Source organism: Zootoca vivipara, chromosome 10 (assembly GCF_963506605.1).
Source record: "Zootoca vivipara chromosome 10, rZooViv1.1, whole genome shotgun sequence".
NCBI classification, from domain to species: Eukaryota; Metazoa; Chordata; class Lepidosauria; order Squamata; family Lacertidae; genus Zootoca; species Zootoca vivipara.
In genome coordinates this window covers 64,945,496-65,069,266 of record NC_083285.1, presented here as the reverse complement: position 1 = coordinate 65,069,266, position 123,771 = coordinate 64,945,496, and the positions used below count along the sequence as shown (strand labels likewise).

General features: G+C 46.2%; 1 protein-coding gene across 2 annotated transcripts; it reads right to left on the bottom strand.

The window, feature by feature from the left end:
- Positions 1-7,028: 7,028 nt before the first annotated feature.
- Positions 7,029-98,523, bottom strand: MKLN1 (muskelin 1). Of its 2 annotated transcripts, XM_060279220.1 has the most exons (17): positions 85,794-98,523; positions 83,396-83,538; positions 80,891-80,979; positions 74,932-75,041; positions 73,199-73,391; positions 66,026-66,103; positions 65,296-65,361; positions 56,454-56,566; positions 43,961-44,173; positions 43,289-43,510; positions 41,153-41,282; positions 32,417-32,564; positions 28,897-29,011; positions 21,668-21,807; positions 17,569-17,671; positions 13,189-13,243; positions 7,029-9,498 (listed from the first exon to the last, which is right to left on the bottom strand). In XM_060279220.1, exons 2-17 carry the CDS (start codon positions 83,428-83,430, stop codon positions 9,377-9,379), a joined length of 1,932 nt encoding a protein of 643 aa, XP_060135203.1. In that variant the 5' UTR covers positions 83,431-83,538; positions 85,794-98,523; the 3' UTR covers positions 7,029-9,376. The 2 variants fall into 2 exon arrangements, with proteins under 2 accessions (XP_060135203.1, XP_060135204.1); XM_060279221.1 differs by lacking the exons at positions 80,891-80,979; positions 83,396-83,538; positions 85,794-98,523 and having other exon boundaries at positions 73,199-73,394; positions 74,932-75,032.
- Between the last annotated feature and the right edge of the window lie 25,248 nt (positions 98,524-123,771).

Below are 123,771 nucleotides of genomic sequence, written 5' to 3'. Positions count from 1 at the left end.
CTTGCCCACCCTTCCTGTTCCAAGTGAAGGGCCCCAGAGAACGTGGCTGCTAGTAGATGGAGAGGAACCTGTTCTCTTCTGCCAGGTGTGCCAAGAGGTAGTGACGGCATGGGGGAGATCAGAGAGTATTTGTGCGCAGCTCAGGACTTTCAAGTGGGTACCAGCTCTGGGCTGGGGCAATGACATCAGTAGCCCGCTTACTTCACCCTCCAGTGAAAGCATCGTTTCTTCAACAAAGCAGCCAAAGCTAATGTGGCTCTCCAGGTGTTGCTGGACTACAACTCCCATCATCCCTGACCATTGCCCTTGCAGGCTGGGGTTGATGGAATCTGGAGTCCAGCAGAATTTATCTCCTAGCTGTTGCTGGCACCCGACCGTCTCGAGAGACAATGGAGTGCGCCTCCGGGGGGTGAAGTCAAACCGCTGTGTTAGAAGCACAAAAATGACCTCTCTGGGATGCATACCTGGGCAGTGTGCATGGAGGTCATGGGCTACACAGCCTCAGCCTAGCTGATGTGGTCCAAAGGTCATAGAAACGTAGAATTGCAGAGGGTTTTGGGGGGGCGGAACCAAGGGTCATCTAGTCCACCCCCCTGGGCAATAAAAGGTGCAGCAATAAAACAGCTAGCACATTTGCAAAGCTGAGCAGGATTCGATATAGTTTCACACTGGATGTGTTGAGATTCCTGTATTGCACAGGGTTGCACTCTTGATTTTATGAGCCTCCATCCTTGCAGGAGAGCCTCTCCATTGTATTATGTGCCTTGGGAGCAGCTGTGGTGCACACTAAGGGCAAAGGGCTCCACCCAAGGACAAAGGGCACTTTGCTATTGTCACCATGGAAACGGAGGGCGTTAGAGAGTCCTTTGCCTATTTGTCAGATCCTGCAGAGTATGTCAAGAGATCAGGGGTTGGCTTACAACCCTTCTTTTTAATATAATGTAGAGCAGGCCTATTCAAACAACCAAAAATTTGCACCTCTTTCTGATATTGGGTCAGGGGGACAAAAGACGAAAGTCTTGCAAATAGATTTCCCCCCAGTTACTAGTCTGTGGAGATATAAGACAATCTGAAGGGGGCGGGGCGCAGGAGAACAGACTTTCCTGTCACTTCCCCCATTTTTCTTCTTCTACAACTAGACAATTCAGTCCAAAAAAAAGTTTGATCCGGTTATTTGGTTACGTTAGTCGCTCTGTTCCAGCTATTTTTCAGGTGTGCTGTTACTCGAAAGGGATGGGAGGGTGTTTTAATGTGCTGCAAAGGAGACGAGAGATTGCAAAAATAAGTCACACACCCCAACCCCTTCCCGGTTCATGCAAATGAAAGATGTGAGCTTCTGGTTAAGACAAGGACCCAAAAGCGACCGCAAAGTTTAAATTTTGAGAATCCTAACAGGAAATACTAATTGCCCCCCTTCAACATGGCACTACGAAGGTACTAGCAACTTGGGAACACTGCTAGCTCCTCCAATTGCCCAGTTTGTTTGTTTTTATTGCTGCTACTGCAATTTACTATTTTTGGTTAAATCGTACTTTCTCGTGTAGGAGAGGCTCCAGGATTCTTATGTCATTATGATTTAAAACCACATAGTGAAGCAGGTTGAGGGGAGAGAGAAGGCAGAGCCGCCCCCAGTTTTGACACCGAGTCTCCCACATCCAGAGCCAATGTGTTTTCCACTGTACCCTGTGGGTCCTCGATGCGCCTTTCAGTCTGCGAATGGACCGCAATGTGCGCCCAGCCCCTTTCGATTGTGATATGTGTCTGAATGCTACTTTTTATGCACTGTGCAGCTTCCTCAGCGCACACTTAACTGCGCTGAAACAGGAGTCTGATATACACTGGAATTTTAACAGAGGAACTGGATTGTAAAGATTATCGTTGCATTTTCCTACAAAGTATATTTTGAAGACACCACTTATTTCTGTCAATAAAAGTTTCTTTTGTGAAGGGTTGGTGGCCCATCTTTTTTTCCATGGTCACACGAGTTGGCGGTGGTTGGGAAATCTGAGTGCTTTCTCATGTTGCAAAATCTCTTTTCCAGTTTCTAAACTTGCCCAATTAAGCCGGTTTATATCTGGATCTCAAAACTGGGAAGTGGAAATGAAAGTCTGGAAATGAAAGATTCCTTTTATAAGGGGGTGGGGGGGACAGAATGTACATGTGGGCAAGGATGTGTGGTTACAAAAAGGGGCCTAATATGCAAAGATAAAATTTATACCCCATCACTGCACCTACTTTTGCTTCCCTCTCCCCATCACTGGCCAGTGGCCCCTAGCACATGATCTAGAAGTCAATGTGGCCCTCAGCCTGAGAAAGGTTCTCATCCAGTCATTTCAGTGGATCCTTTTAACACTGGACAGCAGTCGCTGCAAGAGGAGAGCCAACTGGAAGGATATGGTTTCTATTTGTTTACATTTACATATGAAATCAAGGTCCATGTTTAAAATCTCGCTAGGTAACTAACCAGCAAAACCAAAATTTCTATCGTAGTGCTGCAAGAAGTGATTCCTGTGACAAGACGGACATTGATTTTGTTGTCGTTTTTATTAAGAAAAAAAATGAACAAAATACATTCTCTCTCCGTATATACATTACATACAGCATAATTCTACATTGGTAAATGCTCTCATATCATTCCAAAGCAATCCTTAATACTTCAACCTGGGGTCACAACCATTTTCCTTATGCCAAGATAGGAGGAGGGAGGACGGGGGGAGAACATGAAGGTGAAATTTATACTGCAGGCTTGAGAAAAGGGGGAGGAAGTACCCGAAAACAGCTAACAGCAGTGAGCACAGTGTGGAAGGATATATGACACAACGGATCTCGCCTCCAAAAATCCCACCCTCCCCTGAAGACGTCACTGTAGAAGGAAGGATTTAACTCTCTGCTCACTCGGCGGAAGATTTCGAGTCATGCAAAACGTCCCGTGTTAAGTGCAGTCCAGGCATCTCCTGGCGTGGAAGGCAGAATCATAGAATTGTAGAGCTGGAAGGTACCCAAGGGTCATCTAGTCCATGGGTAAGCAAACTAAGGCCTGGGGGCTGGATCCGGCCCAATCGCATTCTCAAGCCGGCCCGCGGATGGTCCGGGAATCAGCGTGTTTTTACATGAGTAGAATGTGTCCTTTTATTTAAAATGCACCTCTGGGTTATTTGTGGGGCCTGTCTGGTGTTTTCACATGAGTAGAATGTGTCCTTTTATTTAAAATACATCTCTGGGTTATTTGTGGGGCATAGGAATTCATTCATATTTTTTTTTTCCAAAATATAGTCCGGCCCCCCACAAGGTCTGAGGACTGGCCCCCTGCTGAAAAAGTTTGCTGACCCCTGATCTAGTCCAACCCCCCACAATGCAGGCAGAATCAGTAGTCCAGAGCCCTAGCCACAGGCGTCGCCAAACCTCTGCCTCTGATCCCTGCTGGCGACTAGATTACAGGGAGCTAGATTATGGGGAACAGGGTAGGAAGTGGGTAGGCCTGACTCCACTGAGGCACAGACTCATAAACCCTCGTCTGCCTCCGTCAATTACACTGAAAATGAATCAGAGTTGTCCACTCCCATGAGGCTTCTCCAAGAGAACTTCCTAGAAGATTGGCATTTCCCAAGCCGGTGAATCCAGATGTTTTGGGCTACAGCTGCCATCAGCCCCAGACAGCATACCTGCAGCTGCAGTCCAAAAAAATGGTATCACCAGCTGTTTGTGGGGCTGTGGTTGATTTCAATCCAGATGGGCACATGTGAGAGAGCAGTGCTTAGGGTTTTTTGTGTGCCCCTGGAACCATGTCTTGGGGCCACCTTGCCTCTGATCCCAAAGTGTTCCCCAATTCAGGTTTTTTTCTTTTCAATATCCGTTTTCTTCCACATGCATCCATACCAGAATTGGGAGTCTCTAAAGCCAGGTGTAAGCCATCTTCAGGCTCACAAGAACCGTGGTTTTCACAAGGAACCTCAGGAGCTAAGTGCAAAACACTGTGAAACGCTTAGAACAGGCATCCCCAAACTTCGGCCCTCCAGATGTTTTGGACTACAATTCCCATCATCGCTGACCACTGGTTCTGTTAGCTAGGGATCATGGGAGTTGTGGGCCAAAACATCTGGAGGACCGCAGTTTGGGGATGCCTGACTTTGAATGAAGGAACAAGGTACTGCTAAACACTTGTGCAGACCACAAAAAAACCTTTAGGTCTCAGAACTGACTCCAGTCCTTTGGGGCAGAAATCCAGTCCTGGTTTTCCCACAACTGTTCTTAAGGGTGCCGTGTCCTGCATGTGGTTGGCCACTGTGCAAAACAATATGTTGACGTGGACAGCCAGCAAGGCTCTTCCTATCTTCTTAGCAGCCTGATTTGGAGACAGGAGCCTTCTTGTCACTGCTGTCAGAAACCCTTTCCCCCTCTGCTGAAAAATCACCCAAGAGCCAGCAGATCCCCATCCTAGCTCTAAAATGCATCAAGCAGGATCCCAGCAGGATCCCTTTCCCAAAAGTGCACAAGCTGCCTTACCCCAGCTTTGGAGGACATTTTAATAATCATAATTAACAATAATTTTATTATTTACACCCCTACACCTCCCTTATTGTCATGCCCTCAGATAACAGACCATAAAAGCGAAGCAAGCAAATCTGCTGATGGACAAGTTCTCCCAAGGTACGCCCTACAAGGAGAAGCCTAGATAACTTCATGCCACTTCCTTCATAATGGCAGTTTCCTCCAAAGAATCTTGAGGATTTTAGTTGGGGTAGTGTTTAGAATTGGAAATAACTGCCTCCCTACCCACCGCTTGGGAGCTTTTAACGTTTTCTCTAAGGAGAGGGGAGGGTCGGTAAAGGAGTTGAACTAGTACAGACCCAGCCAACGTGCAACGCACGCCTAAGAAAGCAACACCGATTTCAAGCTGGCAGTGAGACAAGTTCCTGACACAAGCATCCAGACCAGTGTCTGCATGTGGGGTTCAATGAAGCAGCAGCAGCACCTTAACAAGCCGGGAGCTGTAGTGTTTTCATGACGACGGAGCAACATGCACAAAAGGAATCCTAATCGTTTGAGACCTGTAGGGGTTTTACTGTTCACTATTCCCAAGGGGGAAATCTGTGGAGGCCAAAATATATTTCCTCCAACACAAAAGAAACCTTTAAGAGCCACGTTTATGATATTGCAAATACCAGAGAGCAGGTTAATACAGATTTTTATATTCCTCTTCCCTCCCCATTACATAACCTCAACTACTTAATTTATGGAACGAAAGCCTGATATTGATGTGCTGTTTGGTTTCCTACACTTTACAAACCTGATGTGGTTGGAAAGTGCTCATGAGGAACGATTGAGGGAGCTTGATATAGATGGAAGAGAAGACTGAGATTCTAGCCATCTTCTAGTTAACAAAACGAATTTCAACAGGGACAAATGTAAGGTTCTGCACTTGGGCAGGAAGAACCAGATGCTGAAATATAAGATGGGGGACGTCTGGCTTACTAGCAGTACATGTGAAAAGGATCTAGGGGTCTTGGTGGACCACCAGCTTAATATTGAGTCAACAATGTGATGCAGCAGCAAAAAAAGCTAATGCTATTCTAGGCTGCATCAACAGAAGTCTAGTGTCCAGATTAAGGGAAGTAATAGTACCACTCTATTCTGCCTTGGTCAGACCACACCTGAAATACTGGGTCCAATTCTGGGCACCACAATTTAAGAAGGATGTTGACAAGCTGGAACGTGTGCAGAGGAGGACAACCAAAATGATCAAGGGTCTGGAAACCAAGCCTTATGAAAAGCGGTTGAAGGAGCTGGGTATGTTTCGCCTGGAAAAGAGGAGAGTGAGAGGATATATGAGAGCCATCTTCAAATATCTGAAGGGCTGTCACATGGAACAGGGAGCAAGCTTGTTTTCCACTGCTCTGGAAGTTGGGACTTGAGGCAAGTTACAAGAAAGGAGATTCTGACAGTAAGAGCTGTTTGACAGTGGAATGGACTCCCTCGGGAAGTTGTGGGCTCTCCTTCCTTGGACATTTTTAAGCAGGGGTTGGGTGGGCCATCTGTCATGGATGCTTGAGCTGAGATTCCTGCATTGTGGAGGGTTGGACTAGATGACCCTTGGTGTCCCTTCCAACTCTACAAATTCTATGAAATATCTAAAAGTGTGTCAGGTGGAACACTTGTTTTCTGCAGCTCCAGAGTTTAGGACTTGAACAAGTGGATTCAAATTACAAGGAAGGAGTTTCCAACTAAACATTAGGAAAACTTTCTGATGGAAAGAGCTGTTCAACAGTGGAACGGACTCCCTCAGAAGGTGGTGGACTCTCCTTCATTGCAGGTTCCTAAACAGGTTCTTTAGTTGGACTAGATGGCCCTTGGGGTCCTTTCCAACTCTACAACTTCCCCAAGACCTGAAAATGTTGAACATATGCAGGCTGAAGGGGGAAACAAATGCAAAAATTCAAAAAACTATGTTGTGTGTGTGTTGCAAATAACTAAGTTGGGGAAGTGCATTCTTTGTGAAGGCAACCATAATTTGAAAGTTATAGAGGCCTAGGAAGTTGCTGGATAAAAGCACCGAGAAAAAGTTAAAGATCAACTCCCTTGTGTTTTCCCCAGCCCCCTCCCTCCCCACATTTCCCCTGTGCAAAAGGGCTGCGTGGTGCAGGACAGGGAATTAACATGCCAGCTTAACCTTATGCAGCTTCCATTTCAAAGGCTTCTGTGTATGAGGTTTTCCTCTCTGCCCTGTTCACCAAGATGGCCCTCCCATCATGAGAACTGTTGCTGAAACAGGGGGGGGGGGTTGTGATCTGGGTTTTACCTTCATCCTCCCAAGCAATCACATTGCTTATTCTTAAAGCATTTGCTTGCCATGAACCCAGTCTACTTAAACTGCATGTATTTGGGGATCACATTCTTACTTTGGGGGGGGGGGGCAAATATCCTGCAACCTAGAAACACACATCTTGGTATTGAAGTTTTGGTGTAAAACCTGGGGGAGGTAGAAGCAGTATTAGAAACTCAGATTTGCAAGCTCTTCCCCAAATGGCCCCTTAAACTTATGTTACGGGCGCCACAACCAAATATCTAGTCTTTTTTTTTTTTTTTTTGCATGAATCAGCCGGCACATCTTTTGGTGCTCCGCAAGCCAGCTGATTTGTGGGGCAGTTCAGTACCAAAGAGGTGTATCTTTTGGTGCTGCACTGCCCCGCAAGCCAGCTGACTGACGTGGCATCGCAGCAGTGCCATCCAACTAGAGAGAGTTGTCAGTAGCCAAGCCTGGCAACAAGACAACTCCACTTGCTCGCAAAAGGTCACTTGCCAGTCTCAAAATGTGACTGGCTGCTGGGGAATTTCGAGCACTAACATTCTTAAAGCATGTGCGTGCCTTTAACCCAGTCTACTTAAACTGCATGTATTTTGGGGATCGCATTCTTACTGATGGGGCGAGCACCCCAAAACCTAGCAATACACACTTAATACACACCTTGGTACTGAAGTTTTAGTGCAAAGGCCTGGGGGGGGGTGGAAGGGAAGGAATAAGCTGCTTTCAAATTCATGTGCTTATGTTATCAAAAGTGTGTCTAAAGACAGGCAAACCTGCATGAGCATCTAAAGGGGAGGTAAATGTACAATCCAACATCTGCGCAGCCCCCTTCAACTCACCCAGCACTATGACTACAGGATATCCCTGAGCTATGTTGTCTGCACAGCCTGCTGGGGAGAGAGTGTTGGCGTGGGATTCTTGCCCCATGCCTGCCCCCAACTTTTCAGGCCAGAGCTAAGGCGTTAACTCAGGCATTTCCTGTGCAAACAGGTCACTGAGCGGATGAACAAGGTGGAGGGGTTTAAAAGCAACCAGCCTGCATCAATACAAACGCCTGGTGAAAACAGCAAACTTTTTTTTTTTTGCTACAACCTGTGGTTTGAAACACGAACTACACCAGCTTCTCCTTGGCAAAGAGGCAAATTAAGCAGAGCTTAGGATGGACCTATGCAAGTTGCAGGGAGGTGGGGCATAGAAGACAGAAGCTCTCTAAACCAGAGGGTAGCCAGCGTTTTGGACTACAATTCCAATCAACCCCAAGTTGGCGAAGCCAACGTTTAGCAAGGATGGTGGGAGATGTTGCCCCGAACATCTGGAAGGTCACCTGCCCCGAGCTCTGCCCAACGCCTACTTACAAGATTCTGTTTGAAAAACAGGATGGATACAAAGCTCACGAAATGCAGGTATGGCCAGTGTTCTTCACTTTTGAGGTTTCTGGATGGTGCGTGGTTAAGGTGGGATCAGACTGCATTAAAAACAAAAGGCAATCAGAACCCTAGAAGCCAGGCAACTGTGGTAGCACCAACCAAGGGATGGAACTACTCATCATACATGAATTGAACGCAAAAACTGCAGCGGCTGCTTCTTGTTTAAAAACAAGGGGGAAGGAAGCTACTTCGGAAGGGGAGCAAATTGCTCCAACTTTCCCCCCTGCCCTCTGCTGAAATCTGCCCCAAATCCCACTTCCCTCCACCAACATGTACCTGGAAAGAGGTATGTGTGTGTATTTCTAGCACAAAAGCTTGGGGGGGGGGGGTGTTTTCAAGCGCCACCCACTTTCCCACTCACATCTTCTTCCTAGCAGAAGTGGGGCTGCTGTCATTTTGTCACACGAGTTCGCGTTTCAAGAGTAGTTCCCTCCCGGAACTGTATTTATGTTCCTATTTGTTTCTTCTTCGCAAGATCTAAAAGTTGCCCGCTAGAGGGGGCTAAGCTTCCTTCTCAGATTTCGCTTTTCCTTCGACAAGGACACGGCTGCAGTTTATGAGATCAAAGCCCACAGAGAGAGATGCACACATGGACACACGGACCCCTTGCGTACACCAGAGCCCACTGCCGGTATTCACGGACGCCGAGAAGTAACGCTCAACTCAGCCAGACAAACGTTGGGACAAAATTACAATGAGGTCCCAAATAAAACCCAAACGACACCCCCCCCTCCAAGACTTCATTTTGCACACAGACACAACAGGTGGCGGGAGGGGAGGGGTACTGGTAAGTATACATAACTCAGATGACATGTGATTTGCTTTCTTCTCATCAGCGTTCATTCACTTTTTTAAAAAAAGCCAAGGTCAGAAAATATATCTATGTATGTATTTCCATCAGAAGTACGTCAGTTGCCTTTTATTAGCCCATTTGGTATTTATCCATGAAGCCACCTCCCCTCCCTGCTCTGAAACCACGTGTCTCTTATTATAGTGCAGTCCGCCAGTCGCTCAGTCAATCAAGGCAGGCGCGCGCACACACACACACACAAATTAAAAATACTGAAAAGCCAAAAAAAAGTCCTTCTCCCAGCCCCCGCCCTGCCGCCCTCCCCTCCTCCTTCCGCGTGTCCAGCCAGTGCCCCTGTCACAGAGTGATGAGGTCTACCAGGTTGCCCTTGGGCGGCGTCATGTTGTCGGGAAAGAAGTTCACTAAGGTATCAAAGAGCTGAGTCCGTTGGGCGTAGATGTGGTCAACGTCAGAAAACCCTGGAGACGAGGAAGAAGAGAAGAATCGTTGAAAACATGGCTGTGTGTGTGTGTGTGTGTGTGTGTGTGTGTGTATTCTGGATGTTTATCGGCCCAGTATACCTGAAGGAGTGTCTCCACCCCCATCGTTCTGCCCAGACACTGAGGTCCAGTGCCGAGGGCCTTCTGGCGGTTCCCTCGCTGCGAGAAGCCAAGTTGCAGGAAACCGAGCAGAGGGCCTTCTTGGTAGCGGCACCCACCCTGTGGAACGCCCTCCCACCAGATGTCAAAGAGAAAAACAAGTACCAGACTTTTAGAAGACATCTGAAGGCAGCCCTGTTTAGGGAAGCTTTTAATGTTTAACAGACCACTGTATTTTAATATTTTGTTGGAAGCCGCCCAGAGTGGCTGGGGATACCCAGCCAGATGGGCGGGGTATAAATAAATTATTATTATTATTATTATTATTATTATTATTATTATTATTATTATTATTATTACTATTATCTCCCGCGCTCCTGGAGGACCAAAGGTGGGAGGGCTGCCCACCTGCGAATCACATGACATTAGGTGATGCTCTGCTTTGAAATTCCAACTGCTGGGACTGCAAAGCGCCTTCAAACAGCTCTTGCTAAACATCCTTGCATTCAAACACTTCCTATCACCCATCAGCTGACAGAGAGAGAGCATGCCTTACACAAACAACCTCTGTGCTTCTCCTTTAAACCATTAGTGGGCACGACACCCTGAAAATGACCGCGGGGGGGGGCAAATGGGCAGGCTTGGAGGGCCATGTTTGCTCGGAGGTTCCCCACCCTGGGTCCCCAGTGACTGGCAGTGGCTCTCCAGGGTTTCAGGCAAGGGCTAATCCCAGCCTCACCCGAAATCTTCTGCGTATAAGGTTTTCGGCCCTTCCTCAGCCATGCAGCCCACTGGTTGTCTTGGGACACTTGCACTTGCTCTAGCCTACTCCCCCCCCCCCCGGATGGAAAATACATCCCCATTCAAACGATGGGACAATCGCTACAACCGGAGCCTAAATTAGCCCTGCTATCTCAGATTAAGAGCCCAATAAAGACTTCATCCTGGATTGATTAACTGCAGCTAGGTCAGCGGTTGCAAAAAAAAACGGGAAAACTTTAAACACATATCTTTCTGAAGCCTGGATTTCACAAGTATGGGACAAGATCCTTATGGACAGATTAACCATTTAATGAAAGTAACATTGATTTGGGGAGAGGGGGGAAGAGACTCACACCTTTTATACAACAAGGGATCATTTTATTGACTTTGTTAACACAATCAAACATGGTTTTCACCCTACATCAACTCATGGAACCTTATGGAGAGACACTTTCATTTGACTGCCTTTCTTGGAACATCGAAAACTGCAACCATCAAGTGCTATTTCTGTCTCTTTTCCGTACAACTACAGTGGTGCCTCGCTTAACGAATGCCCTGCTTAACGAAATTTCCGCTTAACGAAAGGATTTTTCGAGCGGAGCTTCCCTCGCTAGACGAATGCGTTTTACGAAAAATTTGTCTAGCGAATCGCGGTTTCCCATAGGAATGCATTGAAATTCAATTAATGCGTTCCTATGGGCAAAAAAAAAAAATTCAAAAAAAATCCAATGCATTCCTATGGGATTCGCTAGACGAATTTTTCGCTATAAGAAAAGACCCGTGGAACGAATTAATTTCATCTAGAGAGGCACCACTGTACTAAGCTCTGTTTCCCCTGCATGAGTATGTTTTGCTACTTGAAATCAAAAATCCTTTTAAAAAAAGAGAAGATCCAGCCTCATATATGCAACTTGGGCTCCTCGGAGCCAAAGAAGGGTGAATGCCTTAAAGGTTTTTTAAGATATATGGGTATTTTTTTCTTGGATACAATCTGAAGGAATTATATTATGGCTTGTTAGGCAGATATCCTGTACAGTCCAACAAATTATGGGCTTTATACACAATCATAACTTTTTTTAAAAAATCTGCTGAGTTACCAAAAGGCTGCATAGTTTGTAGCCAGAGGGATGAGGACCAGAACTATGCAACCAGGCTAAACAAAAGCTTGCAAGCAGTTGGGTCCAAATAAATAGGAGCCTTCTTCAAAAGTTTGTCTAAAGAGGACTAAACTTCCACTTTAAACCCACCCACCCCCCCGGCCATCCAAAAATAGAGGGGGAGGGGAGGGGAATATTAATTAAGATGGAACGGCTGGATGACAGGCCAACAATGTGCCATTGCACATTGTGTACATCGCACAAAGGACCAAATGCTGTAAACAAACCTATCCTTGGACTCTGTGAGATGCCCTTGAAATGTTAAACCAGGCTTCCCGGATCTTGATTATTGTTTTTTTGGACTGCAAAACGGTTTGCCATGTTGGCCGGGGCTAAAGGGGAACCTGCAGCCTTAAATATCCAGAGAAGAGGCCTGGATGGGGAAGGCTGAGTTGCAGCAGAATGTAAGAGCTACATCTTGCCGGTTCAGCCCACAAATGCTTCAGTGGAACGCAATTGCCCTGCAGCCGCATGAGCAAGGCCAAATTTAACCCGGCCAGAACCAGAGGGGAGAGCTTTGTGCTCCACCTAAGCAGTTTGCAGGCTTTCGTAACACAACAGGCATCAGCACAGTGGGGTGAATCTTTGGGAAAGCGGTTCCCATGGCACTTTAAACAGAGCCTGATGGAATGAGGACCCCAACAGGGATCGAGCTTCGAAGGCTGACTCTAGTCTTCACATTCCGTTTCAAGGTTCGATGCCAACAAGCAGGGCCGGATTTAGGTTTGATGAGGCCCTAAGCTACTGAAGGTAATGGGGCCCTTTATATATCCAGCTGTCCTTGGCCAACAACAAATAGTCACTGTTTTTTCTGTTGAATATATGCTATAAGGTAATTTATGGACATCATAAGTATCTAAAGCCGTTTGCACGTAACAAAATAGGAGGCTACACAACACAAAACACTGTTGCTGTATGTAGATTTTATGTTATTTATTTTTTATCTTTTATTTTGGAAAGGTACATCCAGGTTTTTTTCCTTTAATTTTTTTGGGGGAGGCCCAAGAAACTGGGGCTCTAAGCTATAGCTTGTTTAGCTTATATGTAAATCCGGCACTGCCAACAAGCCTTCAATTCTTGCAGATTAGCAATTCATGGGAGGGGAGGAAGATGCGGTTTGCACAGTCCAAACTCTGCTTTTACAGCAAGGGTCTCACCTCTCTCTCCCCCCAGCAAGAGGCCCAACTATCACTCAAGTTGCTATTATAAAAAGCGGTCACTTCAGGGGGTCGTGGCAGAGGGAATGCGAACAGAGGATTATTATAGTTTTGGGAGCTCAACTCTGGACTTTCTGGTTCTGGGAAGTTTGAAAACTTTGCTGTTTTCCTTGACATGCTGCCCGAGGAGAGAGACGTGCCCATGACTGGGAAGAACAGCCTGAGCTCACGCACTTGAGTGACACACTTTGCCACAGCAAGCAGAGGGTCAGTCTCTGCCCCCTCCTCCATGAGGCAAGGCTTGCTGGTGGCTGCCAGGGTGACGTGGCAGAAGTTAATTTGTTTTGACTGGCCCCTCCGCGCTTGTGTGGCTAACACCACTGTCCCATGTCTGGAGTACCGACAGCCTGAAACTGATCCACATGGCGTTTCTGGGGATTTAGGACAGAGGCTTTTGAAAAGCACCAATTCCTGCTGGTCTGAAGCATACTCACCCAGAGTGCTCAGGTCGGAGCCGGACTTGAAGAGGGCTGAAGCAAGTAACTGGAACTGGAAAGGAAAACAAACAAGATGTTATTTTATTTTATTTTTAAAGGTTCAACATGTTCCCATGAGGGGCATAAAGGCTTCTTGATCAACAACAATGAAATCACTTTGGTTGAAGGTTGGGGTGGTTCTCCCCCCCCCCTTTTTGGTGGGGGGAATGTTTCCTGACAGATCTAATGCCGCCACATGGAGGATTTATATTCTATTGCTAAGGAATCCTGCTTTTAAAACCAGGTCTTTCCGACCGCATCAATTTATTGCGCTGTCATCTTTTGCATTTCACAAACGTGCATTCAAGAAAAAACGCTGCTCATTGCAAGCAAGCCAGACTAAAATATGAAGCCCGATTCTCGTCGGAATGGAGATATTTAGGCAGTGGCAGCATGGGGACTCTCTCAGCGATTACGACGGAAAGAAAGACCCGTGCTCTTGTCAGGCAAAAGCTGGGAGGACAGATTTATGCATCCTTAACGCAAGCCCTGAAATGGCTTGCTCTCTTGCTGAGTTTTATGCAGATGGCAGACTTCCCTGGGCTGTGGAGAAAGCCAGCTGAAATCAGCCTCCCCCAACCTGGTGCCCCCTCCCCCCAAAAAAGGTGTTGTGTTAAATACAGTAATAATTTTATAATTTATACCCCACCCATCTGACTGGGTTGCCCCAGCCACTTTGGTCGACTCCCAACAAAATATGAAAAACACAATAGAAGATCAACCATTAAAAATTTCCTGATACAGGGCTACCTTCAGATGTCCTTTAAAAGTCATATAGTTGTTTATCTGCTTGACATCTGATGGGAGGGCATTCCATAGGGCAGGCACCACTACTGAAAAGGCCCTCTGCCTGGTTCCCTGTAACCTCACTTTTCGCAGGGAGGGAACTGCCAGAAGGCCCTTGGAGCTGGACCTCAGTGTCCAGGCTGAGCGATGGGGGTGAAGATGCTCCTTCAGGTATATTGGCCTGAGACCATTTAGGGTTTTAAAGGTCAGCACCAACACTTTGAATTGCACTCGTTAAAATCTAGACCACATGGCAGAGGGATGCTCCCTGACCAGCTGCCTACATGGTACCGAGAGGGTCTGTATCAATAGCTTTGTGCGGAACGTCTGAATACCAAATGTTGTTGGCCCATATTCTGCTTGACAGCACCCAGGGGGCATTTTGTAGGACACCAAGGAAACAGGATGCTGGATTAGGAGGACCTTTGCTTCAGCCAGTCCCCACTGAATGGCCACAGCAGTTTCAAGACATCCCCAGGTGAGATCGTAGTTTATTCCGGAAAGCTTTGCCTCTTTAAAGTCAGCAAAGGGGTTTAAATACCGTCAGGAACAGAGGATTCAAAACCATCAACCATTAGGGGCTACAGGGGTGTCCAAGTTCTCTCCGGGAAGTAAGCTATAACTGTGGACTGCAGTTCTACTGGCGAGTATATCCCATGGAACTCAATGGGACCTGTTTCAGAGTTAGGTTTTAACACTCATTTACATAGCTGCCAAGTTTTCCCTTTTCTCGCGAGGAAGCCTATTCAGCATAAGGGAAAATCCCTGTAAAAAAGGGATAACTTGGCAGCTATGCTCATTTAAAAACAAAAACAAATTTGCCTTCTCCTTCTGGGATCTTTCATTTACACCGTATTAGACTAATCAGGTGCCTGGCCAAAAACTGTTCTGTCCAGAACACGGCGTTTGTTTCATTTGGCTGCGTGGCCTCAAGCTGCTGAACTAGTTTCCATTTATTAATGTCAGGTGCTCTCTCTCTCTCTCTCTCTCTCTCTCTCTCTCTCTCTCTCTCTCTCTCATACGTAATTCTACCTTCTTTTCTGCAGTTATGGTTTGCAATTTGCAAGGCAGGCCTCCCAGGAGAAATGTAAGCAAGTGTCAAGTGAGGCAAAAGCTTCTCTCCGGCCCCTGGTCAATACGTTCACTCAGAATTGCACCATAAAGCTTTCCCTGAAACCTGCGGCCCTCCCAGCAGCCCCAGTCAGCCTGGCCAATGGTCAAGAACAGCGGAAGCGGGGAGTTCGGCAACATTTGGAATTCCCCACCCCGGCACTAAAATATATCACTCGGGGAGGATCAGAGGTCCAACTTTTGCCCAGGTTTTGTTTTTTAATCACCTGCATGTAGAAAACTAGTGTTGCAGGGAGAGGGCTAGGCTGAACCTCTCTCTCCAGCATGTTCTTTCTCCATAAAACACTGGAACACACGACACACACACCCCTGCAGCCTGAAATGGTACATTCCAAGGAAAGTGTCATCCCTTGATTCTGCTTGATATGAAGTGGGCCTGAGAGCTCCAACTGCCCTAAAGTGGGGTTTCCCAAACTTGGGTCCCCAGCTGTTTTTGGACTACAATTCCCATCACCCCTGACCTATGGTCCAGCTAGCTAGCGCTGATAGGTGTTGTAGTCCAAAAACAGCTGGAGACCCAGGTTTGGGAAGCACTTCCCTACAGCATCCTCTGTCAGGAGATTAAGTTCCACCTTAAGGCTTAGGCATGTTGCTGCTGATGTATGTCACATGTCTAGGCATTTCCGTTTGTACTTTTTCTTTACTGTACTGTTTGGACTGTTGGAAGAGAGGAAGCATAGTTTCGCTCTCTATTCACATATGCTGTAAATAAACTGCTTTAAAATGCCTCTCATCTGCCTCATCATCTCCGCTGAAACTGCGTGGGCATCTCTGCTGATTGCGTGCTCAGGTCACTGAGACCCTGAGTCGTGTTCCATGGGAATCACCGGGACTGAGGAGAAGAGGGGGCTGCCGGCTGGACCTCCCAATGGTGATATCCCAACATCCTCTGTGACTTCTAGATGTTTAGGACTACAACTCCCATAAACCTCTAGGCTGCCCTGGAAGTGTAGCATCAACCTACCCCATGCATCCGGTTCAGATAACAGCGTGATTCCTTCTCTTTTTACAGGAAGTTGCCTCTCCCGAAGACTACATATCCCATAGACTTTTAATGCCAAGGTTGTGGCATTTATGCTGCACTACTCAACAAGGTTGCTAGAAAAGCATGAGGCCCCAGCATGTTCCAAGAAGCTGGGACTTAAATCTTGGAGATGTCACAGATCCAAGTTCCTCTTTCCTATCTGTAAAATGGGGGTTGTTGGCTCGTGGTGAGGAGGAATGGAACTGCAAATAGAAAGCTGCTCCATGAGTTATGAAGAGCCACTTGCAACAAAGGAACAAGGAAGCTCAGATGGCAAGCAGGAGAGGAAAAGGGGGTACATGCGGGGCAAACCGGCGGGAGTAACTGAACCGTCAAGTGCAGCTGACAGCAAGGATCGGGCTCTAAGGCTATGGTGCACCAGTGATTAAGAAGGCTATAGAAAACAGCAATTAAAAATATATATAGTGTGTTTTCAATGCATGTGACGCATTCAGTATACCTGAAGGAGCGTCTCCTCCCCCATCGTTCTGCCCGGACACTGAGGGCCAGTGCCGAGGGCCTTCTGGCGGTTCCCTCACTACGAGAAGCTAAGTTACAGGGAACCAGGCAGAGGGCCTTCTCGGTAGTGGCACCCGCCCTGTGGAATGCCCTCCCACCAGAGGTCAAAGAGAACAACAACTACCAGACCTTTAGAAAGCATCTCAAGGCAGCCCTCTTTAGGGAAGCTTTTAATGTTTGATGGATTTCTGTATTTTAATGTTCTGTTGGAAGCCGCCCAGATTATTATTATTAATAATTATTATTATTATTATTATTGCAGATTAACAAAGAGGCCTTTCCATCGCCAGGAGCTGAATATGGAAAAAGTAAAAAAGTAAGGGCAAGAGATCTAGGACAAGGTACAGTGGTGCCTCGCTAGACAAATTTAATTCATTCCACGGGTCTTTTCTTATAACGAAAAATTCGTCTAGCGAATCCCATAGGAATGCATTGAAATTTTATTGATTTTTTTTTTGCCCATAGGAACGCATTAATTGAATTTCAGTGCATTCCTGTGGGAAACCGCGATTCGCTAGACGAATTTTTCGTAAAACGAATTCATCTAGCGAGGCAACCTCCGCTAGAAAAAACCTTTCGTTAAGCGGAAATTTCGTTAAGCAGGGCATTCATTAAGCGAGGCACCACTGTACTTCAAAAGGAAGCCTTGATATATCAATCCATCCAAATGCAGAGCATATTTAGCTTTTCAGGCGATGGAACTGTGACACTCATCCACCACACTAGCCAGGGGACCGGGGCTTTGGCCCTGAGCTGTTTTTGCATCTGCGGGCACAAATTCATGGAGGCAGCCAGGTCGCTGTGAGAACTCCGCAATATGAACCTTTCCATGTCAACGGGAAGAGGGAAGAAAGCAAGCCAATCCCCCCACCCCTTACCTCTTTTGTCTCCTCTGGGTCCGAGTGGTCTACGGTCACAAACAAGTCGTTCTGCAGGTATTTCAGGGCACTTAGCGGGTCTGTCTGGGCCTTCTCTTCAAACCTGGGGAGAGACATGCAAGGCAAGGGTTGATAGTTTACAGATTGCTGGAGGTGGCTTAAGAGATCTTTCTTTTGAAAAGCTCGGCTGCTAAAAAGAAATAGCCTATTACCTACTTAAGTGGGTCATTTCTGCAAGGTTGCCTGATGAAAGCATGAGCTCAGGCTCAGGCCTCCGTGCGAAACAGGGGCTCAAGTTTAAAGGTGTTTGGGAGAAGGCTAGATCAGGGGGGGATTTACCTGGATTTTGGCTTGACTGAAGCAATATGAAACCGTAGGGACAATCCAGTTCAAAACAAGGTGCCCCCCCTCCCCACCGCCCACTCCACAGTGCTTTCAAACTACCAAGGTTGCAAACAAAACTTTCATCAATGCACCCAAAAAGGATTCTTCTTTTGAGGGGAAGGAAATATAGCCAGAGGTGTCAAGTGTCAGCCTCTAAAATGGAATTATTTTTAAGGGCCATCTGTCCTTGTGGAAATTTAGCTACAGGAATGGTAAGGCAAGGCCAAGCCTCATCCTTAAGTCAGCTCAATTGGTTAGATAATACCAAGGTTGTAGGTTTGATCCCCATATGGGGCAGCTACATATTCCTGCACTGCAGGGGGTTGGACCAGATAGTCCTCAGGGTCCCTTCCAACTCTGCACAAGATTCAATAGCCATCTTCAAGTATCTTAAGGCAGGCATAGGCAAACTCGGCCCTCCAGATGTTTTGGGACTACAACACCCATGATCCCTAGCTAACAGGACCGGTGGTCAGGGATGGTGGTAATTGGAGTCCCAAAACATCTGGAGGGCTGAGTTTGCTTATGCCTGTCTTAAGGGCTGTCACATGGAAGATGGAGCAAGCTTGTTTTCTCCTGCTCTGGAAGGTAGGATTCAAACCCATGGCTTCAAGTGACAAAAGAAAAGAGATTCCGACTAAACATACGGCAAAACTTTCCGAAAGAGCGAGCAGTTCAAGAGTGGAATAGTCTCCCTCCGGAGGTTGTGGACTCTCCTTCCTTGGAGGTTTTTAAGCAGAGGTTGGATGGTCACCTGTCAGGGATGCTTTAGCTGAGATCCCTGCATTTCAGGGGGTTGGACTAGATGACCCTTGGGGTCCCTTCCAACTCTATGATGTCACAGGAAACCACTCATTGAGAAATGCTGTCTTCAGAAAGACAAAGAAACCCCAAAATGCACAAGACAAGCTCTCCATTACTTGGTAAATAATAAATTACTGAACAAAATTGTTTCATTTTATATGCAAGGAGCCCAGGAAGACAAGCATCCCCCATCCATTTTAATCTTAGCAACCCAACATGCAAGGTTGGCCTTGGTCAGGGATGGGGAACCGGCAGTCCTCTGGATGTTACTGGACTCAACTCCAACATGGCTAAAGTTCAAGGCTGATGGGAGATGGAGTCCAGAAACATCTGGGAGGGGCGCAGGCTGCTGATCCTGCGATCAAGATACTGAACAAGTTTTAATCAGGTTGCTTTGCAACAGCAATGTTTCCCTTAGAGGCGAAATAACGACAAGGCCGCAACAGGGATTACTGGGAAATGCTGTGGGGCATCGGGAGGAAGAGAGATTGCCAACCTCGATTCCTTATTTTACTGGGTAGCTTCAGGTTTGCCTTGTTGTTGTACGAAGATTACGGTATTCATTTGTGTAGCCGAAGCCACAGCAAAGAATGAAACACATATAAAGCAGAATAAAATACATTACAGGGTTAGAATAACTACAAAAACCCTGCATTCTGTCACATAAGAATTTGCTCCGCTGAGGAATTTAACTTATCCCCCACAAACCTTGATCTTTAACATGCCTCTCCAAAGGCAAAACAGGCCACTTTTTCAGAGGTGTAGGGGGGGAACTGCCCTCTAATAATAATAATTTTAAAAAGTGAATCGTGGGTGATGGGAGTTGTAGTCCAACAAGAGCTGGGGACCCAAGTTCCAGAAACACTACTTTAAAATATGAGTTTCCATGTGGCGAGGGGCCACCTTGAAGTCTAACAAGCTCAGAGGAGGGGCTATACACGTCAATAACTTACAGTCTTTCCCAATTCCAAAATCCGAATGGCTCTATTGTTAACTTCTCCTTGAAAGCAGAAAGTACAAAAATGGGCCCTATCCCCTTGTTGTTGACACACTACAAGATTCTCCCCTTCCTCCCCAGGAAAGAGCAGCAGCTTCAAACGACTGTGTCCTGCTGGGTTTAATTCTACAATGGCAGCTATAGGCTCCCCACATCTGAATTCAGGCTTGCAACACAGGACATGTGTGACTAAAGATCATGGGAAAGTCTAGCTTTTCAAATGATGGGGCACAATGGTGAGAAAGAGAAAGGATTTGTGGGAGAGAAAGGATCCGTCTCCCTACTAGCCAAGAAGAGGGTGGGTGGATTAGAGAGATCATTTCACTGAACTACGCCGGATTTCTATGGGAGACTGCACCCAGTTACTAGGCAGGATAGCCATGTTCTCCCTCCGCTCTCGGAGGCAATATGCCTCCAAATAATATCAGAGGGTGTAAACCCCAAGGAGGGAAGTGTGCCATTGCACTCAGGTCCTGCTTCCAGACTTCCCACAGGTTGGCCACTCTGAGAAGTGGATGCTGGACCAGAAAGGCCTTCAGCTGCCATGCTCCCCCCCCCCCGGCTCCTCATTGCACATATGCATTGCAGCTGTGATCTTATCTGTTTTTAGCATTTTTATCCTGCTCTTCAGCCAAAAAAAAGCTCCCTGAGCGCTTTACAGATCATTTAAAGTCCGAGTCAGTCCCAGCCCCTCAGGCTTAGAATCTAAAATACACAGAGCACAAAAAAGGGACTGGGGGGGGGAGAGAGAAGCAAAGACAGGCACCAGTTACAAAGTTCTCCTAAGGGCCGGCTGGGATGGAAGCTGTTCAGGGAGGAGAGAAGCCTGCCAGCAGAGTCAAAGCAGTAGGCCTGTTTCCCTTCGCCTAATCCTTAAAGGGAGGGAGGGAGGGGAATCGCCATCCAGGTGAGCCAGTGTCACTCTTTCCGTGGCAGCAGCAACATTCATTTCTCCATGTTCTGGGGCTGATTCTTCCCCCTCAGCAGTTAGACAATAGATGTATCTGAGCAGTCTGGTGAGATTTCAGTGCTTAGGCGTGTCTCACCGACTGCGGCAATGTACCATTGTCGCCGTTCCTTGTGTATGTTGGGAAAGCAGTGCATCCCGAGGAGTCTGCTTCTTGAGATTCATTTTCCCAACTGCTACGCTCGCTTCCAGCTGCAGACATAAACAACCCACAGCTTGAAGCTCATGTATGCCACAAATGCAAATGTTTTACTCCCAGGAGGCACCTAGCTGCACTATCGTTCTTGATGGCCAGGAGGGAAATGAACTGCATGGCTGTGTTGTGCATCCCTAGCCCACTGAAGCAACACTGAAACAAAACAGCAGCGCTTCAGTTTTCCTTCTTCCAGGACCGCAATGGCGGGGCAGCAGTCATTCACCTATCATGGCTGGTAACCATTTATTTATAGGGGACAGCTTCCCACAGGGTCGTGGAGAAATGGTGTGGCTTTGCTGCAAAGGGGAGCTGAGACACAGGGAGCGCTGAGTTCCACACAGAGCCAGTTCTATACCTGCCAACTATGTGCCTTCAGGCCTCTAAATTGTGATTTCAAAAGATTGCACCCAAGCGGTTGGATGACCATATGTCATAGATGCTTTAGCTGAGATTCCTGCATTGCAGGGGGTTGGGTTGGACTAGGTGACGCTTAAAGACCGTTCCTTCCAATTCTACAATTCTATGATTTTATGATTATGGGAACCTTTTTTTAAAAAAAAAAAGGTGTATGTGCTTTTTTAAGGAGGGAAAAAATACCCACATTTTGGTGACAATAAGAAGGAACCTTGAGCCCTATTAAAGCAACAAGGCTGGGCATTTTTTAATCACATAGGGTTTCTGGCATACTCCCACACACTCTTGCTTCTTAATGCCAAGGGACTCGGTTCTGCAGTCTCTTGCAAGCCTGTACCTGTGCTTCCTAATTAGGTATTTGCAGTGGCGTAGAAGGTATTCTTTCGAAGGCCGGCAAAGCTTCAGGGACCAGAAATCATCCAGCCGCATCTTTGGAGAACAGGATTTGCCTGGATTCCCTCCAAACAAATAATGGACCTTGAAAGACAAGAATTGAGATGTCGAGTCATAAACGCCAGTGTGGTTCAATCAAACCTTTGATGTGCTCTCTCCCCTCCCCCCCCTCCACCAAGGAGCTCCACCTGAGCAGCTGCCTGAGGGACGGGTGTGTGTGTGTGTGTGTGTGTGTGATGTGTGCCCAGGCCGTTGGGTTTATCCCACATGCCTCTTGCCACAACTGCACCTGTGAGGGACAGGGGATATCGCGAAGTCCCTCCCCTCCTGAGTTCAAGCCCGTCCCCGAGCAAAGGGGAAAGCAGGGAGAGTTCCGATTCCAGTGGGGAAGCAGGAAGTCGTGTCCGAGGCTCAGGCAAGGTAGAGGAGCCAGGGTCCCAGGTGGGACAGGAAGGGGCAAGCAAGGGGGGAAGACCCATCCCTCCAACTCCAGAATTACGCAGGAAGAGGAGGGGCAAGAGGATGGGTCTGCCAAAGCTTTTGTGTTGGAGAAAGACGCGCCAAAAGCCATTAGGAGGTTCTGAAACCGACTGACAACATCGCTCCGTGTAAATAGCAATGACTTGAGCACTGTAAATACGCAGCACCAATAAAAGAATAAAATGCAGAGCTGCGTAGCGTCGTTACTCTGAAGTAGTCCACTCCGGCCACTGTGACAGCAACCTCCTAATCATTTTTGGGCTACTTCGGAGTTGCCGGGATGAGCGTGTCCGAGGCGGAGAAGTGGCGGCAGATCGCTGAGCAAGCCCAGCTAGAACTGCAACAGCTGTCGCTGCAGGCGCAGGGAGAATTGAAGGCAGCTAAAGAGGAGACTAAGAAGGTCCAGGACGACCGGCTACAACTTGCGGAACAGGTGAGAGAGCTCCAGGAAAAAGAGCAGCATTTAAGGGCGGTGGCGGTAGACCTCCAAAACAAGCTGGATGCAGAGAAAAACAAGGCGGGAGGGGCTCCCCAAGTCCAAGTGCTGCCAGGAAGGAGAGCAGGGACCCTTGTAAGCAAGTTCAATGGAGACCCGAAGGAGTTTCAGGGCTTTGAGACTGAGATCGTGTATGCTCTTGAGCTGCACCAGAATGAGTTCCCCGATGATGAGCACAGAGTAGCGTTTATTGTGGAACATCTCACCGGAGCAGCCAGGGAGTGGCTAAGACCATTAATCGCAACCAAGAATCCTTGCATGAAAAATGTCCAACAATTTCTAGAAGGTTTGAGGACGATGTATTCGTCCGATAGTCATTTGGACCAGACTAAGGAGGAACTGCATAATTTACGCCAAGGAAATATGACAGTTCGCGCATATTGGGCGAAATTCACCATGCTGGTGCACAGACTGGGGTGGGTTTTGGATTCGCCTCCCATGCAAGCTGCGTTTTACTTGGGTTTGAGCGAGGAGGTGAAGGATGAACTCTCGAGAGGTCCAAAGCCCAGTACTATGGATCAGCTGAGCAAAGCAGCTCTGGCGGTGGGGGTGAGGCAGGAATCCCGGTGGAACGACAAGCAAGCGACGCGCGCAAAGCGGGCTTGGTTCCCACGGTCGCAGGAGAAGCCACTCCCTCAACAACCCTTTCAGGCCACGCCTGGAGCCAGCCAGGACCAGGAGCCCATGCAGATTGATAGCGCGCGCGCGCGGGCTTTTCAAACCCCAGCGGCGCCAAGACGCAAGGAGGGAAGGGGCGGGAATTGCTTTCTCTGCAACTCACCCCAGCATCTCGTCAGAGACTGCCCACATCGCAGGGAGTGGCAAGGAAAGGCGGGAACGGTGGTGCCCTCCCCCACTGACGCAGCACCACAGCAGGGAAACGGGAAAGCCTGGCTGCAGGAGACAAGGGGCAGCAGCCAGGCACAGTCAGCAGACAACAGCCCCAGCCCGCCCACCCGCACAGAGAGGTGCAGAGCCAGCCCACCCCTCCCAGAGCAGGAGTGGTTCTAGAAGTGACGCTAACGCTCCCAAATGGCTATCCCCTGACGGTCCTCGCCTTAATTGACAGTGGGGCGTCCGCCAACTTCTTCTCGAGAAGCTTTGCAGAAGAGCACCAAATCCAGCTTTTGCAGTTGGATTTTCCTCTGCACGTAGCAACCATTGACGGCAGGGAGCTGCTGGGAGGGGCCATCACACATCAAACCCCCCCCATGAGAATGACGGTGGGAAGGCACTCAGAGACACTGGCGTTCAACGTCACCACCATCTCAGACCCCCCCATCGTCTTGGGCATGAGCTGGCTGGCGCGCCACGACCCCTCCATCAGTTGGCACCAGAGGTGCATCACGTTTGGGTCAGACTTTTGTCTGGAACATTGCATGCAGCACCAACCAGGGGAGGGGCCTCCGATAGCCACGGTGGCCACCATGCATATCAAAGGGGGTGAGGCAATACCCAAGCAGTACTGGGACCTGCAGGAGGTCTTCAGCGAAGCGGAGTCCGACCACCTACCCCCGCACAGGCCTTTTGACTGCCAGATCAACCTGGTGCCAGGGGCGACGATACCCCCAGCCAAGCTGTACGCCATGTCAGACCAGGAGCTGGAGGATCTGCGCGCTTTCATCGACAAGAACCTCAAGCGGGGGTTCATAAGGGAAAGCAAGGCAGCAGGGGGCAGCCCGGTCTTCTGGGTGGACAAGAAAGACACGCAACAGCGCCGTCTTGTGGTGGACTTTAGACGGCTGAATTCGGTGACAGAGCCCGTGGCTTTCCCCATGCCCAGAGTGGATGATCTCCTGACAGCGGCACGCAGGGGCAAGATTTTCACCAAGCTGGACCTAAGGGGGGCGTACAACTTGATCAGGATCCGGGAAGGAGATGAATGGAAAACCACGATGTTCACGCCTCTGGGCTCTTTTGAATATCTGGTGATGCCCTTCGGTTTGCAAGGGGGCTCAGCATGCTTCCAGGCCTTCATGCACCACGTCCTGGGGTCCCTCCTCTTCAGGAAATGCTTGGTCTTCCTAGATGACATCCTTATCTACTCGAATGACCCAGTGCAGCATGTGAAAGATGTCAGAGAGGTGTTGCAACGCCTGAAGGAGAACCACCTGTATGTGAAGCTGGAGAAGTGCAAGTTTCACACCAAAGAGGTGGACTTCCTGGGCTACAAGCTGTCAGACAAGGGGCTGGCGATGGACAAGGACAAGGTGCAGGCCATCCTGGACTGGCACAGCCCCAGGACGCGCAAAGATGCCCAACGCCTACTAGGCTTCGCTAACTTCTACAGGAAGTTCATCAAGAACTTCTCTCGCGTTACGGCTCCCATCACGGACTGCCTGAGAGGCAAGCAGAAGTTCAAGTGGACACCAGAGGCGCAAGCAGCGTTCGAAAGCCTCAAGAGAGTGTTCGCCTCAGACCAAAACCTGTTCCATGTGGTGCAGGACGCGCCCCTACGCATTGAGACAGATGCTTCTGAAAAAGCTGTGGGCGCAATTTTGTTGCAACTGGACGCCAACAGGGAGTGGAGACCCTGTGCCTTCTTCTCCAGGAAGCTGACACAGCCTGAACGCAACTACACAGTGTTTGATAGGGAACTTCTTGCGATCTACGCTGCGTTCCAGCACTGGCGACACTTCCTGGTGGGCGCGAAGCACCCCATCCAGGTGTGCACAGACCACAAGAACCTGGAGTTCTGGAGAACTGCCAGGGTGCTCAACCAGCGGCAGATACGGTGGGCAGAGTTCTTCTCGAACTTCAACTTCTCCATCCACTACATCCCGGGGGAGCAGAATGTCAGGGCGGATGCCCTCTCCCGCAAGCCAGAGTACATGGAGGAGGAGGCGCCACCAGCCCCAAGGCACATTTTCCCCCCGTCGGCATGGTCCTGCGGAGCAGCTGTGGTGAGCGAGGCAGAACTCACAGCACTGACGGCAGCGGATGAATTTGCCAACCGCATCTTCAGAGAACTGAGAGGGGGGAGGGAGCAGGCAAAAGACTTTGCAGAACGCAGAGGGCTGCTTTTCTACAAGGGTGCGCTGTACCTACCCACCACCCAGCTTCGACGTACGGTCCTCAAGCAGATGCACGACAACCCTACAGCGGGGCATTTTGGAAGGGACAAAACCGCTCACCTAGTCATGAGACACTTCTGGTGGCCAGGGGTGCGGGAAGATGTTCGAGACTATGTAAGGGGCTGTACCACCTGCCAGCGGGCGAAGGTGGTCAGAGCAGCGCCACCAGGGTTGCTGGAGCCCTTAGCCACACCACACAGGCCGTGGGAAGTGGTGTCCATGGACTTCATCACAGATCTGCCTTCGTCCAGGGGTAAGACTGCAGTGTTGGTGGTGGTGGACCTTATGTCCAAAATGTGTCACTTTATACCGTGTGCCAGGGCAGTCTCGGCAGAAGAGACAGCCAAACTGTTTGTTGATCACATTTTCAGACTGCATGGATTACCTTTAAGGGTTATTTCGGATCGTGGCCGCCAATTTGTTTCCAGGTTCTGGCGGCGGCTCATGAACCTCCTGCAGGTGGAGGTCAGCTTGTCGACGGCTAGACACCCGCAGACCAACGGACAAGCGGAGAGGGTCAACGCCATTCTGCAGCAGTACCTGAGATGCTACGTCAGCCAGCGGCAAACGGACTGGGTGGATCGCTTGCCACTAGCAGAATTTGCCTACAACAATGCAGTGCACGTCTCCACAGGGGTGTCGCCCTTTAAGGCCAATTACGGGCGCGACCTCAGATCTTTCCCAGAGAGGGAGAGGGAGGAGGAGGAGGAGGAGGGCCCACAGGCTGAGGATTGGGCAGAGGAACTGGAGACGGTGCACCAGCAGCTCAGAGACCACTTGGAGAGGGCCAAGGAAGCGTACAAAAAGGGGGCAGATCGCCACAGGCGACAAGGGGAGGTCATCAGGGTGGGGGACAAGGTGTGGTTGTCCTCGGAGGGCCTTCCCACCAGAGGGAGGTGCAAAAAGCTGGCACCCAAAAGGCTGGGCCCCTTCACGGTCACGCAACAGGTAAACCCGGTGGCATACAGGCTGGCACTGCCAGAGGACATGAGGGTGCATCCAGTGTTTCATAGATCGCTGCTGTCGCCGTACAGGGAAAGCAGCAGGCTCCGAGACAGCGAACAAACCCCCGAGGGAGGGGGGGAGAGGGAAGGCAGGGAGCAACTCAATGAGGCCACGGCCATCCTGGATTCAAGGTGGGGGGTGGGGGGACTGGAGTACCTCATGGCATGGGAGGATGCTCCACCGTCCCAGAATGAATGGGTCCCAGCCACTCAGATACAGGAGGAATTCTTGGTGGAAGAATTTCACGCCCTCTTTCCCCACAGACCCAAGCCCTGGCACATGGAAAGGGAGGGGGAGGAGGAGGAGGCACGGGAGAGCAGCTCACCATGGCGCTGGGAAGCGGAGTTTGAGGAACCAGAGGATGAGGTATGGGTGTCACCGAGATCCACCCAGTCAGAGGAAGGAGCAGATTGGCAGAACGTTTTTACCCCCACCAGCTCTGACGCCACGGACTTTTTGGGATTCCCGTCCGCCCAGGCGGAAGGGGGGGGCTCGCAGGACTGGGGGGAGGTATTCACACCAACGGGCTCGGAGAGCACTGAGTTCTTAGGCTTCCAGTCGTCACCGACACATGGGGGGGGCCTGGGGAGGGGTGAAGGAGAGCTTGGGAGGGGGGTGGATGTGAGGGACAGGGGATATCGCGAAGTCCCTCCCCTCCTGAGTTCAAGCCCGTCCCCGAGCAAAGGGGAAAGCAGGGAGAGTTCCGATTCCAGTGGGGAAGCAGGAAGTCGTGTCCGAGGCTCAGGCAAGGTAGAGGAGCCAGGGTCCCAGGTGGGACAGGAAGGGGCAAGCAAGGGGGGAAGACCCATCCCTCCAACTCCAGAATTACGCAGGAAGAGGAGGGGCAAGAGGATGGGTCTGCCAAAGCTTTTGTGTTGGAGAAAGACGCGCCAAAAGCCATTAGGAGGTTCTGAAACCGACTGACAACATCGCTCCGTGTAAATAGCAATGACTTGAGCACTGTAAATACGCAGCACCAATAAAAGAATAAAATGCAGAGCTGCGTAGCGTCGTTACTCTGAAGTAGTCCACTCCGGCCACTGTGACAGCACCTAATCACCTACTTTGTGTAAAGCGGTATAAAGGACAATGCAGCATCCCAGAAAGGGCACACAGACGCACACCCTCTGTTCAACTATTCCTGGCAAACCACCACTGGTCAAATGAGAAACTATCCAGCAAGCTGGGCAGTAAGAAAGAGATAAACTGCACTGAGTTCAATGAAAAGAGAGATATGACTGTAGACCCAATAGGTGTGCCGAAAAGCATTATGTCAATGAATCAGATACAAAACCAGCTGCTGGATTCTGGGGCCCCAGTCACATGATGCACTCGCCTGTCCTCTAGGAAGCACACACGTATCAAAAGGTCCTCAAAGGGCTTGAAGTCAAGCCTCAGCCCCCTGGCGCCCATTATACTTGGCTTGGCTTCCCAGAGACAAGACAAACATCGATAGGCAGACTTGCTTTGCAAGAGGAGGGAGGGGGACACTTTTGGTCCATAGCGCAGCTCATTCTCACGTATGCACTGACCCGATGCCCACCCCACCACCCCTGGAGCTCCAGGCCACCAGCAGCACAGAGAAAAAAAGGACATGATACGATGCATCAAAATGGAGCCCAGTTTTGCTCCTCTTGGTGCCATGGTGCCACCTTATCCTGCACTCGATGCTTGCTGTGTAAATGGATGTTTATGCATGCAGAGAAAAGGGCCAAGGAAAGGTTATTTTAGGTGTGCTGTTTAATTTGGGTGTGTTTGCCTGAACCTGTAGCTAGTTAAACATGTGAGAATGAGTCAGCAATCATGTGAGAATGACTCGGCACAATCTACATTATAAATGCTACTGTGTTTAAGGCAAGTTTGCTCTTGGCCAGAGCGCAGTATGTATGCTGTAAGGGGACTGTAAGGAGGCTCTATGTTGTATCTGCAACTGTATGCTTTATGTATGTTCCTGGAACTGAATTATTGCCAATAAAGCAACTGACTCTTCTTAGAAGTGTTGGGCGTTTCTCTGGTCTTTTGCACATTCCACTGGCACCGGGATGGGCACTCTTGCAAATGCCCCAACATACTTAGCATGGTTGACCCGATTCCCACCCTGTGTCCAGACAGGCTTACCTTGTGCAATTCATCATACACAAGCTGGTGTGCAAAACGCGGGCAGGGCTCCTCCTCTTGGAGGCTTTTGCTTGGATTCTCTTTGGCGGCCTGGTCGTTCTTGTAGACACAAGACCTGCAATACAATATTAGATGAAGTGATTCAGAGTTGCCAGGCATCAACTCATGGCTAGCTGTCATCTGTTTAGCAGCGGCTTGCACCACTGCCTCCATCAGGATTTGAAGTATCTGTTTGCCAAATAAAGGCTACCTGGGTGCTGTCATCATCCCCTCTGTAATAAACTTGCGGCATTTATAAGCACTCATTTTTTTTAAAAAAAAACTGCTCTGAAAAATGAAAGTAGCTATTGTGAACAGCAATGAACAAGAGCCAGACTACTGAAGAACACTGCCAGAATAATTCTCAGGCAGGAAGCAGAATACAGTGGTTTTCGAACAGCTTAGTTCTTGAATGTTTTGGCTCCTGAACGATCAATACCCGGAAGTGAGTGTTCCGGTTTTCGAATGTTCTTTTGGAAGCTGAACGTCCAACAGGGCTTCCCCGGCTTCCAATTGGCTGCAGGAACGCTTTGGTTTTCGAATGTTTTGGAAGTCGAATGGAGTTCCGGAATGGATTCCGTTCGAATTCCAAGGTACAACTGTACCTCCGAGACAGCATTTGTTGGTTGCAAGCAACAGGGAGGGCTGCAAACTTCACGCAATGCTTGTGGGCCTCGTCCGGATAATAATAGTTGGCCAGTGATTGTAAACGAAATGCTAGAGTAGGTGAGAATGGATCAGGGCTGGAGAACCTGTGGCTGACTAGATGCTGCTGGACTCCAACTCCCCACAGTCCTGACTGTTGGCCATGGTGGCTATGGAATAATGGAAGTCCATCAACACCTGTAGATTCTCAGGTTGACCAGCCCTGGAAGAGAACGTTAAATGGCTAAGAAGTATCATAGGATATAGCACAACTCTACCAACTCCCTGCATGCCCATCTTCACTTTTCTCATCCCTCCCTGCACTTTGAATGGCCTTAACTGTCAAGGTAACACTTTAAGCTTCCCCTTGCCGACTCCTCCTGAGCTTCCAGGTATCCCTGGGAACAATTCCTGCCCTTCCCGCCCCCTCCCACGCTGCAGGCTTGCCCATATGCTTCGACACATTTAAATGCCACTCGCCAGTTTAACAAAAGGGCAGCTCTTTAACGGTGGTAAGAATGCCACACGCAGCAGAACCGTAAAATGCAAGCAGGGATAACAACAGCAGTGCTGCAAAAAAACCTCATCTCAGTAAATCCAGCTTAGACCTGCTGGAAAATCTGTGTGAGTCAACGGGCACCTAGAACACATAAATTTCAGTCCCAAATGAGCCTTTCTGCATACAGAATCCCACATGGAAGGGGTCACATCTGAAAAGCCACCCCCTCCTCTCCCAGTCACCGTCCATCTTATTCAGAGAAGGGTCTGTCTGCACTATGATGCCTGTTCTTCCTCAGATCATCCTTTCAGATACCCAGTTCCCAGCCCATTCAGGGCTTTAAAAAGGAGAGAAGTTTTCTGTTTTCCAAGTCGCCTTCACAAGCAGCTCCACATTCAGTGCATTACAGTGTTCTATATTGGAGATTATCACAGCATAGATGGCCTCTGCATCACTTCCAAGCAAGGCCTACCATGGTTTTAGCACTGACTATTAATCATGTACGAAAACTGGTTTATTATTATTTAATCTTTGTTAACATGTATAATATATACATGGAGCAATTCCAAATATCCAACAGCACCTACGCTCCCCTTTCAGAGGCCCCTGCTGAACCACACATCACGGCAAAAATGTCCCCATTAAACATTTCCTACAGGAAAATTGGCCCTTAACTGCCCGGCATCCTTTTGCCAGCGCCGTCCCCTTCGAGTTTTTTTTTCCCCCCGGCAACCCATGAGCACCAGAACATTTTCCCCCTTCTCAAAAATTGCCGAGATGCTCAGCATTCCTGATGCTATGCCAGAATCCACACAGACAACATGCAAAGCCCTGGTCTTGCAACAGAAACTATCTGGGAGGCACATTCCAAGTCACAAAAGCACAGGTCTGGATTAATACATCCAGAACGAATGCCACCACTGGGTTCTGTTCAGAAATGCCCCCAATAGAGACGTCCAAGCAAAGGGAAAGAATTGAGGAATTAGGAGAACATGGGTTTGCCTACTCCTTGGTCACTGTGTGATGGGCCTCACACCCACACAGGAACCTACATGCTCTGAGACTAAAGGCACTGAGGCCCCAAATTTCCAACCAGTTCACAACAAAACCAGAGAGGGAAAATGCTGTGTGGCTTGTACCCACACACCTCTGGAGCTACACACACAGGCTGTGATGCTATATTCCCAAATACACAGGTGACCTGTGTGTGTGTGTGTGTGTGTGTGTGTGTGTGTGCTGGCAAGCTGTGACACTCCCATCCCTTCACCTGAGTAGGTCTAAGAAAGCAGCCCTGCTGGATAGGACCAAAGGCCCATCTAAGGCAGCATCATATTCTCAGTGGCCAATGAAAGTCCCCAAGCAGAACCATAGAATTGTAGCGTTGGAAGGGACCATGTGGGTCATCTAGTCCAACGGTAATTTTTTGCCCAAGCCGGGGCTCGAACCCATGACCCTGAGATTAAAAGTCTCACGCTTCACTGACTGAGCTATCACAGCTGCTGCTTGTGATATTCTTTCTGACAGCGGCAGTAGATTACTTACCATTCATGTTACAAGTTAACGGTTGATGCTTTGTGAATACAGTCATACTGTACCTTGGTATTTGTATGTTTTGGCTCCCGGACGCCGAAAACCCGGAAGTGTTACTGTTTTCGAACATTTTTCATAAGCCAAACATCCGATGCAGCTTCTGCTTGAGTGCAGGAATATCCTGCAGCTAATCAGAAGCCGCGCCTTGGTTTTCGAACGGTTTCGGGAGTCAAACGGACTCCTGGAATGGATTAAGCTCAAGAACCAAGGTTCCACTGTACTAAAAGTAATTGTTCCCGGCCACATTTTGAAAAGCATTCACTCCTTTTTTGTCGTCTCATCAGGGTAGCTGTCGGAAGGTTGAATTTTCATGACCATCAGCTCTTCCTCAATGCACGTTTTTCGACACATCACTCCTCTGAAACCTCTACTTCGTATGAACCGAAAGTGCCGGAGAGCACTAGGAAGTGCAAATGAACCCGTTCCTGGTGCATGTTTACAAATATATGCAAAACCAGACTTTTTACTGGGTCTCTTGTCTGCAAGACTGAGAGCAGCTTGTGGGGTAGGTATGGGGACACTGCTTCCCTGCAAGGACCTGATGTTTCTTTCCAGGGAAGTAACTAATGGCAGTCATGTTTGAGGAGTTTGGACAAAATGCGACTTTCTCAGGCCTGGGTTTAAAAAACACAGTATCGCTTCCACTTACATGTGGCTACAGATTACACACACTTTGCGAATTAACATGAAGAGGCAAATGCTATTTCACTCCAGGAGGAGGGCGGAGGGGAATCTTCTGCTACTCACCAGCTGTTCCGTACAATGTCATAAATCCAGAAGGAATTCCGAACATTCTCTTCCCTTTTCTCCTTGTCTTTGCTAAGTCCAGACAACACATGGATTTCGTTCAGTTCCGGGTCGATGGTAGCTCTTTGGGTGAAGCCGGTCATTGGGACTGTTGGTTGCCGGGGAGAGAACAGCAAAGCGACACAGTCAGTGTACGGCGGTAGCTGCTGGTGGCGTATTGCTAAACATGGCTATTTGAACTGCAGAAAATGAACCACTAGATGGCAGGGAAATCACAGGACCTGAAGAGACCCAAAGAAGCTACTCCAAATTTCTTGCCCTAGTGGCAGGATCGACAAAGCTAAACCCCCCAGTTCTAGCCACAAAACCTTTTGCAACCCAGCCAGCTCATCTCCTGTGCCTTCGTGTATGGTAAATTTTGCAAAAGTAATTTCTTTTAGGACTAATTTTACTGCATCTGCTCTTTCTAAATTCATGCTTATCAAAGTCAATTGGTGTGAGATAGGGTGCTAAATGGAGTTTGGAACGATGGATGGCATTGCTTTAAACTTCACAGCAAAGCTTAAAAGAGTTCAGAAACAAAAATCCAGAAATGCAATTAGTATTCCAAAATCAATATGCATCCCAACGGCACAGATCCCAACGGCACATCCATTGCCTTGCACCAGACACCGATTGCATGAAGATTTCCTATTTTATCAAGACTCATTTCTTCCCTCCCTCCCTCCACCCCCCCCCCCCCCACAATCTCTTCCATCCCCACTGTCAGACCTACGGCTCCTGGAATGGAAATTGACTGGAACCACACAATTTCATGGTTGGGTTAATCTCCAGGACCCTTATGTCTCAGTGAACAGGAAAGTGGAGGGCAAAATGTTTTGGGTGAAATGGGAAGCTACAGTCCATTAGGGACTTCCACATCGCATCCAGGCCTGTCAGAAATGAGGGAAGGAAGTGGCCACACATGCAGGCACAAGACTCACATGTAAGCTGAGACGCAATCATCAGAACATGGCCATTGGCCTCAAAAATTTTGGCCTCGCTGGCATGCTGTTCACTGTACTATTCCCCCCCCCTCCAAAAAAAACCTGAACAGGTATTTAAAAGGTAAGATCCCTCTTGCAAGAATTCTCACGAAAACCACGGAAGGGGCATACCAAAGCTGCCCCCGCCCCCCGCTTTCGCTTCCCCCGCAGAGGATTACTGGAGGTTTCTCTTTAATTCCCATAAAAGCATAATCAAATAATTGGCCGCTCCCGTTGTTTGTTGGGCAAGTCCCTGCTCCTGTTTCCCTGGGCAACCAGGCTTTCAGCAGGCATGTGTGACCAGCACGTGATCTCTGTGTGCTGGTTCTGTTTTTCTCTCTCCCCCCCCCCCTTCTGGATCAGCTTACAGGCATTGTTTGGGGTGAGGTGCGGGGTGGGGGCCGGAGAAGCGCTGGGAGAAAGCACCTGGTTATCCAAGGCATGTTGCTCAGAAAAGACATGGCTTGCAGATGCTGCCAAATCACACAACTTAACACTTTGAAAGCCATCTGCAAGAAGATAATTTTGTGCACAGGAGGCCCCCTTCCCAAGGAGCGAAAATTCGGTCTGCGGCTAATCTTGGTTTATGGCCGTTTCCATGCAAAGGAGCACAGTGTGCAAGCAGCTGAGCTCTGCCGGTTGCTGCTGTTTTTCCTCCTCTTAAAAGCAGGGAAAACATCGTGCCGTGACTAAGCAGTTCTAGACGATGCTCGGCTCCCCCACAAAACAAAAGAAAGCAGCGCGTGGCTCATCGGAGGGAGAGAACAATCCTCATCCAAACCCATCTGCCTTCCATTTGGTTCAAATCCGCTACCTCATTAGCACAGCAGTGGAAAACAGGGTTATCCCCCTGAGCTTTTTGGGATCCAAGAAAAGCATTAAAAAAACTGGCATGGCCCAAGGCCGGCGTCCGAAACAAGGGATGTGTCTGGATGCTGCAAAGAAAAAAGCTTTAAGCTGTTCTCAACTTTTGGCATGTTACATTTATCCCTGGTTTAAGACACAACTAGAAGGGCCAGTAAAAGACCTGTGACTGGACCTCCCGTGGTTTTTAAGGATGTTAAAAACAGCAGCCATTGGATGCGGTGCAATTCAGTCAAGGCTGAACTAGAGATGCAGACCGGACAGGAAAATCTTCTTTTCAGTAAAGGATGTTTTCAACGGTTCTCAGCCTTCGTACTTGGGCTTTTATCCCGAATCTGACCATTAGTTCATCTAGCTTAGTATTGCCTACACTGTTTGGCAGCAAGTCCCCAGGGTTTCAGATGAGGGTCTCTCCCAACCATAGCTGGAGGTTCCAGTGGATTGAATCTGGGACCTTCTGAATGAATAAATGGGAGCTATAGCCCTTCTGTACCACTGGGCTACAGCTGCCCTGAAAAAAGGTAGTTTCATCCTTTTCTGAAAACCATCAAAATTAGTGGCAACCATCACCACATTGTGGAAGCCAATTCTGGAACTCCAGTGATGTGTGAAGGCTTCCTTTTGTCCGTCAAGGATTTCCTGCTAACCAATTTCATTTGGTGACCCTGGGAGTTTTAGTGTTATGGGAGGAAAAAGGGGGGGGGATGTCTGTCCACTTCCTCTGCCCCATGCACAGTTTTATCAAAATAAGTTTTACCGAGCCAAGCAGCCAGCAAATAGCCAGATGGCAAAAGCAAACACAGCCAGTTACACGCAGCATGTTGGATGGGAGTGAAACTTTGCCTCGAGAAATGTAGCTCAGAGTTCACAGGAGGACTTTAGGAAGTTGTTTATAGAGAGTGTGACAAAGTGGAATATGACGCATGGGCCATGTGGGCTGAGCCGTATCAAAACAGCACAATGGATGGACATTCCTTCTTGCTTTTAAATGGACACCTCCTCTTTGCAGGACAATCAATCTCTTGCCAGAGACAGGAAAGGGGGCCCTCCCACACATCGCAGCATCTCAGATTAAATGTTACTGTAAATCAGGCGTTTTTTCCCCTCTAGCAAAAGCGCACTTTGAATTTTAAAAACAAAGAAGGATCACATTTAAAAAAATGGCAGAAGAGTAGCCCTAAGGAATAAAAACTATTCTGTAACAGCAGGCGAATTAAAGAGCATTACTTGCAAAGAGTAACAGCTTAGGAATCAGTCCAAATGTGATTTCAAAATGCACCCACTGCTATGAAATCCCTTCCCCAAGTGGAATAACAGCACACTCTATTTGTGTATCTATCTATCTATAATTTTTATTGAAGATTTTCTTGGTTTCTTCTAGGCCCAGGGCTCCAATTTAATTACCCCACATGCAGACCATAAGCAAGCCCATTTCTTACACCAACATACTTAACAGGGAGAACATTTTAAAACGCTACTACTCCCCGCATGTGTCCCTCTGCACATGCCAATACCGAGTATCTATTTGGTATTAATGTTTTATTGAAAAGTTTTCAATTATAAAGAAATAAAGTGATACAGTGGACCCTCGGGTTACGTACCTCTCTGGATACGTAATCTTCGGGTTGCGAACGCTGCAAACCCGGAAGTATTTTTCCGGGTTTCGCCACTCGCACATGCGCAGAAGCGCTCTATTGCACCGTGCACGTGCGCAGAAGCAGCGCCTCTGGTTACGGATTTTTCAGGGTGTGCACGGACCCCCGGAACGAATTAAATCCGTATCCAGAGGGTCCACTGTACAAAGAAGAAAAGGAAAATAAAAAGGCACAAAAATGTGTAGAGAACAAAAAAATGTATAATAATAATAATAATAATAATAATTTTTCATTTATACCCCGCCCATCTGGCTGGGTTTCCCCAGCCACTCTGGGCGGCTTCCAACAGAAAAATAAAACACAGTGATCTATTAAACATTAAAAGCCTCCCTAAACAGGGCTGCCTTCAGATGTCTTCTAAAAGTCTGGTACTTGTTTTTCTCTTTGACATCTGATGGGAGGGCGTTCCACAGGGCGGGTGCCACTACCGAGAAGGCCCTCTGCCTGGTTCCCTGTAACTTGGCTTCTCGCAATGAGGGAACCGCCAGAAGGTCCTCGGTGCTGGACCTCAGTGTCCGGGCAGAACGATACAAAAAATACCCTAACCCATGCATTCTTTTATAAGTTTGATATTATTTTCCTAGTACATATGTAAATATTAATAGCCTACTACATTTTGTTTAAACTCATTCTAAATATTGTCATATTTATCCAAAGCAAGTCAACGTCTGTAAGCAATCCGTTTGTAAGTTGCAAGTGTTATCATATTGTCAATCCATTTATTAAAGGGGATTATATATTTATTCTTACGGTTTATCAATATAAGTCTCAGCTACCATTAGAGCGTGTAGAATCCATTTATGTTGTCCAGTTGTTAACTTCCAATACTGCGTATCTAAAGGAAGAGGAGGGGGAGCTCGCCACTCTTGTGCACATGGAGGCTAAATCAGGTCAGGAGCCAGGTGGTGGAAACAGGGGTGGCCATCGCTTTTGTTAGCGTAGACCAGCAATGGCGCTTAGCACTCTCGGGACGCTGGCTTATGCAGAACTAAGTTGCCAAAACTTTGGCCGATGACATGATAGAAGAGGCCACATTCACAGCCACATCAACAAACTCATCAAACGCCACATCAACAAACTCCAACGGGTCACCCTGCAGGAGTTTAACGGGCAGCCCGGTGTACCAGAACAGAAAGTACTTCACAGCAATTAAGCTGGCAGGGCTGCAAGCAGAGAAGGAAGACGTGAGCCAAGATCGTCTGTCTTTCAGGGGTTTAGTCAACTTTACCGACCCTCCTCTCAAAAAAACTAATTCAACTGAGAGGCTACAATTGTGTACCCCTCCCCCCAGTTCACACACACCTACGTTTGTGAGTTTTAATGGGGATTCTTTTGCAACAGCAAAAGGGTAAGGCTTGCATGCCTTGCACCAACCATTTTTAAACAGACCTATTCAGGAATACTCAAGCCAAGGTTGCTGTCAAGACATAGGAGCCGCTGCCCTAACAAAGGACACTGGAACAGAAGCATCACTGCTGCATGAAGTTAAAGCTCTGCCTCATTAAAGCAGAGAGAAACAGCAAGCATTTTACAAACTGGGTTTGGGTCCGTTATAGCCAATCGTCCGCCTTGTCAGATAAGTCTATTGGGCTTTTAAACAAGTTTTGTGGGTCATTAGGGGGTGCAAGCTCTTCCACAAAGGTGTTACAGCAAGGCATACCAGACAGAAGCTCTTGCAGCTGCTGTTCAGCTGCTCAAGGGCCTGGATCTGGACACTGTCTTAAAACCAGAGCTCAAGCATGTTTTGCATTAGGGTGCCCCTGTTGCCATAGGCTGGCCAAACGTACTGCAGCCTTAGTTCTGCAGCCTTTAAGTGATCAATTAGCTCTTTTGATGTAAAACTTATACTTTTAAAAAATGAGCTGAGCAACCAATTAGGTTTCAAATGTTTTGTTTTTCAATTTAAATAATTACCCAAAGGGAGGGGGGGAGGAACCCAGCCAATGACAGGCACAATCTTAGGAGCGGAGGAAGGGGGAAATGCCTCTTCTCCTAAGGCATTTACCTTCAACTGGTGGATCAGGGCTCACTTATTGGGTCACATCCTGATGTATCATAGGTCATAAAAGCAGCACAAATCCCATACAAATATATGGTAAAAAAAATTAAGAAGTGGGTCCACAATAATAATAATAATTTATTTATACCCTGCCCATCTGGCTGGGTTTCCCCAGCCACTCTGCATGCATGGGCTAAAGGTGGGACCTCGATTTGAAAACTACTTTCCTAAGGTTTCTTTTACAATATATATGTTAGGGGTAATGTGAATGGTTCGTGTGCTTTTTTTTCTTAAAGACTGTTTTACTCCAGACTCAAATGTATGCAGATTTAATCCATTAATTCAAAACTCATCTGATTAATCCATTAAGATTTCTTTAATTGGATTACTAGCAGCTATTGAAATTTTAGGGTGCCATCTTTACAGCAAATAAAGGGGTCCCCCAGGCACAAAAGTACAGCCGTTTATGTTGCATGTGCAGAACTCTCCTCTCGTTTTTTCCTTCTTCTCAATTTGCATGGCATGACTATGCAAAACTTGGCCTCTTAACTGAAGCTATCCACGCTATCATGTATTCCGCCAAAGCTGGAGAGAACCAAAAATGCTCTTAAGTCCAGCTTTTATACATGAAACAGCACTGCCAGAAAGGAGTGGGGAGCAACATAAAAATGGCACCTACTTCCTGAACAAGTCTGGGTCACAGCTGCTTCCCTCATTAAGACGCTGTTGAGCCAGCTATTTTTCTGGCTTGCCCGTTAAAATTACTAGGTATGCTCCCACCCACAGTCTTATTGCTGGCAACCAAAGGGGGAAAGGTAGGGGGATGAACGTTCAGCACTGTGCAGTAAGTGCTGAGCACACGGACTTAAATCTAGAGCCTCCCTGTTCTCCGATCAGTAGGGAGAAGCTTAAATAACTGGGGTTTGGATAGGTGCCCACAATATTCGTGCAGCCAATTTGCAGGGCCTCCCCACACCCGACAAGAATTATGATTCTCTGTAAGGCATTGAACTAATCGTGCATTTAACAACAGAAAGTTGCTAGATAATGCTGGCTGCATGATAATATTCCAGGTTCCAGTCCCAACCACGAACCAAAACAAAGCGTGTTGTTCTTGAAAAGCAGCCACAGTTGTGAAATGGCAGCTTTATTTTTTATTTTATTTATAAAGCTGTTAAGGTGTTGTGAAACTAAAAAGCCTTATCCATGTAAATTAAAAACTCGGCACACTGGGGCAGGTTACAGCAACACATAAAACGAACAGTAAGGAAACATGAGAAGAGAAGACTCCCTGGAAAAGACCCTGATGTTGGGAAAGATGGAGGGCACAAGGAGAAGGGGACGACAGAGGACGAGATGGTTGGACAGTGTTCTCGAAGCTACCAACATGAGTTTGAGCAAACTGCGGGAGGCAGTGGAAGACAGGAGTGCCTGGCGTGCCATGGTCCATGGGGTCATGAAGAGTCGGACATGACTAAACGACTAAACAACAACAAGGAAACAAAATAAAACAAGTGTAGATGCCAAAGGAGCCAGCCTGGAATTTTGATGTGCCAGACAAGCTTTTGTATCTTCTTTATGTGCAGATGCCCCAACCAGATGATATCCCTCTGCAACTCTTGGGAAATTTGAGCGAGCAATGCTGAGACAGACAGACAGACAAACGTGTGTGTGTGTGTGCATGTGCACATACGCTAGGACAACAATTATGAGTTAAAATTAAGATTACTGGTTAATATAGGAGTGACTGGTTAATGTAGGAGTGTCAATCTAGGGGAGAGAAGGGGAAGAGGGACCTCTGCTTGTGTTCAAAATCACTGAAAACTGAGCCCCTCTAACGAAAGCAACTTGTCGTCAGCATTTGCAGTTTTGACTATAATGGGCTTTTGTTCTTCCTTGTTGGGAGGCTAATTCCAACGTTTCCCTTCACAAACAAGGGAAATGTTCAGAACAGTTTATTTACTTTCTTAGACACACGAGGACGGTAAAACTGGCATTCTATTCATTCATGATTTCTAAATGAGTCACTCGATAACAAAGTCTGCTATTCAAAGTAAGCAGGACAGCTAATTATGTTGTTCTCCTTTGTCTAACTGGAACATGCAATTAATGTACCTGGCCAGGAGAACATGGCTGAACATGCTTAGCCATAGGACGGGGTCTTTTTTTCAACGGAAAGTGAACTCATCACAGGTGTTTGCTAAAAACAAGAAGCCACCTGCTGTCATGCCGAAAGGAGGTGCGATTTCAAGAGATGGGGCCATGGCACTCACTCCTGGTGGTGGGGTAGGGAAGGCAGGCTTCCAGGGTTAAACTGTCCACCTGACATCACCCACCCTAACTCACACTTTCCTTTTGGGAATCTGACAGCCCCCTGCACCTTATTTCGGCAACAATCATCACTATGATCCAGCGAGATCCATTCACGCATCTGCCACCTAAAGACCAGCACAACTCTGTAATCTAACAGGGGCTCGGGGACGACAGCAGTGTTGTTCACAGCCCTGCTCATTTATATACGTAATTCTCTGCTTGGTAAAGCTAGTTGTAAAAATACAGTTTTGGAATAATTCTCATTTCACCCCCTCTTTCCCTCTCTCTGGATCAGCAACTGCACCATTTGTGATGGTGAAAACTGTTACTTTTCTAGGAACGGAGGCTGGGCTACGTGTTCTCTTAATTGCACGAAAGCAATTAATATGTGCAGTTTCGAAAATGCAAAAAGCTGCCACAGCGTGAGGAAGAGGTGGGGGCTCAGATGGATCAGGGATGTGGAACGCATGGGGGTGGGGGGTTAATCCTTTCCTCATTCTGCAGCTCCGACAAAAATCCACCCCTAACCAAAGCTGCCCTCAGTAGAGAAGTTTCCATCAGCTCCACACACCACAGTCCTGATCCTACAAAGGGACTCCGCATAAGGTATTTAACATGTCATTTGCTTTTGTGCGATGAACACAATGTGTGATCTGACCCCACAAGTATCTTACGACAGCAACGTGAGGTGCTATGGAGTAGGGGGAGGGCTGACAATTCTGTGTCACCACCCTGAGAGTATCGCCAAATTGCCTCTGAAAAAAAATGCTAGGGATCTCTGGCTGTGCAAACGAGCTGTCGAAGAGCCGCATCATATGGAGGCCAGCTTCCTACCATTAGCATGGACAGGAATTCAAACATATACAGTGAAGCCGCTCACCCATCCCTGAATCTTTCTTGGTTCCATCCGAGATGATATCCACGTGATCGCTGTCTACATCGTAACTGAAGAAATCGTTCAGGTATGTTTTCGACCTCTGGCCACCAAACACGTACAGGCAACGATTTTTCTGAAGGGAAGAAAAGGTGGCATTTGAGTGACCCGGAGGGAGCTTGTGAGCACATGGCTTGCAGCTCAGATGCCAACACAGAACACCTCAGCTGCTCTCAAGCCAAACCTCTTTGGAAACTCAGTGGGAACCACTCAAAAATAACCCGTGGCTATTTTTGCCCTTTAACTGTATAATTGATTTATTATTTTGTTGATTAAATTTAGGGATTTATTACAAAGCAGTACACTTTAATAATGTATATCAGGGGTAGGCAACCTAAGGCCCGTGGGCTGGATGCGGCCCAATCACCTTCTCAATCCGGCCCGCGGTCGGTCCGGGAACTGGTGTATTTTTTTTCTTTTTCTTTATTTTTTTTGGCCCAGACTCTCTCCAGTATTTTTTTAATTTTTAAAAAATTTATTTTATTCAAGAACAAAAAAAATACATAAATATCAAACAAATATACTACAAACAAATAAGAATAAATAACAATGATAGCAATAAAAAGAAAAAAAGAAGGAACACAAATTACAATTCACCCACCACCACCATTTCCCCCCTCCCCCCCCCCCTCAGACTTCCCTCTGCTGTTTACTCAACTTGTTTCCAACCTTATTCTTATTCTGTAGATATTATTAATTACATATTCCTCTAAATACATTCTCTGCATGCATTCTATTTTTATATGTTTCTATATCCCTGTCTTCTTTATCTCCACTTTTTACTTCTTATATCTTCATATCTTTCATTCTAAGCATGAGAGCATACTCTCTTTTAAATAATATTTTTTGATGTATTCATCGTAACATTCCCATTCGCTTCTTAATTTTTGTTTCGATTGGTTTCTCACTACTGCTGTCAACTTGGCCATTAATAAATACCCACTAACTTTACTAATCCATTCCTCCTTTGTTGGTATTTTTTGTGTCTTCCAATATGTGGGGAATTGGTGTATTTTTACATGAGTAGAATGTGTCCTTTTATTTAAAATGCATCTCTGGGTGATTTGTAGGACCTGCCTGCTGTTTTTACGACAGTGGACCGGCCCACGGCTGAAAAAGGTTGCTGACCCCTGATGTATATCATATATGATACCGTGTTTCTCATATTATAAGACACGTCTTATATTTATTTTTTCCTCAAAAAACACACACTATGGCTTATTTTCAAGGGATGTCTTATTTTTTTCCTCCTCCTCCTGCCGCGGCCGGCATTGCTGCTGCGCCTATCACTATGTCTTATTTTCGGGGTATGGCTTATATTCCTTGAATGCTTAAAAATCCTGTATGGCTTATTTTATGGGTATGTCTTAAAATATGAGAAACAGGGTAACAATAGACTAACGTAATTTAGGCAGAGGGGGAGAAAAATGAGTACTTTAAATGTCACTATTACAATCTGCTGCATCCCTGTTCACAGAATCCTGCCAGACGTTCAGCTGCTAAAACAGCAAACTGGTCCAATTTTAAAGTTATGTATTTATGCTAACTTGTAAGGTTACAGCCAGCCTTCTATTCTGGCCGAACGTTAAGAAGGGCTCAGCAGTTGCTCTCTGGGAGCTTAGAAAAGGGAGCAAAACACTACAGAACGGGCAAAAACCTCAAAAGGATTATGCAGGCAAAAGTGTGTGTGTGTAACAGGGATTGCTACACTACCTTGATGTTAACTCGGAAGATTCCGTAGATGAAATTAAAACCCCAACATTATCCCCAGCTGCTCAATGTATTTTTGAGTTAAGAGAAAAGAGAGACACCTTTCAACAAGCAAAAGCTGGCACTTGTTCAGAAGAAAAAGCAACCTTTCAAACTTTCTCTCATTTCCTATTACAATAGCATACCAGATCCACAGCAATTTGGAAATAAGGAAGGCAACATTCCCTTAGTTCACAATCCTGGAGATTAAAATTTGGCCCTCTGTTGGTCAATCAACTGTGAGCCCTCCCATTGCACTCGTTTTCAAGTGCTGCAATGCAACTGAGGCTAAGGGGCGATGGAATAGTGCCTGGGCTTAGTGCTAGTTCTTACTGAATGGAACAACATGCAGTGCCCTATCCTGGACTGGATGTCTTCAGGGCCAGCATTACAGGAATCCTCTCGCAAGAGTTTCCATGTCCGGCACCGGCAGTCGAAGGCGAAGAGGCCACTGAATTGTGGCTCACTGGCTCGGCTGTCGTCCACGCTCCCGTTGCACGTCAAAATCCTTCCCCCAAAGGTGTAGATCATGTGCTTCTCTGAATCCATGCACATCTGCAAGGAGAGGAAGCGTGCTTAGAAACCACTTAACGGTACACTTTTCTATAACGAATGCAATGTCAAAATCAATGGTTAGAAATATAAAGTAGTGCTCGTCGAGGCCGCTGACTTGGTGCACTGAAGTTGTCCCAGGAGTAACTGGATTCAGAAGGCCCTCTTTTCTTCAAAAAGCCTCAACTGGGCAGAAAGCGTAGCACAGTTAGAATACTGAAGACACCACATCTCCATTCAAACTTCTAATGGGGCCAATCAAGTAAAACAGCCTTGCTGAACAGCTACCTACAGCCTCCGTTCCATTCAGCCCCCAGTCCCAATAACCTACTTCAACAAACCCCTAACTGAAATTACGTTTCCTTCCCCATCATCTGCCGGTGTTGGTTTCCTGACTGTAACCCTCTTGGGGCAGGGGCCTCCTCCCCTTCATGGTTTGTAACACCTGCAGACCTGATGGTCAAACACGAGCTTGGGGCCTCCGTCCGCAGCGGTGTCCTCGCTGAGCAACATCCACGTGTTTGTGTCGATGTCGTAGCGATAGAAGTCACTTTTCAGAGACTTGCTGTTCCTCACAGAGGAATCCAGGTAACGGCCCAGCGTGTAGATCTGCCTCCGCTGGATGTCGATGCACATCTTGTGGCAGGACCTGGCGCTGGGGCCATTCTACGGAGCAGAGAGAAAAAAGAAAGCTAGTCACGTCTCACAGCCAACATGGCCTAGGGGTGTTAGAAACTCACGTATATAAGCAAATTGCCAAATGGCATCTTAAACCTGGGTTACAGTTGCCACAACGGAAGGCCTAAGGGGCCTTTCTTACAGTGAGGTTTGCTGCTGTTGTTAATTGCATTTCTCCACCACTTTCAGTGTTCGAAACGCCCATTGTTCTAGGCGCATTTTGTGACAGGGAATTTCATTAGCGCGAGCGGCTTCTGAGCAGTTTCTTAGCTCCTAGCTTTCAAGTCTCAGTTTCTAACACTGAGCGCTTTATATTTTAGGGGGGGGGATCTCTTTTACAGCAATTAGAACATCAAATCCAGAATAAAACAAATTCAGGCTTCAAGGGAAATATTTCAGATCCTTCTCTAAGTGTCATTTTGCTTTCCCCATATTTATTTTACCTACTTAATTTCTAATACTGGGTTAGACTGGACTAGACTAGACTCACTTTTCTCAGTCTGACTAACTTTAAAGGGTTCCTGGAGCTGAGGAAACAAGGAGAACTCTGAAGGAAGTGTGATGTGAAATAAAAATAAGAATTTTGGGAGTGAAAGTGCTCCATTGTGCATCTCCAGAATCCCGCCATTTCTTTCCCAAGGAAAATGTTCATGCTTTTATGCCCACCTGTATTCCACCATTTTATTTAGAGTGAAGAAAATAACACCCCAAAGTTGCTCATTGTTATAGCACGCAAGAGTGGATACCAGTAAGTCAAGTTATGCAGGGAATTTAAGAGCTGTGGCAGTCAGTCAAAATTTACAGGAATAAAACTGCTTTTGGGACAGTGGGCTTTGACAAGACGTAAGCTCCTGAGTCACTAAATCCTGATACGGAACATGGGAAAGTTTCACTAGGAGCGGGAAGACAAATCCCTAAGATGACGTTCTCCTTAGTCACACTTGCCCTCAGTACCCATACCAAATTTTACAAGAAGCATGCTGACCTTTGTAGCTCACAGTTAAATTTTAAAAGCCTATTTCAACCCAAGCAGCTCTATCACACCTTTTATCCAAGGAACTTATGGTTGTATGCATGGTACTTTAAAAAAAAAAACACCACAACCACCCTGAGATGTGAGCTAGGTCAAAAGAAAATGTGGTCACCCAATAAGCAATACAGTAGAACCTCGGTTTATGAACACCTCGGTTTACGAATTTTCGGTTTACGAACGCCGTGGACCCATCTGGAACAGATTAATTCACTTTCCATTACTTTCAATGGGAAACTTCCCTTCAGTTTATGAACGCTTCAGTTTATGAACAGACTTCCAGAGCCAATTACACCCATGCTTCGGGTTAAGTACGCTTCAGGTTGAGTACTCCGCGGACCCGTCTGGAACGGATTAATCCACTTTCCATTACTTTCAATGGGAAAATTCGCTTCAGTTTATGAACGCTTCAGTTTATGAACATACTTCCGGAACCAATTGTGTTCATAAACCGAGGTACCACTGTATGGCGAAGTTGGGGTTTGAGCCTGGTCAGAAAATTCAACCTGCTTTCCCACCACTCTGAAAACAACTGGCCATTTTATCGACCACCGTAAGAGGGAAGAGTCCGAATTTTGCAGGGTATACGGCTGCATGAAGCTTCCTTACAGAGGGCCAGGTTGCTGGCTCATCTAGCCCAGGGTTTCCCAAACTTGGGTCTCCAGCTGTTTTTGGACTACAACTCCCATCATCCCTAGCTAGCGGGACCAGTGGTCAGGGATGAAGAAACTGTAGTCCCCAAACAGCAGGGAAACCCTGCTGTAGAGCAAAATGAACTGAGCCATCATCTACATGTGTGCCCTTCAAACATCTGGATGGCTATAATATTGCCTCTTAATTATCTCTTCTCCAGGCTAAACATTCTCAACTCCTTCACAGGAAATCTGCCTCCATGGCCCTCTTCATTTCTGTTGCCCTTCTCCGGACCCATTCTGGTTTTTCAATATCCTCTTTACAGCTATGAAAACCTTTAAAATCCAACAAGCATGGCAACTTAACAAAAGTAACCTAGTAAATCAGCAGCCCAACTTCTCTATGGCCCTTCTCACAACCAAGCTATAAGGTGATCAACCAGGGTCTGGACTGTACCAACTCACACGGTGGGAGGGGAGGCACTCACTTGTTTGAATGCTCCTCTCATATAACAACGTTCACTCTGACAGTCCAGTTTGCAATGTGAAGTGATGACTGAAGTGCTAGTCTTTTCACACCTAGCCTGGGAAGGTGGGGCCCTGACTGACTCCAGCTACAAAAGCTGACTCTTGGGCTGGGGTATTGCTTATGGGTTTTTGTTGCTGTTGCTGATATTAATTTTTTTGTATCTTTACTTTTAGACCTTATGATTGATGTTGAACTTGTTCCAATATTCTTTACTTTTTGATGTGTTTTATTTATTGTTTATGACTGCTTTTGTTTGTAAAATCATAGAATGTAGAGTTGGAAGGGATTACATAAAATGATGGGTGATGATGAATTAAAATCTTGATGTGCCAAGCCTCCTATATGTAATGATGTATTTCTTTTTCAAGCCTCCATGGACAGTCTTTTATGGGCACAGTCCACACATTGGTTTATTACCTTGCATGCTGCTTTGTGAGAACTGGGGTGGCATCAGTCCCAATCCAAGCACAGCATGTGGAATTTTAACGCTTTCACTCATCTTCTAAAACCCTCATCAGAACGAGCCTGGAAAACCTCCCCCAGAAAGGGAAATTCTACAAGAAACAGCCAAGCCTTTGCTCCAAGGCAGCCAAGTTAACGCAATGCATAGCTACTTTTGAAGTGTTAGGCTTGCCTTTCCACAAAAGCCAAGAGTAGGAGCCAATTCCGACGCAACTTTTCCCCTTCCATGGAAGTGCACTGGGTTGATGGAAGAACGTAACACAGAACACCCTGCTGACCTTTCCTTGCAAAATCCAATTGATTCTTCATTCCTTCCTGGGACTCACTCCAAAGCCTTCCCATGGGAATGTTTTGGCAGGCCTAGCCCTAGAAACATCTATTCATAACTACAGCAATACTGTATACTTCTTTTAGGCTTAAGGCTGAAGGATGAAAGAATGAGCTAAAATCTTAGTCGGAACCTTTTTTAAAAAAAAGCAGCTTTGAAATTTCATATAGCATGAGCTTAAAGAGAACAAGCAACTAAGGACACTATTCTAGACAATGTCAACCTGACTGAGAATAACAAAATGGACTGCTTCTAGTTAATTCCCTGATTTGAAACCAAAATCCCCAAAATGCAAGAGCGAGCAGCTGTACCACGTTTTCAAGAGTCACGTATCCTGTGCCCAAGCACAATATTTTGGTCCAGGCTGTTCTATGCCAATGCAAACAAGTGGGTTTTGCTGTGACCAAAGGTCCTTTCTCCAGTTATAATTCAAAACACGGAAGAACAAGATCAAAAGCAAGGCAGTTCCTAGCATGCCAAAGTGCCTTGTTTACCTTCGCCTATTTAAGAAGAAGATTGTGTAGTAAATGGTGTGGTTTGTGTTTACGGTAGACTTAAGCTCTGCTTCTAGAAGGGAAAGCGTGAATTCATGTCCCTGAGAATTCACATCACCTTCCGAACCACTTGCATGAATAAGAAAGGAACAGAACTTGTTGGGCTTCTCGATTTTGGAATCAAGCTTTCAAACGAAATGTTTATAGTCTTAAGGAGCTTTGCCTGCGAAGGGAGTTAAGGATCTTAAGAACGCTGAACTCGTAACATGTTGCAGGATGGTACATGCCCAGGCTGCTGAGAGATCTTGGTAGCGCTTTTCACAATAAAGGAACAGGAAGTCTGGAACAGAGACTGCATTTGACTGCAAATACTTTGGCTCCGCTCAGAACACTTGAGAGCTGCTGGATACAAAGGAGTGAAGGGGAAATGGAGAAAATGGGAGTGACCATAACAAGGCATTCCTCTATCTCCAATGCTATTCGGGACTCTCCCCACCCCCCTCTGAAAATGTAGGACAGAGAGCTAGTATACTGCACTACTAGGAAAGTCCCCGACTCAAATTAACTTCAGTCACACGGTCACTAGGATTTAAATTTAAAACTTCCTAAAAATCTTTCCAGCCAGCTTCAGGAAAGGTAACTGCTTCTCACTTCTCTCAATGGGGGAGATCGACTTCCGTATTTAAATTACAGGCGAGGCTTGTTCTCCAGATGCCAACTATGTTTTAGTGCTACGTCCAAACGTAGCATTTTTCAAGGCCATTTAAAGTCTGTGATGACACACTGCGAATCATTTTGCTGTCTGATATTCATATGAGTTCTTTGTGGCAGTTTCTATTTTGAAATGAAATAGCATTAAAACAAAGCAGTGCCAATTTATTTATTTTTTCAAATAATATTTATTCATTTTATAAGAATAAAAAAATGAAAAATACAAAAAAAGAAAAACCAAAAAGAATAAAAAAGAATAACAATCACATTACTTAACAATGTTATATGGACTTCCTTTATTCCCCCCTCACTGGGTCCATTTTTAATCCCTCTTGCGTGCTATGGTCCATGGGGTCACGAAGAGTCGGACACGACTAAACGACTAAACAACAACAAGCAATTTTCATATTATATCTTAAACCATTTTCCAAAACTTATACATTTTCATCTTCCTCTATTTCATTAACATTTTCCTCTTCATTATCCCTCAACATTTCATAAATTATTCCTAACCTATAATTAATTTCCCAACCATCTATCTTGTATTTCACCCCTTAGCCTAAAACTCATTCCCAAAAATATCCATGAATTCAAACATTACTTCTACTATCCTAATAACATTTAAACATTTACATCTAATTCTACCCCCCCTCCCCTGGACTCAGAATCTCCCAGACGGTTCAGCAAGTTCCATAGAGCAATCCAGTTTCGATCCATCTTTACCAATCAGAAAATAATATCAATTTTTCCTTCTCACCCCACTCCCACTCTATCACTACCTAACAGCCACACTTCCTTCTTGCCCCCCCAATTCTCTAAATGCTGCACAGTGCCAACCACTAGAAATTGAATTCTGGCCCAAGTATGGATCCTGTTCTCCCTCTCTCACAGGGAGAGCAAGGTGCTATACTGGTTTTCGATGCTGTTTTACATCAACTTGATCTTCTCCTGATTCTTTTTTTAAAACCTTTTGACCCAGACATGGGTCTTGTTCCCCCCGCCCTCACTGAGAGAACAATGTTCCATGCTGAATCTCAATGATTTTTTTCAGCTTGATCTTTCCCATCCATTTCTTCCTCAAGATCATTTCATTGTCCAACACAGCTGAATGTTCAACTTTCTGTTCTTTCTCTGGACTCTCTAGTATATCCATTCTTTTTTCAGTTTCCACACACTTCTGGTTTATCCTTTCAATCTGTATTGTATTCTGTTGTACCTCGCATCTAATTTCACATAACAATTTTAAGAGTTCCTCTTGGAAATCAGGAAAGTCAAGTGTTATTTTGTCTACTGGCATCTTGCACGTCTCAGATTTCACGGGCACAGTCAGGGTTGCAAAACAGGAAATGGCGCAGTTTAAATCTTCAAACTTACAAAGCAAACGTTATATCCAAACTGGTTGCAAATTAGCATTCTCTATTCTTCTTCATTCCTTAAATTATTATAGCCATTTGTGGAGAAAACATTTAGCAGTCTTATTGTTCACTATCATATAATTTGTGTTCTCTTCACTGCTGACAGTTCATTGCCTCAGACGTAAACAAATTCCTTTCTTTTGTGATGTCATAATGGCGGCTCGCTGTTCCCTCCAGGATACCGACTCCAGCGTACAAGGGGGCTTTCCCCAGTCCAAAATAAATCTTTACAGGGATTTAACTTAAGTTCAGCACTTCTCCCCTTTGCCCTGCCTCAAGGGAAGAATTTAAGTCCAATCTTTGGAAATTTAAAACTTCCTAAAAATCTTTCCGGATTCGAGATAGGTAACTACTTCTCACTTCTCTCAATGGGGGAGATTGACGTCCGTATTTAAATCTCCCGCCGTAGCCAATTCCTTCAATTTTTAAAGCCAATATAAATTACTCACGGTGTAGTCCTTGAATTTAAAGATTGCTTTGGAAGAATTAACTGCTGATTCCGCTCAGTCTTGCAGCTTTGTGCTGTCAGGGGAAGTGTCTTTATCCGATGCGCTGGGGCTCCAACTCCCTCGCACTCGGGGGCTCAAAACAGAACCTTGCCGGGGAGGGAGGAGCCCACTTTTTGCACCCGCCAGATGACCATGCCCCCAAAAAGCTCAATTTGGGGTTCTTGAGGGGGTCCACTGCACTGGAGTGGTTCCCCCCGTCCCTGACGCACCAAGGTCTGTTCCGCCGAGCGGACCTTCGACTGATGGTGGCTCCACGATCAACCGGAAGCCCAAAGCAGTGCCAATTTATACAGGGGTCGGGTTTAAGTGCAGCATTGAAAACAATGAACTGTTTATGGTGAACTGCATAGGTGGTTTCATCCGATCCAGGAGGATTCTTCTCAAGTCCACAAGAGCGGCACCTGGGGACATTGTGGTGTAAAATAAATGCAGCCAAGTGTTTGCTTGGCTGTGCGGAGACATGCCTGGGAGCTGCAGCCAACTCAAAATAAAAGAACAGGCGGCAAAAAACAGGCAGTTGTCAAATGGCAGAATGCATGCTTTCATCGTAGGGGGGAAGTATATTGTGTTACGCTGGTCTTATTTACAGATACAATTCTGTCCGGAACAAACTAAAAAGGTGCAGCAGAACACAGCACGGTTCATGTGCAGGCAACAGCTCTGAAATCTCAACATTCAATTCTTTGGAGAATGATTGCTATTCTTTACTCACAAACCCTCCTTATTTTAGAATGTAGCTCTCACAAAAAGAAAGCATAGTGAACACAAACATAGTGCAAATTTGGATTTTAAAGAATTTAAATTACCCCTTGGGAACAATCCAATGTTAGGCATAGTCAGAGCAGACCCACTTACATCAATGGACTTGACAATGGGTCTTCTCTGACGTATTTGGTTCTCATCCATAATCTTTAAAAATAAGTAGTTTCAGACAAACTATCACAATGTTACTGTACGATAGTGTCTCATTTGTATTTATTTAACATTATTGCACTTTATACAGTATTCTTAATTCTTCAGCAAAATCTAAAAGGCCACCAGTTAGCTATACCTGCTTAATGGGTAGCAACCAAATCATAGACAGAGAAATTCAAGTATAAATACCGGTAAATAAGAAATAACCCCCACACCTCCCTCTTTTAATTTAAATGTCAGCCCTAACCATGAACTGGTTCTGAAAGTTTTTATTTACTGCTTCCGTTTTGTTCTGTGTTCCAGAAGTATTCAACTCTGCTTAAAATATTTATTTCCATTCCTTCCGAAGCAAGACTATCTTCAAGATCAGTCCGTCCCCTTTAGCTCCTTTGGCAGACCAAGTAGTCACAAGATCCAAGAAACAAGTCTGTGCCGTGTTTCCTCCCCCCGCCCCCTATAGAATTCTGATATGCAATCAAAATGCAGTTATATATATAAAAAAAGGCTGCTACCACTGATGGCAAGCAACAAATGCATTGTAAAGTCCAACCATTTATTTGTTTGTCAGTCATTTCCACCTCCTCTGATCATTCCGTGGGGGACCCAATCCACAAAATATTAATGACAAAGCGAATCCTACTAAAACAGGACAAGAGTTAAAAGCCAATGCACAAAACAATTATTAAACGCTAATGAACAATTTACAATTCAGCAAGGGAAGAGCACTGGGACCAGACAACTCAAAACCAAAGCAGGGGAACTGCTCCATGCTCCAAGTGCTCGGCACAGTGTGTCCTAGGGCTGTTTTTGATGCCTATCAATGCAAAAAAGGAAGTCCTTCCACCATTTCTCAGACAGACCACCAACGTGGCATGAAAAATCGCATTGACAGTCAAAAGGAGCAAATCGTTCTAGGAACATCACCATGAATTGCAGCTCAGGAATAACCACAAAAGATGTGTCCCATAGTTCCAAGAGATGACAAGCGTAACTTGATTGACTGAATGCCCAACTGCCTAAAGAGATGCTGCCGCCAAGAAATCTGAAATATTTTTCAAGCTTTCGGCTGGCATTGCCTCATTTTTAGAATTAATTGTGGGGTGGGAATTTTATTCCCTGCGCCTATTTGAAGAGTCCAAGCTGCTGTGCTGCATTAAATTTCCTGGGTGACATTCAACATCAAGATATGTGGGTAAGTCACCCTAGATGCTACAGAGAGGGAGGGAAGAATGAAACATACAGTTGCTGTCTTTCTGGAACTGCATTTAATATAATATGTAAACCTAGCCCAAGTCCCTTTATAAAAATCACACATGATTACAATGCTGCCATTTCAGTCTGTAATATTATTATTATTATTATTATTATTATTATTATTATTATTGTCACGGTGGCTGGAGAAGGCTACTTCAGAGTAACGACTCTACACAGCTCTGCATTTTATGGTTTTATTGGTGCTGAGTATTTACAGTGCTAATGGCAGTGCTATTTACAAAGACACATCTGTTTAGCTTGAATCAGAACCTCCCAGTGGCTTTTGGCGCGTTTTGCGCCAGCATAATAACTTGGGGAGACCCATCCTCTTCCCCCGACGCCTTTTGCGAAGTTCCGGAGTTGGGGGGACTGGCCTGCCCCCCTTCCTTTCCCCTTCCTGTCCCACCTGGGACGATGGCTCACTTTCCCTGCCAGAGCCTTGGAACCCACTTCCTGTTTCCCCACTTGAGCTGGAGCTTTCCTTCTTTTCAGCCTCGCTCGGGTCTGGGCTGGAACTCAGGAGGGGAGGGGCTTCGCGATATCCCTTGCCCCTCACAATTATTAACTAGTAAACCCATCTCCTCCTCTTGGAAATCTTACATAACAACTGTGCACTTGGAAATCTTACATAATAACAGTGTACTTTCATACATCTGGCTATATCAGCTTTCTTCAACCTTGGGCTTCCAGGTGTTGCTGGACTAGAACTTCCATCATCCGTGACCACTGTCTCATCTGGCTGGAGAGGATGAGTGGTTGGAATCCAACAATATCTGGACCCAAGGTTGAAAAACTGTGGACTATATTGTGCCCCCTGTACGCTGGATCACCTTGTTACACAATGTCTGGATTCAGCTAGCTTTAGGACTAGCAAGCTCCTTTGGAGAATGAGCCACTCTGAAGTCTAGGCCACGAGAGGCTTCTATTGCAGGAGAGACATTACCAGCAGGACACAATGACATCAACCTTTGCCGTGTCCTTGCAAAAACAAACATTTGCTTCTGTATCATAAGCCGTCACCAGACAACAATTTTTTATCCTCCTCCAACATTCCAGCAGCTATGTGCTCACTTTTCTATCCTCAGGGCAGGATAAACGCAGAACCAAAGACCCAAATGTTCAAATAAGACCTTAGGGACGCCAAACAGCTGCAATGAGGAAAGATTAAGGTCATCTCAAGATGGTTGGGAGAGAAGGGTTCTAAGCCAAGCCTTCTTCCAAGTGTTATGTTTTCTGGGGTGAGAATTCAAAAATTAAGTTCTTCTTCAATGGCGTTTTGAAGTGTTGCAATCCCAAGAGGATGGTACCACACCCCTGGGCCCACTTCAGTCAGCTCTGACAAAAGGGAAGAAATATATCACAGAAATATATCACAGGAGGATTCAGCAATGGGTCCCCAACAGCTTCTTTTTCAGCCGTTCTGTTACAATGGACTGACTCCCTTGGCAATCTTGCCTAATTTTTCGCTCTCAAAAAAATAAGCCAAGTTTATAATGGAGCCACTACCAAACTGAAGGCTAAAGGCACACCACAATTCAAACACACACCTTCTCCATTTGCTCCCAACCTTGCCCGATCACCTGCATATACTAGGAAGATGCAGCTGAAAGCTTTCACATCATCCAACTAAGCTCACTGGAGTTTACCCCACAAATAACTGAACAAGACTGCAGCCTAAGCCTCACATGCAATACCAGCTACAGGTAGGTAGCCGTGTTGGTCTGTTGTAGTCGAAGCAAAAAAAAAAAAATTGGTATCTGAAGAAGTGTGCATGCACACGAAAGCTCATAGAATGACAAACTTAGCTGGTCTCTAAGGTGCTACTGGAAGGAATTTTTTTATTATGCAATACCAGCATTGAGGTTCAGGATTTGAATAAACATGTTATAATTCAAAAGCAAAACATTTTTTTTCTTAGAATCCATTTGATATTCTCAACAACTCAGTACAACAGATTGTTCCTTTTAGTGGCTTGTTTATGAACAAGCTGCCCTTCCTCTTGCAGGAACATTGGAAGCATCTCCCTTGTTGAGCTTATTTATCCCGTTCCAACCGTGACCTTTGCAGTTGGCCTCCAGATTTTTGTCACAGTCCAGAAGCGTGAGTTTCCTGGCCCAGAAGCACACCGGCTGCTCTTAGTAGGGAGTTTGCTCCTTATCTGCAAGAGGAGAGCTACACCATACCCTCCTTCAAAATAGTAAAATACTGGCTTACGCAGCAGATTTCACGCACACAGCATATACTTAGACCTCCTCCTTAAGTAACCCTCTATGATCAGGAGGCCTCCTTCCATTTGCAGAAGGAATGGGGATCCAGCAGAGCATACAAGGGAGCAGGTGGCACTCAGAGGGCTGCCCAACAGTGTTCGAAATTAGCCAGGCGCCAGGTGCATTTTGCACCTAGCTATCAGCTACTTGCGACCAAGTGAAGATGCCAGGGCGACAGGATGGCACCTGACTTCTCCACCATCTGGGGATCATTGGATCTACACTGTTTTCACATGCTACTATCCCATCAGTTGTATTTTATCTGCACAATTGGAATGAATTTCTGGAACCAAAATGCTTTTTCTGTGCAGCCTGAGCAGGAGCAGTCACCATTAAGAAAAAGAGGGTGAAATAGGTCGATAGACATGTGGACTGTCCCTGGATCAAGTGACTCTTCTTTAAGTTCTCAAAGCTCTTAACCTAGTTCAAGGTTGCCATATGAACTAGCCAGATCAATCAGTCAGTCCATTGTCTGAAAAATAAGACTTTGGAACCATCTTGCCCCAAAATGGCAACAAGACTTTCTGTTTTGGAGACTGCAACCTTAGTTTAAGGAATCATTTGGCACCTAGCTTTTATATATATATATATGAGTTTCTAACAGAAGAAGAAGAGGAAGAGTTTGGATTTGATATCCCGCTTTATCACTACTCTAAGGAGTCTCAAAGTGGCTAACATTCTCCTTTCCCTTCCTCCTCCACAACAAACACTCTGTGCGGTAAGTGAGGCTAAGAGGCTTCAAAGAAGTGTGACTAGCCCAAGGTCACCCAGCAGCTGCATGTGGAGGAGCGGAGACGTGAACCCGGTTCACCAGATTACGAGACTACCGCTCTTAACCACTACACCACACTGGCTCACACTGTGGCCCAACCCTCCAGGGGTATAAGGACAAGGGGAAATTGATCAAAGTCTTCCCCTACGCCTTCCACTGGCAGATATGTCCCATGAGCAGAACTCTGCTCCTGAGATGCTCCCACTAGTGGAAGCTTGGTTAGGAACTAAGCCTTAGCATTTACATGCTGCTTTCAAGTGTCCAACATATTCTACCTGCAATTTTTTGTGCCATTTCTGCAACAATCCTGGAAGGCAGGCCAGCATTATACCCCCAATACAGAAGCCCAAGGCTGAGAGAGACTTGTCCAAGGCCACCTTTGGACTGCCTGGAGGAGAGTTAAGCCAAGGACTCCCTTATTCATTCCTCACTCTCTTAGCCATTTTGCTGCACCAGTTCAGTCCCTGGGAGAGGGGAGGGGAGAAGAGAAAAGTCTTCCAAGTTTTACTCGAGCAAAACCCATTTAAAAATCATCCAACTTCCAGATACTCGTCTCTTCCCAAAGTTTCATTTAGTTAAGTGCTTCTTCTGCATGTATATTTGGAGACATTCAGTAGTAGCTTTCGGTACTGATGTCTCCCATCAGCTCCAAACTCTTCATTAAAATTTTTTTTATCATTCTGTTCTGCCAAAGCATCTTGTTTATTTCTCGGCAATGGAATGGCCAAACTTTTCCATCAACTATTATGAAATGCATTTGAAATCCAAAAAGGGTCATGACTTCATATTCTCTTAGAACAAGCACGGAGGGGATGGGAATGTTAAGTTTCCGACATCACTGCTGGCTCAAGGCTGAGCTACAATCAGGGTGTTTTTAAGAATTGTGTTGCCTTGGCAAACACCAGGCTCTGGTCACATGGTGCACTCATAAGAAAATGCTTGAAACTTGCCTCTTTTTCAGTATCTCTTGATATACACGCCCACTGGTTCTCCTTCACGCTGTAGGCCCAGAAGTCAGCCAGGTCCTGAGTCCCGTCCCAGCCGCCAAACAAATATACTGTTTCTAATCAAAATTTCAGGAAAAAAAGGCATTAGTTTGTGAACAAAACAGATTGAAGCATGAGATCATTGTTAGAATGTTTGCTTGCAACATCTATAAACACTTTCCAAATTTCAGGGTGGCACTCGACCAAGTTTAAATCAGTGGAGGCCTACTGAAATTAATGGACCTAATTTAGTCATGTTCCTTAGTTTCAACGGGTCGACTCCAAGGAAAACTTGCCTGAGTCGACTACAAGGAAAACTTGCCTCCAAGGAAAACTTGCCTGACTATCACTTCCTTCGGAATATGATGGCTTATCCACTAGGAAGCTGGTGGCAAACACTTAGTGTAAAAAGCTAGCTGTATTCTAATGGGGCTTGGTCAAGACGTTCCTGGTGGGCCGTGTCCCTAACCATTTAGAGATTTTAGAAGCATATAGGCTTTGATACTATCTATATGAAAAGGATCTAGTTTTGTGCTAGGAGAGGCACTGAGTAGCTCTAACAGACCAAAGAGAGGTGGGATTAAACAATGCTGTCCAATCAGATAAAAAAGGATTGATGGACACTCAAGTGAACCTCTTACACACCTAGGATTCAAGCAGGGTAAGTGCACAGAGGCCCTCAGAGATGTCCTGACTTCTTACATTCCTTCACAAAGAGCAAAGTGAAGTTGCAATTTCTGAGTCAAGTCTATACTTTAGTGAATGGAGGGAGTTCATCTCAGTCATAAGACACTTACATTATAGGTTGGCAAGAGGTAGCACCCAGGCCAGTTCTGCTTACACGCCCTCCCGAGACATCCAAACGTTTATCCCCTTCCTATACTTCCTAAGCAGTTTAGAAAGAAAGGACCCTGAGGGGAGAAAGGTGAGCAAGTGGGGAGTTGGGGACCTTTTGTAGCCCAAGGGCCACATTCCTTTCTAGGCAGCCACTGGAGGTCCAGATGCTGCACGTGGGCATAGCCAGAAGCAAAAGTGGATGGAGCAACAAATGCAAATTTTATATTTGCTGTAGGGTATTTTCTTTACAGACACACACACACACACACACACACACACACACACACACACACACCTTTCTATCTTCCAACCAGACAGGCAGGAAGCATTATCAGAGTTATAGGTGAAAACAATTGGGGTACAAAGTAGGGCTGGAGTGGAGTATGGCCAGGGGAGACATCCAAGGGGCAGATACAGAAGGCCGAGGGGCAGATACAGAAGCCTGAAGGGCTGCACTTGGCCCTGCAAAATATCAGTTATCCAGAAGTAGTGGGGGAATTAGTCAGTGGTTACTTGGCACCTGGTCAAACATTTCCTCCAGTTCCCAAACCTTTATCCCGAGTGTGGCTGAGTTTTACACCTATCAGAGAAGGAAACCACTTTGGAAAGAGTGATGGAACGGATTCACAACCACAGATAAACCTGGTGGACCTCAGGAGGAAGAGGAGTAGGGAGATTGTGATGCCAGCTGGAGGAGCTATTGTGCCAAGGGAATTTCTACCGCAACCTGCTCCCCAATGGCTTTATGCTTTCTCCAGCCAGAGCACTACTGCTTTTTTTCTACTGCTGGAGAACGAAAAACGATGTAATGTAAAGAAAAAGAAATCCTGCGACGGGATCAAATGGCAGCTCGATTTTTTAATTTTTATTTTAAGTTAGCAGCTTTTGGCAACTGCAATACAGCTGGCATAGAATATAGCATTTAGACCAGGCATCCCCAAACTTCGGCCCTCCAGATGTTTTGGACTACAATTCCCATCTTCCCCGACCACTGGTCCTGTTAGCCAGGGATCATGGGAGTTGTAGGCCAAAACATCTGGAGGGCCGCAGTTTGGGGACGCCTGATTTAGACCATCTGCTGGCTGGGGCTGATGGGAATTGTAGTCTAAAACACTGGAGGGCAGCAGAACACCCGCCTCCCACAACTGATTTTCTCAAGCAACATGCAGACACAGGAGAGAAAGTGCTGGGTGTTTTCTGGTCCCTATTCTTGGTTCACGTAGGGTGACGGCAGGGCCTCAGAGCCTTCTGTCTTAGCAGACAGGCTGGTGTGAAAGTGTTCCCTACAGACATTTGGGGCGAAATGGCTGCTTTGTTGGGGTAGGTGCTTAAGCTGACCCGATTCCACGCCAAAACTACTTACTGAAATAAAATATTAACATATTAATTCAAAGACATCTGGGCAGCTTTCCACCCGACAGCAATAACGCATCTGTTTTAGAAAGGGATTTTAAAAGGAGGGGGAATAGGAATTATTGACCCCTGTCTGCAGCAGTGCTAGTGGCTGCCACTGGCACCATTGCCAGGAGGTTACCTTGGGTCATTAACTTTAATTACCCTTCCTTTCTGGGCACAGGGCAGCCAGTGTTCCTTGCAAAGAGCAAGTCCTTTTGTGTGCCTAAGTTCTCACAGCTCACAAAACCCACATTTGCCACAATGGCCCGATTGATAACTGAGGAAAAAACACATGAGATTTGGCACGCGGTGCATATCCTACTGGACCTCGGGCAAAACGCCATGCAAAGCACGAAGAGGCTGCACCGATCACAAACCTGAATTGAATCTGGTGGGAGCTGATGGAAATAGCACCCACAAGAACTGGATCCATCACCATCCTAGACTGAACTCATGAGATCACAGAAGGGACAGGAGAGAGGCAAGCTTGCTTAATGCATCTCACTTTGCAACTGCCCCCCCCAAAAAAAAGACAGAGGCACCATACTAGCTCAGCGGAATGAGCAACATTTGCCTCTCTCTCCTCTTGTCTCCTTAGCTGATAGTACTATAAATAACAAAAGTTATTTTTGGTCTGCAATTGAAGTACGGAACAAGCACTGCCTTTGTAATGAAGTATTATCTTGATGCAAATGCTTGCTCCAGAATTTGCATCAGGCCCCATAGGAATGGAAAGAGAACCCAGCTGAATCAATGGGCCAATGGTCCGTCTAGAGCAGCACCCTGTTCTCTCAGTGGACGACCAGGAGCCTATAGGAAGCCTGGAATCAGGACCAGATGGCAACATCACTCTCTGCTCCTGCTGTTTCCAGCAAGTGGGATTCAGGAGCATTCTGACAGGTAGAACATAGTCCCCACCCCATTCCAAATTTTGACGCCCTCATTTAAAAATAAATCAGAACAAGGAAGGCCATTTTATTCCCACCACCCCTTAAACATCACTCCACAAGTGTTTGTCCATCCTCTTCATCCATAATATGAAGGATTATCTTGCTAGGCAGAATATTCCACTAGTGAATTGCTCTTAATTAGAAAGCTCTTTCCCCATGTTTAAGATAGAGCTCTTTTTTCCTTCAAGTCCTTTCACGCCATTCTGCTGAGTCCTTAAGAAGGTGATTGTCTGCGTCTCCTCTGCTGGTACATCTTCAGAATATTTAACGGCTGTTAAAACGCTCCTCGGAAATTTCCCCCTTCTAAGGAAAGCATTTGTTTCTTTCATGAAAAAGGCCCAAGTGGCAGGGAGGCATTTTGACAGTCAACCTTTGCTCGCACAATCACAGTCAAGCCAGCCCCGTCCATAACTAACCATTTGCCTGATATGCTTCACCGGAACACAATACACGCACTGCTCCCAAGTGAGTGTTATCAAAACAGGCTAATATTCCCGTGTCTTCCACATATAGTCTCCGAAGTCTATTGTTCCAATACATACCTTTCAAGCATTGTCCCTGCCTGACGCCACCCCAGCTACTTTGACATCACAACCAGTAGCTTCTGCAATGCAAAATATGCATATAGCCAAGAAACGGAGTTAACAGAACATGTGCCAACTCCTTTTCATAGAATCACAGAGTTGAGGGGGACGGACCCTGAGGATCATCTAGTTCAACCCCCTGAAATGCAGGGATATGCAGCTGTCTCATATGGGGATCGAACCTGCAGCCCTGGCAATATCAGCATCATGGTCTAACCAGCTGAGCTTTCCTTTTATAGGAGCATAAAGCACAGCTGCTTACGTAAATGTAACCTCCTTTTTAGAGCAGTAAAACATAGGAACATTAGGAGGCTGCATTATTCGGAATCAGGCCATCGGGTTCAGCTAGCTCATCATAATCCATGCTGACCGACTGACTTATTTATTTGATTTATATACCACCCTTCATCAAAAGATCTCAGGCCGGTTTGAAGTGGATCCGCAGGGTTCAAGGCAGAAGCCTTTCCCAGCTCCAACCGGAGATGTCGGGGATTGGAATGAAAGCAGATGCTCTTGCCACTGAGCTACAACTCCTCCCGTTTAACATGGGAATACTAAACCCCCAACGATCAAACCATGCAACAGCAGTCAAAATTACCATAGCAGAATACAGGAACCACCAATTTTACCAACAGAAAAATCAGACGCATTATCTATTCTCTAGAACATGCATAGGCAAACTCGGCCCTCCAGATGTTTTGGGACTACAACTCCCATCACCCCTAGCTAACGGGACCAGTGGTCAGGGATGATGGGAACTGTAGTCCCAAAACATCTGGAGGGCTGGGTTTGCCTCTGAATCACCATCTAAACAAATGCAGTTTTGGGGTGGGAGGAAGAAAGGGGTGACACCCTCAAAACCTACAAGGAGAGGAAGGAAGAACTTTCTGACAGTAACAGCTGTTTGACAGTAGAACAGACCTCCTTGAGAAGCTGTGGACTCTCCTTCCTTGGAGGTTTTTAAGCAGAGGTTGGATGGCCATCTGTCAGGGATGCTTCAGTTGAGAATCCTGCACTGCAGGGGGTTGGACTAGATGACCCTTGGGGCCCCTTCCAACTCTATGATTCTATGAATTCCTTATTCTAGAGACACAATGCTAGAAGCCCTGTTTCTTGTTAAAAAGACAAACCACTAGTACTTGGAGTCGGCTTGATTAGGAGATCTTAATTCGGAAGGTGGGGCAGGATTTATAGACTAGGAGATGCTCCCTAAGATTTTAAGCTTTAAGCTTGCTTGATGCCATCGGAGACAGAGGCCTGACCTCCGGTTATGAAAGCACATCCCCGTATTGCTGCTTGCAGCGACACTGACAGGTTACGTAACCATCCTCCTCTGACAGGAATTATCATCAATTCCATAGCACTGTGAGAGCAAACACGCACACGGTTGCCCCTCACAAAGCGTCTACAGTGATGTCTCCTGGCTTCATGAGGCACTAACCAAAATATTAAAATGGATGCCCACAAGACATGCAATAAATTGGCAGGAGGGATCTCCTCTGTCAGGTAGCTGGCTAGTAAGCCAAGTGCTGATTCATCCCCACGCCAGGCGCTTTGCTATTCATAGCTTAGCCATATCGTGTCATTTTTATCTCGGTGGCGGCGGGAGGCTGCCTCCAACTCTGGGACCCCAGGCTGCCATTTGCACTAGACTGGCCAGAACCAGGCTTTTGGATTTATGCCCATAATGAGAAGAAGAGGGGCGTGTTTGTGGAAAAGAATAAAGCACAGGTGTCCGTCTGTCTCAAGCAAACCAGGGATATGTTGTTCCTCAGTGAGATTCCAGAGCAAAAATCCTCTGGGCCCTTCTTAACTAAAGAAAAAGGAAGCTTAAGACCGATGCAATGGAGACGGAATTTCCATTCAGGAAGAGATTGCTCAGGATGGAGAAGGCCAATGTCATGTTCCATGGATCAAGGTAAGTCTAGGGCAGTAGAAAAACTAGGATTGGGGGGGGGGCAAGAAAGGGAAGCTCTCCTGTGCTCAAAATAGGCCCCAAAGGTCACGTAGCAAATTGGAAGTTTTCCAGATGACGTTAAGGCAGCTAACACTTACTTTTTCAGCTTGGAATAATTGAAATATGCATCTTCAGGGCGGCAGATGGAAAGCTATGTAGCTCAGTTTTATCAAAGACATATGGGATGTGGTAGCAAGCTTCTCGTTGGCCGGTAAATCACTTACAGCCACTGAATATTGGACTGGCAGCAAATACAGACTTGCAAATGTGGTGAGGGGTTGCTGAGAGGAGAGCAGCAAGCAACAAGAGCAGTCCACCTTGAAATTCTGGCAGCGACTGACACACCTTTAAAATTCCTCAACCACACTTGGATTGTTCCCGATTGCACATCCCGAAAGTGTCAAACAAGCTTGAAATAGCGGGAGCACAAAATGTCCTGGTACTATTTGCCCAGAAAAATCAGGCAAATAGCCACTGATCACCAGTACCTTCCCTGAACATGTGGCAGTTTTAAAACGACAGCAGGTGTACGTCATAATTTGTTGAGACAAACTGCAGAATTCCAGAAACTGGCCTCCCTACAAAGTAACTTCTGTTGTGCACGTCAGGAGGAAATTTCCTATTCTATTTCTGCCAGAAAAATAACATTAAAAAGTATTCCGCTTTCTGTCCACTAGAGGGTGCTTCCCTGCTGCATTAACAATCCCTCCGGCATTTAACGGTATAACTATTATTTATTATGTGGCTGTTAACTAGAAGCTGTACAAAAATGATAAAACAATGTCCCCACACAAAATACTATGAACTAACAAAACAAACCATGAGGGAGGAAAGAAAATGAGGAAGAATGGTTAGGAGGCATATATATAGAAAGGCCTTGGATTGCTTTAAAGTTGTTTTTCATTTATTTATAGGGTTTATATGCTGCCTTTCGAAACAAAAGTTTGTCCAAGGTAGCTTAGAATCAGTATCTAAACCAGTATAGTTATAACTCTAGTTACATTCGCTGTGGGTTGCGTACATCACGGGTTACGAACTCGCCAAACCTGGAAGTGCCGGAACGGGTTACTTCCGGGTTCGGCGATTCGCGCATTGGCAGACACACCGAATGACGTCACGCGCATGCACAGAAGCGCCGAATCGCACGGCGAGTATGCGCAGATTCGGCGCTTCAGGTTCCGTACTGCTCTGGATGTGAACGGGGCTCCGGAATGGATCCCGTTCGCGTCCAGAGGTACCACTGTATCTAAAAAGTTAAAACTGAAACAGCAATATAAGACAATTCCTAATCTAGACCCGATAAAAGAGTGCTTACAATTTTTAACAGAGAGCAGCAAAAGTTTAAAAATCCAGCCCAGCATTTTAACCCAAATGCAGCCTGAAATACTACAGTGGTACCTCGGGCTACAAACGCTTCAGGTTACAAACTCCGCTAACCCAGAAATAGTACCTCACCAGGGTGAGAACAGAAATCTTGCTCCAGCGGCACGGCGGCAGCAGGAGGCCCCATTAGCTAAAGTGGTGCTTCAGGTTAAGAACAGTTTCAGGTTAAGAATGGACCTCCGGAACGAATTAAGTTCTTAACCAGAGGTACCACTGTAGTATTTTAAAGTCTACTTTAGGTCATTTCTCTTAATTCAGCTTTCCTTGTACACATATATCTACCCTGAAAACTCTCTGGTAGAGGTTAAAAGCAAGCAAGCTGTACTTCAGAATAAATAACTTTTCTATTCAGAGATTTATTTACTTTTTACTGTGCTCCTCGAAGCCCTTATAACAGCTTACAAAACTAGGGAGCTGGTATGACCACAGTGACCTGAAAAAATGCAGCTAAGATTGAAAAAAGTCTTCCGTGTTCAATGAAGACTTTCTTAAAGGGTGAGTGAGTCTATTTCAGAGCAACCTCTTAAACAGATGGGTCTGGGATACCAAAACATATTTGGGTAATCCGAAATCACCCAATAAGAGTGCTATTTATGCAAGCACCAAAGAAAATTGGGATTCACTAAAAAAAAATGTTTATCGTGGCTGAGGTAATGGAAAGCAAAAAATAACTGCAGACCATTAGTCAATCTCCCCAGCAGAAAGGTTTCCTCCCAGCAATCAGACCCCAAAGCACAAAGTAAAAACCCCATCCGCCAAGGACCTCAAAGAGAACTTTCTCCTGGTCCTCAGCCAGATGTCCACCCCACTCGATGACATCACGTCTCTGGCTGAAGCAGTCGCAGAAACCTCAGACAAAGGCAGCCAGCCTTCCTTGACCCTTAGGGGCTCCTCAATCGATCCACCAAATTAAAAAATAACCAGTTAAACCAAGCCCGAAATATGACTGCTTTGTACACTGGGCAAGGGACGGCACACTGATCCCCAGAGCCATGAACCTTAATCAGCCCCAAACACACCTGTCTTGACAGAAGGAAAGCTCAAGAACCACAGGGCATCAAGCAGACAAAATCAGGACACGCCAGGCTGGGATCAGACGGGCACGGTCCTACCCACCAGCCAGGGTTGTTGATGTATGAAGATTCGGTAGGCAAACAAGGTATGTAGGCGAGCAGAGAGAAGGGTCCAGGAAGAAAGGAGAAAGAGACACGCAGAGGAAGCCTAGTGGAGCTCAACCAACTGCCTCAACACAGGGAAAGCTGGAAACCTCTGGTGCCAAGTCTGCACAGAGTTCCCATGAAGCTATGCAAGACTCCTGGCAATTATTCAGGCTGCAAAACTAGGTGGGTCTGAATAAGACAGGTCCCGAGAACTCCAGCCCCAAGAGGCTGATGCCAACATTGCATGGTGCAGAACAATTTTGTTTTAAGTGAATCTGGTTCTGGTCTGTGATCGTGTTGCGTTCCTCCAGCTAAACACAGCCGTCTGCACCACGGCACTGGAAGGGGAAGGAGCTGAGGTCAAAAGCTCCCTGCCTTATTCAGCAATGGCCCTCCTTTTGCAACCTTTTGCTGGTTTCTCAACAGTTTAAGCTGAACCTTGAAATAAGGTCACCCACAGAACTGAGCCCTATAGCAAGATGCAAAACCAATTATAGCTTTATTTTTAAAAAGAACGAGAAAAAACTAAAGGCTGCTCACCTGTCTGCACGTCAATGACCATTTGATGGCCGCCTCTCATTCCAGGCCTGCTATCCTCGCCATCACCTTGTTCAAGTTTAAGGGAGAGAAATCCTCATTATTCTACAATGGTTGTGAGCTTCCCCACGCACGTATTTAACTGCATTCAAGATGCCCAAACTTACATAATTCCAAGAATGAAAACGGCACCACTGGCTATTGTAACGCAAAATATGCGGCTGTCAAAACAGAATGGATGAAATCTAACATGATACTGGCTAGAGCGCTGGAATGAGACTGGGGAGACTTAGGTTTGAATTTCTACTTGGAATCAAAGTTTATTGGATGGCCTTGAGTTACTCCCTCCACAGGTTGTTGCAGGGATAACTTGAGAAGACCACATAGGCCACCCTGAGAGCCTGGGGAGTTAGGGTGGGATAATAATGCAACTTTCCCCCCCCCCAACCCCATGTGAAATATGTGCATCTTGAAAGGACACTTTCCTTTTCTGAAAACAAAATGAAACAAAAAAGGTGGAGGGTCTTCTCACTGACCAGGTCACTATATTATTTTCATGACCTTATGGGATCTGAAGTGCACATACAGCCAGTAAACGAAGGCATTAAAATCCCTGCGGTCAGCTCCTGTTTGGACCATGATTATTACACATTTTGCACTAGCTTCTGAAGATCTTCCAGGAATAGCCCACCACACTCTGCGTTGCAGCAAATCCAATACAGTATTGTCTCACCTTTGGTGCTTTTGGGGATTATCTGACCCCACCGTGGTTTGTATTCCTGCTGACTGATGTACTGGTTGAACAAACCATCTGTTTTAGGGGGGGGCAAAAACAGGAGAAAATGTCAGCAGCTGGCCGCTTCACAGAAAACATCACTTAAAAAGAAAACATTAAATAAACTATGCTAAATACTATACCTTTAAAAAGTAAATAGCTTTAATTAAAACCTGATCAAAAGGCACCTTGAGCGTTTTAGAGCAGAAATCTTGGTAACAGAAATTGGCAAATGCACCAAGTGCCATGATGAGGTAGCACTCACAATCAAACACATGTCAGGTAAGAAGGATATACCTCCTCAGAAAAGGTGGGTAGCCAAACTTAGTGGTTTTCAGGTGAGGGGGCATGACTGGAGACAGACCTAAGGCGCAGAAAGAGAGGCTTGGAGGACCACATTGAGCCCTAAGGCTTGAGTTTCTCCACCCCTGATTTATGGTATTTTATTGCATCCGTTGCATATTTCCTTTTAATCAGCCGCTCACCACTTTGGTGGCCTTTGGGCTGAAAAGCAGCCTATAAATAAATGGCAACAGTAATAATACCCTTTGACCAGGATAGATCTCACTGTGTGGAGACAGCAGGGGAGTTCAGCCAGAGAAGCTGCTGGAGGCCATCGCTAGCGGCTCAGGATGTCAGAATGTGTGCTCCTGCTCAGGCAAGCTGGATCCTGTCCTTGTTTTGAGGATGGATGAGAATGCTTCGAAGCGCAAAAAGCCTTTGCATCTCATGCCTGCAGAATTCCCCTGGCAGCTCCTAAGACCAAAATGCAGCATGGTGCTTTTTTAAAGGGTCGGGTCAGGATCTCTAATCAACACCCCCCCCCAAGGATGACTTGTGTCACATACAACACTCTCCCGCCTCCAGCTGTGTTTGTGACTTCCTTATAACCCGGCTTCTCTTGCGCAGGATGCTGGGCCTGGAGTTCTTCCAGGCTTCTTCCCAGAAATATTTCTCCCTTGGCAGCCACTCCGCTTTCAATCTCCTTGTGCTAAACACCAACAAAGGCTTGTTTTGAGCTGGCACTGTCCAGGGAGGGAAAGAGGGAGGGTGGGTGAGCTGGTTGAATCTTGTAGAAAGCACCTGACCCCTCTCCTCCCATTCCTCTCGCTGCCAAACCGCACACGGAAAAATGTCACAACAATGCACAGGATTCCTCCGTCCCCTGCACCAAGGAGCCGACCTGCATCTGTTTAGGGTCATTGTCCAACTTATAATGAAATGACGGTTTAGAAATAAGGCTTTCAGCTGATTTTTAGAAACAGTTCTCAACCAGCTTGGTTACCAAAACATGCCTCCAAAGCCCTCATCAGCAACAATTTGGGCCAGTTTGTTACTTAAGGCAGCTGGTGCCAGGAGTGGGGCTTTTAGGTGCTTTGCAAAATGTACCTTGCTGGGACATCACAAGTTCATTGTTTCACAGAAGGGCCACTGGTGTCTCTTGAAGTGGCTTGGCTGCAGAGCAGGGGATTTCTGGGATGTGCACAAATGACCTACCAACTCTCTTCTTCTTTTTTAAGCAGGCTGAGATAACTACCTTTAATTCAAGTGATAGAAAGGAGCTAAGAGAAAAGAATGGCTAGAGGAGTCCTCTAGCTGGAGAAACTGCAAGTATCTCAGCATACATCTTGAAGCTAAGGGCAGGAGGGGGGAAAACTGTGCAAGCCTCCCCAAGGATGGGTTTCATCAACGGCACCAAAATTTAAGAAGGATGTTGACAAGCTGGAAGGTGTGCAGAGGGGGTGACCAAGATGATCAAGGAAACCCAAGCATTATGAGGGGTGGTTGAAGATGCTGTAGTACCAAGCTGCAGCCCTCCAATTCTGAAAGACTCTCCTGCTAATCTAGCTCATTCCACAGATCTCCAACATCTGATGCCCCCACCCACCCCAAAAGACTGTGTCCTATTCAGCCCTGAACAGCATCCCTACTTGATGGCCTCCAGATGTTCCAGACTACAACTCCCATTGGCCACTGACAGCATCACCAATAGTCATGGATGATGGGGGTTGTAGTCCAGCAGCATCTGGAGGGCACCAGGTTGGGGAAGGGGTTCTAGGCAGAACTGAGGAGAAATAGCAAAGAAATGCCCCCTTACCCAGCTTCTACGACCTAAGGACAGTTCCTCAAGTAGCAACTTGCTTGCCTACCACTTTGAGACTAAGCACATATTTTCTCAAGAAGCAGAGCAATTCTTTCAGTTCTAAATAAATTTAGCTTGCTGCTAACCGGGCATTTCACAATGCACTGCAGTCTTTTCAAGAGCGTACACATAACTGAGCTGGAAACAGATGTTTGGCAGGCTCAGAAAGGCAAAATCACTGACCCAATAGCAGCTTGAAACAGTTCAAGGCTTGTTCTCCCATTACAAAGTGGGGAGTTCAGGGGCAGTGTGACCATACCAAGGATCACAGACACAAAGTGCGACTCGGACCCAGGGAAGAAATGAAGGTTGGGGGGGGGTGTCACAGATGATTCGTTAAGTCTACATCAGAGCCAGTTCTCCCCCTTAACCAGTCCAAGAGTGGGGTAGACACAGCTCCCTGACCGTCCCACATTGCTACCAAAGCCAGCATACAGAAAAGATGCAGACCCTATTTCAAAATAGTACCCTGAACACACTTGATATCTCATCTGATCTTGAAAGCTAAGCAGGGTCAGGCCTGGTTAGTACTTGGATGGGAGACTGCATGGGAATTCCGGATGCCATAGGCTTATACAAAATTATAGCTCAGTCATTAGAGCATGAGATTAAAAATCTTAGGGTGGTGGGTTCAAGCCCCGAGTTGGGCAAAGGATTCCTGCATTGCAGGGGGTTGAACTAGATGACCCTTGTGACCCTTCCAACTCTACAATTCTATTGTTCTACCTCTGCTTCATAGACAATAGAGTATTCCCACTAACTGTCACCACTTTCCCCAGCTGGTCAATATGTCTATTGCAGAGATGGGTAGCCTGTGGCCCTTCAGATTTATTGAACTCCAATTCCCACCAGCCCCAACCAGCATGACCAATGGTCAGGGATGATGGAAGCTATAGACCAGCAATGTCTGGAGGTTTTCTACCCCTCCTTTATTGGAACCAACTAAATTGCAGCCTGGTAAATTAAAGTCTGGCTGCTTTGTTAAAATAAAGGCAGCCACATTAGTCTTTATTTCTGCTATCTGCCTATCCCGGGAACCTATGCAGAGCTTTTAAAGGTTTGACACAGATCTGGGTTACAAACCAGACTTTATGATTTCTCAAGAGATGGGAAGCAGCCATTTCCTCTTTATGCCCAGAATACTAGTTGTGCAACCTGATATCTGAGACTTATTCAGCCAGCAACCTCCATCTTGAAACAGAGCTTGCAAGTTGACCTCAAAGCTAATTGTTGCATGTTGTTTTTCCTTGTCCTCCTCACGGCTTGCATTGTGTAACATCTTTCCTGATGGAAGTGTTCTGGAGAACTTGAAAGCTTGCCATACTTTATTAGAACTAAAGATTTCGGCAAATATATTGCCCAACTGGGATTTGTTTTCTTATGGATCATGAATGCTATTTCTTCTCTTCTTTTGTATATTGCCCTGTACCCACAGATCTCAGGGTGGATACAACATAAAATCACAATATAAAAGACAAAATACATAACAAAAACACATTTTAAAAGGGCATTGGATGTCTATCAGCACAGGGCCTGGTTAAAGAAGAACGTTTCTGCCTGGCACCTAAAGGTGTATAGGTGCCAGGTGAGCCCACCTGAAGAGAGCATTCTACAGACAGGGAGCCACTGCAGAAACCTGTGTCCTTTGTGTCACTCCTCTATGCCTATCCAAAGGCACCTCCTCAACACTTACCTGACTCAATAATAAACCCTGCCTCTTAGAGCACCCAAACACTTGTGCCAAGCTAAGGAAAAGATGGAGCCAGCTGCAACTGGTTGCCAAGATCTAGCTGTCTCCCCTATTATCATCACTCTGTAATCAATAGTCACATTCCCCAAACAGCACGAGGTTTTGTGCTGTTAGATAATTATTTCATACTTCAGATGAGCATCCATGTGGGGAATTGGTGAAAGCCCACCTGGCTTTAGCTGGCTAAGAAGATACGAACTTCCTGTCTAGTCATGGGGACCAACGTCTCTTACAAAAGCCAAGGGAATGGTCATTCAGATGTACGCTTTCCACATGTATTAGTTGGAAAAGGGAAAGCATTGCATCAGAATCAGCCCCTAGCAGTCCTCTGCCAACAGATACGCAGTCATCGGAAATGGGCAAGAAGTCATCCAAACAGAGTCCTGACTCAGGGGCAGGAGCGGGTGGGTGTTTGTGAATTTACAAGTTTTCACAGCTCTGGCGAGATGAATTATTTGGAACGGTTGGTGCCTGCATCTGGAGGCGCTTCCAAGCAACACCATTAAGGTAACCCTGCATTTGGCATTTCTACCATATGACTGAACTTTCTTGAGAGCTAGACAGAATATAGGCTGCCTGGAAGCTCTAGGAACGAATCCAAATATGAGGTATTTAAGCCCCGGCTGTGAAACAGCTGGGTTTCAGGGAAACCTTTTTTTTATTATTATTTCCAAGAGGAAGTCCGGCAGCTGCCTGAGTTTCCATCTGCACATTTTCTGAGAATTTCAGAAGACACGGGAGGGGAGGGGGACTGAGGAAGCATGTGTGGCCGATGGCCAATAGACACTGAAAACACATTATCTGGATGCAGGGCAAAGGGGTGTCAAAGGGGTGTCGGCCTGCCATGGACTGGTCCCAGCTACAGCCAGCTCTAGCCCTGGGTTCCTCACCGCTTCTCTCCACCCAGTCAAGCACCCTCTGCAGTATTGTGAGAAAAATAAATATGTGGCACTTTCAAGCACAAGTGCAAACCCAAACCCATTTCCAATGCATATGTACAAAAGCCAGCAGTTTAGTTTTCCAGAAAGCTTCATTTCTGCTTTGGCCAGTTAAGGCAAGGGGGGAATGTAGGCGCAGGGAACTTGAGAAATTCCCTGGAGGAGGAGGACTTGGTAAGAAAACTAGTGCTTTGGCATCTCGGTAAGATCTTCAAGGAAGCATGCAGCCACAAGGAGGTGTTTATGTATGAGCTGCCCCGGGCTTTGCCAGTTGGTAAACAGCTGCCTCATTCTTTGCCCTGGGTTTAGCTCATGCAGTTGAGGGATTCACCTGTGGAAAAAGCATCCCTGGGCTCAGTTCCAGCCACTGACAAACACTTCTTTGGTTAAAGTTCACTCCGAGGCAATCTGAGCACTCTCACTGGGGAGACTGTTTCATGCTCCTGTCCCTGGCTCACTCCCCACACACCTGGCGCACCACCCACTGCTCCTTAACCAGAGAGGGAAGGGGAGGAGACACCTGCCATTTGGTAACAGCCCTGAAACCCAAAAGGCTGCAGTCAACACTGCTAAGCTTGCTTCTGCTTCCTGCCCTGTGTGACCAGGAGTAAGTTGAATAAGTCACATGATGCAAGTGGCCAGCCAATACCATATATTACAGTGAGACGTTATGGGCCAGGCCACACACCTCCAAGAATAGGAATACAAATGCTTGTGCACCCCCACCATGCCTACAGGGAACTATATTTTGCAAGCTTCAAAAATGTTCACCCATGTGATGGTGAGGCAACCCCCTTGTTTCCCAGACTCAAGGGTCAACCCGTAAATGTAAGCATCACATCCCTCAGAGGCGCTGCATCTGGAAATTGTTTCCCAAAAGCAAAATGCTCTCGGCTCCACGGCAATAAATCTAGCTGGGGCAAGGTGTCCCAGTGGGTCAGTAATGTGGAGCTCCTCTTGCACTGGAACTCCGAGATCCCAGGTACATATTCCATTTGTCACATCACAATATTATTATTATTATTATTATTATTATTATTTATTTATTTATTTATTTATTTATTTATTTATACCCCGTCTATCTGGCTGGGTTCCCCCAGCCACTCTGGGCGGCTTCCAACAAAATATTAAAATACAGAAATCCATCAAACATTTAAAAGCTTCCCTAAACACAAGCAGCCATGCAAGCCAGGTCCAAGAAATATGGCACTCCCCAGGAGGAAGACAGAGGAATCTAGAGGGGATTGCAAGCAAGCATGCAAGGAAACAGGAGCCTCTAACCACCTTCTTTCATGCATTATTTCTCTGCTTATCTTATCTTTCCTTTAACAGCTAATTATCCCTGTTCCTTCCCAGTCACACAAACCCTAGGGGACAATTGGCAATTAAAGGAAAGATAAGATCAGGGGAACAACAGAGGGATGCAGAAAGGTAGCCACTCCTTTCTGCATTCCCCTGCTATTCCCTCCAGAATCAACTGCATGCCTCCAGGGCAACTGCAGCATAGCCGGCCAGAGCCAGGCTTACACATGATGAGTACTTTTGACGTGATGGACATGACATGCAGCCACATTAGGGAACACTCCTCTGAGTCTAGAGCAAGTGGGGAGTTCGTTTACAGGAAGATTTAGTTCTGTAAAGTTTGTTCTGGGTTGGCTGCCTGCCAAGGTGCAAAGAAGATTGTATTTCTATTATTCATATTCATTCATCCCTCTTTTACTCAGAAGGGTCTCAAAGCAACTTGCAATTGTTTGGCACTGCCAACAATCTGAATGACATAGGGCTGGGCGATATCTGGTTTTCAACACTGATATATCACCGGCTAAACATTGTGATGTACTGATATATCACGATGTCTGAAATAAGGATGGAACTATGTAGAGTCACTGATGGCCTCACAGTTTTTCCTGCATTGTGATGTTTGCCGGTGCCAGCTCTTGTGATTCGATGCTCCCTGCACGTGGCACAGTTAACTGAGAGAAGCATTGGCTGGCTTCACGGTTTTCCCCACATTGTGATTTTTGCATAGTGCGTGCACACACACAACACATCAAGATTTGTGATATATTGCCAGGTGAAAAATTATGAAACCGATATGGTCTTCAAACCGGTTTTGGACGATCTATGGATATACCGCCCAGCCCTCGACTGAAGCTTGGGACGGTGAGGGGTTCTGTTTCATTGACAACTTAGAGAGGTCAAGAATATAAAGGGACCCCAAAAAGCCCAGCTAGAGCCAAGACATCCACTCATTTGCCAATCTAATTCAAAACGGGCCTTGCTCCCTGCTCTGCCCTTACCATTCACAGCTTTCTCTATCAACTCTTCGCAGGCATTGAAGTCGCCCTTCAGGACTAGCTTGTCGTGAAGGTCTGTCAGCATGGGGTGCTCCAGTGCAATCTTGGTTTTCTTCTGCAGGGACTCAAAGGCCTCTGTGTAGTTGTGCTGGCGAAAGTGCTTCAGGCAGAGGCGAATGGCTTCCTGTTCACGGTACTACTGGAACACAAGGAGATTTATGAGAACAGAACTGTGGATCTCCCAGCCAAATGCTGCAGGACATACGGTAGCTCTGGCACTGGGTTGGATTAAGCAGGGACCTAAGCCCTTGGGAGTGAATGGGAGAAAGCAATGCCCAATTTTAATTTTACACATATGCCTTCTTACTGATTTAGTTACCTACTTTTTAAATTACATTTATATCATGCCTTTCTTCCACCATGGAACCAGGCAGTCACAGACACCCAGGCGCTGATCAGGCCCAGACCTGCTTAGCTGCAGTGCTGATGGATTTGCACCGATTTTATCCGCACAACTACCTTGCGAGGTGGGATCATGCCCAAGTAAGGATTTGGATCTTTATCTCCTGGGTCCACGTCAACCACTTTATCAGCTATACCATGAGGGCCCTTGGAAAGGAAGAGCTCTCGGTAGTGTCTAATAGCCAGAAAATTTAAAAGTTCCATACTGCTTTCATCATGCATATTTTTAATGCTAAAACAATTGTTACAACTTCTGTATTGTCAGACAGCTCAGAAACCAGCCCTAACCACACATGCTTAGAAGCATTTATAAACTTTTTCTAGCGGTGTACAATATTTTTAAAAACTGTGTCATTAAAAAATACAGCCTAAAATCGAAACAAGAGCAATATAAAACAGGAATCAAGGGTTTCAAACACATCAAGCAGGATCTGATTTTATGGGCCAAGGAAAAACTGGGCAAAATGATATGTCCATCAACTACCTACAGAAATATTTGAACCTTCCATATACCGAGGCAGTGTTGGTCTATCTAAGCACTACTGACTACTCTGACTGCCAAAAGCAGGGTCCCCAAACTAAGGCCCGGGGGCCGGATGCGGCCCAATTGCCTTCTAAATCCGGCCCGCGGACGGTCCGGGAATCAGCATGTTTTTACATGAGTAGAATGTGTCCTTTTATTTAAAATGCATCTCTGAGTTATTTGTGGGGCATAGGAATTCGTTCATATATTTTTTTCAAAATATAGTCCGGCCCCCCCACAAGGTCTGAGGGACAGTGGACTGGCCCCCTGCTGAAAAAGTTTGCTGACCCCTGGCCAAAAGCTTTCTGAGATTGCATGTATAGGCTCTCCCCCCTCCTCCTCCCAAATATACTTGGTACTCAGGATATTTTTCAATTGCAGAAAGGTCAAACCAGGACAATAATATCATTATCATTGTCATTCTTATTAAATAATATCCTTCTTTTGGAACTGAGGCAAGCTATAAATATGCTGTCACACAAAAGTCAAAGTTCTTCCATTACGAAATGCTCACGCTTCTCACAAAAAGCAGGATATTTTTCCAAAGCATTTCACATTCCCCAGATTCACAGAGACACTGCCAAACCTAAAGCACCACATCAAACAGCTATGTCTATAGAAATAATGATATTGATGCTGCGAGTGTCATACAATAGTTGACTGCTTGAATTCAAACAGGGTAACTTATCCACCAACCAGAAAATTGAATTTCTTTCTCTCACAAAAAACCTCCAGCAGTTCTGCAGCCTACCTTGCTGTACCAATTGAGGCAGGGTTGTACCACATCTGGATCATCGATGCCGTTAAGTTCAACGTACCAGATGCTAAAATTGAAGCTGGGACCCCACGACAGCAACGGAACTGAGGAATAATAAGAAAGGGGGAAAAGACATTATGTACTGACATGCTGGTTTCTATTGACCACAGCTGGCAGGCACTGGCTTGTCTGCTATCATTCCTCCCAGACAATTTTAAAGCATCACTGGGCCGTTAAAGAAAATAGGGCAATGCAACAGTTGTTAAGTGTGCATAAACAGCAGGAGGACAACAACATGGACTGTTTTTGTGTAGCCCAGTTCCATTGCATTATCTCACTCTGGGAAGGAGGTACCAGAATCCACGGGACCCTCGGAAAATGAGGGTTACAGTTCAAGCCAAGCAACTAAAGACCAGTGGCCTGCAAGGCAGCTTTGCCCATCTCACTATTCACCGCTTAAATGTGCATCAAATACAGTGAACTCACTCATGGATTCCCACGGTAAAAACAAGTGCCACTCTACAATGGGTTATATGAACTGTGCATGCAAGCCCAATCCCCTTTTGAAAGGTTTGTGCCCTGTGTGCACACTCCCTACCACGCAGAAGATAGAAATCCATTGCCCTGTCCTATAGAGCACATCCCACAGTCACTCGGGGCCTCTGAATTCCATCTGTATTCTGCAATTGCCTTCTACGTGCTGTGTACTGAAGCAATGTGTGCCAGCTATGATTTCTTTAGATTTCCACCCACTTCTGTTTGAGCTCTCTCCCTCTCCCTCCCTTTCTCTCCCTCCCTCTCCCTACCCAGTCAATCCTCAAAATCTCTTAGATGCCAGAGCATTACTTGAAAGTTTCCACAGACAAGCTCAAAATGTCACATCCTCTCACCTGGGAAAAACCCATTCACTTTTACTTCCAGGTATGCAGATTCTGCTTGGGCTAACTTCACACACTGCCCTTTGCCACATACCCCAGGCTTAAAGCCTAAAGTGCCAAAACTAAGCCTCTGCGTCAAATTAAGATTTTGAGTACCTGTGAGCAAAGGGCAAAGGCCACCTTCCTGAACATGCAGAATGGTGCATAAACTGTGATCCATAAAGCACACTTTCAAAATTGCAGAAGAAATGCAATACTACGAGTTTTAGCAGCGGCCCGTCACCGTGTCTCAATCTCACCTACCCTAAAAGAGATGATGTAAGGTAAAAGGGGCCTGAGTTCCTTGGAGGGAATGATTTTAAAAAAAATAATAATCAGATAGATCTTTTGATAGGATCCTTTGAAAAGCCAGCTCTCCAGGAGACCTGTGATTCCTGTCATTAAAATACAGCTGTCTAGAATGTGCAGATGCACAAGCAGTTAAAATACAAACGAAACCCAATGAATGCCATTAGCATTTAGAAGAATACATCATTTAGGCACCTCAGTCCTGTCCTGGAGGTTCTGCATAAATCTGAAATAATGGAGCTACAGCATTGTGTGAAAAGTAGCTATGAAGGTGCACAGCCACAGTTTTGTATGGAAGCAATTATATTCCCGACACCAGCCTTTGATCATTTTGAGTAAAGTACTTCTGTGGCACCTAAGGAAAGGGCCACTGACTCAGCTTATCTTGGCCAAGTTCCCAGTTCTGGCGGCTAGTGATTCCCAGCTCCAAAAAGGGAAGCTTAGAATTAAATTAAGCGGTGCACTTCGAAAAACAAATCTTGCCTATGGATCAGCAATAAGCAAATGCAGTTAAAATGGTCCAGAGTGGTAGCTTTTCATGTTCCATAAAGTTATCAATAAGGTAATAGTGGAGAGCTCGCCCATCACTATGAATTTTTCCCTGCAGTCCAGATTTAGCAGGTGTTCTAGACCGCATTCTTGGTTCTGCAATCTTAAGTGTCTGGTGTTCTGACCGACAAGCCTGACTGCTTTAAGTGCCAATGCTTCCCTCAGAAAGGATTCTGGCAATAGTAGTTTTTCCAAGACATTAGCCCTGATAAAGATCCAATCATATGGGGATAATTATCAAGGTTCCACGGTGGAATGAGAGCCCCATCACACAGTGTACCTGCCATGAAAAACACCTGCAATGCACTTCGTGCACCACGATTTCCCTTTCACAGAAATTACAGTAATGCACAAATTGTCCCTCTGCAGTCACATCGGATCCACAGTGAGAAACACAATGCAAGCCCAGCAATCCCTCCGACTGAACTAGCCGACCTTAAAAATCAAAAGCAAGCTTTTGAGTTGCACAGAACTCCTCTTCATGCACTCACATCAAAAGGGGCTTTTCACACCAGCTGCTTAAAAGACGTTTGCCCGTGGCAAGTGGCTAACAGAAAGGGCATTTCCTACATCTTAGCATTTTAGACCCAGGAGCCTGGAATGAAAAGAACAGACGGAGCGACTGCTAACGAGCCATGTTCCCAGTACAGCCCACGCACTGCACGTAGACAGCTTACAGGCTGTGCTGTGAATGTCACGGGCTGAGAACACCTTCAGATCCACGGGAAATTAAGTGGGTCTTTTCGAGCTTGGATCATCTCTACCCTGCCATCTTCAATCCACAGCGCCGGAGCACAGAATCATCCATTCCGTCGGTCTTTTAGAACCTCCTTCTCCATAACCCAAGTCCCCCTTCCTGACCTCTCCCCTCCAGACACTGTATCGCAGTTTCTTTTAAGCTAACAGCCGCTCTGCTGGAGCAGACCCAAATGTCCATCTCACCAGAGTGTTCCAGCGCCAGTGTCATCCAGACAGATGCTTCTAAGTTCCAAAGCAGGGCATGAAAGCAGCAATTCTTCCCGTTTGCACCCGGCATCTGGCACGAAAGTGTACAGCCCCTGAACATGGATGCTTCCTTCAGCTATCATGGTTAATCGGCAGGTCGGGCTGGGGCTGGTATGGCACAGCACTGCCTGGCTATATTTGTGTCACTTGTGTGTAGGGGAGGCGTAGGGGGTGTTAAGGGGCAGTATCTCTGGTGGGGGGCATGGCGTGCTCCTTGTGGGTAGTTCATCCACCATTAGCCACCCCCCACCCTCCAAACTGCACTCAACTCTCATCTGTGGCTCCTAGAAGCTGTTGGCATGCAACAGCATTCACACCCTGGGAACAGCTTCGCCTGGCCGGCAAAAACCAGGTGAGGGGAGTGGGTGGGTCTCAAATCCTTGGTGAATTAGGGACGCGCCCTGCAAGTCCTGCAGCTAAATTGGTGTTGAATGTCTTGTTCTGCTTTCCTTTGGACCACATCAATGAGGCCAAGACATTGTTCTTGTCATCTGGGTAGCCCAGGACTTCCACACACATTGGCCAGGCTTGCATCCCATGGATATCATTTCGGTGCTGCAAACACAGTGTGTAGGCACGTTGCAGTGTGGACTGCTGCAATTCCTTGGAAGGCTTTAAGCAGAGGCTGGACAGCCACCTGTCATGCATGATCTAGTTGAGATTCCTGCATTGCAGGGAGTTGAATTAGATGGCCCTCGGGGTCCTTTCCAACTCTACAGTTCTAGGATTCTATAATTCAGGATTCCAGAATAACGGATGACCAAACAGAACTCAAAAGAATGATGGGGACACTCAGAGTGGCCATTTCTTTCCAAGGTTATTTCACTTGTATCTGCCTATTTCACCCTACTGGTACTGCAACCTGGTGCTCTCCAGTTGTTTTAGATTTTAGCTCCGAGTTGTAGTCCAAAACATCTGGAGGAAGGCTAATATACTGAGTATTACCAAACTCCAGCACTAGAGTGGATTTTCTGACGGGGGGGGGAGAGAGAGTGAGTGCAGGAAGGGAGAAAACTATAGTTTCCCATATACGTAGCCTCTATGCAAATATTGACATTATTCCACACAAAATATTGCTTCACCTAAATCTATTATTATTATTAGATAATCTACACAAATCTTCACCATTCAAGCAAGTGTGAATAAGGAGTGAAAGTGGGGAGGGGGGGATCAAGATTCTAAAATGAGAAGGAGATCAATGAGCAAAATACCCAAGTAATCAATGAAGTTAATGCAAAACAAGAGTACTGGTGCAGTTGCTCATCTGTTGCGCAAATTCTTTTAAAGCAAAACAAACATAATCAGGACATGAGCTCAGATTAGGGAAAAAACTTGCCAGCTCGTAATGTTTTACAGGCAAGGCCACCCAGCAAGCATCACCATGGGGTCACGAAGAGTCAGACACGACTAAACAACAACAACAACAAATTCACTTAATCCAGAGATTGCTGCCCAGCACCCCACAGATTCCAAGATAGATACCCATTTGCAAGAATTGTCCCCACTCGAGCAGGAGGGCCAAGAATTCACAGTGTTATTCCTGTTCTTATACAAGCCTAGCATCAACTGGCGTTTCGGTCAACCACATTATTTTAGACCAAAATGAAGCCTTGCTAGGCTGCCATAAATTGAGGACAAAGTAAAAGTACTTGGTTTAATATTTATTTTAAATGGTCTGTATCCAATGTTAGGCAACCTCACAGCAGACCCACTGAAATCAATGGACATGAGTAACTTCAGTTAATTTTAATGGGTCTACTCTGAGCAGAACTCATTTGGCTACAATCCAATATTTATTCCAGGTCTTTCAGCTGCAATTTCCAAAGGGGTTGTTTATATAGCACTTTTTTACTCTAAGTGTTCTATACACTTTACAAAGTTTGACCCACTTTCCCCAAAGCATTCCAGGCAGAGTTCATGGGGTTAGTTTTAACCCAAAGGCCCCAAACACTTAACACTCGTTAACATTTGAACCCACCTCCTCCCTTTTGGCCTATGACCATCTCTAAGGAGGCCAAAAACAACCAAAGCATGACTAGAAAGACACTCTTGGTGGCCACTACCCACCAAGGTGCTCTCAATAACGCTGACAAAAATTCTATTTATATACTGGCAAGTAGATGCAGGAGTGAAAAAAGGAAGTACTGCTTCACATGGCTATCATTTAATGCATGGAACTGTGCTGCCACCAAATGCGGCAACAGCCCTTAACTTAGACTGATCAAGTTAATGAAATATAGGCCTATAAACAGCCATCAGCCATGGTGGTTATACAGAATCTTCCAGGTTCGGTGGCAGTGGCTACCAGACGGTGAGGACAAACTTCTAATAATAGCTTAATGCCTTGGTTGTGAGCTTCCAAGAGGCATCTGGCTGGCCACTGGAGACAGCAAGATGCTGGACGAAATAGTTCTACTAGCATGGCTCTTCTTCTTATGCATCAGGATCTCAAATCCCAGAAATGGCTCTAGTTACTCTAGTTAAGGGTCCACAGCAGGGGTTGGCAACCTAAGGCCCATGGGCTACAAGCGGCCCATGGGGGTCGTCTAACCAGCCCATAGACCCCCGCCACCCGCTCGGTCAGCTCCTGTGCGCCATGCTAAACTGGTGCAGAGCAAACCAGGGATCGCCTTCCGCGACGCTGGCCAGCTTCCCATTGGCTGCAGGAAGCTCCTGCAGCCAATGGGAAGCTGCGCACGGCTCCTCCGCGCCGGAAGGAGCATTGCAAATAGCCGTGGGACCATGAACCGGCCCATGCCACTAAAACCTGGCCAACCCCTGGTCCACACCCTGCAAATGGAGGAACTATGACTACTTTACATACTGAGCCCAGCAATAAGAGTCTTCCTCACCACCCTTCATCAATAATTGCCAGCAGGATGCTCTCAGCTAATACCACGCTAGAGGCAGAGAAATGCACTGAGACACGAGTTTGTAGGCTGAAACAACACACTCTCCAACTGCATTGTAAGGACTTCAAAAAGCAAGACTAGGCCCTGGGAATTTGCTCCTGACACGAGGTCGACACCACATTTCACACCAGCGGCAGATTCATCCAAAACGAAGGGCATTGCAGAGGCCCTTTATAGCACCACTGGGTGGGTAACCTGCCTGAACAGAGACTAGCAAACTGGTAGCACGTATTCTTTTTTGGGGGGTGGGGATATATTTACCTATCTTAATAAATCGACAAGGGAACATCTGCTCATCAATCTTATGCTTCAAGGTGAACGTTTCTTTATTATAGTCATTCTTTAAGCCACTGTGGAGGGAAGGACACAAGGTTAATAAATCTTTTTATGGCTAAATAGGAGATAAATTTTGTTTCGCTTCAATTTGTAAATAGACATGCTGCTACAAAATATGCCATCACCACCCTGAGAACATTTATAGTGGGGAATAAGGATCAGGAGACCACTGGTTCCACCTAAACATTAGGAAGAACTTCCTGACAGTAAGAGCTGTTCGGCAGTGGAATTTGCTACCAAGGAGTGTGGCGGAGTCTCCTTCTTTGGAGGTCTTTAAGCAGAGGCTTGACAGGCATATGTCAAGAATGCTTTGATGGTGTTTCCTGCTCGGCAGGGGGTTGGACTGGATGGCCCTTGTGGTCTCTTCCAACTCTACGATTCTATGATTCTATGGTTATGGCCCTCCAATCACTGCAAGTTTTTTTGATTTTGTTTTTTTGTAGGGCAGGGACCAACTACACCCATATGAACCTACCCAATTCCTCTTTGCAGGCCTTGCTCTGTGGCATAGAGAGAGCTCAACAAGGGACAGGGATTTCTCTTCTATGGCAGGTAGGCAGAGCAGAGATTTTAAGTGCTGTGGCGCCTAAAGCCACATTACACCATTTACTAGTTCAGGTTCAAGTGGCGGCCAAGTTTTACATTCAGGTCAGCAGTCAGACCCTGCCACCTGCTAAGGTCTTGCACAGGTAAGACAGCCAGCTATCTTTATAAATGAGAAGGGAACAAATAAATTAATGCTCTCTTTCTCGGGCACACAATAACAAACAAAGCCCATATGGCACAGAAAAGTCCAAGGAGCTCAAGTGAATGTAGATATGTGAGAATGTGATATATTCATACTTCTATAAAGAAAATAAATGTTTTTTTTAACAGGGGAGGATACAAACACTGGTAAGGTGTCGCCTGTCACCAGATGCTGCTTTCTCTTTCCTGGTGTACAAGATTTGGAACTCTCTCCCCATGGAGACTCGCCTGGCTTCTTCCCTTTTAAGTTCCTGGGCAGCCTATCATTTCCCATCAAGCTTTTGAGGGAGTACATGGCTTATTCTCAACTGCTTCTGCTTTTTTCTTTTTAAGCATACAAGTTTGTTAGCTCTGCTCAGGTGCCGTGCTTTTATGCTATTTTTATTATTATCTCCGAGTCATGTTATGGGGTCAGTGTTTAGGGAAAAGCAGAACAGAAATATTCATTTGACGAAAATCAGAAGAGTAAGCGAGAGCCTGGGACAGAGGGTGTGAGCCAGTGCAAGGAATCAGAGATGAGAAGGAAAGCTTAAATGCAGAATGAGCACAGAAGAGAACCACAGAGAGAGGAGGAAAGAGGAAGTTCACCTTTTGAAACAGCCCATCCAGCGGCTGGGGCAACCCAGCCAGATGGGCAGGGTATAAATATAAATATAAATATACCGGTAAATATAAATATAAATAGGCTTCTAGTGTTGTGATCTGCCAAGAAGCTTTGCTCGAGGCACCAGATTTGGTCTTGCCAGTGGCTTGCAAAGCAGTGAGCTATCCAACATTCTGAAATGAGTTACGGTAGCTTGCTTTTCTGGAATTCAGATGGAAACGTGGATGAACCTGAGGCTGTCCCATGTAAACCAAAAAGAATTTGCTTTCAATTCATTGGGGAAAGTGTATAGTTGGCTCACCAAACCAGTGCTGTAAGGTATCTGGAAGCACACAGGGAGCAGCCTCACTCCAATAATGTCATTTTTATCACCAACAGTAATGGGGAAGAGGGAGTTACAAGCATAAACCAGGCAGAAGGGAGGGAGTTCCCAGTGGTCCATGAGCTTCATTCAGGTGGTCTATGGATTTGTGGTTGAAGATGGGAGATGGCACATTCGTCAAATTAAATATTCATATTTATTTTACGTGTACTGTATTTTCATTCCTTGTGTTTCTTGTATTTTACTGTATTGCCATTTGAATTCTATGGAATGCAATATGTAATAAAAGAAGCAATCAATGACAATAAAAAAGCACATAGCTTCTAGCACACGGTGCATTAAAATTGCTACAGAAGGAAGAAAAGTTCAGTCATACCTTGGGTTGCATCCGCTGTGGGTTGCGTTTTTCCGGTTTGTGAACCCGGCAGACCCGGAAGTGTTTACTTCCGGGTTCCGCCATGCACACATGCACAGAAGCACTCTATCGCGCTTTCGCATGTGCATGAAAGCGCCGCTCGGCTTGCAGACTTTTCGGGGTGCAAACGGCACCCTGGAACGGATCGGGTCCGCAACCCAAGGTACCACTGTAATTAAGAGGTCTGCCATAATCCTCACCAATTTTCAAGTGGTCTATAGGGGAAAAGATTGGGAATCGTGCACTAAAGCACATCTCGGGGCCGACTATACTCCACCTTATCAGTCCTGCGATGGAAGACATTAAGCAAATGCCCAAAGCACATTTGAATATCCTTCTTACCTTGATAAGAGATCTGTCATGTTTTCTTCATTCATCCCGCCAAAAACTTTAAACTTCTTTAAATTACAGACATGGGTCTTCTCATATTTTCCAAATGTGATGCTCTGGACTATGGCAGGCCTTTCAAGTTTCAGGATCAAATACTATAGGGGATGGGTAAAGAATGCATATGGGTCTTTGTTCTTGTTTTAAGTTTATCACGCCGCAAACAAGGCCTAGAGCTAACTAGAACCTTAAAACAAACCAAGAGAGGATGTAAGCAGAACGTGAGTCGCAGGTGTGGAAATTCTGCTCTGCGCTGTTTCTTGCCACACTAATGAAAAGAAACTGGGAGGAAAGTCTTTGACAGCTTCCATGGCAGCAAAGACATGCTTGTGATGGAGCAAGCCCATGGAAAGGAGATGCAGCCCAGACCATCTTGGCTTACTGCTGGGTGTATGTGAAGGGCATACAGCAGCCTACCTGGTGACGGCCAGATATTTTGGACTACCACTGGGGCTGGGGTTGATGAGAGTGGGAGCCCAAAACATGGTGGGAGGGGGCTCCAAGTAGGTAACAACTGTGTATACACATCTCTAAACTTATTCCACGCATCACGTCTTTAGATATAAATATTACAGTGGATGCTTTCACATTTTTTAATTGGGAAATTTCTGCCTGCTCTGGATTGTTATAATGATGCAGTTCTGCATTTCATTTGCAGGACTGCATCAGTACATTTTAAAAAAAACTGTACATTTTGTAAGCCACCCTGAAGGTGATTACTGTAAGATAGGCATTTCAAAAAATTAATTATTTTATAATTCTTGGGTGTTAAATCTACTTGCAACATAAATGATAGTTCTAGCAATAAACAAAAAACATGCCTTGAGATTAAAATATTTTGCCTGCCACTTGGTCTAATAGTCAATACCACTGCAAAGACTACATCGCAACATGAACCAAGATGTATCATGCAAAAATGCCTGATTTATAAAATGTATTTGCTCGCCTTAAAAATTTAGATGGCCAGGTCCCTGTAAGAGGGGAAATAAGATGTATGTTCCTCATTTGGTCATTCTTTTTGGCAAGATCGAGCCTAATAATTATACACTCAAACATTCAAAAATTAAATTCCACTCGTCAAGAGATACCAACCACCACCTTCCCCCAAATTCACTTAAGGCCTCTAGGGCATCATACTAACTCAAGACTACATAATACTCTCAAGACAATGTTAACATATCATTTTTACACTGCTGATTATCACAAAAAGGAATCTCTGCCAAGAAGAACTATTAAAGACCATCTGGTAGACGCATGCAGGAAGAGCAGAACATGACTATTTAGCTGGTTATTTTTAGCTGAAATACTAGCTTAGGAAAACCTACATTCAGAAATGTTAGGGTGTGTTTTTTTCAAAATTAATGCTAAAAATAAACAAGGTAGAATTTTGCCAGTAGCTTAGGTGCCATGGACATTAAAACCAGTGCTTCTTCAGGGACTGGATGAGTTATTTGCAAGTGGCAAAGGGAGTGGGGGTTGAGGAGAATCCAGATTCATTTTATTCCCAATAATATTAATGTTGGCTTGAGCTATTTCCTCCACCGTGGTACTCTTATCCCAGCACCATGACTTCCTATACTCCCCTACTCCCCAGGAAAAGCTAATAAAGTAGTAATTGGAAGACAGGCAACTGTAAATGTCCCCGGTACTTGCCTAACAAAGGTAGGTTATGCTGGCACCTAGGAATCAGTTTCCTTTTATTACAGAGGTGTTTTACCTGTTCAGAATGCCTTAATAGTAATTAAGAGAGGCCCTTTTGCAGCAGGCCTGGGTTACCTCTCCAGAAATAGTGCCCCCTTCCCAACAGGATCAATAAGACCTTGCCAATCTTTCTACATGTCCAAGCAATTGCTACAAAACATGAAGAGAAGAAAGTACATCAAGATAGAGAAGAAATGCTTCTCTTTGTTGATGCTGTGGAGGGACGCAAAGCACCCAGAATTTCCCAATGCAGTCTCATTCCTAGAATAGATCCTTGATCCAGTGCATGAATACTTGCCACAAATGTAAATAAACATGCACACACATTGAGAAGCTGGCTATTTCCAGCAGTCTTGTGGATTTACCACTCCTGCTTCTCCAAGGGATACCCCAGCATGCTGGTTCTTCCTGTTCTACCCCAGGGTCTCAGAGCAGAGCACCAAGACTTCATTGTAAGAACACAGAACCAATGAGACGCCATTCAGAATTTAAATGCAAACACCAACTTAACCTGGCCCTCTGAAAAACCAATCTAGAAAGAATCGTCTTGCAATAATGGCACCATTTATTCAGATAAATAATAGACTCAGAAGTATTGGTGGTGGTGATAACTGAAGGGTTCGAGATACTGAGGGAAAATTCAAACACTTACCTGGGGAGGGTAGTTACTTTCAGAAGACCACCGCGAAGACTGATCATTGGGCTTGTCTACTAAAATATTCCTAAAAACACATACACAAAGAGAGGTTCAAAGCACTTGTATGTTACCCACTTAATACTCTGTACTTGAGGTCAATGCAACTCCTTCCCTAAACCCAATCTGAATAAGAACTACTTCGCAACCCAGTGCAGTTTTTTTCCTTCCCCACATACACAAGGGCCGTCTGAAGACGCACTATCCTCCCTGAGGCTACTTGAGGCAGCCGAGACAGGTGGAATGTTTCATCTGGAAAATTCAATCTTTGCCATTTCCCCCACAAGACCATGGAACATACATAGGAAGCTCCTGATTCAGAGTCAGATCACTGGGTGGCAACAGCTCTCCAAGGCTCCACACAGAGGACATTCCCAACCTACCTGGAGATCCCAGGGGTGGAACCTGGGACCTTCTTCATGGAAAGCAAATGATCTACTACTGAGCTATTGTCCTTCCCTGGGTGAGCTCTTTGAGGTGTGTCTATGCAAGACAGTCACTGTTCACCCTTAAACTTGTAAATAAAAGGTACCAGAGCAATTAAACTTTACTAAAGCCTCTTTGAGAACCTAAACACTCTTCTCACGCAAGCAACCAGATGAGAACCTGTTCATACCTACAGGTCTTTAAGTACCTCAAACCTAGGTTTCAAACTTCTAACAGCCCTTCTCCCCAGCTGCCAAGTTTTTGTAAGATGAAATACACACAGAACAAAAGCAACAAAGAGTTCTGTGACACCTTAAAGATGAACAAATAATAATAATTGTCAAGGGATTGTTAAGGCTACTCCCAAGTAAAGACGCTCCAGTCCATTCTGTTTTTAAGGGTTTTATTGTGCATACTATTTACAGTGCAGAGATAGCAGAAAACATGACGACCTAGTCACTCACAGAATCCGGCAATGGCGCCCTTCTGCTCCTGGGCCAGCATAATAGCTTGGGGACCCCGAAACGCTGCCCCCTAAACCTGTGTTTGGGTGCGTGCCTCAATTCGGGCATCGGAAGCAGCTGCGCTCCCTCTTCCACCTGTTGGCTAGGGCTCTGATACCTCACTGAGCCTTCCCTCCATTCCGCTCCTCTCTTCATTCCCCCCGCCTGACCTGCTGCTACCGCTCTCGCTGGGCGAAGTGCTGGTCAGAATGATGGGGGGGAGGCTCCCTGTAGGGAGTCCCCTGATAATAATAATTATTATTATTATTACTATTATTATTTATTATTTGTACCCCGCCCATCTGGCTGGGTCTCCCCAGCCACTCTGGGTGGTTTCCAGCAAAGATTAAAATACAATAAAATGTCACAGATTAAAAACTTCCCTAAACAGGGCTGCCTTCAGATGTTTTCTAAATGTCAGGTAGTTGTTCATCTCTTTGACTTCTGATGGGAGGGCATTCCACAGGGCGGGCGCCACTACCGAGAAGGCCCTCTGCCTGGTTCCCTGTAGCTTTGCTTCTTGCAGTGAGGGAACCACCAGAAGGCCCTCGGAGCTGGACCTCAGTGTCCAGGCAGAACGATGGGGGGTGGAGACGCTCCTTCAAGTATACTGGGCCGAGGCTGCTTTGGGCTTTAAAGGTATAAATGTATTTATTACAGCATTAGCTTTCATGGACCACATCATAATAAATAAATACATTAGTCTTTAAGGTGTCACAGCACTCTTTCTGGGGTTTGCTGTAACAGAGTAGTAAAGCTAACCCTCTAGAAATTTTACCACACAGCACAAAATGTCAGCGAAGGTATCATCTGTACAGTGGTACCTCTACTTACGAATTTAATGTGTTCCGAACACACATTTGTAAGTTGAAAAAAATTGTAAGTTGAATCCCATAGGAATGCATTGGGAGAAAAAAATCGTAAGTCGAAGCAACCCTATCTAAAAATTCGTAAGTAGATAAAATCCTATCTAAACTGCATCCAAGATGACGGACTGAGCTCCATTTGTAAGTAGAAAAATTCGTAAGTAGAGTTATTTGTACCACTGTATTTAATACCCCTCCATCTCAGAAAACTCTGCATGTCTTAAATAACATTTGGCAACTAGGGAAGGGGGGGGGGAGGAAGAGAGACCCAAGATACATAGATGTACTTGCTCTGTTCCATAGCCAAACCTGCTAAGCTAGGGACTCATCTTTTGTTTCACGCCACTGAGCAAACTGTATTGCAGTTGAACATGTTAAATACTTGTGGTAATAGCTGTATTCTCTGTTAGAGGTTACCAAACCTAAACACAATTCCAGTTTGATGAGCCACTCTCAACATTTAAATCCTATTTCAATGGTGATTCTTATAATCTCAAAGAGCTACGTAAAACTGCCCAAGTGTTGAGACAGAATAAAGTAGGTGCTGTGCTTCTAGAAAGCTAGGAAAATGATTTGCAGAGCTTTGCAATCCTGGCCTGAAGAGGCATATTTCCATATTCCTTTGGCTCTACTCATTGCCAAGTAGCAGTCTGCATCATCATCAACATCTAGCAAAGTTAAAGTCACAGAGAGCTTTAAGTCAATAGGTCAAATTGTTTCATGATGGACTGGCCACGACAATTGCACTCTTATTCTGAAGCTAACCATAGATATAAACACGTCTCAGGGATTATTTTCAAAGAAGTACAAACAACATTAAAAATACGTAAGCATTCTGGTTTGTTGGTTTGTTTTTAATGTCAATCAATATAGAATTGAGTTAAGAAGAAAAACATTTCAAAGAAAGCACAGCTGCTTTGGAGGATGCATTTATGCGTTACACGCTTCCTCTACGCACTTTCTTCCTGTCACCTAAAATTTATATAAGTAGGACTAGAAACATAAACGTTTTGAACTACCAGGAACCTCTTTCAAACTGGTGAAAGTGTTTTTATTTAATGCAGGGATGGGGAAGCTCAGTCCCTCTGGGCTCTCTATCCTAGGACGTGGGAGAGCACAGTGGGTAGACCATAAAATTCTGAATCTCAGGGTCGTCGGTTCGAGCCTCAAGCTTGGCAAAATATTCCTGTGTTGCAGGGGGTGGACTAGATGATCCTCATGGTCTCTTCCAACTCTACGATTATTATCTGGACCTTAGAATCCTTCAAGCCATACAAACACTCTCTCCAGGACACACCCCTTCCCGGCCTTCTGTGCACTCTCCAATAAAGCTAATTGACTGCTCAGATGGAGGACCGAGTAGGGGGTACAAGGGTGTGTAGAAACTGTCCTACTATACAAAGTTAAAGTTCACATTTGTTTGTTTGTTTTCTGACTGCTTTGGTCTTACCAACCACTGACATACGGCCCCCAGAAGGGAATATGGCCCTCAGGCTGAACGATGTTCCCCCATGGATTAATGCAAGCTCACAGCCAACTACCGGTAATCACTACAGCCAAAGATACTGCTAAGAACCAGCAATAGAAATAAAGTCTGACCAGTTCTGGGTACATGGCAATCTATGACACCAGTTACCAAGGTTCTGGAGTCTGCAAAACTGACTGTGCAGCAAGCCTTGGAAACCCAAGCTGACATCCCTGCTCAGCTGTGAAGTTCACTGAGTAGCGTTTGGGCAAAAACCGGTAGTATTATCCCAATCTAACAAACATGCCAGTCTGAACATCTTGGAGGTAAGCAGCATTTTGCACCTGGCTATTGGCCACTTGCAACCAAGTGAAGATACCTGGTCGCCAGGATGGCACCTGACCTCTCCACCATCTAGAGGTGCAGGCCTGGGGATCCTTGGATCTTGACAGTTTTCTAACACTAGCAACACATCCTGCAGAATTCTATCCAGTATATTTTATCTGCACAATCAGAATGAGTTTCAGGAACTAAAAAGTCCTATTAAAAACACAACCTTTGAGCCACCTGGTCCAAAAATGGCAACCAGGCATTCCGTTTTGATGACTATAACCATGGTTATGGAACCATTTGGCACCTAGCTTGTATACCTGAGTTTCTAACACTAGAGGTAAAGTACTTTGCGTAATAAGCACAAAGAGCCACAAGTCCACCTACAAGGAAGCGTAGCCTCTGCCTCTATGCTGTGCAATGCTAGATGTACATTGCTCAGACCGACCATTGCTATAAAGGGGGAGAAGAGGGAGAAGCACCTGGCCAAGCAGATGCAGACTCATGAAGATGCCGCATCTGAGAAAACCACACACAGATGTATAATTATTTTAAAAGCTTTAGCGCAAATTGCTACCCACACTAGGCCTTCAGATACAGGGGCAGATTACCATCAGCCAACCAATATTAGAAGACAGCATTGTGTGAGTATTCTATAAACTGAGACTAAGCAACAGGAGCGGGTGAAGCTTGTCTTGTTTGCAGCAAGATCTTTTGAGCTCCCGTCCAGGTCTTGCCTCAACCTAAGCAGGCAAGATTTCCAGGAAGATCCATGCCCATGCCCAATAAAAGCATCTCTGGCAGATAATTGTTTAGGCCTGGCATTTGCATCTGCAACAGAGCTCTAAATTAGCACAACACAGACATCATCTTATTTTTTAAAAAGCCAAACAATGTTCAATTGGCTCTTAAGCCTTCTTATGCAGTACTTTCGTGATGCGCAAATCACTGCTATTCGTTTTATGAGGCATTTTATAGTCTGCCTTAATTTTGGTATCCGCAAGGGAGCCAGAGACTTCCAATTGCTAAAATATCAGTGTGCACCCTTCTAAGTAGTAATGCATCTCCTTAAAAAAATTCCATACATCCTTCAGTCAGTTTCAAAAAAATAATAATCCCGCACTCTTAATTGTAAGAATGCTTTTTAGTACATAAAGTTATGTTTTGGGGTCTTAGTGAGTTTTAACTGTATGCAATGAAAACGGCCATGGCAGAAGCAGCATATAAAAGTTTCTTCAATTGTGGTCCAAGAAATTGCAGGTGGCCAGCTGAAAGGCTGTGGCTCAGTAGTTCATATCTCTACTTGGCCCTGCACCTGATTTGCTTTTTCTGAATGCTGGCCACGGTCATCAACTTGATGTCCATGAAGGCCTCAAATGATGCCCATAGGCTGGAGGTGCCCCAGACCAAGCACTCATTTAAATAAAAGTCCACAGCCCTCCTAGTAAGAATATTCAAATTCTCTCTCAACCGTGAAGACTGCAGGGTGGCCCTGGGAAGTTACATATCTCCCAGTCTAATGTACCTGGAGGGCTTTATCATGGATTAAACAGAATTCTTATTAAAAGAAATGAAAAACATGAGATGATCCAGGAACAACTGCAACTCCCAATGCCAAGCAGAGAGCTGTCAATGTGCTCATATTTAATACAGGGGGAGGGACCAGTGAGGCCCCTAATTTGTTAGAAAATAAGCTTTTCACCATTTATTCTGAAGGCACAGCTGAAGAAAACAGCATCGCTGCAATTTTCTTACTTTTCAAACACACTGGCATGTTTGCAAAGGAGACAAGAAATGGAATTGACTAAAGAAGCACTCAAGTAACAAATCTTGTCCTTTGAAAATCTTGAATGGCGTTCTCAGACATAATTGATTAGAATCGTTAAGTCATTAAAATCTTCCATACATAACAAGGACCAAAAAAATAAATCTCCGTCATTTACATGGTGACACCAACAGCTGTATGTTAGGAAGCCTACAATTTTCAAGAAAACTTTTTCTCCCTCAGCTCCTATTTGCTTATTTTAATTTTGTACATTTATTATATATGCCAATGACACAGCACTTTAGTTATTAGTAATAAATAATGGCACCTGGATTACTTTCAGTTACAAGAAAAAGAAAAAGGGTGGGTTTTTTGGAGAATGGCTGAAAACAGCAATCGAAGTCAACACTTCAACTCAGGTAAGGCCAGGTTTACAATTGGTATTTCCCTGTCTCATAGCTCCTGGCAGAGAGTCATCATCTCAAGTTCTAGCAAAAACAACATAGCCTAACTGCCAAACACTCTGTGACATTTTGAGAGATCAACTAGCAGCTGCCATATTCTTGCTGTGATATTATGCAATATCTACTTTCTGTGGGCTCTGGTCTTAGGCCAACCTTGCTATAATACCCTACAGCACTGGTCTTCAGCTGGCAGATCAGGAATCACTAGCCGGCTACAATCTTTCTAATCCAAGGGGGTCACAACACCACCACTACCACCATATAAATATATGGCCAAAAATTGAGAAATGGGTTCTCAAACACTGGTATGGATTGGAGGTAGGTCCCAGGTCCAAAAAGGTGGGAAACCACTGCCTTAGTTCTTGATTTGCTTAGGTGCATGGAGCAAAAACTTGGTCCAAAACCAAAAAGCAAGATGCATTTATAACAAGGAGGAAAATGCATCGTTTCATCGCTTTATCTAATTCTCTAGTCTAACATAAGTAACTTAAAATTATTACGTATGAACTGACAGAGCCTTCACTTTTGAAGCAAAGCTTGTTCCAGAAGACAGTCTCAGCTGTGCAAACCTACACAGATCAGCTAAGGAGCAACAGCCGTAGCCAGTCCCACACAATTCCCGCCCCCCTCTTCTTTAAGGGCATCAAGGCAGGTTTTGTTGTGTGCTGTTTTATGGATTCTTCTGCTGGCTTTGTACAAGTAGTAAAATGAAAAATACCCTGCAAAAAAAGGGAAGAGCTCATGAAATGTATTGATGCTCTCTTTCACATTACATTTCTGCAAGTTTTGTTAATTCCCCCTTGGTCCCCGGTCCCGTCCCCCATTTCCTTCTGCCTTTGATTGGTGACATATTTACAAAAATTACAGTAAAGGACACTGAATGTTGTGTTGGAAACTCCAAGAAAGAAGTGCCGAGGAACAGCCCTTCCTGTACACAGGAAGGTGTACAGATGCTACATGCCCCAGGAAAGGGCAGCAAGCAAATAATAGATAAGAGGCTTGGATCAGAGAAGCCCCAGTTCATATTCTCACTCCTGTGATGAAGCTCTATGTGCAGTGACTTGCGCAAAGTGCTCTCTCAGCCTAATCTACCTCAACCTTGCATCGTTTTTGTAAGGATAAATATACTACCCTGTGTCCCATTTAGAAAAGCGGGGAATGTGCTAGCTAAACAAATAGAAAGTTCCTGAGCTTCCACAGCACTGACCGAGATATTGTCATGGGCAAATCCAACCATTTATCCCGTTTTAGTGCTTATTTGTTTCTCCTTGCTAAAAGTGTGGGGGCAAATGATAAGAAATTACAGGGTGGTAAATTGCAGGGAGAAGTATTCAGTGAACCAGCCCCCAAATGACAGCCTTCAGAAACCTGTCCACAGATTTAAAAGGACAACGAAAGGCTTGAGAATTTCAAGTTTTGTGATTCCTGATTACACTGCTGAAAAATACAAGATGGAAAAAGTAAAACAAAGCAAATATGCATCTGAAACAAAGCACCTCTGTGCTTCAGCTTGCCAAGAAACAGCAGTTGTTCCTCCACTAGCATTTTGATAGTTCTTACTGAAATATTCCCCCCTCTGGTGTTTCAAGTCCAGAAAATTTTGAACTGGAAAATTTCCTGGAAATTATCCTATGCAAATTAGCATAATTTGCTTTGTAAAATTATCATGCCCTAGAGAGTGGTCTAATTTAGAATGTTTATTTTACTTGTAATTGGTAAACAAAGCTAAAAACTATTGGACCTTCCAAGCTTATGCAACATAATATTTATTTGCGACGGGCATCCATTCTTTGTTACCAATGCACTCATGAAACTTAACATCTTCTGCAGAAAAATTAAGCCCACACCACTGAAACAAACTAAATGTTCTTTGGCTGCCAAACCCATCTATAATGCAGTTCCATAAACCCAGTAATCCCAACTCCATTACTATGGAATTTAGCACAAAGGTACAACTAGGACACCATGCAAGGTGTTCCCAATGCTCAAGGGATATAGTAGTGCTTAACACCTTCCCAGGTATCCTTGAAATTAGGATATTAAGCTGAAGTAGAAACCAAGAATTGCTAAAAAAAATAAACATTGTTTTCATTCTAAAATCCATTTTCAAGGCAGAAATTTCATCAATGTGTTTTGCAACATTCCTCCTCTTCAAAAAAAAAAAAAGAGTGCAGAGATCAACCTGGTATTTGTACTAAAAACTTACTGTACTTCCGGAACAGCTGTACCAAATTCTATTCTATTCTCTCACCATTTGTTGTCTTAACAACAAATAAGGAGAGGATGCTAAACAAGCCCAACTAAAAATCTCACTTTGCTCAGCCAATGAGTGCTGACAACACCATATTTGAAACTGGTCCCTCAGTGTTATGGGGGCAGAATATGGCTCACGTGAGAACTGTAAAAGTCTAAATGTGGACCACGGTGGTCACCCATACCAGCAGGTTTAGCTTTTACATGGCTCTAAGTACAGCAGCAATTCCCTTTGAGATAACCAATACAATCACACTAACTGTACCTCAACGTATTATTAGGAAGCCTCCAGAGCGTCACCAAATCCAAACACAGTGGTGCAAGGCCATAAGGATAACATAGATGCAATTTCTGCAAAATTTCCCAACAAAACGTGTCCCTGGGGAATTGCATTAAACTCTGTGTGAGCTTCAAGCACTGAGAGAGTTAAATGACATCTCTGAACCACGCCATCTCCTGTTCCTACACGTCCATTTCAAAATTCTGCCTCCCCCTTGTACTGTTAGCACTTTGCATTTGCCATTTCAGAGCTAATATTTTTCTGCAGCCTAAGCAACAAGACACCTTGTTTTTACTTGCATTGTTTGTGTTTGAGTTGCGTCCCAAACCACCACTCTCAAAGGGAGATCATTACTGCACTCCACTGGGTATCTCATTGCCTACTCCATGCAAGTGTGCATTTGCCAATAACCTTCCAGAAACTTGAACGTCACAGCTGATAAAAGATTGATGGTGAAAAGGACTGAGGCTTAGTAACTGTACAATGACATTAAACAGGATGGCAGTTCCTTTCTTTAAAGAGCAAGACTTGAAAAGCAAGTGCTAAATGCACAGTCATGCAACATGAGTCTGGATAGAAAAAAGAGAGTGGCCACAATCAGGCACAAGCCAAGATATGAATAAAAGTTCTGACCACGCACTCAGCCCCATCACTCCTCCCTTCACGCAAGTGAGCAAAACAAAAAGGAATAGCTTCCCAGTTCAAGGCATCTTTTGTTCAAGACAAAATCCCATACACATGGAGTCCAGAGTTCACTTACAACAGTAAACATCAAGTAAGAAAACACTTGCAGCACACAGGCATGCAAGTCCAAGTTCACTTCAGAGTCCAAAAGTGAAAGGTGAACTAATGTCACAGGAATCTAGTTCTGCGTTCTCTCGCTCATGCGCACAAACTCATGCAGAGCTGAGTGGTTAAAAAAAGACACAATCATCACTCTTACCCAAGCCCCAAAGTATGTCTACAAATGTTAAAGAGAGAATCAAGCTCCAATTAATGTTAAAAGCCCCCTTTTTCACCACCTGCTTTGGTTGAACACCTTTAAGAGAGACAATGAGACTGGATGCTAACACCCTTATGTTGTAAACAAATCATGCACAAGCTGCAGCAGAGTCATGCAAAGGGTATGCACAAGTCAAAGTACTAGATAACTTCGTTCCCCATTTACCCAGAGCCTCGGCTTCAGAGGCATCCATTCTGGTCCTCTTCTGAAAACCAGTACCTTTTCACACAGATATCTTTCATTTGGAGACAGATTTCATTTTGTTTGGAGACAGACTCTAAGGGGTTACACATATGTTATATCTATATTCCTTCCCTTAGCATTCCATTCACCAAGCCACTTGCTTTAAGCAGTGGCCTAGGATGGAAAAATTCCCAGTCCTTAATTTTTTTCATGGAAACCTTTCCATTTCATAAGTTCACTAAAAATGATGAATGGGTGCTAAACAAAACATTAGGCAAGTCTGTCTGCTTCCAAGTTTTTAGCTTTGTTTAGGAAATACAAGTAAAATAAACATGCCAAATTAGATCACTCTCTAAGGCCTGGTGCCAATTACCCTAATTTGTGTAGGGAGAAAATCCTACACAAACTAGGGTAACTGGCACCAGAAAATTTAAACATTTCTTATTGTTGGCTCTAACCTTACCAATCACTTTTTCCAATTTTGCTGCAGCAATACAAATGTACCCTACCATCAAATAGCCTTTCATTTCTCCTTCTCCAACCCTATAATGTCCCTCATCAGGCTTTATCTCAGGGGTCAGCAAGGTTTACTGGTATCTTTCCTGGGCCAGATTGGTCCCACAGAGAACTCTCCATGGACCGTATTGTGTGCGCGCATGAGTGCTTTTCGGCGTCTGCGTCAACGCAATTTCCGGCACCGCGGAAGCTAGTCCCTGTGCCAGTTTAGCGCAGCGCACCAGCTGGCAGTTGGGTTCAGGGGCGGCTCGCGGGCTGGTCAAACAACCTCCGCGGGCTGCTTCCGGCCCATGGGCCTTAGGTTGCTGAGCCCTGCTTTAACTCTACACACCTGGTAACTCTGGCTCTGTCTTGTACATCTCACTCCTGCCTCACTTTCGACTCACCTGCCTCTCCTCACTGCCAAAGCATCTGCTCAGAGTGGAAGTTAACATATCAGCAAATCCAAGTTTGATTATAATGCAAAAGGTGGGTGAGGGGAATGCCTTGTGGGGAACAAGAGGAAGGAAGGGGAGTTTAATCCCACCTGCGTCCATCAGCAGTCCCCTGCAAATGCCCCCCTTCTTCAAAGGCCAGTCCACCCATCCCCACAATCTGGAATCAATTGTTTTCAGAATCCAGCTTTATTTTAAAACATCCTGGGCTGGCATTTGCAGACAGAGTCAGTAGGGGAAGGATTAAAGGACTTTCTTCCACCATCACCACCAAGGTTCCCCTTAAAAAATGTTTCCCCCCCCCACATTTTACAAAGGAAACATAGGGTTGAGAAGCCCGTGTTTTCATCAAACATCTAATTTCATGGTCCCTGTCAACTTGGAAGTGAAAGAACATGCCCTTCAAGGCAGACTAGCAAAGTGAACCTGCAAAGGATCTGGCAAGACCTGTCATACTGGGCATAACAAAGACACGAGACAATATTTAGCAAAGCAATTATAAATATTTAGAGAACGAATGTTTGTAGAAATTCAAAACAGATTTCATGCATGAATAGTGCAAAGGAGATGGAGCATCTTTGATACACTTCACAGGTATTCTAGCAACAAGGTGAAAAGTTTCTGCAGCAGGAATTGGGACCTCTCAAGGACAGAGTCATTAGCCCACTTGTTCCTGCAAACCATGCTTTCATTTTTTATTCCCTCTGCTCCCTAGATCACCATATCACTACTCCCCACACCACAACATTAGGTCTACTGTCCTACTCCGCCACATCCCGTGTCTGCATAAATCAGCCCACACATAATCAAAATTTCCTCTCACATTGCACATCAACCAACCCCTGCTATACCTGTCTTTCCATATCTCTGCTGCAGCTCTCCACACTGCATCCCTCGCCCCTTTCTCCTTAATAGCCTACTCAGAACACTCTGCTTTATTTTACCCTAAGAACATAAGAAGAGCCAGCTGGACCAGGACACTGGCCCATCTAGTCCAGCATCCTGTTCTCACCATGTACCTGTGGGAAACCAGCAAACAGGATTCGAGCACAAGGACACCCCTTCCTCCTGTGGTTTCCAACATGTTCACTGCTCCTTGCATCTCCTTCATACAGTATGAGGAACCAAAGTTACCAGCACCCTCACCTCCCCAGCACAATACTGCACTACCCTTTTGCCAGTTTTCTATGCACACATTTCAGAGGTACAAACATGTTAGGTGTGCTGTAGGGAGAGAAAGGAGGAGAAAAATACACAAGAGTCACCAATGGCTCTGTGGTACCTTAAAAAGCAACACAACTGTTAGATCTTCAGCTGTCTGGCCTGGATCATGGAAGCTCACTCCATCAAATGCACAAAGTTTGCAGGTTGTTTCCCCATTACCAGGGTTTACAGGCCCATTAAATGGCAGTTAAAAACAAAACATCACAAGGGGATTCTGGTGACAGACCACATGCCCAGCCCACTTCCTTTCCACCTTTAGCCATGCCTTCCTTAAGAGACTCATGAAACCAGAAACAAACACAGCTTCTACCAGTGCTAGAAAAATGGAGAAAGGGGGGGCATTAATGAAACCCACCCATCTGATGCCTCAACTCTAAATGCAGACCTGCAAAGGAGCTTTTTCAAGTGCCTGAATTACTTGCCCAAGCCCCTCAATTTCCCAATTTTGCTTGTTTTAATAAACATTTCTATCTTTCACTTCTGGTGTAAAACTACCGGGATAGTTGGAGCCAAATTTAACATTACAATTTCATAGAATATCAAACTGTTCAGAATTAAGGAGCAAGGTCAGCAGCTGCCTTGTTCAACCATGGCATTAAAAAAAACCCACCTATCTGATAAAATAAAGCCATTGTCAAAAACTTCCAGAATAAGGAGATCTTCAACATAGCTGCCAAGTTTTCACTTTTCTCGCGAGGAAGCCTATTCAGCATAAGGGAAAATCCCTGTAAAAAAGGGATAACTTGGCAGCTATGGTCTTCAATAACCTGCAGAAAAAAGTGAGGAAGGGGGCCAACCATGCTATAACGTCCCCTATAATGCCCCTCTCCCTTGGCTCTTCACTCTGTAGGTCCCACAAGACCCAGCAAGCACTCAGAGCTCCCACAGGTCTCCATGTCTGCCCCCATGTGACCTCCACTCCAACAACAAAATACCCCAACACACCCTACTACATTGCCCCCTTCATAATGACAACCTTTAGGCTTCCTACGGTAACCACGCAGAGACCCAACTTTGCATCCGGTTGCAGCAGGGACCAGCCTTTTCCTCCCTAAGCAAGACCAGCCCCAAGAACAACTCCCAAAACCACCCCCTTAAAAATCCCCACCCCAAGATCACCGTAAAAAGAAGCCCAAAGGCCACCCCATCCCAAGTTGAACCCTTCCAAAACGAACCCCCAAATCTACCCGACCACCGCCACCCCAAAAACAACTCCCATGACAACCCCCCAATGTGAACTTCAAGAACACTTCCTCAAAGAAGACCCCAAGAACAATTTCAAAGGCCCCCACAACTCTGAAGACCACCCCATCAAAGACCCCCAAAACAACTCCCATGACGAACCCCCCAAGAACACCCCTTCAAAGACGACCACCCCAAGAACAAGTCCGAAGGCCGCCTGCCCCCCAAAACGAACCCCCAAGAACAACTCTGAAGACGGCCCCCACTTCAAGAACAACTCCCATGACTAACCCCCATGTGAACTCCCCCAAGAACTCCGAAGGCTAACCCCGTCCCCCCCAAAACCCGAATCCCCCCCCAGTCTACCCAAGGCCAACCTCCCCAAAGACCCACCACCCCACAGAAAGACTCCCCCTCAAGCTTTCTCCCTCCTTCCCCGGAGCCCCTCTTAAATGGGGCGCCCCCTTTCTCCGCCTTCTCCCCCCCTCCCTCATAGGTACCAGAGGGAAGGAGGGAGGGAAGAGAGGGAGGCCCCGCAGCCCCAACCGACCCTCCCTCGGCCAGGCCCTTCTGGCCTCCGCCAAGCCGGTCGCGGCGGAGACTCACTCGGGCAGGTAGGTGGAGGAGAAGCTGCTCCAGCGGTGCAGGGTGTAGGCCAGGACCCGGCTCTCGAGGGCGCCCGCCGGGCCGAAGCCTGGGCCCGCCGCCGCCGCCATCTTGTCGTCCGTAGCAGCAGCAGCAACGGGGAAACAGGCGAGGGAGGCGCCGTAGAGGTAAGGTGAAACGCGCAGGCACGCAACGCGGGCGGGCGAACGAGCGAGAGCGCGCGCGCATAGCACACACGCACACTTCCGGATTCCGCCCGAAGCAAAGCGGGGCAAGGGAGGCCGGAGAATAAATGCGAGTGGGGAATGACGCGTTAGCCCAAGCAGCGTTCTGAGGGGCTTGGCCACGCAACACAGAAGCGGGGGGAGGGAGGTGTTCGCTTGGGAACCGGAAGCGTACGCTCGCAAGCGTAAGGTTGCGCTGGCCGGAGAAAGGAAGTTTAAAAGGTCAGAGAGGGATCGAACCGAGGGGGGGGGAGCGACAGCGCCGCTCTTAAAGGGGCCGCCGCGAACTTTGCCGCTTGCCTCCAGCTGCTAACGTGTTTGCACATCTGCCAGGGGTGTTGCTCGGTTGCTGCCCGTGCTCGGTGTTTCGGGGGTCAGACTGCCGTCGGGTGGTTTGCAGAGCATGTTTTTTTAAATTATTAGTATTATTATTTGTATGCAGTACACTTTGGAACTCCCCGCCTATTGATATCCAAGTAGGCGCCTGCTCTGCGTTTTTTCCGCTGCCTGCTGAAGGCATTGTTGCTCCGGCATGCCCACGCCGATGCTTAGAATGCTTTCCTGAGGTTTTGCCTACTACTACTACTACAACAACAAAACAACAAATATTACTATTAATATTTTTATTATTATTAGGTTCACAACCTAATTTCAACGATCGAATAAAACAATCCAGAAGAAAACATGAATGCTGGACTTGTGACCCCTCTAGGGCTTAAGGTACCCCACTCCTCACTCTACAGGGCTGGACTCTATATTTTTGCTCGCACTGCAAAACACGAAGCACATCAATGGCACATATCAGCAGCAAGAGCTTGTGTCTTCCATAATCCACCTTTCCATCCAAATATTATTGCACATCAACCCATCTCTGAGCAGGGAGAGACTCCCAGGGTTCCAAGCACCTTACCCAGGGTTCAGTTTCCTTAGAATGAACATCAGCAGAAACTGTGGCGTCGCTAGGATACCTGGATTTATCCACACACACACACACACACACACACACACACACACACACACACACACAACCTGAGCACAGGCTGGAGGGACTTGCAGAATTAACACCACAACAGATCTTGCTTCTCTGTTAGGTTTCCAGCGAAGCACCCAAATCACAGCCTTGGGCAGGGGCGTACCCAGGATCAAAACTAGGGGGGGCAAGGCGCAGGGCCAAGGCATGGGAGGGAAGGGAAGGGAGGAAGCGCGTACGGCGGAGCCGGAGTGCGATGTCTGCTGGCGAGGGGGCCGCTGGCGGTAGCGGCGGCAGCGGGGGAGTCTCCAGAGGCAGGCGGAGGAGGAGGAGCACAGCCCAGCAGAGCGCGAGTTTGGCATTCCTGCCCACCGCACCGCGCCCTCCAGCTTCCCGTCGCGCTCTCTGGTTCCCCGCCGCGCTTGGCCTTGCCAGAGGGTGCGACAGGGAGCTGGAGGGAGGGCCCATCGCGGTGGGTGGGAACGGCGACCTCGCGCTCTGGTGGGCTGTGCTCCGCCTCTGCCCACCAGCTCCGCCGGCAGCGCCGCTCTCGTGCGCCGGCCCTGCTTCTACAGGGGGCAGCTGCCCCCCTGCCCCGCGCTGGGTACGCCCATGGCCTTGGGCCCAGCACAGACCAGACACGTCTTTGTGTCTCCGACTTTCAGCATCACTCCAACATGCACACACATGATGCACATTGCACACAGAGGCTATTGCTCCTCTGCTAGGATGACATCCCATCCAGCCAGATGAGGTGGGAAACCCACCCCCCATCCCATTTGTCTCTATGGTAACAGAGCTTGTTCTTTTAAGATGCAAATGGGGGTACAGTACTTAGCAGCAAGTTGCAGTGCCCTTCTGGACCTAGGATCTGGTTCAATGGGTTTGGCAAGCCTTCTCCAATAGATACCTCACAGATACAAGATTGCAGGTTTGGAAGGGACCCAGGGCATCATCCAGTCGTCATCGTCGCCGCCCCCCCCCCAAAAAAACCCATAACAATTCATTCCCCCTGTTCTCACCCAGTCTTATTACCATCAAATAGCCCCGCTTCCCAAATACCCAAAATGACCCTAGTCGACCTACTCCCTCCCCAACTTAACTTCAGTCTGTAAAATACAGATGTTTTTTCCCCTACATTTTTTCCCTGCTGTTCTTTGGCTTGAAGGAAATAAGAATAATTCCAGATCCTCATATGCCTTTTATAGCTCTTTTTTCCTGTTCCTACTTAATTTGGTAACCATTCCGACTGACCCATTCAGTCTAGGATTGAAGCCAAGGAAATGAAGGACTCCTCAAGTGCAGCTGATATTTATAGTAGGCAAACAGTGTTAAAAAATTATGATGCGTCATTAAGAGTTCATTGGGGCTTTTGATTTCAGTTCCGTAATAACCGCTGACCTAGGAGTTTTTCCAGTTTGTAAATATATTTAACTGACTGAAGATTTAAATGCCTAATTATTGACAATGCATTAATACACAGTTGTGATTATTTGCATTCAAATAGGACTTTCGGGGTGATAGGGCATTAGCAAATCATGCTCCTTCTGGGGTAGTTTGTCCACCTTTGGTCCCCATCCTGCACTCTCATCGCTCACCCGTGGCTCTTAGAAGCTATCAGCTCATAGAATTGGAAAAGACCCCAAGGGTCATCTAGTTCAAGCCTCTGCAATACAGGAATCTCTGACAGGTGACCATCTATCTCAGAGGTCAGCAAACTTTTTCAGCAGGGGGCCGGTCCACTGTCCCTCAGACCTTGTGGGGGGCCGGACTATATTTTGGGGGGAGAAATGAATGAATTCCTATGCCCCACAAATAACCCAGAAATGCATTTGAAATAAAAGGACACATTCTACTCATGTAAAAACATGCTGATTCCTGGACCACCCGCAAGCCAGATTTAGAAGGCGATTGGGCCGGATCAGCTCCCCGCTCCTTAGTTTGCCTACCCATGATCTATCTATCCTCTGCTTAAATAACTCGAAGGAGAGTCCACCAACTTCTGAACGGCTCTTATTATCAGAAAGTTATTTCTGTGGTTGAGTCAGATTCTCCTTTATTGTAACCTGAATCCATTGATTTGGGTCCTACCCTCCAGAGCAGGAGAAAATATGCTTTCCCCCTCTTCCATGTGACAGCCTTTCAGATATTTGGCTATCCTATCACCTCACAGTCTCCTCTCCTTTTACCCAGGCTAAATATACCCAACGTCCTCAACCGCTCCTCATAAGGCTTGCTTTCTAGGCCCTTGATCATCTCGGTCACCCTCCTCTGCACATGTTCCAGGTTGTCAATATCCTTCTTACTACACTTGATCTTAGCCAAAAGGCCGAGAAGGACATAAAAGAATACAATACAAATTGAGAAGCAGAGACTAGAGGGTGGGGCAAGACAAGACGAAGGAGGCCTTGCCTGACAAAGTCTCTCCCCTCACAGTTCTTCCTGTGCTAAAGGTAAAGGGACCCCTGACTGTTAGGTCCAGTAGCGGATGACTCTGGGGTTGTGCGCTCATCTCGCTCTATAGGCCAAGGGAGCTGGCATACAGCTTCCAGGTCATGTGGCCAGCATGACTAAGCCGCTTCTGGCGAACCAGAGCAGCAACGCCGTTTACCTTCCGTTCCCGCCTGAGTGGTACCTATTTATCTAGTTGCACTTTGACATGCTTTCGAACTGCTAGGTGGGCAGGAGCATGGACCGAGCAATGGGAGCTCACCTCGTCGCAGGGATTCGAACCGCCGACCTTCTGATCGGCAAGCCCTAGGCTCAGTAGTTTAACCCACAGCGCCACCCGCATTCATTGTGTTAGTTTGGACCTAATTCTCCAATCTGTTACGGTCATCTTGAATCCCGATCCTGTCTTATGTCGCATTAGCTACCCCTCCCAGTTTGGTGTCATCTGCAAATCCCTTCAATTCCTTCATCCAAGTAATTTATAAAGATGTTGAACAACAATCTGGTTTAGTTGCCTTTGAAGGAGTGGGAGAATCTCCAGCATCAGGCTAAGTCTTCCCAGAAGCAAGTCTCCTTTTTGGACATCCATTCCAAAAAGCTTTTTAATTTCTTTATTCATTGTAGTGTTAGGGATGAACAGCCACATGGCCAAGTTTACTGGTGATAACAGATTGTTCAGGGTGGTTAAAACTGAATGGAGGAGCCCCAGATGGATCTCTCCAAGCTGGGTGAATGGGCAGCAAAATAGCAAATGCAGTTCAATGGAACCAGGTGTGAAGTGATGCAGAAAACATCCTAATTTCATATATGCAATAACAGCATCTGAACTTACCCGGAACAAGATGCCAAACAGAGAGAGGGTAGCTTTCCAATACTGCAGATATAATATACATTGCTGGTGCAATGTTCATTGCTTTGCTTATTGTAGTAGTCATACTAATGTACTGTATTATGGTCACAGAGCAATAAAATTCAATACAGAATAAAACTTGCATTAAAACACATCTCAAGGTTCCATCGCTTAAAACATCAGAGCAGTTAAAACAAGTACAAATTGTAATATGTCCTCTCAGCAATCAGCAAGCTTTTCCCCCTCCCTGATCTGCAATGATATTTACAAAAAACCCAAAGTCCTCTCAGTGAAACACAAATCACAGGACAGAGGGATGTTGTGATGAGGTGTTTAGGGAATCTTTTAATGTTTAATAGATTATTGTATTTTAATATTCTGTTGTAAGCTGCCCCAGTGGCTGGGGAAACCCAGCCAGATGGGCGAGGTATAAATTATTATTATTATTATTATTATTATTATTATTATTATTATTATTATTATTATTAATGGTTTCCCATAGGCATCTGGTTGACCACTCTGAGAGCAGTGTGGTCCACTGGTTGGACCCATTAGAACTCATCTTGCGTTCTTATGCTCTAGCAAAGAGTATATAAATGCAACGTCACAATTCAGATATCTCGAATGTGCGCCCTTGCTTTGTAAATTTGAAATGTTTCTGGGGACCGTGGACATTCTAGAGAGATGGATTGTGCAAGGTTGTCAGCCCATCAACAGAGAGCCATGAGTCCCCACTCATGCATCCCTTCATTGTTGTTTAGTCGTTTAGTCGTGTCCGACTCTTCGTGACCCCATGGACCAGAGCACACCAGGCACTCCTTTCTTCCACTGCCTCCCGCAGTTTGGTCAAACTCATGTTGGTAGCTTCGAGAACACTGTCCAACCATCTCGTCCTCTGTCGTCCCCTTCTCCTAGTGCCCTCAATCTTTCCCAACATCAGGGTCTTTTCCAGGGAGTCTTCTCTTCTCATGAGGTGGCCAAAGTATTGGAGCCTCAGCTTCAGGATCTGTCCTTCCAGTGAGCACTCCCCTTCATAGTAGGCCTCAAAATGCTTCCTACATAATACCATTGTATTATGGTATGCTATGGTCCATGGGGTCACGAAGAGTCGGACACGACTAAACGACTAAACAAACAAACAAAACATAATACCGGTACCATAAAATGCTGAACTGCCTTTTAGAACAGCATTGCTGTGAGTTTTTGCCATCTTGGTTATTGTAAATGAACCTGTCAGCTGGCAAGTGGGGGTGATCCAGGGCTTAATGTTCCTTAATGGCTGGAAATCTCTCTCCAGACTCTTGGAATGACTCAGCCCTCAGCTCATGGGAGGAGCAGCGAAGCAGCTGTTGCAGCTTCGATTTAGAAAATATAAAGAGATAAAACAGTCACCTCCAGAATGGCAGGACATTTAGGCTTATGCAATTATAGTGGATTAAAGTGCCCTGTCTACCTAGCAGAAGAAACCAATCCTTCTCCTCCTCCTTTTTAGAAAGGGAAAGACAGGGCACTGCCCAACCAACCCCAGTCTTCATTCCTCCCAGCTCACATGCCTTCACGTGTCATGGACTGGTTGGAAGCAGAGGAATGGTGGGAGGAACTTGCTGGGGAACCACCAAAGGAAGAAGGCTCAGAGCCCGGGGAGTGGTGGTGGAATGATGATGAGTGGTGAGGGGGAGAAGAGGGAGAAGATGAGGAAGTAGAGGTGTAGGAAGCTGAAGGGGTAACAGGGCTTAGTGAGCGGGGAGAGTCTGTGGCAGAGAGAAGTCAAGAATCAAAGGCTGAAGCAGGGGAGGAGGGAGGCCAAGAGGCAGAGCTGAGTCAGGCTGGTGAAGAGGCAAGGGTCTCTCCCCCTCCTGCTGCAAGAAGCTCCCCTCCTCACTTGTCTCCCAGAACCAGAAGAGGGCTGAAATAGGCGTAGCGGCAACAGGCAGCACACAGGTGCAGTCTCTGATTGCTTGGGAAAGCCCTGGAGAGGGGGGTGGCAGATGTGAGGAGGCAGGGACTTTCAGTCTCAACAACAAATAATAATAATAATAATAATAATAATAATAATAATAATAATAATAATAATAATAATTTATTATTATTTATACCCTACCCATCTGGCCGGGTTTCCCTAGCCACTTTGGGTGGCTCCCAGCAGAATATTAAAAACACGATATAACATCAAACATTAACAACTTCCCTAAACAAGGATGTCTTCTAAAAGTCAGATAGTTGTTTATTTCCTTGACATCTGATGGGAGGGCATTCCACAGGGCGGGCGCCACTACTGAGAAGGCTCTCTGCCTGGTTCCCTGTAGCCTCACTTCTTGCAGGGAGGGAACTGCCAGAAGGCCCTCGGAGCTGGACCTCAGTGACTGAGCTGGACCTCAGTGACTGAGCTGAACGATGGGGGTGAAGACGCTCCTTCAGGGATACTGGGCCAAGGCCGTTTAAGGATCTAAAGGTCAGCAGGAACACTTTGAATTGTGCTCGGAAAGGAGCCAGCAAAAAATCACACCATTCAAGCTGGGAGTTAACTCTTTATTAGCAAAACCACGATCTTCACAGACTTGGTGGAATGTCATGCCTAATGAGCATAGCAGCTCATCCCCGGTAGGTTGCCGAGATGGAAAGTTCCTGCCTCCCAACAGGCATCTAAGTCCCCTCCTCTCCAGGGCTTTTTCTAAGCAATCCGAGACTGCGTCTGCGCATCACCAAACTCTCCTCCGCCCTTTTCATGCCTCTCCTGGTTCTGGGAGACAAGCTATGAGGGGAGACACCCGTGACGCTTCACCAGCCTGACACAACTCTGCCTCTGTTTCTGAGGCAGAGCATAGCCATCGTGGCTTGTAGCCATTTATAGTCCTCTCCTCCAGGAATTTGTCTAATCCATCGCTGCCTCCTGTGGGAGTGAGGTTCAGAGTTTAACTGTGTGCTCCATGAAGAAGTGCCTTCTTTATGACGGAGGAAGGAAGGAAGCAGCACAGGTCAGAAGCAATGAATATTCAATGATTAGTTGCAGCTGGGAATGGAACCTGGGGAAGTGTGGTGTAGTGGTTAGAGTGTCAGTCTAGGACTAGGGAGACTTTGGTTGTGTGCACATTACCAGCTTAAAATGCAGCTAGGTCATTCTCAATTCGGACCAAAGCTGCTTTGGGCAGAAATGCAACAAAATGCATTATTTCATAAGGAACAACAGTATAGATACAGGACAGATATGGATTGTAGATAATGTTGGATAGACACCACTTCCCAAGCCAGTGGCAGAAGCACCCTAAATGCAGAATGTGGACACAGTCTTAGGTTCAAATCCCCACTCTGACAAGACAGGTTATGTTAAAAAAAAAAAAAAACAACCCACCATCGAAACCGTTAAGAGAGTTCAAGCCAGGAATGAACAATTAAAATATCCACAATAAAAAGCACACAAGGGTAGGTCGAGAGGAAAAACATCCACTTAACTGAGTGCTATTAGGAAAAAAGCATAGAAAGATAAGGTGCGAGACCAGAGACCACCCTGGCTTTGATGTTCTGGGCCAGCCATTGTGGAGCCCTGATGCAAATCAAATACAGATTTATTTATTTTTTCAAAAGCCAAACTCCTTTAGTTATTAGCGATTGGCACAAGCAATCGCATTTGAGCTGGCTTCCAGTTTATCTCGCAGGCAGGCAAGGCGATAATACACGTGTGTGTCTGTGTGGAAGGGAGATAGCCAACTAGCCTCAAATCAACCCTGAGCCCGTATTATTAAGAAGCTAACCCAAATGCCCCTTGTGCACTGAATATCAGGGCAAACCTTTTCCCCATTCTGTTTAGAAGTGAGCGAGAGGAACGGGTGTCTAGAAGTGATGCAGCCTCCAGAAGAGATGCGATCCAGAACAACAAGGAGGAAACCGTGGGAGGCGGGCAGTGGGGAGGGAGAGGAAAAAAGGGAGAGAGAGAGAGAGAGAGAGAGAGAGAGAGAGAGAGAGAGAGAGAGAGAGAGAGAGAGAGAGAGCAGCAGAAGCATCTGCCAGGGAGCTGGTTCTATTACCAGGAACACAGCTGAAAATGAAATCCAGCAGATGGGGAGACAAAGTTCGACTGATGAGCAGGATGAATAACTGGTTTGATGGACTAGGGCAGGCATCCCCAAACTTCGGCCCTCCAGATGTTTTAGACTACAATTCCCATCATCCCTGAACACTGGTCCTCTTAGCTAGGGATCATGGAAGTTGTAGGCCAAAACATATGGAGGGCCGCAGTCTGGGGATGCCTGGACTAGGGAGTAACCAAAAAAAACAAAAAACGTGTTTGTGTGTAGACACACACATACTGTATACCCAACCTGGGCATGACACCAAAAGGGTTAGAAAGACAGAATCATAAAACTGCAGCGTGGAAGGGACCTCATGGGTCATCTAGTCCAACCCCCTGCAATGCAGATGTTTACCGCCACGTGGTAATTCTAAATTGGAAAAAGGGAGGGAGAGAAGCAGGGAGAGAATTCCCAACGTAGTACGGAGAAATGCTCGTGGAAATATTCCTTTTAGGCTTATCTTGGTTTTTATTTATTTTCTTTTTTACATTTACAGACAATGGATAATGGATGCCTGTTTTTATCTCACTTATTTGTTTGTTATTCGTTGCATATATATCCCACCTTGTTCTCCAAGGTGGCGCACATGATTCTGCCCCATCTCATTTAATCTGCACAACAACCCTGTGAGGTAGGTTAGGCTGTGATGAGACAGCGACTGGCCCAACGTCACCCAGAGAGATTCATGGAAGAACTAGTGCCATTCAGCCCGTTTAATAAACGGGCGCTAGAACATTCAGCCTTTTTCGGTGGCAGCGGCGCGTGGGGGGCTTTTATTCCTTGTCTAATTGATTGTTCCTCTCCCCATCCCTTTGATCCTTAATTTATCCCTAATTTTCTCCCCCCCCCCCCCGTTCCCAAACCCCAAGCCAAAGTCCCCCCCTTTTTTTACCTTTACAGCCCGGGCTCAGTTGGGGGGTGCGGGGGGTATTTCTTCCTTTACCCCCTCCGAAGCTTGTGTTTGGAGTGCAGATCCCTCCCCACCCTGTTTTCGTGCGCTTTTTGCGCCTGCCGTTTGGTTCCTAATTTTTCCCGCGTCAATAGCGCTGCTGCTGCCAGGGCCCAGTGGCCAAATTCTGGCTCCTGGACGGCCCGGGCGGCTGCTCCGGGGTGTACGCCCAGTTTTTCGGGGGGTGGGGGTGGCTCCCGCTACTTTTGTTGGCCTCCACGGCTGTTTTTCAGTCACCTGCTGCGTCCGGGAGGGAGCTTTGCTGTCTGGGGGGCTTGCGCCCACCCCGGTGCTTTCTGAGGGTCCCATGGTTGGCGCTGAGCATTCGGTGGCCTCCCCGCGCCTTTCCTGGCCGTTCCGGCCCGGCAGGGGTCTCCCGGTTGCTTGCACTGTTTGGGCCTCAATTTCGGGCCTGTTAGTGAGGAGAAGCCGGGGCCTCAATTTTTTGGTCATCCCGGCTTCCTCCTCAGGCCCTTGGGCACATTGAGAGAGAGCCTGCCCTGCTTAGGGGCCTTGCTGCCTGCTCCTGCCTTCCACTGGTGGCCTGCTTTATCTTGAGCTGCTTGGGCCTCCATTTTGGGCCTGTTGGTCGCCTCGGTTTTTGGTCGTCCCGGCTTCCTCCTCAGGCCCTTGGGCACGTTGAGAGAGGGCCTGCCCTGCCTAGGGGCCTTGCTGCCTGCTCCTGCCTTCCACTGGTGGCCTGCTTTATCTTGCGCTGCTTGGGCCTCCATTTTGGGCCTGTTGGTGAGGAGAGGCCGGGGCCTCGGTTTTTGGTCATCCCGGCTTCCTCCTCACGCCCTTGGGCACGTTGAGAGAGGGCCTGCCCTGCCTAGGGGCCTTGCTGCCTGCTCCTGCCTTCCACCTGGTGGCCTGTGTTTTAACTGCTTATTGAGCCAGTGCAGGACAGAGGGGTAGGGGTGGGGTGGAGAGAGTGTGTGTGTGTGCATGCGTGCAGTCTCTGCGTCCAATCCCTGTGTCCCTGGGGCACATGCTCAGTAGCGCGGAAAACGGGACACAGGGAATCTGGATGCAGAGACATAGGGGCTTTATTATATAGAATGGGAATTTTAACCCTGGTCTCCTGGGTCCTAGTTTGGCCCCCTTAGCTAGTGTTATTCTTATTATTTATCAAATTTATACACCACCCTTTGTCTGAGGGTCACTGAGCTGTTTATAGTATGAAAACATAAAAAATGCATAGCATTATAACAAACAAAATAATAACCCCCACCCCAAATTTAAAAGGCCACAGATTATTTAATTAGCCTAGGCAAAGAGGCACCAAAGTACTCTATATTCCTGCGTATAAGACGAATTTTTAACCCAGGAAAATCTTCTCAAAAGTCGGGGGTCGTCTTATACGCTGGGTCATATTTCTTATATGGCGAGTATATCCCAAACTCTATATTTTAACTGGAAAAGTTGGGGGTTGTCTTATACGCCCAGTCATCTTATACGCCGGAATATACGGTATATTTATTTATACAGTTATTTATTTCATAAATTTTATACACTGCTCGGTTGTGTAAAACCTCGCATCAGTTTACCAAAGATAAAGCTGTAAAAAGAGTAGAGTGAAGGCACGAAAGAGTAGAGTGAAGGCAACTGGCTGATATCAAGAGGCAGGGAGTTCCAAAGTGTAGCGCTGCCAAACTGAATGGCCGAGTGTTTACAAATGTGGAAGGGGTATTACATGGCACCTGTAGTAGTGTCTATTCCCCTGATTGGAGCAGTCGAACGGGCACATATGGGGTTCTGCAATCCCGTAAATAGAGGTATCGGAGGGGCCAGGCAAGCCTCCCTGGGGAGAGCATTTCACAAATGGGGAGCCACCACAGAAAAGGCCTGTTCTTCTGTTGCCCACACTGGCTCTTATATATAACTTTTAAATAGTTTTGTTGTTGTTGTTTTTGTAGGGTTTTGTGTTTCCTCGCCATTATATATATATAGAAACATGGAGGTATAGAAATAGTATTATAAATGAGGCCTTGGTACGATGTTGAGCTCTTCCCTCCAGCCAAGCCGCCTCTCTTGCAAAGGAGGTTACTTTGCCTGCTTGATTGATATCTTTGCCCGACAATTAGCCTATCGCACAAACACTGAGCTTTTCCAGGAAAACATGAGCTGTCCAGCAGAGACTGGGGGGGGGGGAGAGAATGGTGTCACCGTTTTTCTCGAACTTTACCTCAGCGATTCTCCCCACCCGCATCCGACTCAGAGCTGGTTGACCTCATTGCTATTGCTGTCGTCCTGCATCAGACTGGAACACAAACATCCAAAACTAACGGTGCAAAGCCCTCTCTGCCACGGAGTCAGGGAGCAGAAGGCCATTTTCTCCCCACCTCCACAAAATATGATGGTCGCCCACGCTCATTCCTGCCTCCTCCTTTCCCCCCTAGGTGCTTCCTATTCCAAATCTTTGCTTTTCCGAATGCCCGGGCAGAACTATTTCAAAAAGATCTTAAAGAGCTGGTCGTTCGATTTCTTTGAACTTTTGAAAACACACAAGGAAAAGCACTGCTGGGTGCTGGATCAGGGCAAAGGTTCCAGCATCCCATTCTCACGGCAGCCAACCACTTGGTTCTGTGCGAAGTCCCGGGACTTGAGTGCAACAGCCAGTGCCGGATTTACGTATAAGCTAAGCAAGCTATTGCTTAGGGCCCCACTCTCTTGGGGCCCCCCAAAAAAAATTAAAGGAAAAAAAACCCCTGGGTGTATATTTCCAAAATATAAGATAAAAAAACAAAATAAAACCTACATACAGCGACAGTGTTTTGTGTTATATAGTCTCCTATAAGTAATGGGCCCTGCTTGCTAGCCTGCTCCCTAAAGTATCACTGGTTTGCTCATTTCTACAGGTGAAACTCGGAAAATTAGAATATCATCGAAAAGTGCATTTATTTCAGTAATGCAACTTAAAAGGTGAAACCAATATATGAGATAGATGCACGACATGCAAAGCAAGATATGTCAAGCCTTTATTTGTTGCCATTGTAATTATTTGTCATTAGGCGGGTCAATTATAAATGGAATGTAATTAATGAAATGTAACAGCGATGTTTATTTTTGTATTATTGTAACGATTTGTTTTATTACTGTGGAATTTCCAAAGGAAAGCATTTGTAAAAAAATTAAAATAAAAAATAATAAGTTGCATTACTGAAATAAATGAACTTTTCGAAGATATTCTAATTTTCCGAGTTTCACCTGTATATACAGTGGTGCCTTGGTTCTCAAACTTAATCCATTCCAGAAGTCTGTTCCTAAACCAAAGCATTCCAAAACCAAGGCACGCTTTCCCATAGAAAGTAATGCAAAACGGATCAATCCGTTCCAGACTTTTAAAAACAACCCCTAAAACAGCAATTTAACATGAATTTTACTATCTTAACTGTATTTCAGTTCAACAATTACTTTGATAAAATACATATTTTCTTATGTGCAAATGGCTTTAGATACCTGTTAGATCCATAAATTACCATATAGCATATATTCAACACAAAATACAGCGACAATTTGTTGTTGACAAAGGACAGATCATAAAGGGCCCCATTACCTTCAGTAGCTTAGGGCCTCATCAAACCTAAATCTGGCCCTGGCAACAGCAACTCTCCCCACTTGCGATTCACTGCCACCCCCCAGTACCTGCCGCCTGAGGCCATTGCCTCATTGTGCCTAATGGCAGGACCGGCCCTTCACCCATTTGTAGATCTATGTTTTCCCAGTGCTTCTTCCATCCTTTTTCATACTGCAGAAAGTCTGTCTCTTTTTGCAGGAGGACAGTGGGTCGCATGATCTCCATAGCTGTACCATGATGCTTTTTAATAAGTGTGTGTTCGTTGTGAGCAGTGATGTATTAGGCAAGCGAACCCATCGCAGCTAAGCACACATTCGCTGTAGGTTTTGTGGTAGACACAGTTTTATCACCATGTTCATTTTTTCCTTGTAAAATAAAATAAAACCAGCTTCTTAATTAGAGCGAAAATACTTTTCCAATTAGAATTGTTACGAAAATATTGGTGGGATGCTGCTTAAATTAGCCAGTGCTACAGTGCTAAAACACTATATCACTAGTTGAAAACATACAGTGGGGGAAGGGGGGGCACCCTTCCCAGGCACTACCATTTTAGCGCTGCAATTTTTAATTAAACACTTCCAGTCTACACTTCTGATCCAAAACAAACACCAAACACATTTTTTTTAAAAAAAGGATCTATATATAAAGAAATATATAAATACATATTTCATGGGTAGCAAAGGGCAGTCACATTAAGTTAATAAGCACTTAGCGCTAAATAAATAAGTCAAAAATTTTTTTTGTAAGAATCACTCTGAATTTTACTTATGCATTTCAGAAGATTTATACACTGCATGATTGTAATAACACAACCTCCAAGTTCCCCTATTTTCCAGGGACAGTCCTGGATTCACAGAAGCCCTCCCTCCCGGTTTCTGATTTGATCCTAGAATGTCCTGCTTTTGCTTAGGACATCCCTATTTTCATCGAAGAAATGTTGGATGGTATGGTAAAGGGTAAAGGGACCCCTGACTGTTAGGTCCAGTTGTGGATGACTCTGGGGTTGCAGCGCTCATCTCTCTTTACTGGCCGAGGGAGCCGGCGTAAAGCTTCCAGGTCATGTGGCCAGCATGACGAAGCTGCTTCTGGCAAACCAGAGCAGCACACGGAAACACAGTTTACCTTCCCGCCAGAGTGGTACCTATTTATCTACTTGCACTTTGACATGCTTTCGAACTGCTAGGTTGGCAGGAGCAGGAACTGAGCAACAGGAGCTCACCCCCGCCGCGGGGATTCGAACCGCTGACCTTCTGATCGGTTTAACCCACAGCGCCACCCGCGTCCCCCAAAGGTAAAGTGACCCCTGACCATTAGGTCCAGTCGTAACCGACTCTGGGGTTGCGACGCTCATTTCGCTCTATTGGCTGAGGGAGCCGGCGTACAGCTTCCAGGTCATGTGGCCAGTATGATAAAGCCGCTTCTGGCGAACCAGAGCAGCACACAGAAAAGCCGTTTACCTTTCTGCCAGAGTGGTACCAGTTATCTACTTGCACAGTGTGCTTTTGAACCTCTAGGTTGGCAGGAGCTGGGACCGGACAACGGGAGCTCACCCCGTCTGGGGGATTCGAACCGCCGACCTTCTGATCGGCAAGCCCTAGGCTCTGTGGTTTAACTCACAGCGCCACCCGCGTCCCTCGGATGGTATGGTAGGCTGTCCCTATTTTCATCAGATAAATGATGGAGGATATGGAGTTATGCAACCCCAGAGCCAAGGATATAAGTGACTATACAGCCTTCAGAAGACCTGAAAGCAGCCCTGTATGGGGAAGTTTTCAAATGTTTAATGATTTATTATGTTTTTATATATGTTGGAGTGAGTGGGGTAACCCAGTCAGATGGGTGGGGTATTATTATTATTATTATTATTATTATTATTATTATTATTATTACCCTATTTTCATCGGAGAAATGTTGGATGGCATATGCTCCCTCCAGCCGGCTGAGACTTACATCCAGCGCTACCTCTTATTTTCATTCAAGTACAAGGTTTTTATTTTTTTTAATAGTACGTAGAAATCAAAAGCAGCCGCGCAAAAAATTAACGACAGCCCGGAAGCTCATTCTCCACCTGCATCTCTTCCAAACTGGGGAAGAACTGATTAAAGTTTTCCAGCATGGAAATTTCCTGGGCGAGGAAAGCGATTTTCTGAGCACTTCTCTTTTGTTTTGATTCTCTGTGTGTCTTCTCTCCCCCCCCCCCGCCCCTCCTTCCTTGCAAGTCTCTGAGCAGAAGAATGGAAATTTCCAATTACTGCATCAAAGGCCGTTGCTCCTCTGGCAGCCGGCTTGGGCTGGGGTCATGTGCTCCTCAGCCAAGACATTAAATAATTCAGAGACCAGGAAGGAGGACGGCACAGGTTCCTGTTGGCAAAACAGAAAGCCTTCCCTTGCCAGCTGCAGCACAGTTGGCGGGGGTGGGCACGATTTGGGGCTCAGTCTCTTATAGGACCTTTGGTGCTCTGGCTCCACCCCCTGGTGCAGAAAGACCCGCCTTTCGATTTGGAGGCCACGCCCACCCACTTCAGCCCAGGCTCCGCCCCAGACTAAAATGGGGGCTTAGCTGGGGGGGGGGCAGGCAACCTTTAAACCTTCATTAAATCTTAGGGAGAAGTCCATCCATCTCAGAATTGGAGGAGCCAGGATCAGAGTAGACCAAGGGTGCAGATTACTGATGGCCCACTATTTGGGGGCCACCACTCCTTGGCTCTGTAAACTCATTCCCAGTGCCCCCCTTCCCTATAAAAAGCAATATTCAGGATACAGTTGTACCTTGGAAGCAGGGCCTGATTTAGGTTTGATGAGGCCCTAAGTTACTGAAGGTATTGGGGCCCTTTATATGTCCTGCTGTTCTTTGCCAACAACAAATTGCCACTGTTTTTTGTGTTGAATATATGCTATATGGTAATTTATGGATCTAATAAGTATCTAAAGCCATTTGCACATGCAGAATGTAGGCATCCTTTATATAGAGATGAGCAAACCAGTGGTTTTATTATATTTGTTTTTTATCTTATATTTTGGAAATGTACATCCAGTTGTTGTTTTCCTTGGGGCCCCCCAAGAGAATGGGGGCCTAAGCTATAGCTTGTTTAGCTTATACGTAAACCCGGCACTGCTCAGAAGTCAAACAGAATCTGTTTCCGGAAGTCCATTCAACTTCCGAAACGTTCGACTTCCAAGGCGTTCAGGAGCAGAGGTACGACTGTGTTGGCTTGCATGACCCATGAAAGAAGAGAACGCAGTAAGATTCAAAACAGTAACAGTTAGTTGCACATGTATTCAAAATCCAGTTAAAAGTTGAGTTGAATGACTTCAACAAAATGGATGAACTTAGAATCACAGAACTGCAGAGTTGGAAGGGACCCCTGAGGGTCATCTAGTCCAACCCCCTGCAATGCAAGAATCTCCAGCTGAAGCATCCGTGACAGATGGCCACCCAACCTCTCCTTGTAAACCTCCAAGGAAGGAGAGCCCACAACCTCCCAAGCGGTTTAGTGTTACATTCAAACTGGTCCCTAGTGAGCATGCTAGGCATCACTGGCTAGGCCTAAACCGATGCCCCTCTCACCCTCTGGCAAAGGTGGACCTCCTTGTATGAGTCTCAGGAGTTTGAGATGGCATCTGAACACCTTCCCCTTCTCTCTCTCTGTTAAGTGTCCAGGAGACTCTGCAAAGAAGCAATAATTTATTAAACCAGCCACGCAGCAGAATCCTATGCAGAAGGCTCCAGGGGATGTTTCTCCCAGATAAATGTTCGCCTTACTTCCTCCTGCAGAATCTTCCTCTCATTCCAACAACCTTGCAAGGCGGACTCAAGGCGGCAAGATTCCAGCTGCACAAAGAAAGATCTCAGCTGCCTTGGCCGTCTCTGAGCTTTGTCGCCCGCTGCCCCAGAACAGTTCTGCTTGCCCACCTGAGTCGTGAGTTGGTGGTACAATGTGGAGACTCGGCTGGTTGTCTCCCTCAACCCTCCCCACCCGGGCTTTATGCTCTGTGTTGGTCTCTGGAGCCGGTCCGGATTGCCTTGCTCAATTTCCTAGCCTTGGCTCCTGCTCGCTCCTGACAGCCGAGCAGCTGACTCACGATTCCCTGTGACGCATGCGAGTAACTCCGTCTGCAGCCCTGTCACTCAGGGGCAGAGAGAGCCCTCCAGCACACTCACACACAGCCTTTGCTTGTGCTCAGCCCCACGACTGCCAAGTCTTCAGGGCACGAGCTCGAGATTCAGCATTTTAGCCATCCTTGCCAGGACTCTGAGGAAAGAGGAAAAATCAGAACCAGGGTCCACAGGGTTGGGGGTGGGGAAGCTATTTTTCTGCTGTGCTTGAGAGCCTTGGAAGTTTATAAAACGAAGCAAGGTGATGAGAAAGTAGCTAGAGAAAAATCCTATTTGTTTTCTTTTCCTTTTCTTATATTAATTAAAAATTACAAACATAACAGCCTCCACACACCCCAAAAAGGACCAAATATTTAAACCATAAGGCATCACAGCCTGGAAGGACAAAAGGACAAAGATACATAGAATCGTAGAACTATAGAGTTGGAAGGGGCCCCAGGGGTCATCTAGTCCAACCCCCTGCAATGCAGGAATCTCAGCTAAAGCATCCATGACAGATGGCCACCCAACCTCTGCTGGGAAGGAGAGTCCACCACCTCTGAAGGGAGAACATTCCAGCTCTTACTGTCAGAAAGTTCTTCCTGATGTTTAGTGGGAATCTCCTTTCTTGTAACCAAAAGCTATTTATTTGGGTACCACCCTCCAGAGCAGAATAAAACAAGCTTGATCCCTCTTCCATGTGACAGCCCTTTAGCTACCGGTATCTGAAGTTGGCTATCATATCTCCTCTAAGTTCCCTCTTCTCCAGGCAAAACATACCCAGCTCCTTCGACCATTCCTCATAAGGCTTGGTTTCCAGACCCCTGGTCATCTTGGTTGCCCTCTTCTGCACACCTTCCAGCTTATCAACATCCCTCTTAAATTGCAGCTCCCAGAACTGGACACGGGACTCAAGGCAAGTACACTTCACAACTCCAAAGTATTAACTCACACAAAGGTTCCCATTGCAAATAATGAAGATTTATAAAAATAAAAAGTACAGTGGTACCTCGGTTTACAAACAGTCCCATTTACGGACGCTGCAGACCCGGAAGTGTTTACATCCGGGTTCCGCGGCGTCGGATGCGCAGACGCGATCTGCGCAGCTCGCGCATGCACAGAAGTGATCAGCACAGCGCGTGCATGCGCAGAAGCGCTCTCTATTGGCGCTTCACGCACACGCAGAAGCGTGCCTTCGGGGAGCAAACGCCTCCATTTACGAATGCCTCCGTGGAACGGATCGCGTTCGTAAACCGAGGTTCCACTGTATTCTCCACATTTGAGTTCCATTGAGGGTAAAGGTTCTATACAAGTGAGCCAGACATTTGCATATACTGATTGCCCCCCGAGTGTCCATGTGCTTCAATATTTGCATGAAAAATGAAAGCACGACAGATTACGCATTTCCTCGAGGAAGAGGAAGTTTTCTCCCTCCCTCATCTCACCTGAGGGCACCCAATGAAGCTGAATGGGGGAAGGTTCAGGACAGATCCACAGGGCATAGTTGAACTATGGAACTCCCTGCCACAGGAGGCAGTGAAGGCCACCAAGCTGTATGGCTTTAACAGAATTTGAGTCAAATTCATGGAGGGCTATTGATGGCTACTAGCCATGAAGGCTGTGCTTGGCCTTCACAGCGGGAGGCTTCTAAACACCGGTTGCCGGAAACCGCAGGAGGGGAGAGGGCTCTTGTGCTCGAATCCTGCTTGTGGGTTTCTCATAGGCGACTGCCTGCCCACTGTGAGAACAGGATGCTGGACTAGATGGGCCACGGGCCTGATCTAGCAGATTGGTCCTGAAGAACAGGTAGTTGCAACTTTACCTTCTGCCCACCTGCCGTGGTGGCGCTACAGCTCAGCAGAGACCGAACCGGGAGCGTCTACCTGCTCTTCCAATCTGCCATGACAGTACCATGGGAGGGGTGGCTAATACCCCAGAGGACAGGATCACACTTCAAAATGACCTTAACAGATTAGACAACTGGGCCGAAGCAAACAAGATGAATTTTAACAAGGATAAATGTAAGATACTACACTTGGGCAGAAAAAATGAAAGGCACAAATACAGGATGGGTGACACCTGGCTCGAGAGCAGTACATGTGAAAAGGATCTAGGAGTCTTGGTAGACCACAAACTTGACATGAGTCAGCAGTGTGATGCAGCAGCTAAAAAAGCCAATGCAATTCTGGGCTGCATCAATAGGAGTATAGCGTCTAGATCTAGGGAAGTAATAGTACCACTGTATTCTGCTCTGGTCAGACCTCACCTGGAGTACTGTGTCCAGTTCTGGGCACCACAGTTCAAGAAGGATACTGACAAGCTGGAACGTGTCCAGAGGAGGGCAACCAAAATGGTCAAAGGCCTGGAAACGATGCCTTATGAGGAACGGCTTAGGGAGCTGGGTATGTTTAGCCTGGAGAAGAGAAGGTTAAGGGGTGATATGATAGCCATGTTCAAATATATGAAAGGATGTCATATGGAGGAGGGAGAAAGATTGTTTTCTGCTGCTCCAGAGAAGCGGACACGGAGCAATGGATTCAAACTTCAAGAAAGAAGATTCCACCTCAACATGAGGAAGAACTTCCTGACAGTAAGAGCTGTTCGGCAGTGGAATTTGCTACCAAGTAGTGTGGTGGCGTCTCCTTCTTTGGAGGTCTTTAAGCAGAGGCTTGACAGGCATATGTCAAGAATGCTTTGATGGTGTTTCCTGCTTGGCAGGGGGTTGGACTGGATGGCCCTTGTGGTCTCTTCCAACTCTATGATTCTATGATTCTACCAAGAGAGGACGGTCTGCATCCTAGTGCCCAAGAGTCTCCCTTCTAAGACCCCTAGCCCCTTGCACAGTGGGGTTTCCCCCCCACCCTCACCTTGACACTGCTTCACTCTCAGATCACATCCCAGGGTCATCCAGTAGTGAGGCTGTTCCTTGTCTCTGGTTAAATCGAGACACAAGCCAGGGGGGACGGACGGACTGTCAATGTTGTTTCTCGCTCTCCAAAATATCACTCTGTCCTCGCCGCAGAACGCGAAGAACAGAAGGTTCCTCCAGTCCAATCACTTGAACAACCTTTCCACATAAGCAGCTTGCTTGCCAAAATGAAAGGCACTTCCACTAAAACCTGAATTACCTCCCTCTGCTCTCTTTCTGCTAAGTTGTTGTCGTCGCCCCCTCCAAATCTCGGCACGCTAAAAGGTTTTTAAAGGGAGCAGCAGCGCTGGGGAAAAATAGAAGCCTCTCCAGGAATCTCTGGGTTTTCGAGGGCGCCTGTCATGCGCAGCCCAAACACCGAGCCTGCAGAGGAGGAACAGCTGGAGGGTCTTGAATAAAAGTTATCTGGCCATCTCCAAATCTAATGCTGAGGATCACCTTGAGACTCGCTGAAGAACCCCTGTATCACAGAAGGAGCCATCCCCAACCCTCTAGAACGGCAGGGCAAAAAGGTCTAAGCCGTACCCCAAAAGCCATGAGACCACCTGTTTCTACAGGCCATCATCCTCTTCATAAGGGGGATTTCTCCTCATGGGTAAGGAATCCCTGAAACTCCTTTATCACCAGGCAGGGTTGTCTCAAGACATGTTGGCACCTGAGGCCAATGACGGACCTACATTTGGGGGGCCCTGAAGCTCAAACTGTCATGGGGGCCCCTTCGCAACCAGCAAAGAGGGCTGGGTGACCCCTATCATCTTCTTTGATGGGGTTGTTCCATGGCAGATCACCAAACCTTTGCAACATCTGCTCTACTGACTCTCAAAACTTTGGGGTTGTTGAAATATGTACGGCAAAACCAATCCTTTCGAGTTGTTCCACTCAAATTGGGTCTACTAGACCCCCGCAAAAAATAAGCAATGTGGATTAAATTTGCTCCGGGATTAGGGCCCCTGAAGCTCGAACAGTTTCCCAGTACAGTTTCCCAGATCAAGGGAAGTAAGAGTATCACTGTATTCTGCTCTGGTCAGACCTCACCTGGAGTACTGTGTCCAGTTCTGGGCACCACAGTTCAAGAAGGATACTGGCAAGCTGGAACGTGTCCAGAAGAGGGCAACCAAAATGGTCAAAGGCCTGGAAATGATGCCTTATGAGGAAAGGCTTAGGGAGCTGGGTATGTTTAGCTTGGAGAAGAGAAGGTTACGGGGTGATATGATAGCCATGTTCAAATATATAAATGGATGTCATATAGAGGAGGGAGAAAGGTTGTTTTCTGCTGCTCCAGAGAAGCGGACATGGAGCAATGGATTCAAACTTCAAGAAAGAAGATTCCACCTAAACATTAGGAAGAACTTCCTGACAGTAAGAGCAGTGGAATTTGCTACCAAGGAGTGTGGTGGAGTCTCCTTCTTTGGAGGTCTTTAAGCAGAGGCTTGACAGGCATATGTCAAGAATGCTTTGATGGTGTTTCCTGCTTGGCAGGGGGTTGGACTGGATGGCCCTTGTGGTCTCTTCCAACTCTATGATTCTATGATTCTACATCCGCCCCTGCCCCAAAATGGTGGCCCTCTTCCACACCAGAGGGAAAAAAGGGTTAGGGAAAACCAACATCCGGCACAAGGAGTGAAGGGGGGAAGGCAGGGAGAAAGAATGACATTGGGATCTGCTGGTCCAGGTGGACGGTCTGAGGCAGTCTCCTCGCCTCGCCTCGCCTCACCTCATGGGTGTGCTGGTTCTATCGCCTGCACCTGTGGTTTGTGTGTGGCCAGAGTATGTAAAGTCCACCTCTTCAGCCTCCCAGTTGCTGGACACAACACCAGTTTCTGTGTCAACTGAAGCCAAGGGCATACTATGCTTTGAAAGCACTATTATAACACCTTAAACAGCCATGGCTCTTCCCCTCAAGAATCTCAGGAGTTGCAGTTTGTTCAGGATGCTGAGTGCTGTCGGGAGACCCCGTTCCTCTCAGAGAACTACAGTTCCCAAAGTGGTTCAACAACCCATTCCTTTTACCATGGAACTCTGGGAATTGTAGCTCTGGGTGAGGACTAGGTTGGTCAAGCCCGTCAGGTGACACGCTGCAAATTCCTTGCTTTCCTGCCATGTCCCTTAAGGCCTGGTTTTGTCATCGCTGCTCGGCAGAAGATTTACCAAGGTGTTAAGTTTTTGCTCCTTACTGGAAGAGCGGAAGCTTTGCAGCATTACCTCATTCTCACATGAAGGCGAGTGACGGAGCTCTTTAAACGAGGGGAGAAGAGAAATGTCATGAAACGAGAGCGGGGTAACTCGTACATAAACCTCCCGGGGGAAAAAAATATGGAATTAACCAGGCAGACTATTGCCCTAACAGTGGGATGAGAGAAATTAGGCCCTCCCTCTGCATTCTACGTTTAAAGCAGAATGGTGCCACTTTAAATAGCCATGGTTTCCTCCAAAGAATCCTGGGAGCTGTAGTTTGTTAAGGGTGCTGAGAGTTGCTAGGAGACCCCTATTCCCCCCCCCCAGAGCCACATTTCCCAGAGTTCCCTGGGAAAAGGGTTGATTGTTACACCAAGCTAGGAATCGTGAACAGCCCCTTCTTTGCACCAGGGAACGTTAGGCTCGTACCGCTGTGTAGTTCAGATGGAGACTTACACAGATGGCTTTGTTTCAACTTAGCAGCTGGATAGATCAGTTGATTAGAGCATGGTGCTCATAATGCCAAGGTTGCAGGTTTGATCCCCATAAGAGACAGCTGCATCTTCTTGAATTGCAGGGGGTTGGACTAGGTGATCCTCAGGGTCCCTTCAACTCTGTGATTCTAGGGTTCTAAGGTCCTAGGCTGACATGCTAACCATTAAACCACACTGCTTACAGATGGAGATTCTTCTCTTGTTTCCCCCTTTATGCTTCTCCTAGAAAGTTCAGAGGTTTCCCAAGCTCAGGCTCGTTTGTCTTCCTTTCTCTTGCTGAGCAGTTGTTTTGCTTTTAACACCCTTGTTGTTTTCCAGCTTCACCAACTTGAGCCGACTCCTGGAACGCCCCTCCCTGGCTTCATATGCCGAATACCACCATTTTAAAGCCAGCTGCTCAAGAGGGCTTCTTCTTGTTGTTGTTTAGTCGTTTAGTCGTGTCCGACTTTTCGTGACCCAATTGGACCTTCTTCTTCTAGTGCCACGTTATAAATGAAGAGGCTTCACGGAAAGTTTCCATTCCTCAGAGAAGACTCAAAGAGCTTATCTGTACAGCTCACAAAAAGCCACCACAAAATGGCTGCAAAACGTTTGGTCAACAAGTGTACGATGGATATTGACAGGCTGGAAGGTGTGCAGAGGAGAGCGACCAAGATGATCAAGGGCCTCGAAACCAAGACTTATGGGGAACAGTCAAGAGAGCTGAAGATGTTTAGCCTGGAGAAGAGGAGAACTCTCAGTCTTAAAATGAAAACACCACACTGATTAAATATGGGCAAGTGATAGGATAGCCATCTTCAAATATCTCAAGGGCTTTCAGATGGAGCAAGCTTGTCTTCTCCTGCTCTGGAGGGGAGGATCTGAACCAATGGATTCAAATGATTCAAAAAAAGGAGATGCCTGACAAAATATTAAGAAATTTCTGACAGTAAGAGCCGTTTGACGGTGGAACAGTCTACCTCGGAGGTGGTGGCCTCTCCTTCATGGGAGCTTTTGAAGCAGAGGTTGGATGGCCACCTGTCATGAGCCAGTGTGGTGTAGTGGTTAAGAGCGGTAAGACTCTTAATCTGGGGAACTGGGTTCGCTTCCCCGCTCCTCCACATGCAGCTGCTGGGTGACCTTGGGCTAGTCACACTTCTCTGAAGTCTCTCAGCTCCACTCACCTCCCAGAGTGTTTGTTGTGGGGGAGGAAGGGAAAGGAGAATGTTAGCCGCTTTGAGACTCGTTTGGGTAGTGATAAAGTGGGATAACAAATCCAAACTCCTCTTCTTCTTCTGTCAGGGATTCTTTAGGTGTGATTCCAGCATTGCAGAGGGCTGGACTAATTTCACCTCAGGATCCCTTCTGGCTGTGCAGTTGTATGATTCTAAGACAACCTGAGCTAACATGAAATTAGAATTAGCTGTTTTGTCCCTCCCTCTTTTTTTGCTACCTTTTTCACATGCACAGCAGTTACATATTTTTCCTCCTTTCCCTTGCTCCATTTTCTTCTTTCCTGGAACCTCTTCTAAGTTTCCACCTGCCCTTCTCATTGTAAAGACCTTCCTATGTTGAAATCTTTCCCATTGTGAATCTTCTAGCTTCATCTGCCCTTTTCCCTTTTACAAAATGGCATCCCTGATTGCCATTTAAAAAAAAATCCAAAGGGTTAGAA

Bases quoted from the DNA above. Each gene is read 5' to 3' on its own strand.
- MKLN1 (XM_060279220.1), bottom strand. From the start codon at position 83,430: ATGAATGAAGAAAACATGACAGATCTCTTATCAAG. The intron at 80,980-83,395 runs GTAAGAAGGATA...TTCCCTCCACAG, and splicing joins ATGACAGATCTCTTATCAAG to TGGCTTAAAGAATGACTATA. The intron at 17,672-21,667 runs GTACAGGCTTGC...GTCTCTCCCCAG, and splicing joins TACCTAATTAGGAAGCACAG to GTTTGAAGAGAAGGCCCAGA.